The sequence below is a fragment of the Scomber scombrus genome, chromosome 19, assembly GCF_963691925.1.
Source record: "Scomber scombrus chromosome 19, fScoSco1.1, whole genome shotgun sequence".
NCBI classification, from domain to species: domain Eukaryota; kingdom Metazoa; phylum Chordata; class Actinopteri; order Scombriformes; family Scombridae; genus Scomber; species Scomber scombrus.
Genome location: NC_084988.1, coordinates 21026828 through 21171006, shown reverse-complemented (window position 1 = coordinate 21171006; position 144179 = coordinate 21026828).

Here is a 144179-nt window from a genome sequence, read left to right as displayed (position 1 = left end):
AGGATCTGAGTTCAACTTATTTGATTTAAGTGCCTTGGTTGTTGACTGTGATTTGTATCCAATAGCATTGTATTGATGAAGATGCTTTTGTAAATGGTGTTTTTTTTCCTTCTATCTCAGGTGGTATACTTTCGTAGCTAGGGTAACAGGCTGGGTTATCTTGATAAGTTACTTATATATACCCTTCTTTTCTAAAATAGTGATGGAACTCAACACTTGAATAAGTATTTCATTCCCCTATGCTACAAATGGTTCATGACAGGGTTAAAATTATTTTACACTAGGTTTGGCAATTAGAAAAAATAGTGGGTGGATATACAATATACTTTATTACATAAATGTATTAGAAAATAAACTCTAAGCAGTTGTAGTGTATCACTTTGAGTACACTTTCACTTGTTTGTTAGAGTCAGATGCTTTTCTAACTTTTAAACTTTGCTTTAGTCTCTTTTTAATTTGAATGTACTTATTCCAAGTCTATCTGGATGAAAGCATCTGCTAAAGAATGTTACGAAAAAGTTAACAGTATGCTCATAACTGACAACTTTGAGTTGTAAATAGAAGACATTCCACACTGGCAGAGTGCATGAAAGGTTGCACTTTTCTGCTGCATCTAACGCTTCCTCACCATCTTCTGTTTAATTTTTGCTGAGCCACTGGGACCCCTTGATTTCCACTGCTTTTCATGTAGTTAGCACTATACACAGCGGCCCAGTGCTTCTTTTTGCCTTTTGCTTTTTTCTTTTTCTTTTTTTCCTCCGAGGCTTTAAGCAATATTTCACTTTGCTGGAACATTTTCACTTCTCAGAACACCTTCCTCTCCCAGTTGTAGGACTGGAGCCTCCCTAAAGAAACATAGGAGGAAATCACTGCAGTATTGCTATCAGCAAAATGTCATTTTACCAACACTTCCAAAAGAGCTGAAGAGGGGACTGACAACAAATGTACACAGCATAAATCAGGCGGGGAGTTCCGGTCCTCTGAAATGATGCCAAGTAACTTAAAACTGCATTCTATCAAAAGGCCACCAGGGGGTGACCGTTTTGGTGTCAAAAGGACTTCCATCTCTATACAAGTCAATGGAAAATTCACCAACTTCTCACTTGATTTATAACCTCAGTAAATGTTTTCAAAATGTGTTTATGGTCTCAATCGCTAGTTTAAAGCCTTCTTCAATGCAGTATGATCATTTGTGAAATGTTGGCCTCCCTGATTTTATATTTGACGATAAAGCAGGGTATGCATTAGGGCGTGGCTACGTAGTGATTGACAGGTTGATTGGTTCACAGGTTCAGGAGGGCGCCTCTTGCTCCTCCTGATGCCCATATAAGTAGAATCCGTGTTTTTTTTTTTACCCGGCATGCACCGGAAATTTTCAAGATGGCGCTGCCCAGATACGAAACTATTCACTTCCAAGCAGCAGTCCACAAACCAATGGGTGACGTCACGGATGTTACGTCCATTTTATATACAGTCTATGGTATAAATACGACAAACAAGTGGAGCAAGTTGGACTTTGACAAACATTATTGCAGTCAACCTACACAGATTGTGTTCCAGACTCCCTCTATACCAGGGTTGCCAGACTTTCTCTTAGCTGTGAACCAATTTTTCATCCAATTTTATTTTCTCACAACACCAGCAGTTGTAAAGCAGCTGAGAAGTCTGGGGCATATGAGCACAACACCATTTGTCTTCGATATTCTCATGAAAAGTACACAAACCTGGTGATATATATCTTACATTAATGTACGGAAATGTACTGAATTGTATACTTCCCGATACATTTTTATTAAGCAGCAACATAGACTACATATCCCTACCTCTCTGAGGGAGTTTAAGAAAAGCTTGTTTGATTTAATTGAATAATAAGATCACAAGAACATTGGACCAAACTATCTCGTGTCCTGACATCATTTACAAAAGAGATGGGGCGAGTTATTAAAAAGTGTTGATGGTTAAAAAATGCTAATGGTAAAATTAGGCAATCCCAAATGTAGGGGTAATTTAGGAAGTAATGAAATCTGTCTTTCAGGAACTAATGACTGAAATATTTAGTGATAATACTTAGTAAGAGTAGTCATTTTCACATAATTGTGATAGGTGTATGCAATAATAAATATATTAACCATAATATTATCACATATCTATTGAGAATCACTCATTATGTATGAGAAAGTGTCAATTGCCAAAAGTTTAAAATATGCAAAGCACACACAGGTAGTTTCTCATCTCAAAATAGTCAAAGTACACATCCTGCCACCTCCCACATTCTGACCTTTTTACACTTTACACACTTGTGAAGAACTGCTGTCAGCTGTTTAGTTTTGCATTAGCAGGTAGTGTCTGGGTCAGAGCTGCTCCTGTGACGTGTTGTCAGTGCAGCTGCAGTGAAAATGTCAAACTTTGGGGAAGCAAACATAGGTTCAGATTCTGAACTTGATAAATGTCTTACCTGATACAGATATAATAGTAGTTGTATTTTGGAGTGTCTAGAACACTGGAGATCAGTTCTAGTTATTTGCTTATTATATCGATGTGGATGAGTTGGAATGAAGTTGGCTAAAAAGGGCGTAACACAGAATTGGGTGATAATTCATACTTTATGCTTTATAAAACAGTCAAACCAAACTGGGTCAAAATTGACCCAGGAGGACAACAGGATTCATTTTGTGCCGCTATTAAAACATTGAAATAAAAATGAATCATTATCCTGACTTAACTTTTACATGTACCAGTTTGTGATAATCTGTCAACATATATTCCTCTGATCTTAAATATAGTTAAGAAGTTGGCTAAGAAAGTATAACATAGAATTGGGTGGTAATTTATACGCTTTGCTTTATAAACAGTCAAACCAAGCCAGATCAATTTTGACCCAGGAGGACAAAAGTTGCGTGGTCAACGGGAAGACAAAAGGAGGATTCATATTTATTTTATATTTGATAGTATGTAGCATAGAGACTGACAGGAAACAGGAAGGGAGAGAGGGGAATGACATGCAGCAAAGGTCCCTTGCTGGAGTCAAACCAGAGATGCTGCGATTATGTGGCATGCACAGTAACCAGTAACTCAGCTACCAAAGCTCTCACTTTGATATTTATTTTAGTTCAATCTCTGCTCCATTCAATGCAAATATCACACTCCTCACTGTGACTTTTACCTGTCAGTTTGACGTTAATGAAAAACATCGAGTGCAGAACAAAGTTATTGATGCTGACATGCAATCTTCAGAATACAGTCTAATTATGACTTTGAAAGATGAGAGTAAAACTTTAAAGAACAACACCACATTTTGGGGAGAATTGGCCTTTTCATCAACTTAGAAGTTGAAAAAAGAAATATGAAATATTCTTTGACAGAGGTGTGTGTTCGTGACTTTGATTTTACTGACACATTTGAAGAAAATCCCTAAAACAAGAAAATGAAAGCATCACTTTACCCAGAAAATACAAGAAAAAGATGTCTGCGTGACAGCATCAATTTTTGTTCTGTGTGCAATTGTGTGCTGATTACAACAGTCGAAGCAGTTCTGTGTAATCACAGGGGGGTGTTTCAGTCATTTGTTCAGCTTTGAATGGTTAAAATTGTAGCAGCAATGGTTTTTCACAAATTACAAAAAGCAAAGATAAGGAAGAAGAACCCAGCCACTGGAGATGCACAAGCCTGTGTATTCTTAGTGCTGGTCCTAAACCTAGGGCACACAGCATAAACCTATACCAAATCAAAAATGTGGATCATTGATCAGATTTCCATACTGAATTGATCAAGGCTCGGGTTACCAACTGGTACCATTAACCAGCAGGATTGATACGATGCTACTGTTTGACAGAGAGGGGAAAGACATGTCAGGAGGCAGTGGGAAAGGAGGCAGGGTAAGATTGTGGAGGTGACAGTTGGAACTTGTTGGCACTATGATTAGTAAAGGCAGAGATCTGGCTGATATGATTGAGAGAACAAAGGTAGATATACTGTCTGTGTGAGGGGGAGTAAAGCCAGGAGCATCGGAGGTGGGTTCAAACTGTTCTACTATGATGTGATTTGGAGGAGAAATGTGGTAGGGGTAATCCTGAAGGAAGAGTATGTCAAGAGTGTGTTAGAGGTGAAGACAGTGGCGGACAGCGTGATGAAGTATGAAGCTGGAAATTGAAGGTGTGATGATAAACGGTGTCAGCGCATAGCTGGGTGTGAGATGGAAGAGAAAGAATTCTGGAGTGAGTTGGATGAAGTGGTGGAGAGTGGTAGCCAAGGAGGAGAGAGTGCTGATTGGAGCAGACTTTAATGGGCATGGCGGTGAAAGGAACAGAGATAAGGAGGTGATGGGCAGGTATGGTGTGAAGGAGAGGAATGTGGAAGGACAGATGGTGGTAGATGGAAATGGCTGAATGTGGTGAATATATATATTTAAAGGAGAGGGAGGAGCAAACAGGTAGACTATATCTTATGCAGGAGATTGACTGCAAGGTGTAGACAAGGGAAAATGTAGCTACGCAGCATTAGATGGTGGTCTTTCAACCACCTGGTGCACCTGTTCCATTCTAAAAATAGTTTATCATGGCCTTAGACTAATCTGATCAGCAGTGTCACACCTCCCATCATCTCGGGGATGTTGGTACCTCGGAGGGCTGCCATGACAACAAGACTAATTAGACCTGCACAGTATGATTACCGCAGGAGAACTAATTAAAGCACCAGGAGGGATGCAGAAAACACCCGCAGACACAATGAAACCCATGTTGTGACACACAGATTATACGTATATACATGGGTGAACGCACTCATGTAGAAGACATTCAAATTCACACGCAAACCTGAGAACAAGTGACACTCAATGGCTTATGGAGATGCACAGAGACACACAAAGGCAATACACAATGTCTTTGGAGTATCATCATTCAGAACAGAAAACACTTCAGAACAGCTTAAAGAGGCACTTTTCGCAAAAGCTTAACGTCTCTGATATCACAGGGCTGTAAATTCATTCAGGAATATGTAATTATGGTCTCATGCACTCAAGAATATGACAATTCAGCTTAGTTTAGGTGTTTTCTTTTTTCTTTTACACTTTGATAAACTACCCTCCACATTGTGGTGCTGCCTGCGCTGTGAGCAGATGTTTTCTTCAATTTGTATCAAAGAAAAACTTTCCATTTTGTAGCATAAATGTAACCAGTCCTCATTCCTTGGTAAGTACAGCTCAATCTTGTTTGGGGAGGAGAAAAACTTAAGTCAGTGTAATAACTACATACACATCACAAGTCAATTATGTAGACTTGAGTTTAGTTATGGATACTAAATTGAAGAAAACTGATGTTACATTCATAAAATAATGACTGGTCTTTTTTAATCAAAACATTTTTTTCTTCGTGTATGTCAATAGTCCTTTAAAAGGGACATATCATGCACATTTCCAGGTCTGTATTCATATTTTAGGGCACAAATGGTTAATTTCTGCATGATTTACAGTTCAGAAACCTCCTTATATAACTCACACTGGTACTTTATGCAGGCTCTCAGTTCAGCTTCTGTCTAAAACAGGCAGTTGTAGCTCCTGTCTCTTTAAGGCCCCCTCCCTATCAGCCCACTCGGATCTGATTGGCCAACAGTTCCTGAGGCTATGTAAACCATCAGTAGTAGTAGAATTTCACTTTTTCTCAGAGATATGCAAATGGGTAATGTGAACAACCTTTACTACAAAGACTAAGGAACACACAGCTGTTTGTAGATATGGGCAAACAATCTGAAGTAATCATGGTGTTCATTGCCTTAACCTTTGATTTGCAAGGAACATTTGACATACATTCACCTTGTTTTTTTCTTTTCACTTTGACCATGTTTGACATAGATATCCGATATCATAACAGTATCAAAATAACAGAAAATCTTTGGCCTAAATCTTTGTTTTGGTCATAAACTGTTCTTGTATTTCTGATGGATTATCTCCACAGTTCAGAATCAGATCAGATGTGTTTAGGGTCAAACTTCCAAAGCTCATGGTCAAACAAAGGTAGGGTTTACCATTTGTTTTTCCTGGTACCAACTCTTGTGATAGGCACTATCCTACAGGGCAGATTGTTCATCCAGTGGATTCTGGGTTCAGCTCACAGAAGGACTTGATCTGCATTCTCAAACAAATAGTCACTTTTCTGTATTTATCTTAGTAACGCCCAAGTTCTCTTTCTAAATTGGCAAACGAATATTTAGATTTTCTTTGTTTAAACAGGTTTCCAATGCAACACATCATCCGTTAGTAATTTCAATAATGAAATCCTCTCTATAGCAGTGTAATGCAATTCTTATTCCACCTCTGCTTTAAAGTCCCTCTGCAAATCTTTTGATTACCATAATTATTATTTAAGTGCTCAAAAAGATATCAAAGCACTTCAACTGCGCAACATCATTATTTTGAGCGGGCTCATTGTAAATATTGTACCCCTGTAGCACCAATTATTGCTTGTCTCCTGAGATGTGTCACATAATGTAGGTAATCAGTCAAGCATAGTCATAGTCCTCGACAAGAAAACACTGGTTGCGTTGCATGATGAAAAAAAAACTAACCCTAAACTTATAATGTTGAAAATAATATGTTTAAATGTCTCTTCTTTTGCTCTGGAAGAAAATATTTTCTAAATGCATAAAATCTCTGCAAAGGTTGAGTCATTTGTTCACACTGTGTTTTAATGTTGGAGTTATCAGAAGGAAAACAAACACTCATATTTCTTGGTTCTACACACATCTAATATTAGTATGCATGGCAACACTCTCTCAGGTCACTTAGTTGAGCGTGTGTGTGTCTGTACTTGTTGGCAGTGCCCTATCCATTTTCTAATATCTCCTCTGCCAGTTTGTTTCACTGGGATTATGCGATAAATCACCTTTTCTTTCTGCAGCTCCTTTTTTTTCTTTGACACTCTTTTTCTCTTCCTTTAGGCATTTTGTAGTGTTTACATTTCCCTTTAAATGAAGGGTTTAAGTGCAAGGAAAACATTTGAAGTTTAACTCGCCAGTTTGCTGCTGAAGATGAGTACAGCTTTGTGCATTTTATCTTCCATTACTACTGTAGGTGAGATGACTCTAGTATGCATGTGGATATAATATCATGAGCACTTTGAAAAGGCTATTGCAATCCATTACAAAGCTGTTGTATGCTGCCACTGTTAAACTTAATGTTGCCGTTATCAACATTTTGATCAGATTGTAATTGTGAACTCGCAGTTAATTATAACTTAACTCTGTAGTTCCTTTCAGCTCTTATAGCATTTTTCAGCTCATTGTTTGGATTTGCCGCCCTCAGCTTTACTGTTTTCAGCAGCAAAGCAGACAATGCTGGCAAGTAGCTGGTAAGCACGGTGGAGCTTTTAGCAAATAAAGAGCCAGATATTTACTTCAAGACTAAAATAAAAGTGAATGCTGGATTTACTACCAAATACTGATGATCCTCTTTATCTGCTGAATTAGGCGAACTTTTGCTAACATGTGAGCTACAACTACTATATAAGGTGATAGTATACTCACTGGCTGCTTTATTAGGAACACCTGTGCAATGTTATCCAATCCAATACAACAGCCCTGCTATAAATTCTACCTTTTTGAAATTCATACATTTTCAGTTTTTGTTGACATTGTCAAAAAAAGTCATAATTCTACTTCATGTTTATTACTGAGGTTGTAGTGGGTGATGGTGGTGGACTAGAGTACATTTATATTGAAGTGTGTTCCTAATATTTTGTCACCCTCATGTACAGTATGTTAATGGGGTGGACACTATTCAACCCTAACCCCATTCAATATAATGCACCTTAATACACCACCATCACCCACTATGACCTCAATAATAAACAGAGTAGAATTATCACCTTCCTGACAATGTCAACAAAATCTGAAAATGTATAAACTTCAAAAATGTAGAATTTAAGCAGAGCTGTTGTTTTGTCTGATTAGATTGCACAGGTATACCTAATGAAGTGGCCGGTGAGTGTATTATCAGTGTAGTGTGTAATACTTGTTACAATGCCCCAAGTGACCAAAAGTTGATTTGGTAACACCCATGGTTGCCACAGTAACCAGCAAGTAAGCTTTAATATCGGAACCCAGAATTCTGGGGACAGCGACCACTCACTGAGCAGCTACTTTGTCAGAAATGCAACAGCAGAAGAACTGTTCTCAGTGTTTTCTGTGTTTTGTGGATGCATTTTGATGAACAAATACATTGTGATATATATATATATATATATTTATATAAACACACACACACACACACACACACACATGATAATGTTTCACCAGTGAAATGCTTCTAATGTGAAGCAGCAGGAGTGAGCAATGTTGGGTTTGCCAGATCCAGCTGCAGGAGAATGAACAGTCGAGTTTATCACTGAATGAATTACAAACACCAATTCTCAGTTACATAACATGCATGCATTGTTTCCTGTGACTCCATTGTGCATGTGTGCAGACTCCACCACTAAAAATGGAAACTACTACATGAAGAGGTAATTACTAAATGTAAATACATTGAGGGGCTATTGCAGAAATGATGCAGACCATAAGTGGTGAGAAAAACACAGATTTAATTAAAATCTTTATAATTACATGTTTAAAATGTTAGGGTTAGTGATGTAGTGAATTAAAATGTGTTTTAGTTCATGGCATTTATTTTATTTACACCTATATACTTCCTTCGTCCTTATCATTTAATGCATCTTTCTCCCTTTTGTAAATTGACATCTTTGGTTTGAAGCAGCAGTCACATGGACCCATTTCTACTTTGATTTGGTTTGAAGTGAATTAAGGCAGACTCTGGTCTCACCACTTTTCTCAGTGTTGTTCTGCGTCTTCCTCCCCTTCTCTGTCTCTCTCTCCGTTTTCCTTTGTCACTCTCCATCTCTGTTTCTCACTGCCACGTCTGGTCCTTGTTAAGATTCCTAGCAGGCGCTGGGAGGCATCATGAAACGACGAGTCACTAAACAACCAGACAGATTGTTAATTTCCCTCCTTTGGGCACAGGCTGGACAGGGCTGAAGTCCAATTCTGTCTGGAAACAGAGCAAAGTACTGTCACTTATATTAGCTTCCTGACGGTGTTGTTCTCTTTCTCTCCTTCCCCCTTTCCATCTCTCTCTTGTCCTATCATTTTCTGCTTCCAGAGCAGAAAATAAAAATCCATATAGTGTATTTATCAACTCTCCGTCCTGTCTTTCACTTTGCTTTTTTTTTTTTTTTTTGCGCTGTCACACTCTGCACTGTCCCCGCCTGTCCTCCTCTGTCTGTCTTAAACCTCGTCTCGGCTCATCTCAGCCTTTCTCTCCTCTGCTTTTTTTTGGACGAGTCAGAAAAGTTCATGTGGAAAAGGAGCTTATTTCAAGTAGCTCCAATAAAAACCTCTGATGTATATTTTTAGATAGCCTACTTCAATGAAATAATGCTTCAGGGAATTTTTAACTACTTACATCTGTAGCCTTTAGCAGAGTTCAGCTTTACAATCGCAGTGTTAGCCTTTATCTGTGACCCAACTTTTAAAAACAGTCATTTTTCTGGGTACCCCCGAAGTCCAGTTTCACAAGAACCATGTGGATCTGCAGGATCAGAGTTAGTTCCTTTTCTTACTTGGACACTTTGATTTGTATTGCTGTACAACCATGCCAGCTGCCTATGTACTGTTCATGTGTTCATAGTAGTGCATTCAGGGCAACATTGTCTGACTTTTTAATTATAAGTCTGTCATTAGTTTTTATTCAGCTTTGAAAGGAAAGCACTAGATTCACTGTTTTTGACACAACTAAAGGTTTAAAGAACTGACTTGCAGCTCATGTACAGATCAGGGACTTAATCAAATAGAAAAACATTATTTGGATATGAACAGATAATACGATGTGAAAGGCATCCCAATTTGTATAATGTTTACATTTTTAAAAGTAAGTTCTATACATTGAGTCTTACAGTGCGAACATAAACTTCAGCCTTCCATACTGCTGATTTAACCCTTACATACTGTTCAGGGTCAAATTTGAACCTAACCCTAACCCTTTTTTTAATTTGAGAGCTGTAAAAACACCCTATACACATTTCTTTTAGCCAGACTTTTTAGATATGCAAATGTACAAGTTTAACCTGTGTATGAAAAAAAATCCCAGATCAGCATTCAAACATGTTGAATTCTTCATATTCTATAAAATGTTCACCTGGGCAATAAAATAGTGATGGGGAATTTATGAATGAACGGTATGTAATGATCTACATACACATCAAATATAGGCTAAAAAAACAGAGGTGTAGATATTTCTTGGATATTAAAACATTTAGCCACATACTGTACACCTAAAATAACTTAGTTTTAGTTTACATTAGTCTTAGTTAACATTAGTTTTCATTATAATTTCATATTGATGAATATTGTACAGGTACTATTTAAAAAAAAATCTCATGGTGATACATTTTAAAGTGATCTTCTCAAAAGAACATGCAAAGTGCCCAAGAGAAGTTTTCATATTTTTGTCAATATCGTTCTAATTTCTGACATTTCAAACCAATTTTAATTTTAATATTCGTCTCCTCTCATTGTAATCTAATTACTTTCTGATTAACTTTTTAAAGTGAAAATACAATACAATGAACTATTATTTGACCTTGCTCATTTTTCTTTTCACAGACACTTCATAGCAACTTTATTTTATTAGGGCCCGAGCGGCGACTGCAAGTCGCCTGGCGAAAGCCCTATTGAAATTGTAATGTTTATTATTAGGGCCCGAGCGGCGACTGCAAGTCGCCTGGCGAAAGCCCTATTGAAATTGTAATGTTTATTATTATTATTATTATTATTCTTCCGACATTTTGTGCCCCAATTTCGCCCCTTTCCCAAATGCGAAAATGCTTATAATTTTGCACGGACGTCCGGCCTCATCCGAAATTCGATATTTTTGGGTGGTCGCACATGGTCGACGCAGAATGGCGGAATAGCGCCCCCTACAAAGTCCAAAAATGCCCATAGGGAATTTTGCTAACTTTGTTCTATGTTCACAAAATTCGGTACACATATGTATTATTCCCACATATGCAAAAAAGCCTTTTGACCTCATGACCTCAACCCAACAGGAAGTCGGCCATTTTGGTTTTGATTTTTCCCGCCTAAAATTAACTCCTCCCACAGCGTTACCCGATCATGTTCAAATTAGGTACGCAACATCTCCAGACCTAGCTGAGCTTAAGTTGTGCTCTGCGCATCCGTAGGTCAAAGGGCGTGTCTGCCAGGGCTCAACTAACTTTGGCGTGCTCGCCATGTACATACGAGTGGCTCTCACGCCCACATACCTCATCCAATCAGCTTCAAACTTGCTGGACATGATGATGGCTCCGCCTTGAACGTCCCGATATATTAACTTCCCACGTAACTCATAGCGCCCCCCGGTGGTAACAGGAAGTGAACTTAAATTCATGAAAAATACATAGTTGACCCCATCAACTTCATTCCACTTCTAAAACATGCAGAACCAGTTGGTGAAGCTACACTATGAACACTGTGAAGCTACGAGTAATGGCGTCCCTGTGGGGGCGTGGCTACCATCAATTCATCGCCATGAAAATACGTTTGGCTTTTTGATGGCTTTATTGAACACGTATCATCATGAAAATTGATACACAGGTCCAGGGTGGAGACCTCTTCCATCTGATAGGGGTGTCGCTCATGTTGCCCCCTAGAGGAAACAGGAAGTGCCATTTTTTGCATCAACATTGTCCGATTTCCACGAAACTTCACATGTGTGATGAGGGACTGACCCTGAACCCCCTATGCCTCATAACTCCTTCATGCTTTGTCCAATTCACTCCAAACTTCACATGACTGATGAGTGGCCGCCCTGAACATCAACGACTTTAATTTCAATTATTCTTGTATTTCTACACTCTACATCACCCCTCTCATTCTATTCCCATTATTTATTTCCACACATTTGAGACAATTTCCAATACTTTGTAGTGTTGGATTTGCCCACAAAATCTGAGTAGATATTTTTGTAAGATATAAAGATACAGATAATAGCTTACACCTCCTAGTACAGCTACATAAATAAATATAACTGCTGCCATGACACACCAAAATTCTATTTTGTGTAGGGTAATAAATAATTAAACCTCCGCCAATAAATAAAACATCTTCACTGTTTAGGTGGCTGAGACCCTATTCAGCAAAATCTACCCAGTGGTAGTTAACATTATGCCAATGTTTCTATATCAACTTAAAACATGCAAACCCTATACAAGAGCATCCTCTGGTAACTTACAGCATCTTTGCGGCTAATACCTTCACTACCTTCATTGGAAAGCAGTTCTGGCAATCGTACAGCACTTTGAAGTGGGCACAGATGCTAAATCTGCTTGCTATTTATGCATGCACATGTGTGTGTGTAACTGTGTCTGCATTACCATAATGGACACCTGTTCTGTTCTGAATCTTAGTCATGGTGTGTCAAAGTACCAACTGATCCAAAAGAAGAATGACTCTTTTACATCTTGATAATTCCCTTAATTTTACTTCAAGTGGAATGAAGATTGTCTGGAAAGGCTGGGAAGTCATCCAAGAAGTGTATAACTGTGGAGAATTTCACTCAAAAACATATTGATATTGAATTTATGAAGATATGAAGAATACATTACCGTAATGGCAATAACATTATCTACAACACTGTTCCTGATTCAATGTCAAGATTAGTCTTTGAGCAGACTAGTAATTAACTCACACTTATCAAGACAACATTTGTCACATTGTTCTGATTTTCCATTTTTATTCATGTATATTTGTATATTTTGGCAATGGATGCTTCTCATCAAGGTGACTTTTACATCAATTGCAACAGTCTGAGCAAACCTGCAGACAGCAGTGCAGTCACATTACTGTACTGCTTTGAAAGGGTTCTCCTCATTTAGCCTCCATATAACAGTCTGCTTGAGAATTAATTTACAAATTGTTGCCCGATAATCCAGAACAAGCTCATAGGCCTGCCCTCACCATATAGTGGCGACTAAATAGACAAGTCTTGAATAATATGGTGGTCCTTGTTGACTGGCTCCCAAAATCCTCCACTGCCTTCATGTCCGAGCTACCTGAGCTACTCACCTCTGTCTGCTCCGTGTCTCCATCTACAGTTTTGCTTGAGGTCTTTGATATCCATGTGGACTCCAGTAACTGCATGTTTGCCACTGAATTCCTGTCAATGGTGGACTGTTCCAGGCATATTCAAGGTGCAAGCCATGCCAAAGGTCACATCGTAGTTCTGGTGTGCCCCACTGCTACAACTCTCCATCTGCAGTGCCTGGACTTAGTTCTATCCAACCATGATGCCATCCACTTTACCATTCCTGTTCCTACCCAGGCAGTGCACAAAACGTACCATCATGTTTGGGAATATCAAGACAGTGAGTTCCCCCAACAATGTCAACATGATGGCCTCAGATCCCTCTGACACCATGGTGGATAGCCTGGTAGTCCGCTACAATGCAGCCTTATCCCTCAGCCTTGACTCGGCCTGCACTTCGTAGCCGGACTCTCCAGGCTTTCACCACCATGGTGTCCAGAGGGATCCATGAGGCCATCATGTTGACAATTGTAGAGGCTCTATTAGCCGAAGCAACCAAAGGCTTCAGATTGGACAACCATTTGTGGGCATATATCTAATCAAAGCTTCATTTAAATCTTTTCAGCAACTGCTGTAGTTCTGTCTGGACCAAAAAGGCTGTAAAGTTGTATGTAATTAACTTGTGGCAGAATCAATCATCCTGAAGCCTCCTGAAACCTCCTCCACTACCACCCCACCTGCATCTTTGTGCCCCCAAAGATAAAGAAGCTGTTCAGATAACAGCTCCCTATTGCAAAGCTTTGCTGCGACTTTTTTTTTTTCTTTGACATATTAATTAAATGTCAAAAAGAAAAAGTTAAAGGAGACACTTAATTGCCTGACCTAACCCAACTTCTGACAGACATAATTTTCAGGACCTTGAATATGTCCACCTTTTCTTCTTCAATTTCCCCTCTGTTATCAATAAAGCTTCATCCTATTCCTATCTGGTGTAGGCTGGACAGGTTGGGGGTGGAGTATGGCCTGTCAGGGATATTTCACATTGTGTCTAGTTAGTCGTGTCAGTGACAGCCTAATCCCACTCTATCCTGCTCTCCTCATTCCTCCTGGTTTCATTCTGTCTGTCTTTCTCAGACTGAATAAAACCCGTATCTACAGCCAAGCTGGTGAATGAGACAATGCTCTATTTCAGCTGCACAGATTAAATCAGGCCTTGGTTTTCCACAAACACTCTGTCCACAACACAGCATCACTTTCAGGGTAGAGAGAGAGAGAGAGAGAGAGAGAGAGAGAGAGAGAGAGAGAGAGAGAGAGAGAGAGAGAGAGAGAGAGAGAGAGAGAGAGAGAGAGAGAGAGAGAGAGAGAGAGAGAGAGAGAGAGAGAGAGAGAGAGAGAGAGAGAGAGAGAGAGGAGAGAGAGAGAGAGAGAGAGAGAGAGAGAGAGAGAGAGATCTCCTTGGCCTTCCTGCTGGCTCTGTTTCAGCACTCTCCAGATTAACTGCTGCACCCTGACCTTTAAAACATCCCTTATTGAGCTCCACATAGCTCACAGGGGCATTCTTGGTTCGATAGCGCTTATTTTATCAGCACGATGCCACAGGACAGCAAGTTATTCAGTCCAAATCATCCCGCTTTCTGTAACAAGCTAATTTCCTGTGATCTCTGCTTTGCACATGTGCTAACTGAAGTGGACAAATGCATCTACATTATAGTCATGATTAAGGTTTTGTTACTAAGAATTTGTTTACTTCTGTGGGTACTGTTTGTCAGGGTATACAACTGACCTTAAGATAGTGATTAAAATGTAACAATACACTATGAAGAAACTCCAATTATGTGTTTTTCAGTTGAATTTTACCTCCTTAATTTGACTGAAGGCTTTTGGAGGTTAACTACTTTGAATGCAAAACCAGTACTGCTTCCAGCGGAAAGTTTTGAGAATGCTGATTACCAACCATACCACTAGTTCACACAATTCAGCTTAAAGATTGAACTTTAGATCCCCTCTAAAAAAATGTTTTTCTTACCGATAAATAACAATCTCCAGTCAGTGTTATGCATCGCATCGCTCGGGAACATGATGGGAGACATTGTGCGGGAGGAAATCTCAACAGTGTTCAATGACAAACTGAAGCTGATGCAAACGGAGCGGAGTGAGTTGGATCTTACATGAAAAGCACGCAATTTAGAAGTCGAGGATTTAGAAACTTGAGCAAACATTACATCCACATTGGAAACTAAATACAATACCCTGTTGGAGAATGAAGGGAGAAAAGTCAAGAATCACAGTACGAAATTTAATTTGAGGCAGGTACACCAGCTGCCTTTGTCCAGTGAGCACTGGACTGGCCACTGAATACATTGCATTGCATGATCACCTGGCTACCCAGTTTCAAGGTAAGATGTGGCGTACCAATCAGTGCCTGGCAAGAGTGATGGGGGCTTAAACTAAATTACTAAGAACAAAGACTCTGCATCTACACTGATATGACCACAGTGCAGGAAAAAAAACAGGCCCAATTCAGTGACATCAGGGGGCTTCTACACTCAGCCAGCCTTAGATATCGCAATATTCGTTCTGCCAAACGGCTGTTAACTATCAAGGACAAAACATAGCCCTTTACCAAGGCAACAGAGGCAATGGAATTCTTCGAACAACACGTGAAACTCTCTATTGTTGAATACAGCAAATGCCACCAATGATTGAAATGTTTTTAATAGCAGCTCTGGTGATGGAAAAAAAAGAAAAAAGCAACAAGATGCATTGTAAGAGAGAGAATTTTCATTTTAGTTTGTGAGCATTATTCTCTTATTATTTATTATTGTCACTTATTTATCAAAAGCAATTAATGAGGAATGATGTAAAATATCATTGTATTTCATGCAAAGGAATACATTTATGGTACAGATGTAAAGAGGGAATTAAAACAGAAAAAATGTTTAAAAATAACTCATCAACAAATATGACAATGGCTGAGCAGAAAAATATATTGGTACAGTACAGGATATGTACCCATGTCTTTACATTAAGCCACTTATTACTAACACATTTGCCATTTCAACTTTGTAAAGTAATGATATGTCAGTGTTGTGTGAACAGTTTGTTGTAGTCCCTCAAACTGGTAAAAAAAAAATCTATTAATGCAGGTTTAAAACAGCATATTTATACAAGCTTTCAATTAGATTCAGAGGTCCTCTCTGTTTGAACCGATTACAAGTTCATGTTAGAAATCCAACTACTCTTCCTTCTGGATCAGTTCAGTAATGCAACATAATCACCCTAACTATCATATTCTATGCGTCTGTGAATTGTCACCTTTCTTGTTACACTTGTAACAACTTGGTTTTTTTTTTTTTTTTTTTAGCTTTTGTATGTATTTGTCTGTATTTTTAAGTAAGTAATACGTTTTTATGTTATATGTATCACCACAGGAGGACCGCCAGACAGGCCTTTATGGGTTTTGTTGGTTCCTTCTGCACATTTCTTTCAAAAATTCTGCATGTATTAATTGTCTTAAAATAAACATAACATAATCTTTAGCCAATTCAGCATTTAATGATGTACTTTCAAAAATGCCCCACTGCCAATATTGATCAGGCAAGTCTATATGCCTATAGGCAGTTCTAGTGTGGCCTTCTAGTGTGAGATTTACCTACTTGTTGCTGTCTCTGCTGTTTCGAATGTGAATTTCGACAGTGAGTCTGAGGATGTGTTGCTGTGAGCACAAAGCTGGACAAACGACTCACACTGCAGCTGGCTGAATACAAAGTAGAAACCTTGATGGAGCGCCATGCTAACTTCACAGTATACTGAGCAGTTTATTCCTGGATGCTGGACAAACAGTTGACACAGTGTTAGTGTTGCATCTGCTCTCTCTCTCTCTCTACCCTGCTGTCTGTCTATGTTGTTTTGCCAACAGACTGTCTGTGTCCTGTGTAAATAGAGATCACATCAGCTCAAGTTCACTAGCAACAGCGACTGTTTCGAACTCAGCTGGAGTTGACATGTTCTTCTCTCTTACGCATGTGGGTAAGTCAGTGCTGATGTGTGAAACCTTTATTCAATGTGAAGGTTCCACTCAGCCGCATTAAGGAACAGCATTAAGGTAAAGGATGATACTGATTTTTCAAAAGTGGGAACCAGACAACAATTAACTATGAGCACTTTTAAGCAGATATAATTTAGCTCATAAACAGGATCACTTAGCACTAATAGAGAACTACAGTTACACACTTCATCTATTTTTCACTTTCAGACACCAGGCTGTCCCACTCCCTGTTCCTAACATAATCAAAGATAATTCACCAAAACACATTGCTTCCTTGAGAGTCACGATCCATCACTGCGAAAAAGAGGCACAGGGTGGAATGTATCAAACATTGGTAAACATTAAAATTAGCATTCCTTTTGGGGGCTGTTTTCCACCGTGCCCTGTTAGTAATTTCCTGTCTTGACAGTAGATGGAACAAGAAATAAAAACACCATCTGTTGGTTGAAAGTATTGCCTAGTTGAATGTAGGCATAACACAAGCAAAATCTGGCACTCCTTATTTCTCTTGCATTTTATTGCATGTGAATCTCAAAGGAACATAAAGCAGAATAGTTACACAGAAGCCACTGGTATTTTCCTTCATATTTCATGTTATGCATATTTCAAGGTCTATACATATATTCTTGGGCTCTACTAGAATATGTTTGTATGATTTGCAGTTTAAAAAAAACTCCTTATTCATCATATACTGACTATTTACGCAGCCTCCCAGTTCAGCCTCTGTATGAAACAGGCCGTTTAGCTTTTGCCTCTTTAATCCCCTCCTCCCGAGGAACCCACTCTCTTCTGATTGGTCAGCAGTTGGAAACTGCCCCTTAGCAGACATCCATAGGCTTGCGAAAGCTTTGACAACAAACCATGCAACAGACAAAGTACAGTATAGTAGTAGGATTTCTCTCCTTTTTCTTATTCTTTACTCAAAAAGTCAAGTCCTCATATAATCCAAAATATGAGTTGACAACGCAGACAACACATGGAACACCTTAGCAACAACCTTAGCAACTATGCTACATTTATGGACATGCACAACGATGTGACGCCGACTTGTGAGCAAGATAGAAAAAACGGTTGCAAACAAAGCATTCAGAGCAGAGTTGGGTACCCTGGCTTTTGACTTGCAGTCAGCATTTCTAGATATGTTAACCTCAAGTTTTGGAACTTGTTTAGCATAGATATCAAACATCATAACAGTATATAAACAGAAAACAAGAAGAAGAATAATATGTATCCTTTAATTTCTCTTCTTTAAGGCTTTTGTATTGAGTATTTTCCTCCTCTGGGATTTTCGTCTTATAAACCACAAAGTTACAATATGAGAGGTAAAAGTAAAGACAGTAAATGTGTGAATAAGTAGTTAGAGGCACGAGACGATGGCTTCAAATAAAGACTCAAATATCATACGTTAAAATAAAAATAAAATAAAAACTACATATAATGCGTCACTGGCCAATATAACAACTGAATCACAGAGAGAGGCTATTGTTAAATCTATGTTTGAGCCACAGTTTGGCCTTCAGTAGAGCACATAGAAGAGGGATCAAAGCTGCTAAAAGACAACAGTAAGCCATTCAAACACTCACTCTTCAGACAGAAGACCATTAGAAGCAGCTGGTGTGGATTCAGTGAATAACACGACAAAAATAGGTACTAATGCAAAAAGGTGGCTTAAAGGTAGATTTTTATTTCTACATATTGGAAGACTGATCCTCAACTAACTTCCCACTTATAATTAGTGGCAAATTGTGTTGGTTGTAATTGTGTTGTTCTGAACATATTTCCACCTTGTAACACACCCACGTAGGTCAGTTGTTTTTTTTTAGCTAGCACTAGCCTTAAGCTAATTCACCTGTTGAAATGATGGATGAAAGGTCAAATGTGATGTCTGCTTAATTACTTTGTGCTTTAGCATGTTTAATTTTGCTCTTGCTTATATATAGTTCTTTTGACAGATAGTATTTATTCAGCTGTGAGTTAGGTGAGCTTGCTCATCAGCCAAACTGCAATATCCTACTACTGTATCAGCTCAATGTATTTCAGACTGAACTTTTTGATACTTTCACAGTATTTATATAGCACCTACACCTGCTTGATAATGAAAAAAGAAACTGAAATCTCCCTTTCTTCCCCTTTTAAAGGAGAGACATAACATAACATTTTGCAAACACTCATCATTCTGGGAAATTTACTGACTTTCCTGCACTTTGATGAAAACCTTCACTTGGAATCGAGCCAACAGGGAAGCAGAAACGGCTTGTTTGCCTGAATCCAAAGGTAACCAAGCTCCCTAATTAAGACTTTATATCTTATTTGTTTTTACCTGTTCAAATGTGTCAATTAGTGGTTATATAGGAAGTTACTATGTGTAAAGTTTCTGCTGGTTTCTGGCAACCTTATGGTGGTGCTCTACTTTTTATGCTAAGTTAAGTTTATCATTGGTATCATAATTCTCAAGTAAGCATATTTCACAATTTCTTTAAAAGCTCACATTTCTTTCTAGTCTCTTGTTTAGCTGGTCTCGAATGGAATCCTCCAAAAGATGTTTCCATGTCTGAAAATTTAAGAAAAATTTAAAGGAATGTGATTCCTGTTCCTAAATGGTCCCAAGAAGTTTCTAGAAGAACCCCGCTGTTGCTAAATCTGAACCATTGTGGCAACTTTAGCCATAAAATCAGTTATATTAACATTCAGTTCACCAGTAATATGAAATGGCTCTCTGAAACATTTTAGCACATATGACATGACATTAGACCGCTTCTGAAAGTAATTTTGTTCCAATGAATTGGAAAGAAAGCAACATTGAACCCATCTGTGAATATTACTTAGTTGAGCTTTTAGATAAAATTGTCATTTTCAGTAAACAGAAAGGAAGAATACATGCGAGTAGTGTCACAAACATGGTTTTAAAGGACAAAAACTTCATACAACCCTGCAACTCGTGACTTCATAGTATGTGTTTGGCGGACAGCTGTAGAGAGGCAGATAAGGAGATAGGGATGGAGAGATATTGAGAGACAAGCAGTGAGAAAGGTAGAAAGAAAAAAAGGCAGGCACAGGTAACTTTTGAGAGAGCGGAAGATGGATAAAGTGAGACAGAGAGATCAGCCTATCAGATCAATATCTGTTTTAGCTCTCAGCTTCAAAGACCACCAAGCTAAGCTGTGCTTGAGCAGCTTAATGTGTGTGAGTGTATCGCTGTGATTTGTGTGTGTCTGTGGGCATGTGTGTAGACTTTCCGTGTGTATATATAATTTTTCAGTGTGTGAATCATTGTGTGTGTGTGTTATTGTCTTAAAATGTGTGTGTGTGTGTGTGTTAGAGAGGTCGAGCTGGGGTTTAATGAGTGTTCAGGCCTCTGGATCAGACTGTTTGCTCCATAAAGCCTGCAACTGCCAAAAGTTTCCTTTGTGTGCATGGGTCTGTGCATGTGTGTGTGTTCATGTGTGTATTTAGCTTGTATTACTGGCGGAGCAAGCCGACAACACTCAAACACACACACACACTTGCACACTAGAGCGGTGCTGCAGTACAGCCAGGGTTATTGTGCTGAGATAAATCTGCTGTTGTATAATTTGAAGAGATCACTTTCAACAGGCTGTTGTGTGAAGTGCAGAACCACAGAAAAGCATTCAGCTTCTCCAGTTTTGAATGGCAGCCGAGTTGCCTATAAATCTGTGTCCTGTGGCTGTTGCTAAGAAACTACTCATTTAAGGCTGTTGATCTTTGCATAGATGGAAAAAACACTTTTAAATAATGACAGCTTTAAGACCGATCATTTCAAATATGTCATGTTCCTTTCTTGTGCCCTTTGATTTACCATGATAAATAAGCTGTATGACTCAGGCTATACTCAGTTCAAGAAAGCTTTACATTTGCTTCACTACGTCTGTTTACTCACATATTCGCATGTAGTCTAAAAAGGAAATAATAATTTAAAATGGGGGTAAGGCAGACAATATTCTGTTTTTCTTATCGTCAACAAATCACAGTAAACCAGCAATGAAATCATTCTTCTAACATGTATTTCCTGTGTATCGAAAGTTTGATATATTACTCATCTGTGTCAAAGAGCAGTCCAAAAACTATCATTGTCCTTATTTATAATACTACATCACTAAATCACGGGCACATATTTGAGCTCAATTCAACATCATGTTTTAAAAAAGTATGCAGCTGCTAACACGTGCCGGGAGCGGGACCTTAGGTCTAAAATTGAAGGATATAGCCTGACTACGCCACCCCGGGACTTGCACCTAGGGAAATACTCACAATATTTCACAATATTAGACATACACTAACTCAATTCAGGTCACAAAGTTTCACTCACTAATGAAAGACAAAGATCAGGCCCTGTTTTATTGAATTCTCATGTAGCAAGAACACTGTATATATGATCTATGTTTTTTTATTTCTGCTATGTTAGCTAGTATTGTAGAAATGGCATTTTTCGCATGGAAGTTTGTCTGGTTTGTGAAGTTGTGTTGTAAAATAGGCTAATAAAACGATAAATCTACTGTATAGATAAAATATCTACTACAGCCGAATTAGTGATTACACTTCATCTAGAAGAGATCTATGGTAAGACAGAGTAAAGATGTTGCTTTATTTCAGATATTAAAGCAGCCCACAACAATACTGGGTTGTGTCTATAGCAACAACATAGCAACCTGGTGAGATTGAAAAAAATAGGGACTAATTATAAAGTAATAATTGAGCCGAGTCAAAAAATGACCCTCTCCATGCTATACAAAGGTCAGAATATGGTAACAGTAGTTTTTGAATAGTGTTGTGTTTTTCTATTGAGAAATGTTGAGGATATAAATGAAATGGAGAGTGAGGAAAACTACTATACCATGTTATACTGAGTCATGGATGTATTATAGAGCTATTATAGTAATACATCCTGAGTACATGTTTTGTTATAGCATCAGTTGCTGTCCTCACCATGGTAACCGTAGCTGAGGGTCATGGGTAGGCTGATGAAGCCACTTCTGCCCCCTATTATAAAGATACATTTTTCATGATAGAGATTTAAATACTCCATTCCATCCTAACACCATGCCAGTCTCTTACCTCAGATAACTTTGCTGAAGATATAATGTGTTACTTTTGAAATACTGGGAGACTGGTTTGACTGTTTCTTCGGATTAAACTTCAGAACTGAATCGTGTAGCAGCCCATTCCTGAAGAGGCAAAGTGAAGCAAAAACTCAAAGATTTTCAAGAAAAAAAGAGTATAGTCATTAGTATGAGAAAGGCTAGGCTTCAGTAGAAGAAATATAGTTTCCTGTGTGTGGAAACATCAAACATGTTTTGTATCTCCTGCACAACCGCACAGAATTCTAGTGTACTGCTCATTTCAGTGAGGAAAACTCTGGCAAAGTGCTCTAGTTTTTAAAAATTCAGTCAGAGGTTATTAGATTTAACACACAGCTCTAAAAAGACTTCATGTCAGTTCATGTAAATGTGTCTATCTTTGTCTATCTCCTCTTAGTGGCTGTTTTATATCACATCTTTTGTGTCCTCTCTCTCTCTTTCTCTCTGTCTCCAACTGATTATATTTTGATGGCTGTCAGTTGGCTGCCAAATAGAAGTGTGCTACGTTTACAGACAGTCCAGTATTTCTTTCTCCTCTGGGATAATAATGGGGTATCATCATACACTTTACCCCTTTAATAGGTACGCTGTCAATTAAATGTTGTTTTTAATAGAAAAATGTCATTAAATGTCCTCTAGAAGGTTTTTTTGTACATCCTGTGGCCTCCTGACAGACTACCAGAATTTAAATTGGGAGCATGTTAACTTGTACATAGTTAACCTCCAGGGAAAGTGGAGTGTCCTGCTCTACATTCAGACAAGGTTTCCAGTACAGCCAATAAGCAGCTCCAGTGCAGCAGCTGGTGTATGCTGCCTTTAGGCGATGGAACCATAACATTAAATCTTTCAGGAAGTTAACTGATTTTTCCACCGAGATTTTCCAGCTGTTCAAGGGTTTAAAACCAGCAAACCGACGTTCAATAAGCATGACTTCCTAACAAATAGTGAGGCTTACCTTGTGAGGCAGCTGGATTCGCAAGATCTAAGACTGTGATAGGCAGATGGTTCATCCAATCACCTTTTTAAGAGCCTACTCTTTTCCAAGCAGTTTCCAATGACGACTTCTCAGATAGTTCTGTGTCACAGACCTTCTGGTGTGTCAGGTTAACTCGTGACCACATCACTGTATAATATTAGTTATAATTTTTATATTTTTTTTAACATTTTCATAAAAACTAATTAGTGTTTGGAAACAGATGGGCTTGACAGAAAAAAGATAAATAGGCAAAATGTTGACCCCTTGAAGAAAGTGTGGTTGTGTTTTGGGAGAGATTAGCCTGATAATCTGACTAAATCTTAACATGTGTTTCATTTCATTTTTTGAGAAAATCAGAGACAGTGATTCAGAAGTCTGCACTCATCACCCTTCAGCTGTAAAACAGTTTTGAAAGTTGATTACGACTTGTAATCTTACCAAATTCTTTCAGATCATGACATTAATTAATTCTGGAACTCAAACAGTGTTGGGAAGGTTTATCACATGTGTTGTGCTTATTTTTTTTTATTTTTTTGTAAAACACTGATAATTAGTTTGGAATGTTTCATTCATCTGCTTCAGGTGTACACATGTTTTCCTGATTGGTTTCATTAGTTTCAGCTCAAAATAAATCTTAATCACAACATTTTCTTTGACATCACAGACCTGACACCCTCCTGTGCATTTTTACAAAGCAATATTATTCAAACACATCTGCAGTCCACATATCCCATAATGTACATGATGCTGAATTTGATATTAAATGATTATAAATGTGACACCTTGAAAATCAAGCAAGGGTTCAATATATTAGATGAAGCCTAAATAACAACTTTATTTGTTAAATATAAAGTTACCAACTGCTACAAAATTGATCCAGCAGCTGTTTACTAGGAAGTGAAACAGAAACAGTTGGACATCTCCACCCACGTTCTCCCAAAAACAAAATCAATTATTTAAGTTGAATTTCATCCTGAAAGGTTTCAAAGTCCCCCCTGTCATTCTTTATTTCTCCTGTACTCCATTTCTCCTTTGCACCATGTCTTTTTTCTGTCGATCGAATTGACTGTGTTGACATGACCTAAGCATGTGTCCATACCGGAACCCACAGCCAGGTGTGGCACAGCAGCTTTAGACATGAATTATGAATGTATGTGTCTGATGGTTTATGTAGGCTATTCTTGTGCTTCCTGTTCCTTCAAACAGGTGGAAAGAGTAAAAAGACAGCGTCGAAACAGACTAACATAACGAGTAAATCTGGAAAAAGGGAAAAAATGACATCAAACATAACATGTGTTCCAAATATATCTAAATGTATGTAGTCAAATACAAACATATACTTTTCCTTCATACCTTCCTCTTCTGTGTGTTGTCTGCTGAGGTGTACAAGCTCATTTTATTGTAGTTGTATTCTTCTTCACTGTATTACTATTGTCATGTGTCATTTTTGATTGGTTGCTGAGCTTCAAAAGGGCAGTCTTACCTAATATGAGCCTGTCAGAGGGCAAACAACAGATATTTAGAGAGTAAAAAAAAATCATCCTGTGGAGCTTACATCTTAATTTGTATCTAATTGTTCTCCATATGTCTTCATCATTCTGAAATAATGACACAGCAAATGTTTGGGATGACTAATTTTCACTCCTGCCAACTAAAAAGAGGCACACATGATCTGATGTTGCTGTTTTTAAATTACATAACAAAGGTGGGGCAGGAATTTGGTGTAAACGGCAATCTTAACACCTTTTTTTGTTTTACTCCAATGGAGTAGAATTGAGCTGGCAAATATGCTACATTTGAATCCATCCCATAATAATCAGGTCTGCTCTAAATGCAAATCAAGGACCCCCAACAGTGCCAAGTAAATGTGGTCTTCGATACTCTAAATTGAATATGAGGCCAATAGAAAACCGTTAACTCAAATGATTTAGATTTATTTAGGGAATAGCCTGATAGGATAAATAACATGGACATATATGATCTTATGGTACTTTATCTGATCTACTGCTGGTCTGTCTGTTCTCCTCTTTTCTTCTTAACTTCTCTCACTCTCAACTGCACTCATTTAATGTCCTCCACTTGAAAGAAGTAGTAACACAAAGAAAGTATTAAGATTTCTGATCCTTAACTTAAGATTAAAAAAAGATTAAATGCATGTCTTATACTCTGACATCTGCTGCTTGCACCTCTGCTCTCCTTTTCTCCTCAGTTCTTCACTCTTTTCTTCTCAACACATTTTCATCTCGTCGCTCTTCCTCTTCACCTGTTACTTCCACAAGTTTTCATATGTCATTAACTATTCTCTCCTTCATGTTCTTCTCTCTTCTTCACTCTTCAAATCCATACTTCCACTTCTGTCCTCTTCACACCAATCTCTCCACTCCTCTTCTCCTGGATCCTCATCGAAGGAGCCAGAACAACTATTCTCTCCTTCTCCAAACTTCTGCTTTTCACTCCTTTCTCACACCCCTCATAATCTCTCCTCCTCTTGTTCTACCTCCTCTCGTCTGTCCTTTCCTGTTTTCTGTCTAATTCATTTTTCCTTCTGGCTTGTCCATAAGCCAGTTAATAGAACTTCAGCTCCATTAATTGGCCGGTGCATTCGCAATAGGAAGTGGTGATATGTGGCGACACGATGGGTAACACACGGCCAAGGAGAGCTAGGAAGTGACACTATTGATTGGCTGTATGGTGCAACTTAATCACTCAGTCAGTGACTCAGGAACAGATATTGCGTTTATTGGGACAGCTTGGCTGTTGCGGTCGAGCTGCAAAGTTGGGACAGTGAAGAGATAAGGAGAGGTTGAGTGATTAAGTTAAAATTATGATACGAGTAATAAGTTAGCATGATGTGGAGGAGTGATGGCATTTTACGCAGTTTAATTATCCTATTCACATGATGAGTATCGGATGAAGTACTGAATTAGCATCAGTATCACTTTAAGGGTACTTGGATTGGTACTGGTATCATCATTTTTTTAAACGATACCCAGCCCTACACCTGTGCCTCTTAGATAAGGGATAAATACCAAGGGTGAGAGAACAAAAGCCATATGGGGACTGACAAACATCACCTACAATATGCACATACATTAACACATATTACTATCACCCACACAAACAACTCTTCAACAGATTAAAAAGCAAATTAAATGTTTATGTAATATTTGATATTTTCTATTTAAACTCAAAATGTAATGCTTTTTTTATTAACCAACATAATATTCTGTCAGTATAAACATGTGCATGCAGACTATTGTGTGAGCAGGATGAAAGGGCTAAGTGATGAAAGAATAATGTTGGGAGATATGAGGTCTTTGTGCATGTTTGCATTGTGACTGGCTTCATGACAGGGAGATGAAAGAGCAGACAAAGCGAAGTGGAAATGAACGAAGACACTTACTTTGAGTGTTATTGTGTCTGTGTCAGTGTGTGTGAATGTGTCCATGTACTGTATGCATATGCACAACACTAGCTTCTCTAAACTAATGTACTGGAGCATGTCCTGCATAATTATGATATATCTGTTTGGTCAGGCAAAACTTATTTTTCAACTAAATGTTTCAGTTTCTAACAAAACAAGCTTATTAGCTGACTAATAAGATGATTTTGATTGTTACATTTCTTACTTATAATTGGGTTTGTTTACATCAGCACAACAATGCATTCACTCAAAATGCAGAGACAATAGTCTGTTTCATCTGTTTTAATTATTGCATAATGACAGCTCTCTTTAATAATCTCATGCACATAACAGATGTTTTGATTTTGAGTGTTTTTCATCATGACATTCCTGACAATGACTCCTGCCATGTCACATGATTTAATTGATTTACACAGTGCTTTGCAAATGCATCACATCCCTCAAATTACAGACTACATATGAAACGCCCATTTCATTCATTTGAGTACAGACCCAGCCCTAATGCCATTAGAAATGGTATTTTAATGTGCAGTGGATCAATGTGTTTTGTTTTCAAAAACAAAGAAGCAAACCAATTTTATGATGTTGGATAGTGTGTGTGTGGGTGTGTGCATACCTCAGCAGATTAGCCACAACATTTGCTGTGCACTTGTTTGAAAGGAGTTTGTCCACTACATGAAAATGCAGTTCAAACACCACATCTTGGAGTAAAAGGATTGTGTGCATTACCACACACGTAGAGCATATCATACACAACATTATCTAATGGTACAAAAAGCAACTACAATTTAGACCACAGAGATGCAAAAAGCCAGACTAAAGACATTTTAAAGGTACGTTTTCTCTTTTGAAAAGTGAAGCTGGTTTAACTTTAACTGTTGAGAAAGAGTCAGCCATGCTAGCAGCACTGGGAAGCTGTAGCTAAATCGGGGGAAAATGTAGTTTTTCTGACATCTCACATATGATGCATTTGAGGGCACATGGGGTTTGTTGGACATTTAATGTGTGATATATTTCATATGTGGTTTTTGGGCATTTCAGGGGCTCATTTCACGCGTGAAACAACCGAAAACCATGTGTGACATGTTTCACTTCACATGTGACACTATCCTTTCAATGTAATGTTTGAATGTAAAGTTCACATTCAAACATGCAGCTAAAAAACATGTCTTTTTCACGTGGATTTTTGTGTTATGTTCCATATCTCAGTTTAGCATGTTATCATTCACAAATTAGCACTGAACACAAAGTAAAGCTGCGCCTGATGGGAATGCCTTTATTTTATACGATATGATTTCCTTAACTCTATTACATGTAATTGGGTTCTTTGCTTTTCCTCTTTTCTTGACTCCAAAGCCAAATAATATGGCCTCTTCACTTCCTTCCCCAACCAAATCAACTTACTGCCTAATCAGCACTCTCAGACCAGCATTAGCTTGTTAATGCAAGCCTTTCCGTTTTAAATGATCTATCTAGATAAACTCATTTATACATCTCCTAATTCCATCACTCCCTCACCCTCATCTTTCAGAGGTACCCATGCCACTATTCCATCATGCCCTCGCACAGCTTTGTCTTCAGTACCTCCAGGTTCCTGCCAGTCTGTAACATTCTACCCTCTCAGACTCACTGCCAGCAGCACTCCCCATCACAAGGACACAGCCTCTTGAGGCTCAGTTTGCATAAGTGTCTGTGTGTGTAGCTAAGTGTGAAAGAGACAGAACAGTGTGTATGTGTGGCAATGATAACGACAGGTGAAGGACCTCTTTGAGATTAGCTTCAGGCTACTAACCTGCTCATGAACTGACCACTCACAGAGACACACACGCAGAGGCTCAACACTCAATTCTGAACCAAATATATTACTTTTGCAGAAGGGGAAAAAGGAGATAAAGCAGCAGAAAGAGACTGGAAGAGATTGAATAATAAAAGCTTTAGGGGGTGGTGACAAAATGAGAGGGTGGGGGAGAAAGACGGTGATTCAGACTGTAAGAAAGAGGCAAAGATGAAGAACTTCAGTGTGATTTAACTGTAATGAGTATAGTTATTAGATGGGATGAAAGGAAAGGACAAGGACTGAAAGAAGATGGGGAAGAAAATAAAGGGATGAAGGAGATCAAACAGAGGTGGATAGAAATGGAAGCTGAAAGGTAGTATGACGAACGCAGACACTGCCAGTATCAGAGATACACTAATAAAAAACAGAGGCACATTAATTGGAAAAACTCATAAAACAGAGAAATTGCCTGTAAGCAATGTGCTTTGATCAATATCACAACAATATAGCCATTTTAGTGACCATATCCACTAAAAACAGTATAATTGACCAGCATTTCTTGTAAAGGAATAAAAACGTAAGCATCTTTAGGTACTCATAGAAAAGGAAATTGTTAAAATCACTAATATCAGGTGGCATACATTAAGGTTCCAGCATTCAAGATTAGCAGGTTTGCCTCCCACTTGAATGGAGAAGCACATGCGACTTCTATTATCCTTATGGGTGGTGGGCCCAAAGAGTGATGGTTCCATGTCACATCTTCATGTTGAGACTATCTGGACACAAAAGATATAAGCTGGGCCACACATGCTTGCCAGCAAATTGCTAGACAGGCCCTTGGTATCACTAAACTGGCCAAAGTTACTTCATTCCACAGATGAAAGTGAATGAACCACTGTTGGTCTAGCACATCACCTGGGGCCAATTTGGGAGAGCTTCTCGGGAGCTATTGCCCTTAACAATGCGACTCCCAGGTTCATGGTAACACGCAATCACCTCCAACACATTAAATTGCAATTTCTTGGAGCAAAGCTGAGCCTGAAGGCAAAACTGATCCATCCGTAGTCTTGGAGCCTTTGGTAATGACCAAAAGACGACCGTGGAAACAAGCAGTCGAAATAAGTTTCCTTTGCATGGTAGCTGGGTTCTCCTTAGAGATAGGGTAAGAAGCTCAGACATCCGAAAGGAATTTGGAGTTAAACTGGCTGCTGTTTCTTTTCAAGAGGATTCAACTGGGACTGTTCAGGCAGCTGATAAAGATGTCTTCTGGATTCTCCCTTTTAGAGGTTTTTGAGGCATGTCCAACTGGGTCGAGACCTTGAGTTTGACCCACAACATGATGGAAGGATTACATATCCCATCTGGCTTGGAACATCTGGGGCCCCCCAGTAACAAATGGAAGTGGCAATGGAGAAGAATGTGTGATCTAGCATATAGCCTGCTGCCCCTCCGACAAGGACTGCCAAAAAAGGATAGATGGATAAAAAGAAAGTACATTTATGGTCTTATTCTACAGATGCTATACAGTACCTAGTTTTAAAAATGCACATTTCTAGCACAGCATTCAGCTTAACTCACCGTTGTAATCGCTGGTTTGGTTTGAACTTCCACTGTGTGTGGAGTAGAAGACTTTGTGTCAGACATGAGGTCATCAGGTCGTGGGTCATGCACACAATTGCTGTTTTTCACTGACATGCCATTAAACACTCACTGCGCAAGCTTCCAGAATGTAACAAGCCCTCAGGGGTGTTCAGTGGCAGTTATCAGACATACAGTATTACATTCTTCAGATAAGAATATATGAGGATAGAGAAAATACACTATTCTAAAACAAAAGCATTATGTGATTAGAAGCATGCAGGGGCTATATTGACAGACACTTGGGATAGGTTTAACATTATTTGCAAAATTGCCTGCAAATAACCTCAACACCATGCACAATTCAACTCTCCACCCTCATCTTGAGTGATTTGATGAACAGAGGGGCTGGGTGGAGGTGCAGGACAAAGAATAAAATGGTGGCTTTAATACATAAAATTGTATTCCAGCATTTCTGCAAATCTACCTTGCATAATCAATAGTTGTAAATGTCATGTGAACTCAATCCAATTTGTGATGAAGGGACATACTTTTCACTTAATTTGTGTTCACAACAACTAATCTGCTTGAATTCACATTCGATTACAGAAAAAAAGAAAAAAATCTGCTTCAGTTGCCTGCTCAGTTTTGTGTATTTATTTGCCATAGGCACAAATCACACACACACATACAGAGAGATGCTTATCTCTCACTCCATTAGTTCCAAATGCCAGGTTTTGCATAAGGATCTGATTGGCTGTTTGAGATTAGAGGTTGAAATGCAGTTTCAGTCTTTGTTTATCAAACAGGGAACGCTTTAATGAAAAGACCCGCATGAACACTTGCACATTTTCACATTTGCATGTATATTTGTTGGCTGTAATATAGTTTTTGTCCGCTTCTAAATTGCATCAGCCCTCAGCCAGTTCAGTCTTTTCACAGAGTAAAGCAATTGTTGAAAATTTCAAGCTTTTGTGGGAAGTGCTACCTTTTGGAATGGGAGAAAAGCACACCGGGTACGGGAGATTTAAGGAATGGTGTTGAAAGAAAGCAGCAGAACATTAGTTTTTCAGGTTCACTTCGGTATAATGAAAAGGAGAAAACAGTCTCTTACTGTGTTTCTGCCTGCCTGCCTGTTTATATATTCAGCTCCTTTTTCAGTCAACTCTCATATGTTTTTAGGATTTTTTTTTCTTCTACTCATTTTTTCTCTCTCTCTCTCTGCAGCCCCCCCCCCCCCCCCCCACACACACACACACACACACACACACAAACACAGGTAACTTGTTAGAGTAGATCAGCAAGTTAATGTTCTGAGAATACATTAACAGCTTATATCCCCTGGCACTGTCAGACATCTGTGTGTATTTGTGTATATGTCTGTGTATGAGAGAAAGAGGCACAGAGAGATGAGAAAATACAGATAGAAAGGTGATAACAAGTGTGAATGTTCCACTACAGGGGGGATTATAATTAGAACACAGTTTGGTTAAAGCTGTATAATTGGACATGCATAGACACACACACACACACACACACACACACACACACACACACACACACACACACACACACACACACACACACACACACACACACACACACACACACACACACACACACACACACACACACACACACACACTGTAGCATTGAGTTTGCCCCATTTTCCTTGACTCAGCTAATTTCTCTTCCCTACCTGTATTTTTTCACAGGATATGTGAAACCTGACCTAATATTTTCTGCAGATACTCAGAGAAACTTTAATGCAGGAAAACATGAAGCAGTTTCAGAGTAAAAAAGCCTGCAGAAATTTGAGCTGTAGTCTGTGATTCTGTTCTTATGATAATGTTTGCATTTGGATTTCACCTTTTTACACAGCCACCCTCAATAGAAATTGTTTTTTGATCATTTTATGAAATACACTTATTTACTTTATTGCAGAGAATTAGATGAAAGGACCAATACCATTCATGTCTGTGTGCTAAATATTAAGCTCCACTGTTAAATGAACAGTGTAGGAGATGGTTAGGTTAGCTTAGCATAAAGACTGGTAGCAGGGGAAAATGGCTAGCCTGGCTCAAGTTCATTCATGACCATTACATTACACAGTTCTTTTAATCATACAAAAACCAAAGTACAACAATGACAAGTTGTGGTTTTACAGTGGATTTAGAAACACAATTCACAAAATGTTGAACTATTCCTTTAATACGGCCATTCACACACAATTTAATATTGTAGTGTATATAGTATAGATCAGGGGTGTCAAACTCATTTTAGTTCAAGGGCCACAAACAGCCCAATTTCATCTCAAGTGGTCCAGACCAGTAAAATAAATAAATAAATATATATATAATCTATTTACTGTGAAAAAGGAGCAGTTTATGAACATTATTATGTCTGTTTCTTTCAGATTATTTTGCACAGAAGCTGCTTGACAACATTCAGAAAGCAGGGAGCAGAGTGTTTATTTTTAAGGTTTAAAACCACTGCTGTCACACAATATTAGTCTTATGTAGCTATTTTATTGAAACTGAAAATTACAAGAACTTAATGAAACCGTGAAAAGAAATCCTTAACTATTTATAAAACAATTTATAACATATCAATCTTATTAAAACGATTAACTATTCATTTAAAAAGAAGCCAAAAAAAAGTGTAGCACCTATACAAAAATATAACGTAATAATATTTTCATTTTTGTGCATTTTGGGCCACTTCAGGAAAATCATCAAATTTCAGAGTAAAAGACAGTGGTGAAAATTTGAATTATTTTTCTGTAATATTTATACTTTGCAGAGTTATCCAGTGGGCCGGATTGGACTCTTTGGTGGGCCGGTTCTGGCCCACGGGACGTACGTTGGACACCCCTGGTACCCCTGTACCTATGGTACCATTTATACTGTACCATTATGCTACTATATATAATTATATTGTAGTAGGTTCTAAAGACCCAATTATATTACCCATATTATAATTATGTTATGTTCTCTTTTGTGTTTTCCCTTCACACTGACAGTGAAAGTCGCTTAAATGCATCAGTGTGTAACTATGGTAACGCTGTCTCTTTTTGGAGCAGTATTTTATTCAATGGTTTGTTTTTTAGCAGCGTTTCCATGGCTAGTGTCAGCTGCGTTGACATGAAAGAGACACATCCTTGTGTAGTCAAAAATAGAAGTTCATCTCTACTTTTCTGCAACTTCCACAAAATACACTTTATACATATCAGTGTCATAATTCCACTGTGATTCTCAAAGCTTTAGACTTGTTGCCCTTTGGATGAAACAAAGTCAACTCATAAGTTCTTGCCAAATGTTTTAGTGAGCTGTTAGACCAAGTGCTGTTTAGAAATGAATAATAATAAATATTATTTTGGAAAGCTAAAAAAAGATGCACATGGTTAATGAAATGTAAGAGAAAAACAAAAAGTCAAAGACGCATAATGTTCTAAGCGAGTTTTGACATTTTGCCACGGTGGGTTAAAGGTTCATTGGAGAATCATTAGGCACCTCTAATATGATGGATGCCTCTCTTCTTTTTAGATATACCGCTGAGCTAACTGACCCGGTCATGTGTGGTGAAGGCAGATTTTGCTGAACAGTTTACTGGGTTAAAGTGTGTAAAACCTGCAGTGAAACCTACCTCACTCAGCCTAAAGGAGCTGCTAATGTGGAGGTGTCCTAGAGGAAAAGTGAGAGGGGGGCCATGGGGGTTATAATCCCAAGAAAGGAGAAGAGGTTCAAGAATTGGGAGAGACAGGGGTGACATATGGAGGGTAGGAAAGAGAGGGACAGCAAGAGAGAAATTGGAAGAAACAGAGATCGAACTATAGAGAGGGAGTGAGCTGGAGAGATGTATTGAAGCAGAAGGATGTGTGATGGATGGAGGGATGACAGGTGTGATGAAAGAGAAGAGGGAACTAGGGATGAAGAGAGGCAGATGGATCATCATGACATTATACGGGAGTGTGTGTGTGTGTGCATATCCTTTTTCCTCCTACTTCACGGCTATGTGTGTTTGTTAGGCTCTGATAATTGTATTATCAGAGCTTATTATAGAGATTATGACTATCACCATTCACACAGGCCTGTATTAGCTTTTAATGACTGAGTTAATTAACATATGTTGGAACACATGCAAACATAGACCTGCGTGCACACACATGCGCACACATATCTTATGTCATGGAAGTATTCCTCTTGGGGCAAAGTGGTTCTGTAATGACTTTGAACATGCAAAAAGGGTGTAAAGGAAACACACGTTAAGCCAGCTTTGTCTTTTGTTTCACTTACTGTATTGGCTATCCTTTTTCCCCTTGTATTGGTTTCTTTTTTTCTATCATTTAACCAAAACCAAATGTAACCTCTAATGAGGATAAGGCAGTTTGACAAATGTAAAACTTATTGGAGCACTGAACCAAAAGTATTAAAGAGAAGAAATACAACCACAAAACAGTCCACAGTCAAGTAGAGAAATATCAGTTCTAAAGGTGTACTGCTATGATTTAATCACACACTTTCACTTGCCTGCAATTGTGAATGTAAGTATGAATGGTTGATGACCTGTTCAGGGTGTATCCTGCCTCTTTCCCAATCTTGCTCAATGTTAGCTGAACTCCCCCACAACACTCTGAAGGATGAGTGGTATAGAAATTGACTGAGGCTGATGGGTGCAGAAGTGTCATGCATTTAATATATTTGATTGGGCTCAGTTTCACTCTGCATATATTAATGTTCACACCAAACCAAGTTGTGACCAATAATTATCTGCTTGGCTGCTATGTTTATCATACAACAATGCCCACTATCGGTAACTATCTATACCTGTAATTTAAGTATAATTTTTAACACTTTCCTCATTTAACTATGACATTGGTTGCTGGATACCAAGCCAGCACAGTTGATTATCTAATGTTAAAGAAAGCTCACAATCTCAGCATGTAGCTACTGTTTTTACTTAGAGAGTATATACATCTTGACTATTTTAAAAAACTCATTACGTCCATCTTATTATTGTAGATTCATTTCAGTTCAAGTTTAATGGGCATGACGCCTTTGGATAAATGTCATTAATCTTGAAGCTATTTAGTCATGAAATAAAGCACTAGCCAAATTCACAAACCTTGGTTATGCAGTCCAAGTAGCTAAGTAAGCTGCATCCCTGCATACCTCCAAGACATGTTCCTTGTTCTTCCCACCCAGCAGCTACTGGGCCATAACTCCTACCAAGTCATAACTTCAAACTCGGCTCGACTCCTCTCCCTCCAGGCATGTCAGTGGTGAAAATATCAAGTCAATTTTATTTGTATGGCTGAATATCACAAATCACACATTTGCCTCAGGGGGCTTTACAGTCTGTATAACAATACAATATTCTCTGTCTTTAGACCCTTGATGCAAATGAGGAAAAACTCAGGAAGCACTACAGAGGAGAAATCCCTCTCCCAGAACGGACAGATGTACCATAGATGTCTGTACAGAATATAACACATATTAAAGAATACAGTATTGAACATGAAATAAAGAACTAGACATATTATAAAAAGTGATGGAGCTAGATGAAAAGTTAACGGATCACCAAAGTTACTGCAATTCATTCCAACTTAAATTCTGTGTTAAGTGTTGTTAACCACCCTGCCAAATTTGAATGCTAAATATATGAAATTAGGCTTCAAAGTTGTGTAAAAATCAGCCTCTGTCTCTGCTCCCAAACGCTGTGGGCCTGCCCCTGCCGAGTTTGCTGAAGCCCCGCCTCCTACCACGTGTCACCTGTCAATCAAAGTCACCACCTCTACCAGAAACATGGACGCTACGTCTGAGAGCTTTCTGCTGCTAGCTCGGCGGCTAACTCAGCTCACTGGCTACCTGTAGACTGTAGTAGTAGTAGTGTGCGCTGAATGTATTTATACCTTTACAGCAGCAGGGGCGATTTTATGCCAATCACTGCCATGTTACGTAACAAGGCGGTGATTTTCAGACCCACCCATTAAATCCTGAACACAGAAATCTTGAAACACAGTTTGTGAAGCCTAGCTCCACAATTCAAATCTAAATGGTTGAAATGCTTTTTACACCTTTTTTAGAAATCCATTTATGACCTATTTAATGTGTTTAGAAGAACATGTCTGAATTAACTTTACACAGTCTTTAAAGACAATCGATCCAATAGTGGTGGAGACATTTCCTCTAGCACCACCATGACATGTTGACTTTTGCGATTTTGAGTGATCATGAATAGTCACCAAATGCATGAATGTCTGCGCCCCTTTAAGTGTGTGTTATATATGATTTGAGATGATTCTGATGTAGTTAGTCAGTTTGTACTGATTCATCGGTGATAGCCTAGAGATGGATAGAGTTGCGTGCTTGTTAGTGTATGGTAGCTTGTTCGAACAGACGGACTGGAAAACGTAGGTGATCAACAGTAGAACATCGCGTTTGTACTGACTCACATTTACTGAAGAAGAAGAAAACTGTCAGGTTAATCATCTCAACAAATCAGCTGAGATAATAGTCAAGATGATAGATTCCCTTTTTTTCAATAAGAGCAATTAAGTCATTTTCAGTTAATGAATCTGCTCTTTTGGGTGCTGCAACAATTATGGCTGAGCAAGCAAGCTGGAGAGGGAACAGAGGCATTTACACCACACGCTATGAATATTAGAGGATAAATGCTGAAACAATAGGGTAGTAAAGTGTTCATGTTTACCAAGAAGTTGCAGCATTAATGATAATGGAGCCAGTTATTTGTAAGAGTGTGTTGACATCACTAAAACAATTTTATATATACAGACGGGGGGCAAAATAAAGGAAGAACCTTAATAAAATAGTGGAGAATGTATCAAATGCAGATGCTTGCATGCACCTGGGCTTACTGAATAGTCTGAGCACTGTACAGAATGATGTATGTGCAGAGTTCAACATTAGAAGGCTGGTTTTATGTTCATCTACTCAAAGTGGGAATTTACTATGACTTCACCTTAAATTTGAGTTTCAGAGGTGTACCCTACGAGCAGGATTTCTGACAATACAACTATTTAGGAAGCCAAACCAGATCCAGTAAGCACCTTGAGTGTAATGTGGAAACTTGAAGACTAAACTTTTGTAATGAAATATATTTGCACATCATAGATTCCAGGCCACCACAAGCTTCCCTCCCCCCAAAAAAGCTTCAGTGCTCATTGCCAAGTCAGTATTTCTATTAGAGGGAAAACTATTCCTCATTGAGATCAAAACTTCTTTGCAAGAGACATAGTCAGACATAAGAAAAGGACATATAGCATCAGAGACAATCACAGAAATCATTAAATACAGTTTAATATGAAAGTTTATATCATTTGGTTTTAAAGATGATTGAGGAGATTATTGTCTTATATATTGATCTGAAATCTTCCATTGGTGGTCAACTAGGTTGAGATCTGGTGACTGTAAATACCCTAGCATTGTATTCACCTCACTAAGTCCTACATTAAAGTTAGGTAACAATGAGCAAAACACACTTTGACTGGACAATATTTATCCACATATTTTCAGACAGTAAAATATCTTACTGAAAGTTGGAAATAACTGAAAGTTTTCAATGTCTTTGACCTGTTGTTCACCTTCAAAATTGAACCAACTATGTAAACACAGCACTCTTGGCAGGTAGAGCTTACACCTTCTCCCCAGACGTTCCTCAGGGCTCAGACCAAGGCCTCTTTGGTCTCACTCTTTGACCCCAACATCTGAAAACTTTTTTAAAAATTCACAGCAGAGGATACTAAACTTTGCTTTTCACTCTTCTATCACTTTGTTTGCCACACACACATATGTATGTTCAGATGAATGAATACCCAGCACTTCTAGCTCAACCTTGACAAAAGTGAGATATTGCTCTTCCCTGACAAATGTTGTCCCCTGCAAGACCTCTCTATCAGGACTGACAGCACCATAGGGACACCTGCCCAGACTAGTAAGAGCCTCACTTGTTATTCTAGGCAGCCAATTGTGATGCAATGCTTGCATCATAGCCACAACCCATCCTCCAGGTTTATACTCTTGCTAATACCAAGCCCATGTCCGAGTCTGACTGCATCGTGTTTAAATTACAGCATCACCTTCCTGACTTTTCTAATGAGTTACTGAGGAACAGTCTATATTCACCATTTCTGTTTTACCTCTCAGAGCACCTCATGCCAAATTCACAAACCTTGGTTATGTAGTCCAAGTAGCTATGTGAGCTGCATCCCTGCATACCTCCAAGACATGTTCTTTGCTCTTGCCACCCAGCAGCTACTGGGCCATAACTCCAAACTCGGCTCGACTCCTCTCCCTCCAGGCATCTCAGTGGTGAAAATATCAAGTCAATTTTATTTGTATGGCTGAATATCACAAATCACACATTTGCCTCAGGGGGCGTTACAGTCTGTATACCAATACAATATTCTCTGTCTTTAGAACCTTGATGCAAATGAGGAAAAACTCAGCAAGCACTACAGAGGAGAAATCCCTCTCCCAGAACGGACAGATGTACCATAGATGTCTGTACAGAATAGAACACATATTACAGAATACAGTATTGAACAGAACAAAATTATGTTTATTTAAATTATGATTACCAGATCCAAAACCTCAGGAAATGGCACTGACAGTTAGGAAAGCAGAGCAGCAGGAGGAAATGTAGAGGGGCTCACAGCTTGGATCTTTGTGCTTGTGGAACAAAGAGAGATGTAATTGTTATCAGAACAGTTGCAATAATCAATAATGCCGTTGGCAGGACAACACTTGGTAAATTTATTGGGACAGAAATTGTGCAGTACAAGGTTGTGAAGTACTTAATAATAGGGAACTCAATGTAGGTTAAGGCAAAAAGATTAATGTTAAGTTTAGATTCAAAGGACTCAACAGACTCGGATTGTCTGTCAGCAGGGAGGTTATTCCATAAGACTTCCATGACTTTTTAAAAAACTTTGGATACACACAGAAGGCCTGCATTTTGAAAGTGGAGAACTTGAGATGAAATATAAGATTTAAGAGGATCCCACAGGTATGATGGGGTGTGCCCATTTAGGATTTTATAAGTCAGCAGAAGTACCTTTAAAGTCTGATCTAACATGGATAGGAAGCCAATGAAGAGGCTACAATTGGTCAAATATGGTTACTTTTTCTTGTTTTTAGTTAAGTTTATCACTGCAGCGTTTTTAACTATCTGAAGACTTTTAGTGCTAGCATGTGACAGACCTAAAAACAGATCATTACAGTAATCATCATTGGCATCCTGCGTGGTAGCCCCTGCCATCAGTGTATGAATGTGTGTGAATGAGTTGTAATGTAAAGCGCTTTGAGTGATCATAAAGACTAGAAAAAGAGCTATATAAGTACAGTCCATTTACCAATATGTCCTTATAGCTCTAAAGTTGAAAATATTTTTTTTGCGCACAATGTATCACATATAGGCAGTAATGCACATTACTTCAGGTGTTCTGCTTCTTTCCTTTCTCATCAGTTAGAGCTCAGATCAGAGTTTAGTCATTCAATAATTACAGGGTTGGGGTTTCGATCCTTGGTTCAGCGTCTTTCTCGTCTTTTCGAGAAAGACGCTGAATGCTATATTGCTACTATATTGAAAGCTATATTGCTACTATATTGCTACTGGAGGTGGAGGTGGACAGGCCAGCGCCTTTTGAACACTAGCATTGCTATTGGTATGTGTGAATCCCCGAATTACACAAATTATAAAGTGCCTTTTCCATTGAAGTGGAGAGGGGCTGTAAAGGTGCAGTCCATTTACCATTTACACCATAATTACATACAGAAGGTATGATGTGTGGTGTTGATATGGAGCACTTTAAATGCACCTTTGACAGAGCTCAACTGAGCATGGAATGTGATGTAGCAAGTAATGTATCTGATTACTTTTGGTGATTAGTAATGTTTATGTTTCCAAGAGAAATATAAGTGATACAAAATTTATTACATTTCTCAAGTAACTTGCCCAACAAAGTCAAAAGTTGTATTTTGGGTTTTGAGAAATGAATGCTCTGTTAAATGCCGATAACATGATATGCTTTAATTTTATGTGGCTTCACAGTCACTATAACTGAAGTGGCGCACATATGAAAACAAAGACAGACAAAGTCAAAGCTGTTCAGTGGCTTTCCGGCTGACCTGAGCTGCATTTAGTGTCTAGGACAGGCAGGGAGAGCAGCAGCCTATCTCCACCTCCTCCACCATTCTTGATGAGGTACTGAGATAAAGAAAATGGTCACTGATGGCATGTTTTTCCTGCCTGAATCAGTGTGACTGAATCAGTGAATATAGCATTACATTTATATCCAGGAACGAATGAAAAAGGATCATCACTGTATTCCACTGTTACATTATTCTAAGATGGTTAAGATTCACATTTGAGAGATTGAACTACATACATTCAATAGATAGATGAGAAACAACAGAAGGTGAAGAGGAAAGAGCAACAATGTTGTCAGTGAAAGAGCAATAAGGGCTGGAGGAAGGACAAGAATGACAGAGTGAGAACAGAGAGATCAAGATGGTAGAAAGAGAGATGAGGGTGTGCTGGCTTGTGAAGTGAAGCGATGATGAAAGAGAGAGTGAGACAAATTGGCAGAGGGGGAGCGGAGAGGAGAGAAAATAGTGCTCTATTTGGCAAATAGGGGGCAGTATCACTCTGTAGCAGGTTGGCAAAGAAAGAGAGGGAGAGAGGAGGGACAAGGGGAGAATTTCAAAGACGGAAAGGTAGAGGTAGGTATGGGTGGAAGGTAGACAGAAGGTGGTAGGGAGAAAGAGAGAGGGGAAGGGTGGTGTAAAGAGCAGTGGAGACACAGGACAGTTGAGTGCAGCATGGAAGAGACAGAAGAAGGGAGTAGGCGAGGGGGCAGAGACAGAGGACAGATGCAGGAGGAGGTAGAGGAGGACTACATTGTAGTGGCAGTCTAAAAGCCCTAAAAAGGGAGTATTTGTATGAAAGATGCATGGACAGAAACTTTCCTCAGGTCATGTCTAATGACTGAATTCTCAACACACCCACATGCAATCAATACGCACTGCAGCAATTCAGAAAATACACAGTAATAATGCAGCTCGGTCCTTGTGTACTGAATTAACTCTTAATTTATAACCTACAACAGTAACAGTACAATGAATTAATAACACATACATCTTGGAAAGCATAGAAACAGGATAAACTGCAGCACCCATTGTATAGTTTTCCCACAACACTACTCCATAAACTACAGATAGTGGTTAGCATTACGTTAGGTTGGTGAAATCAGCGTATTATAGAATTATACGAGGTTAGCTTATTCGTTGTCGTGTACTTAACTCCATTATTCCACAATACACAAACATACTGTAAATATCATAGCTGGAAAAGGAGTATTTGTAAGAAACATGCACAGACGCAAACTTTTTTTTTGGATGAAACGAGGCATCAGTTAACTTAGCAACTGCTCTACACTCCCTTTATTGGAGCCCTCTGGTAACTACAATTACTTAATACTACTGGTGTTAGGGTGACATTATCAACATAAAACATATCACATAAATTACTGTACTCAAGCTGCTGCAACAGACACGTATTTTCAACATAAGATTGTAAATGGTGGTAATGTATATTATTCCATCTGTCACACCAGTGTGGGAACAAAAAACACTGCTTATCTATTTCCATTTCAATGTCAATTGCTGCTGCTGAGTGTATGCATTGGCTTGCATATGTGTGTGCTATCATTGATTTTTGTGTGGATGTATGTGCTGTGCTTAGTCTGTGTGATCTGATGTTTGTTCGTGTAGTGTGCATGTATATGCCCCGCTACAGTATGTCTGTAAGCTTTTGTATCTGTGCATCTGCGTGTATGTGTGTGAATCTGTGTGTGCGTGCGAGCACATATTGGCAGGGGTTTAAGAAAATGTTTTTACTGCGTCTGTCCTTGATATGCCCAGCTGAATACAGAGAGCTTTTAAAAGGGTATTACACTGCAGAACCAAGGCCTTCTTGGAGGCTTTCACAGCATTTAAAGCCTCCCCGGGCAGTGACCGCGCCAAGAGTCTGAAGCATTTTCAGATACTCATGCACGGAAATTATTGCTTTACCAGGGGAAATGGGACTAACACCTGATTCCTGACAATGAAAACTGGCCTTGACAGAATATAACTGTTTTAATTTGACATGTTTTACATCTTAATTTCAACAATACAAGGACCAACTGACAGCCTTGTCTGAGATTTTTGTCAAAAAAATAAACAAAATTAAATAAAATGAAACTAAAAGGGGCACTAATCTATTTTGTGCCTGGGGGGAGCCTTTTCTAAAATCTGAGAAAATAGCCTCTTATAATGTTGTCAGGGTTATCTTGGCGTGGTGTTGGAGACTACAAATCTTTAAACTGGAGGGGTGAAATTTGAAAGATATTGACAATTGTTTTGGAGCACTCTTTACCCTGACAGCAGCAGGTACATGGTACCACAATCGAAGTGTTAGCTCTGTAATGTAACTTTTGGCAGGGTATTGAAGGTTAAGACGCTGCCTTAAAGCTACGGGAGACTTAAGCTCAATAGAATAATAATTGCCTAACATTTTAATGTCAGTAACAAACACTTAAGTGACCTTCAATTGAACTTTTGACTCCTGGGTAGCAGTAAATGCCACAGACTGTACTCTACTCTATATATTCACTGGAAATGTCAGTTAATTTAATTACATACACTCCATTTCACCAGCTGTAGTGGCATTCTCATTATTTTATTTGTTTTCATTAATATTTTTGGTCATTGCCTGTGAATAAATCACAGATGATACCAATTTTCAACTCCCTATTGAACTATAACAATTAATATTCATTCTCTTCATCCATTTTTAGTGTCTAATAAGGAGTATTCAACGTTGAGTATGCTATTTCACATGAATGGAGCTGACTGGAACATCATTTAACCGTCTTTGGCTAGAGGCAATCTAGTTTATTATTTTATGTCCATGCTTAATCCAGCTATTACATTTTATGGAAGGTTACAGCCGCTCTAATCAATATATTCATACAGACAATTAATCAAATCACTATGTGTAATATGAAAGGTGTTGCTCCTACACCCACAGAGCATTGTCAACTCCGCAATTGCCCTCATCTCTACGAAGCATTTTAGTGCCTTATAGCTCATTGTTTTGTTTTTTATGGCTGGCATCTTCACTATGTTGGTTCGCTCCCATTATTCTTATCACTGTCAGACATGGCCAGCTGCTAGTTTCAGTGAGAAAACAGTTAAAAACTCACAATGAGTGACCCGCCCACCACCAGATAGACCAAGTTAGTGACTAATAAATGAACATAGTGGAGAATGTAGCTGCTTAAGAACCAGATATTTCCTTCAGGAGTTGATGAAGACCAAAACAGAGCTAAAAGGAGAGTGAAAATTATACTCATTATGCTCACAAAAAGCATGACTAGCAAAGGAATGTTAATGTTTTTTCGTAATCTTGCCACTGTTTGCTAAACTTATGTTGATAATGTTGTATGTACAGCTTTTTTTGCTCCCCCATGGTGGCCAAAAATCCATTTAATTCAGGTTTATTAATCATAAAACATGAGAATTATATAAATACATCATACAATTAACACATGAATAAAAAGAAGGATTATATTAGAGTAGGATAACAGCTTAAATAACACAAACTAGTTCACAAGTGGTTCCGTAGGTAGGTGGAAGATGTGAAATTCAATGCAGTGTTGTGGAGGCATAATTTCAATAAAGGAGAACAGTGAATGGCTTTAAAACAAAATATGGCTGAAAAAGATAATGTGCTTCTCTCAGTGTGTCCTGGGTTTGTATTCATTGAGAAAATGTGAATGTAAATGATATCGCTGCACACATTCTTTTTTATAATGTGGAAGAGCTGTTTGGATTTCTCTTGAAATTACACTGCATCACTGTGCCCAGGGAGTGAACTTCCACAGCATGCACACACACACACACTGATGTGAAAATATTGTGGTGGTGCCCCATGAACCACGCATGCTACCATGCAAACCGCAAATGATCACACCATTGACATCCCTGTTGTTCCAAAACATGTGCAGCCTGCCAGGGTGTGAAACGTTGGGCTTGTGTGTGTGTGAATGTGTGTATATGTGTGTGTGAAACAGTCTCCTGATCTTTTCTATGACCATCTGCAAACACACCTGCTCTTAGTTTCTTTCATTACTTTTCATAACTTCTCTCCTCTTCTGTTGTCATCAAGCTGAACTGAAATAAGATTCCCAATATCCTCTCTCTCCTCTCTCTCACTATGCACACACAAACCCTCGGTACATGTCAGATGGTTAGGCTGATCTAATGGAGAGCAACAACACAGATGTCAGAACAGCTGATCCTATTCAACACAACCGTAGGCACCATGTGTGTGTTTTGAAGAAAAAGGCGAGATGGTGTCAAGCACTAAAGGCAAGAGTGCAATTTCCATGTATTGTTAGTGTTGGCACTGTTAACAATTAACATATCTATAATTGTCCTTTGCACTGACAAAAAAAGAAGTACCTGAAAAAGATGTTACATATGTTTTCTGGTTCATCTCACCTGAAGGAATTGATTGTTAATTTTTAAACTTTTTTCACACTTTTGTGAAGCAGTTCCCATCATCCTCAAACAAGAACTGCCACAGCAGGCTGTAGACTAGAGTTCCAATCAGGTCGACTCGGTTTGTAGTTACTGAAATGGCTCAGGCTTGTTAATGGGCCTGTCTAAGTCTCCTGCATTTTGGATCTGATACATTTTTTACAGGTCTCAGATAGACTTTAGGATCCTTTTGGGATAAGGTTTCTTTTTATGAAAACCAATTTATGCATGTTGGGTTCTGGTGGGTTTTTTTATGTATCCCTTTCAGGTCAGGTTCAACAATGTGGACCATTGAAGACCTCTGATTCTCAGAGGGATCTGGTAGCTGCATGAAAAATACATTATCTTTCACTGGCATCCTGCCAGCAATCATTTCTAATTGATGCTGAAGGGGCATCTGGCCAAGTTGGGCACATGTTTTATCTCTGTGTCACTTGGTCACCCATTTCTTTTAGTGGTAATATTTGCACTTGAAGGCATCTTCAGGATGATGAAATAAAAGAAGAGTCAGTCAGAACCAAGTGTCGCTTTGATGCGTTCATACACCAGTAGTTGAGCGTGTCTTAAACTGGTTTTCTTTGACACGAGATGGGAACTGACCTAGGACAACAAACTCTTCCACAGACAAAGTAGCCAGATTGCTCAATGTGACATTTAGGACAAAATAATTTGATAGCTCAGGGCCACGTTTTGTTGTTTCACAACTAATTTGAATTTTTTTGTCTGAAATAGTTTCAACCCTCTTGTTGACTTCCCATCAACCATGCAAGTTTTGTCCTCCCGGGTCAAAATTGACCCGGTTTGGTTTGACTGTTTATAAAGCATAAGGTATAAATTATCAGCCAATTCCGTGTTACACTTTTTTAGCCAACTTTTTTTTTAACTCATTGCAGAGGTAGAGGGTGTGTCTTGCTGCACATCCACAACCAAGCTGGCAGCGGCCGGTGTGTGGGGAAGGACCTGGCGTTGTTTTGTGAGAGGAGTCAGTAGTTCCCTCCCTAGCTCCTCTAGAAACAACCTCCTCCTGTTGTACTTCCCCTGCTTCCAGGCTGGGTTGACCTCAGTCCACGGAACAAAGGAGTTGTAGGCATACAACCAGGGGACAACAGGCTGACATCCTTTTACAACTGTATCCATTTTATTCTCAAGCAATTTGGTGAAAGAACACCATATTTCTGATATAAAAATATTTGAAAACGGGTCAAAATTGACCTGAAGACAACAAGAGGGTTAAATGTTGTTGATCTTTAAACTTTTCTGGCTAGATTTCCAAAACCACACCAGAATCTTATATCATTGTGGCATAGGTTGTTGGACAAGAAAGAGAAGTTTCCACTTGCTAGCTCAGGGGTGAGCCTGGACCTTTTCGCTGTTGCAGGGAACGGTTTGTCTGGAGTTGGAGCTTTGAGGAAAACGGAAAGTGATCAGGTTGTCTTTGCAACAGCAACGCAAATAATAATACCACTTGGAAACACTTGTGGGGCAAGTCTTAAAAGTTGTATGATTTCACTTTATACAACACGCACGTACAGCAGCCCATATACCAGTCAGCTGGTTTTGATTATATTACTGTGGCAACTGCACTGTTTTCTGCCATTGTTTTCTGGTTGTGACCAAATAACAGTTGCTAATTTCATTGCTGTGGGACCATCAGATGGACACTTGCTATGACCCAGACCCATGCATTATATTTGTGCTGATTATAGCCACTTTATGGCATCCTGATCTATTTTTAAGATAAGTTGCAACTCTTGATGGTGCTTGTAATGATGATCCATTATATTATTATCATCATTACCCACTTTGGATGATCATATTATTTCATCTCCAAGTCCCAGTTTCTACTTAATGACCACATTTTTCAGTGCTGGATTAAGATGTATCTGGCAACTCAAGAGTTTCACTCTCGTGTGTGTTCTGAAAATATAAAGCTATAGACCAAAGATGCAGTGGAAAATGTACACGGAGTCACAATCTGTAACTATTTTTTGGGCAGGCACAGTGTCCTCCTGGAGTTCTGTTGGCACAGTGAGGTTGCCAAGCAACCAGTGGAGGAGACTCCCGGAAGTCACTGTGCAGTGTGCATTAAATTGCTTTTAAAACCAAGACTGAAACTTCCAAAAGCTTCCAAAACTTCTGAAAAATGAAGCCAGCTTGGAAATGTCAAAAAGTACAGTTCCTTGAATGGCCACTTGAGGTTAGCTCCAAAAGTCAATCCACACAGATTTACATTTTTACACCCTGGTACAAAAATTGGCTTTGGTCTCTATAGCTATTTTTTCTGTTCATGGCAAATGAGCAGGGTTTAAATTTTAATATAACTCGCCCATTTCAATTTGACTTAAGGCTTAATTAAGGGTGTGGCTGCTTTGAATGACAGGTGCCATCCCAGAGAAGTTGCTAACACAGTGATAACGATGGTTAGGTAACCATGACGTAACCCCAGATTCAAGAATCGGCTCCCTGCACTAGTCTAGATTAATTAGATTGAAGGTGCTATAAAGAATGCAGTATACATACTGGGGTGGATCAGGACAAGAAATATTTATTAGAACAATGGCTATTTCATTTTTTTTTTAAGTAGCCAAAAATGGTAGTAGGTTACCTAAAAACCTATTATTGGGAATCATGAGAAAGTTTCAGACTGTCCCCGTAACCATAGTAACTCACTCCTGCCTGTGTGAATAAGATGCCAGAGGAGAGGGAGAGACTATGTGCTGCTGCTGACTGAGATTACTCTGAGCAGCATGTATGGGAATACATTACAATGTAATAGATTTGTGTATATTTCTCGCTTTGCTCCTGATGGTCTGAATAACTCACTGCTGCATGTGCTGCTCTGTCTCGTCTGTCCATGTGCTCTCAGTGTCTTCTTACAGTATCACTTATGAATTTATTAGACTGGAAAAGTGTCAATTGCGTGAGTTGGCAGGCCTGGTCAGTTAACCTTACTGTAAATGCACCTTGTCAATCAATCAGCAGCTAGCACTAGGGTCACATCAAGACTTCAAAATGGGAGTCCACAAACCAATGGACAATGTCACGGTGGCTACATCCATTAATTTTTAAGGTCTATAGTGAAACCATAACTTGATTTTAGTATGTGCAGCTCGGCTGGGTTAAACAAGGTCAGCCAACCAGCCACACCATTATATTTGGGCTTGAACACCTGTACGCCTGTGTGTTCAGTCAGCACTGTTGTCGGCCGCTTGTTAACTCTGCACTGACTTGTTACGATAATGTGCAAATTGAGCTGTTAAAAAGCTAAGAGGCAAAGAGGAAGTGTTGTGTTTGATCCCTCTGTGATGGTGATCCAATTTACAGGTGCCATCTGAGCCTCCTGTTAAAACAGATGTGTTGCATCCTACACACCTGTATGCGTAGGTTGAGAAAAAAATACTGTATTTATAGTAGATAAATGTGCTGGAGTTTTCAGGCATATGTATGAGAGGTGTGTGTGTGTAAATGTCTTGGTGTCCTTGATAGGATTGGACAGAGATTAGAGTGATCTGGCCACTGATGATAGCCTGTGATGACATTATACCTAGTGTGAGTGTGTGAGCGTGCGTGTTATAGTGTCCTGGAGGACAATTACACGGTGAAAGGATGGAGAGAGAAATGGGCTCTCTCTGTCCTGAAGGGTCGTCTGTGTAGGTGAGATGTAAATACCTCTCCAGTAGTAAATTGAGGAGTAAACTGGCTCAGCCAACACTATGGAACAGTATAGTATCTGGCAACACAAAGGATACATAACCTCTGACTGTTACAGACACATGTATACAAATATTTTCCTTTTGGACATTTTGCTCGAAATGTTGCACTTCTGATGTTTTGATCTCAAATAACTAGCAGCTTTTTTAAGACTGCAGAATCCATGATCTCTGGCAGAAAAAAATATTGTGACTATTTTATTGTTTTGGTATAACCTATAACATTTTTTCCCATTGTTTTTCAAGCAAATTTGGATGTGAATTTCTAATTTCATATAAATAGATACCAGTGACGTGCGGTGAGGTCAGTGGCTGGGTGGGCATTCAAAAATCTAAACCCCATCCTAGTATATATACATACAGTATTGTACCCAATATCGTGTCAGTAAGCTCAATCAGCTGCTTTAAATATCTGAAATACAGGGCCATGCTTGCGTAAATTACACTTGTAAGAGCTTGTTTGTCTGGTTTAGTTATTATGAAAGCTTTTACCATTGTGAAAGTCACAAAAGCTGAGAATACAATTATAATACAATAAAATATAAGTACAAGGTAAAAATGAACAACACAGAAATTGAATGTGAAATGTATATCAAATAATTATTAATTTGCAAATAACTACAATATCAACACTAGTCTCATTGGAAGTGGCTTTAGCTACATAATTTATAAAGTGCAAAAAAACTATCAAGAAAATAAAGTAGACCTACATAAGTTGAGGGCCAACACCTGCACAATGCATTGATTTGTAATATTGTGCATATGAGCAATAAATATAAGTGCAAAACTGGCATAACAGAAAAACAACAACAGGCCTATTTTCAGAAATCAACATGAATGCAAACCACCCAATACGCATGCACAACCTTGATAATTCCCACCGTTGAAAGCAATGAAGACAAAAAGCAAAGCTTTCACCATTCATTTCGATATAGGCAAGCTGTTCGATCATAGACTCAAGGAAATTTGGGGCATACTTTTCATGAAAGTATGCGAATAAACTACAAATTGTGACAAGATTGAGTCTGTAAATAATTTAAATTAAATGTCCCATTTTTTGTATTTTTGTCCAGGGGTAGGCACTGCCTACCCTGACTGCACGTCATTGATAGATTGTTGATATTCAGATACAGATGATATGGTCTCAGTGGTGTGCACAAGGGGGGGTGGGCGGGCAGTCGCCCCCCCTCGTGACCCAATTGTTGAAAAATGTGCGCTTAAGTGACCACTTGGGAGCCAAAATGCGTGCTAAGGTGCCCTCCTGGTTGGCAAAATACAACTGCCCTCTTGGGTGGCAAAAACGCACGCCCCCGCCCTTCAAAAAGTCTGTGCACGCCTCTGTATGGTCTAAACCGATAAAAAGAGCATCAAACATTCCCTTCCCTCCAATTATTGCTTCACATCATTTACAGTAATGGCAAGATCTCATGTCCATCAATCATAAAGAAAAGCATTTATTATAGCTTCAAAACATGGCCCATAATTATCAGATTATATGTTTTCTTTTAAAGGTGCAGAGTGTAAGATTTAGCAACAGTGGTAAAACTGCAAATTGCATCCAACTGAACACCCCTCCCCTCACTCTCCCAGTCCAAGTATGTAGAAGAACTAACAATTGCCGCTGAACTTGCTAGTAATTCAAAAGGCTCTCTTTAGAGCCAATGTTTGGTTTGTCTGTTCTTGGCTACCGTAGAAACATGGCAGTACAACATGGTGGACTGATGATGGAAGAGGACCCACTCTCTATGTAGATAAAAAGGGAAAGATATTTTCGAATATTATATTTCATTCCTGCCCAGTCCATTCTGCTAGATTCCACTAAATTCTACACACTGCACCTTTAAGTAATCTTGGGGATTATTGTCTGTACTTTAATAGGAACTGCTACTAGCCTTTAATCACTTTTCACATTTTTGTTGGACAGTGCAAAATGAAGCTGGACTGACTCAATACATTCTTGATGCAACTATTTTTTTGTTTGTTTATTTTGGTCACATATTTTGGCAACTATGCAATTGAAATGTCGAAAAGAAAATGTTTTAAACACAGTGAAATTATTTAAACACTCAAAATTGATGTATAAGTGTCTCTTACATTTGACAAGATGCTCACGAATAAAGATCACATCAAGTGAGACATTATTTTACGTTTCATAACAAAGAAAGACAGGAACACCAGAAACAGACTGATTGAGATAAATTGACAGAAAGAAAGAAGTAATAAAAGATGGGTACAAATGGGAACAAAGATTGAATCATGGAGGAAAGGAGTCAGGGGTAGAAGAAGGCGAAGGGAAGGGAAGATTGAATCAGAGGACAAGGTGAAAGGGTGTCGAATGGTAAAAGTGAAGGCAGATAAGTACTATTGGATAGAGAGGTAGATAGAAACAGATAACAGGAGAAAGCAAGGGAGAGCTGGATGGAGCGATGAAGGGAGAGTGAAAGAGGGATTGATTTTGGGGACAAGATGGAAAGGTGTCAAATGGTATTATTGAAGGCAGATAAATACCAATGGATGGATAGAAGGATAGAAAAACAGATATATAGACATAGGTAGTGGAGCAGAGAATGAGGGGCAGGCAAAAAAAAGGAGGAGGAAAAGATCAGGGTCACCAGAGGATAGAGCGATGAAGGAGCAAAAAAGAAGGGGAAAAAAGAGATGGGGAGGGAGCAGATAGGGGTCACTCTAGACAAATGGATGAGAAATGACAGAAGGGGAGTAGGAATGAGCAAAAGATGAGAAGAAAATGGGGTCAGTGGAGGTAAAATGGAAAGATAGAAAACGAGGGGACGATCGAAAGGGAGCTGAGACGATGAGAAGGTGGGTGAGAAAGAGAGGGAGCGGGGAGGGGGCAATAGTAAAGACAGAGAGACCCAGGGGATAAGGGTGAAGGGTAACCTCTAATGATGAGAAGCAGAGAAAGAGAGAGATGGGGACTTGTGGAAGGGAAATAGATATTCCAGTTTCTGATCTGCTACAATGGGCGTGGTGGGGGGTGGTGGGTGGGGGGATTGAGATCATTAGATACGTATATACCATACAATGATAGATTAGTCAAAGAAATGGCAACTGAAGAAAAAGAGGAAAGATCATAAGCTACAAGCACACAAAAGTCTGTTACTGTTAATGAAAGCAGTGAGACAATAGGCAGGAAACAATAAGGATTGTTTACAATGGTTCTCTTGTTATATGTGATCCATGTCGGTGAACAGTTATGAATCATGCTGTATGCAGCACAATACACATTCAGGTTTGATTTTTAGGGCTCCAGTAACCTCTTTACATGTGCTCCATCTTGGGCAAACCATTAATCATTCCTCCATATCATTCTGTCTCTATGCCCATGACACATTGCTATCATCACCAGGCAGAATCACAGACTGTATTACCAAGTTGGAATTTCCTTTTCCATTTTTAATGAAACGGCCAAGAATTTCCTTCAATGTACTCATTAAAAATTTAATTTTTAAGGACCCCATCCATACATACTGTATAGGACTCTGCTATATGTGATTCCTATGTATGTATCTTCTTGGAGGATTCTGTGAAGAGCACTCATGTTTCCCTGCCTCATTATTTTTTGTATGGTTTTCAGGAAAAATGATCTGTTGTCTCCCTACCAATTCTGGTACCTGTAACATATGCAAATATAGTGAAATTTTAACGGCAGGATGGAAGATGTCTTTTACGTGAAAAGTCCATTCACAGTGTCTTCGCTCTGGAGGCCCAGAGAAGCTTTCCACTTGAAGATGAATGTGAAATAAGTTTTTTCTAATGCTAACTTCGCACGTCCGCCCCCATTGCAGCAAAGAAAAACACCTTTTTAACTGGAGGGGGACTTGCTTTTTAGTTCTTAATGTACCACATATATATCAAACACTCTCTTGGTTGAAAGCAATGCAGTTTTGAGCTTATGTCAGTAAATTACAGTTATTTGGACTTAAATGTACTGCTTTAGCAGAGGACACTACAGACCTTTCTCAAGGTGAAGATATAGAGCATATTCACACTAGGCGTTCCGTACCGTGCCCAAGCATGTTTGACCCCTAAAGCTCAGTTTGTGTGACTAGTGTGATCGCTCTGTACCGTGCCCAAGCCTGCTTGAAGAGTTGGGCTCGGGCATGGTACAAGGCAAGCGGGCCTAGTGTGAGTACACCCTTAGACTTTCCAAACTCACCTCTATACTATAATAATGGCTTCATTACATTCAGATGTGCTATTTTGAAGGACCTGGACTGGTACATGGTCTGGCTGAATGCAAGATTGTCATTATTCATATAACATGTTTCACCTGTGCTTTTAATGCTACAACAACTCTAAAGTGTTCTCTTAATTCCATACCATACACTAGTATACAGTATGTATATTATATGATTTGTCAGTTAATATTTAAAACAAATCAACATGCCTTACTGTTTTGTAATAATTGGAAATGATACAGTATGTACACCCATGAATATCTATAAAAAGTCTCTCCTCTGTAGTACACGTTATGAGTGTGAGCTCATAAGGTGATTCACTGTATGCATACTGACTACTTTGAATACATTTGTCATTCTCTGTGTGAACACACTTCGTACCCAAAACGTCCTCAGAATTAGTATGTAGTCTGACAATGGGACTCATCTTTAATGTATGATGTGAGAAAGGTGTGTCTGGAGGGTGAAGGTGCTAATAAGAGATAATCAGGTTGATTGGAGACAGGTGTGGCAGAACGCAGACTGGGTCCATGCTACTCAGTGTGTGTTGGTTGTAATGCTGACCATAATACAAAAGTCAGACCTCTTTTTGTCGCTTTTTATGTTTGATTTGTTAATAAATAGCTAATAATTCTGCTACTGCAAAGTGCTTTTTACAGTATCAAATGCCTTTGAGTTACCCTACAGAATAAACAGTTACATTTACTATTGAACATGAGCAAGAGAAATGTCAATCAAGCACAGTTTGTACACCCACACAGACCTGAGGAGAGGTCTGATCAGGCGTTCTTGATAACACCTGTGTTGGTGAACATTAAACAGTAAACATATTAAAAAAAGCTGCATTTTTAATAGTTTTCTACTGTTTACTGCCTACCATTCCATGTTTACTTATTATTTGACACCAGTGTCACAACTAACCGTGTCAGTTTACATGTTAGCACCTGCAATGTTTCTCATTTTCAAATGTCAACAATAATCCGCTGTCTTCTGTATGTCTGCTGCTGTATATGCAAATATAAATGTCATCCGCACAGAAATGTTCAGGTCCTGACATGTAAATAGTTTACAATGTGCTCATCCTTTTTCTACTCTCCTACAGCTACATTTGCTTTAAAATGTTGTTCAATTTTATTCCCGTTAATACATGGCAATAAAAAACTGCCAACGCATTTGCATCATCTGCTTAAACCTGTAACTCTGTCAGATAGTCAAACCTTTATTTATGTGCTGCCTCACGCTCAGCCTGTTGATTTGCTGGATTTAAATTCAAATGTTCTTCTGTTCCGTATCAGTATCCAATCTGCTCCTGACATATACTAGTTTGTGTATGCAGATCATGAACATTTCACAGCATCATTTAAATCTGCCCCTCAGTGGCTCAAACCCTAATGGCTGGTCATGGGCCTTCATAGTAATCTAACCAGATCCAACCTGTGCCAACTGAGGACTCTTCATTCTGATTTATGAAAAATGCTGACGATGTTTTATCTCCCACAAGTTAAACATGACATGTGAAGGCTTCAAAGAAGGTCAAACGGGAAAGGAAAAACTCAAAAGTAGTGCTAAAATAATGCGTCCTTCCTATGTTAAAGCACATGTGGACAAATAGAATGCTGCTTGAAAGTTTGTAAACCATTTCGAATTTTTTCTATTTCTGCAAAAAAATGTATCAGATTTCCATCTAAGTCCTAAAACTAGATAAAGAGACATCAATTTGCATGAGGCTAGTTGACTATGGAATAATTTTCCTCAATAAATAAGTGAATACATTTTAAAGTTTTTGTCTTGTTTGTTTAATTGGGTTCCCTTGATCTACTTTTAGGACTAAATCTAATCATGTTTTAGGTTCTATTTATGCAGAAATAGAGAAAACTGTAAAGTGTTCACAAACTTTCAAGTAGCACTGTACAACACAAATGAGATTCCATTAATTCATTTTTTAAAATTCATTTCATGAATACATTTCATTTGGTATATTTGATGGCTAATTTTCTGCCTCTAGTGTAAAAATATTTTTCTTATACTTATACCCAAATTAATGAAGTTCAACATTCCCTTTGGTTGTTTTTATTGAGTGACTCACAGGAATGCTTAAATTCAAACTAGTGTGAACTTTGAAATTTTAACTACAGCAGAATTTAGAGGTCTGAATAATCAGATAAACACACAGAAGACACCAGAGCAAAGAGCATGTTTAGCTATGATCATGATATACAGCAAAGACATACACTGGGTGAGAAATGAAAGAAAGACTGCCATCCAGTTTCAAATGTTCATGTAGTTACGGCAACAAACAGTCACAAAGTGTCAGGCTGTGCTGTATTTGTGGATGGATTTGTAGTGTTGACAAGATGGTCTTATGAGCACAGTGTGAAACCCAGCAGGGTGAAAGAGAGAGAAGTTAGGAGAAAAAAAGAGAATGTGAGGATGAAAGGTGGTGAAAAAGACAGATGAAAAAGGGATGCGGGAAGATAAAGAGCAAGTGAGGAAAGAAAGGAACTCTTACAACTCTTCTTTTTTCTTCTTTAGCCCTGTCATGACTTTAATTTTCCCCTTTCTCCCTTTCAATCTCTCCTCGTCCTTCAATCTTAGTCCTCCTCCCTGCAGAGCCCTTTGCATTAGAGCTAAACCGTTCATTGATCCCCCTCTAAACAAACACACATATGTATTCAGCACAGCAATACACCACAGGGACCAGAAGACACAGCTTAATGGTTCTTCTGTGTGTATGAAGGTGTGTGTGTGTGGTAACAGAAAATAGAGGAAAGAGCAGGTGAGCCTCTGTAGTCTTTGTGCATGTCTGTGTGTGTGTGTGTGTGAGCGAGAGAGAGAGAAACAGGCGATGGATAAATCACTCTTATTTAGTAGTCCCCCCTAGTGTGTGAGAGTGCTTGTGAGTGTGTGTGACAGCCTCAATGTAAGCAGCTTCTCCCCTAACGTCTAAAGTCAGAGGGGACATCTTAGCATTTGGAGAGGTCCGGAATCAAAGCTCTCTCTCTCTCTTTTCTCTGTTTCTCTCTGTCTCTTTCTCACACACACAAACACAAGCATGCACAGGTGGTACGACTAAATAAACCCCTCTCAGACTACACCGATCTTATTTTCTCTGGCTGCTGCACACACTTGCACAAAATAAATGTGATGAGAGCTTCTCTTCTCAACCACTACCTTATTTTCATTTACTGCAGCTCCTATATACAGACACACACAAGAAGACTACAAAATAACTTTGTCTACGGACACACGCTCAGCGGCATACTGTATGCATGAGCACTCACACTGGAGGTGCTATAGAGGTGATTTATGGCTTGCTGTTAATGTCTTTCACGGGTTGTTTTTTGTACTACACAAACAGCAGTGACTGTCTTTTTCTTTTTTTTTCTTTTACTCTGGGCCAATAGTCGTGAATGTCTCTTGGCTTGATTGACTCACCACTGTTGGAAATTGCATGCGTGAGATGAGGTGTTCAGCAGACTTGACGTGAGAGGAAAACATGTGAGAAGCTGTTAACATTAAGAAAATATAACCAATTCTGACACTGGGCTTGTAGAAAAGCATCAGTATGGGGTAAACTTCATCAGTGACTCATTTTGAGAGTCTCCTCCAGTGTTCATTCTTTATTTAAGTGTTCAGTCTCTTGACCGGTCTGTTTTAACTGCTCTTACATTTACACAAAAACTAACAATCATCACCAAATTTTGTTGAACACTTTTTAGGTTCTAAACAATGTCTCAAGGTAGTGGTTAACATGAGTAATATCATTCACAAAGTAAGCATTTGGCTCGGACAGAAAATCAGCTATTCATTGGGTTCACAAGTAAAATGAGAGCAAAGCACAATAAAGCTTCATACTGTATATGGTGTCTGTGAGGAGATATGATACATTTAGTCATGAAGGTGTAGATCATGTGGAGGGATGGCCACATAAGCATGAGACAGAGATATAGATGGGGAACAAATTAAACTGAATAAATGTGAATAAATGAGTGGAGAAATGTAGCTTTTTAGGTTTATAATAAAACCTTCACCTCTTTATACCTACTGTGGTGGGATACTTTATATTTGACTATTGCTGTACATATTTAAAGGTACTTTGTTGTCACACATATAGTTGTACAGTGAAATTGTACAGTGCAGCGCCTGGGGATAAACTCCAGTACCATGTCAGTACTTTGGTCACGGCCACTGACAGGAGAATTAACCAAACTTGTTTTTGACATGCAAGTTGAACCTGAATCCTTCAGCAAACTGATGAGTAAAGCTTTTTCTGTGTTGTATGCAGAGTTGGGGGCCAACGTGTGCTTGTCTGCTGTCATCTGATCAACTGGTAGAAGACATCCAGCAAAACAGAACCCCTGAGCTACGGCAGTGTCTGACACCAGCATCTTTAATATCAGGTAGGCTAATTTTGTTGTTCTTACACAGAAGACATCAGAAAAGATATGCTCACAACATACAGATTTATGCTGTGATTTTGTAAGCTTTGATTTTAAGTAGTGCGTTTATTAAAGCTCTTAGCAGCAGACCAAATACATTTGGAGACAAATGTATTCTTTTCATTTGTGCATGAAGAATAACAGCAAACAGGAATATTTGTAGTTTTGTTTGTTTGAGAGAGAGAGCTGCAAGCTGCAAACAGCTGTTTCTAGAATAAACCTTATGTTGTTATTATGCAGTTTTTCTGAGGCTATTGCGTGATTACAACAATGAATGTCATTTTGTGAAAAAAATTGCCCCTTGCAATTTTTAACAGCCCCCTCAGTCACTTCATCCTGGTGCCAGGCCTCAAAGAGACAAAGGCTATTTTGACATTGACAAGAATAATATATAATTTGCGTGGGCCAGTTTTATATTTCCTGTTATTATCTTTGTATGGCGTTCACTTTGTAGCTTAAACAAGCTCTGTGTTTTGTGACTTGTTTACACTGAATATAGAGAAGATGCCTGAGGTTAAAATGATTATTATTCCTATTCTTTTTTACTTTGCATCATGGTTAGTTAAAGTGTTATAGTTGCTTATCTCTCACGCAGTCTTTGGCCCTGTTGCAGCTCTTTTGGTTTGTGTGTGTGTGTGTGTTTGTCTAATTTTGGCTGAGCTAAAGGCCCTGCTCTAACAGTAAAAGTTTTCACAATTCACACCATTTTCTCCACATATAGGGTAACACATGTAAGGTTTTCTCTGTTGAGTAACACCTAATGTTGGTGGTGTAACTTTGTAATGATCAGTTTTGTATCCGGGTTTGTAGTTCTTCATGATCAAGTCTTGAACAGGCTTGAATTTTGTGATTTTCTTACATTTACATGTTCACATATTCAGATATATTCATGCCATTTCTCTTTCAGTATGCTTCCAAAAATACTGAGCATAATTTAACAAGCTCAAAGTCTTTTCGACCGCTTTTTGATCCAATACTCCATCTCAAAGGGTGTAAATGAAAGCTCTGACATGAAACATGAAAATGGAAACATCTCCAGGGGGAATCTGTGCAGTTTATCCATGTACGTCTTTCATTTCTTCCTACATATTCCTTGCACTTTCTTGAAGAAGATGAGTCTATGTAATTTAGGTCCTATTGGATGTCAATATATATTACTGAATAGTCTGTGTGATTGGTTGTGTGGCTCTTATACTTGGCTTTTTTGTAAAGATTATGAATACATTCTTGAATTATCTGTAATTAATATTTTCCACAAACATGGTAAGTTATTTCAAATGGCATAATATTGAAAGAGATTTGTGACATCATGTAAATGAACTGATGATTACAACATTTTGCAGTTGAAGTTTTATTCTTTAAAGGAATAGTTCAACATTTTGGCTGTCTTGACAAGAGTTTGATGAAAAGATGGATAGCACTCTCATGGTCGCACAGTTAAAATGAAGCAGGAGCCGAAGTCAATTAGCCTAGCTTAGCTTAGTTTAGCATAAAAACTGGAAACATTTAAAAACAGCTAGTCTGGTTCTGTCCAGAGTCAACAAAATCCACTTGTAAGCTCGCTACCTAACATCCTATTATGTCTTTTGCATATTGCTTTAAGATTTTCATCCCACCAAAAGTCATCCTGATACTGTTTGTGATTTAAATGTATTTAAGATCAGTGAGTCAGTGGTCAGTGGTGGAAATTGCCATTTTTTACACTTGATTCAAATGGCATGTACTCGCACACAGAGATTCCCTGTAAATATTGGACAAAATCTGGTAGTCAAACACCGGTCACATGTGCACATTGCAGGTTATTTATATGTATATGTCACATAGTGATGTAATCCAGAAGAGGTGAACAGCTGGTTCAAGGCATTTTGAAGAGGAAACATATTTGTCTTTACGGGAGTCCCCAAATCAACCAAGGTGGAATCTTAAGAATTATCATTTAGAAAATGGCTTCTTTAAAATTGAAATCAGTTGGGTCTGTTCACCTGTTTATGGTGTGTCAAAACTTGCATTGGCCAATGTGTATTTCACTTGTCATACAGTTTGCAAGCCTGCCCATTCAGCCATAACCATACTGCCTACTTCTGCTAGATCACCCAAATAAAGTGATAGACATATCCTTGGAATTTGTAGTCACAAAATTTGCTGTATAGCTTCCCAAATATTCTCCCCCAACTTTTCAATCTTTGGGCAAACCCAAAAGATGTGGTAGTGATCTTACCCCCAGCTTTGTCCATTTCTTATTGTGGAATTGAATTTTATAATGACAGGATATGGGTTTATTCACATATATTTCCTACAGACTCAGGAAACCACACCATGATGAAAAAGGAGTTGCTCACTGTCAGTTCTGACTTATCAGACTTTAATCTCAGCAGCTGTAATGTTACCTCAAAGGCTTTCTTAGAATTCTTGTTTGCTTGACATTCATATTGATCCAGACTCTTCATCCAACTGACATCAAGGCGATATCTAAATCAGCATATTTCATCCCTACAATATCTCCACGGATTATATGTGCCATTTTCCTTTACTAAACTAGAAAGTAGTAATCTGTGTCATATATTTCAGAATTGATTAAGGAAATATAGGACTTTGCTCATGTCCTCCTGAGTGTTTACAATATTATTCAGCACACAGCATGCCTGAACACTCTGTACATTACCATCAAGTTAGAGAACTTTTGTCCAAGCACAAGGGAAATACTTTAGTTGATTATGCAACAGTACAGTATATAATTATCAATAATATAGTACAAACCTCATGTGTGCAAGTCAAATTAGAATAGTAAATTCTTAATGTTATTTTCTCCAAATATCAACTATATTCAGGTCATGTAGAGACCACAACTCATTGCTATGTGAGAGACACTCACACTAGATGAATGTCTTTCACATTATAATGAAAAAGGGTTAGGGTTGCTTCATGTACAGCTTTGACAAAAAAAACTTTCCAAGTGCTGATGAGAGCAGGAATGTGACTGTTACATCTGACCTATAAGAGACCAACATAAAATATCTTCTTTTCCCACCTTTAAGAAGTCAATTTACAGGAAAGTAAACAGGCCAAACTGTTTTTTTTCTTTTCTTTTCAGACAGAAATGGAAATTACAAACCTCATGGTGGGTAAAAATTCCAGTAAAACAAAAATAACTAAATGAATCCCTTGCTTGCTTGTTATAAAATTTAACGGAAAAGGACAGAAAAGGAAATGAAAAACCTACCCTAACAACTTCATTTACATATAAAATGTACCCAATATAATTTTTCTAACTTTCTTTAAAATGTTTTTCTTAATTTTCTCAAAGTCTTGCATCAAAGCTCCAGCACATATGTAAGCTTCTGTTTCACACCAGTGATCAGATCACAAAATGGAGAGTGACTTTGATCCCAAAGTGCTGCACTGGGACCAATAAAGCCAGGTTTATTTGAGATTGCTCTGTTGTGTTTTTAGTGTTTGATTTGAGACTTAGTGGTTAATACTGCAGTCGTCTCTATGACGCTGCACTTGCATTGACCTCGAGTTTGAAACAGTAGATGAGGTGTGCTTTGGCATGTTACTGATGTGATACAAAGGGAAACCTTGTCAGATTCAAAAGCCTCCTGACAGTCATGAGTCAAAAGGCTTGGCGTGCACTGGTGAGGCTGGTCGGGGGGGGCGACAACATCCTTGAATTTGTTACCAAATCCTTGATGATAGCCAATCATACCCAAACAGTGGCGAAGATCACAAAGTTTCTCAATGTAAGAGGGCTTACACCTTTTAAATCAACAGGATACACCTGTAAATTCAACCTCTTGTTTCCTGATAGGTCACTAAAGCTGTCTGGAACTCTTTATGGATCAGTGATAAATAAGAGTTGGCAAGATGAGCAGCTCAAAAATATCTTAAAAAATAGTTTTTAAAGCAGCATCAGGTTTGTTAAAATGTAAATGTTTTGTTTATGTTGGTTTTCATGTAATTTGAAATGACATTTGCACCATTTACCAAAAGTAAGACTGAATGCTCCTGAAAATGTCAAATGGTGAAACCACACAAGAATGATAAATATTAAATATGTTATCCACCTACAGTGGACTTATACAAATAATTACTTTATTATTTATTATATTTTTAAAAAATAAAATGGAAATGGTTCTTGATTGACATGATTCCCCAGATTAAATGTTATATTTAGAACAATTGTATTCCATTATCTTTATCGAATATAAAAAGGTTCTAATGCTAGCTCACACCAAACTAGTTGATATGGTGTTTCACTGAAAATGTTAGGGTTTTTAAGGAAGTTGAATTATTTGGTACAACATTTTTATGGTTACACCACTTAGACATGTTTGCCCTAATCGTCTAATATATTCTCTCAAAATGGATTCAAAGCAGAAATTTGATGCTGGGTCCACAAAAAAAAATGTATGCAAATTATTCATACGTTTATTTTCAAATTTTAACCCTTTTGAATTTGACTAATCACATGGACATAAAAAAATGTCATTGACCCATATGCAGTAGCTAAAATATTTCATATAATTTTAAGTTTTAATCTCTCAGTGAATGTATTTCTCAAACAAAATGGCATTACTGTATTTAAGAGATATAGTCTTTGTTAGCTATTGAAGTCAGCAATGTAAAGCACCTTCTCTCATAGTTTTCATATTATTTTTCATATTTTTCGTGTAGCAGCAGTGCAAACTCGCCCACTCACTCACTCGCTCACAGGCTTTGTGTAGTCTGTCCTGACAAGAACTCATGTACTCCATATTGTGAGCTCATCTACAAGCTGCTTTTCCTGCAGCTAACACAACAAACCATACATCACCAGGCAAAACACAAACCCAGCTGCTCTGAAATTGAAGGATTCTTGAGAGAAATTCTGTCCAAAGAACATAAAAACATGTTGGTCTGCATAGTTTTCTGTAGCTATATATCCACAGGTCAGAGACAGGATAATTAATAATGGCTGCAACAGTCTGATAGCTTGTGGGAACAGTGTATTCTCCTCCTGAATTTGGGGATGATAATGAAAGAAAATTATAATTAGATCGTCACTAATCCAATATTATTCATCTAATCCAATAATTCTGCATGGAGTTTAAACACAAACACCAGGGGGGAAATACACTAGAGAAGAACAAAGCTTCAAATACCCCTCTAGGGTTCAAATATTTAAAGGTGCACTCTTTTCAGGCAGTTTTGCTTTGATTGTGATGTCCAGAGTTCGATTTACAGCTTTCACACCAGCCCAGACAACAAGCTGAATGTGCAAACACAGCAGTTTTTCAGCAGACCCAAACAGAGTGTAAAAGCAATTTAAAAGATAATCCACACCTACTAGTGTATCAGAATTACTATATATATATATATATACACACTCACCGGCCACTTTATTAGGTACACCTGTCCAACTGCTCGTTAACGCAAATTTCTAATCAGCCAATCACATGGCAGCAACTCAATGCATTTAGGCATGTAGGTCAAAACGATCTGCTGCAGTTCAAACCGAGCATCAGAATGGGGAAGAAAGGTGATTTGAGTGACTTTGAACGTGGCATGGTTGTTGGTGCCAGACGGGTTGGTCTGAGTATTTCAGAAACTGCTGATGTACTGGGATTTTCACGCACAACCATCTCTAGGGTTTACAGAGAATGGTCCGAAAAAGAGAAAATATCCAGTGAGCGGCAGTTCTGTGGGCGCAAATGCCTTGTTGATGCCAGAGGTCAGAGGAGAATGGCCAGACTGGTTCGAGCTGATAGAAAGGCAACAGTAACTCAAATAACCACTCGTTACAACCGAGGTATGCAGAAGAGCATCTCAGAACGCACAACACGTCGAACTTTGAGGCGGATGGGCTACAGCAGCAGAAGACCACACCGGGTGCCACTCCTGTCAGCTAAGAACAGGAAACTGAGGCTACAATTCGCACAGGCTCACCAAAATTGGACAATAGAAGATTGGAAAAAGGTTGCAATCAATCCAATAGAGCACCTTTGGGATGTGGCGGAACGGGAGATTTGCATCATGGATGTGCAGCCGACAAATCTGCAGCAATTGCGTGATGCTATCATGTCAATATGGACCAAACTCTGAGGAATGTTTCCAGTACCTTGTTGAATCTATGCCACGAAGAATTAAGGCAGTTCTGAAGGCAAAAGGGGGTCCAACCCGGTACTAGCAAGGTGTACCTAATAAAGTGGCCGGTGAGTGTATATATATATATGAACATCAGTATGCTTTTTCTTAAGAGAAAAAATAATATTTGAACTGTATTAGAGTTGTGGAGACAGTTTCAGAAGTGTGACCTGTTTTAGCTGTTGCTGTATGCCAGTAACATGGTGTCGTTCTGCTGTGATGTGCAGCCTAACATATGTAATTTATGTGATTGCTTTCTGCGCACACCCTTGGAGCATATTAATTCGGAGCAGATGAGTAAAGCTCATAATACTCTTGAGGACACTCTCAGCCGGAATTATGAGGACATTTTGGACAACCAATGCCAGTGCTGTGCTCTACTTTGTCCACATATGACGATATATTGCATCAGTTATCTACCAAAGGGTTGTTAATACCTTTTATTTATGCCTCCTGCCTTAAGGCATGCCTTATATAACCACACACACACACACACACACACACACACACACACACACACACACACACACACACACACACGGAGGACAAGAGATATTAAGACTTGTCTGGCCATAGCTGGTGGCGTTAGGAAAAAGGGATGGAAAGACAGGAGAGATTGAGAGACACGTACACCGAAAGTGTATGAGAGGAAGAAAAGGATAAGGAAGCTCAGTTTGTTTATCAGTGAGTTAAAGGTCAGGTCTAAAATAACACTCCCCACCTCACCCCCATTCGGTCACCAACTCTTTCTTTTTCTCTCAGTTTTCACCCCCCCCCCCCCCTCTGTCAGTGGTAAAAGGCACGCCACCTACGCCTGCCATAACAACATCGATGCCTGCAGCAAGAACGGAGAGATGGGGGTGGGGGTGAAATGAGAGAAATGGAGGTAATCGTGAGAGAAAGAAAGGTGGATGAACAGTGAAGGAGGCAGGGGGAAAAAGAGGCTTTGCAGTGTTGCACTTTGAAACACTGATCTTTGAAATCACAGTTGGTGCCAATTTTCGAGGATCCACAGGAGAGAAAGCTGCATGCAAATGATGTTTTAATATGTATAATAATCAGGTTATAAAAAGCCATATCTAAAAAAGCTACATCTTCATAGCTAAAGTTCCGTTAGATTCTATAGCTAAAAGTTAGATAAGACAGACACAGACTTTATTCATCTTTTGACCCTTTCATGGCCTTCTTACTGTAAGCACATTCACAATAAGAAGCAAAGACTATAGAAGGGGAAATCAATTTTATACTGGTTATATATTTGGGTTGTCGTCTTTTGACAAAACTGCATGGCTAAATAGGCTAATTGGCTAACTGACTAACAGGACTTATTTTCCAGGAAGTAAGAATACATTTTAATTCAAAGGAATGATTCACCATTTTGGGAAATATGCCTATTCACTTTCTGAGTCACCTTGCAAGGTAGCTGGATTTTTGAGGTCAAGAGATAATGCGAGAATCTATTTTGTCAGGCTTGAAGTTATGCGCTTGAGTCCGAAACATCAGTGGTTTGGGCCAGTGAGCATCCAATGAGGATTCTTGTGTGATCTCATGATGTTGGGAATCCAGCTGCCTCCCAAGGTAAGGCAGTGATAGACGGTGATAGATGGATAGTACATCTAATCACTTTATAAAGTGCCTTCCCTTTTCCAAAACATTTTCCAAATATGACTTCTCAGATGGTTCTGTTTGACGAACCATCTGGCGCACTAATTGAATAGGTATCTCTTGGCAAATTAACATAATGTTGGAGTCCATACCATCCCAAGATATTGAGCTGTTCTGAAATATCAAAACATCACTGTAAGATGAGACTAAACTAACAGTATATTTGTGAATCAATTCATCACTTGTTCCATTTCTTCCTCATTTAAAATAAATCAAGAGGGTCGAATAACTACTGCACACCACATGCCTTATTACTGCTTGTATCTCCAACAAATTAATAATGCTACACTTTCAAGAGCATTAAAACGTATTATCACAAAAGTAGTTCAATAAATACATCAGTGATTGGCCACATTCTGATACATGAGTGGTTTGAATCCCCATTTGCTCCGTCTTAATATGTCACTCTTAATATTTTGTTTAAAATTTTGCCCAGAGCAAGAAATTAGGTTTCTGCAAAGCTTGCCAAACATACAGTATATTACTCCATTAAAAAGTATGCAGTGTATGTATATGAGAGCAGGATGCAGTTGATGGGAGGATGTACTGTACTCTGCACCCAGTGCTGTGAAAATGCATTTAAAAACCAGCGTATGCACAAGTCTGAACTGGATATGAAACTGATTCATGAGCATGTCAGGAACCTCGCCTCTGCTCGCCTCCTCTCCATCATTCCCCGCTGTCATCGAGGCAAGGCTATTGGCTGCTGCTATAATAAACAATGTGTTGTTTTTTTTTTTTTTTTAATACACGTACGCACGATTAATGTGTTTGATAATTAGGTGGCTGATGAATGACACATCACAGTGTGCTCTGTGTGTTTGTTTGTGCTTACTGTATGCATGCTTTAATATGCCACTTATAATAGGTGCAGTGATGTGTTCATTCATCATCCCTATCATTACCAAACACTCACTGTGTGCCGTGGGTGTATGCGTGTTATCTATCAAATAAATGATGTTTGTAGTCAAGGTGTATGTTTGGTAGTTTTTAAGACGTCAAAGGGCTACTTCTCCCCAAAACAACCCCAAACTCACCCCACATACATCAATCCATATATCATATCAGATATTATCTCGCTTTAGAGACATTTTTGCTTGTTTAAAAAATGTCATAGTCGTAAAATTGCAGATGTAATTAATAGCCTTAACAAGGGCAGCATCCCATTAAGGTTTCAGTTCCTGTTCCCTGATGTTACACATGCTGGCTCACTGTAATGACTTATTGGGACACCTTTATATAATGGAGTCGTCATTAATGGTATTAGATACACCTGTGCTCTTACTGCTATGACTAATAAAAAAAGGGCACAAAAGGTGTGCTGTTGTGACTGTAATTAAATACATTATTGCCAAAATATGCTACACTAGATTTACATTTTAATTATATTAAGAAACGTGAAAAAAGATAGCAATGCTCTGAGTAAAGACGACTAAATATTGAACAAATATAGATGAAGATATTACAGAGCAGGCAGTGGTCACTGAACAGTGTAATGCAATGCAGCGAGTTTGCACAAATACCTGTATGAGACGCTCTTGTTTATTAACTGTAGCAATACTAACAGTGTAAATATGTGTTTGGAAAATGCTGAGCTATAGTGAATGCCTGTGACTTGGACTATACCCTACTCCCATAGTATGACAGTTTGACAGACATTGATGACTTGTCGCATTGCGTCAAGAAAGGCCGACAAATTCCATTCTCCAAGAAGGCATCGAGTAAAAATCGTAAGCGTAGTAGGCTTTGTGTTTTGAGCAAAATTGCTACAAATATTAAAAGAATATGCTCTAAAAAACCTGTGTTTCACTGATTTTTCTAATGATATCCAGGCAGATAGTTTTGTAGATATTTGCAATGGCTTTGAGATAGCTGTAAGATGCCTGAAGAATCATCTGTGGTCACTTTGTTGGTCACATTGCCTAATCCACAGATCTGTTTGCTATTTACAGAAGCACTTTTTTTTCTTCTTTTTTTGCTTGAAGTCAGCATTATTATTCATCATGCATCCCAGAAGCACTAACTTACAGTTCCAAAATTGTTCTCAGTTCCAATTATGCTGAAAAGCATCCAGTTGTTACTGTACATCCATATTAATAGAAGTCCAATGATTGTTTCTGGATAGATTTTCTATCATAAAAAATAGTATGACACACAATTCTTGACAGATATAAAAATAAATATAAATCTTTTTTTTTTTTTTGTGGATTTAAATTCTCCATGTTTTTCTTTTCTGATGAGTTTAATGCACTCTAACTGAACTCTGAAGGGCAAATATGCAGTTTGCAGTACGGCGATGCAGTTAAAATGGTTAACGTGGATCCAGCCATACACTCAATACACAGATAAGTGAAAAGATTCCAGTGCTTTACTCCGTGTATGTGTGTGTGTGTGTGTGTGTCTATACACACTCTGTCCTTGCCGCCCCTTGGCTCTCTCTGTCCCTCAACTGTATTATCTGCTAACCAGATAATTTACTGTCTGCAGATGGCCTGCACGGCTGTCTGTGTGTGTCTTTGTGTGTGTGACTGTGCGCATGTGTCAAGGTTATTACATTCAATTTAAACTAAAACGCAAGTCATCCCATATACTTCTGCTGCATTAAAAAAAAAAAAAAAAAAAAAAGTAGCAGTGAGTAAAGGAAGTGTTTGACAATCTGTAAATGAACATATTACACTTTAAAAAAGCTTGAAAAGTCTTATTTAACAAAGCTTTTGAGAATAGTCATGAATCATGGTGTTCACACAGGTATTGGACATGTCTCAAATATGTGTGTAAAATGTGTTAACTTACACAATACTATATAAAGTCATTGTTTAACTACTGAACCGCTACGCTACTCAACTCGTCAGTCAGTCACTCGTTGAACCTGGCAGCCGGCTGAGATGCTCTCGACAGGGTGGGCTCACTTTAGCCAGCAGCTTTCAGCTTCTGTGTTGTCTGCCTCTTTCATGTGCTGTTATGATCAAACAGCGACAGCAGTCCCCCGTGGCAGCAAAAAACAAACGCACCGGGTCAGAAATTCCCTGTGAAAGCAGGCAGGTGTGTTTGTGGGGAAGCACGCAGAGTGAAAGAGAAAGACAACGGGGAGGGGGGGAGGGGACAAACGCAATAAGTGACAGAGACAGAAACATGGATGGACATGAAAACATACAGAGAGATGTCGGGGTGAGAGAGGGCATACTGGTTCATAGCACTTTCTCACTTTGTTGTGTATGTGATGTCAATCAAAGCTAACTTTACTTAAGAGATAAGATACTTAAACACGCACTGTTTTAACTCCAACTCTAACTTAAAATCAGCATTTTAAGTTCGGTTTGATCAACATCCAAAAAACCAACTTGTACTTCTATTATTTTTTAACATGTACCAATCAAATCAGTCAACCTTTGGGAGCTTAATGTATATACACAGATATTTCTGACATCTACAACCTTAGGTACCATAATTTCAATCAAGCAATCAATCAAGTTCTTATTGTTCACATGTAATCATTCAGGTACAATCCTTTTTCTTCAGAATAGTATATATTTATATGTATATCATACATGCACATAGTAAACCATATGTACACTCTTTGGTCACTTCATATGTATATACATATATGATATGTTATGCATTTGCTTGGCGATTTGTGTAAATATGATCATGGATGATGGAGGAAATCAGCAAAGAATTATCCAATTCCATTGTGTCAGTATACTATTGGTTAATGACGAAGTCTATGATGGCCTTGGGACTCATGGGTAGCAGGAGATTTGGGTTGAGAGTGTCTGCGCGCATTTTTTTTGCCGTTGTTTGCTTTTTTTTCTTTTTCATTGTGTACACTGCCTTGGCTCATCATGTCAGGGGTTAGAAGGTTGATGGAAGGGAAAGTAGGGGTATGGGGGGAATGGTGATTCTTCCACTTTGCTATATGACTTATATGACTAACTATGCTAATCTCCTCCTGTAAATTATAAACAGTGCTGGCCTGGTGTATCCGGTACTACCTTCCCAACCACAGCAGGGAGAAAAGGTCATTATCTGGGTAGTAGATCTCTTTAATGATTCTCCTGGCCTCATTCTTGCAGTGCTTGGTGTAAATCCCCTTTAGGCATGGTAAAGTAGCGACCTAATGATCTGCCAAATGAATGGACTGTACTTATATGAATGGTGGTGTTGGAGTCAAAATTGGCTACAGTGTCATGACTCGTAGTCACATTACTCATTGTCCAGTATCATTCACAAACAGTTCACAAAAGTGCACAAATTAAGCAGAAGTAACAGAGAGGTGACTGGATAGGTCTGTGCCTTCTAGAGTTCAAGGTGTGTAAAGAAGCTCCAGGCTGTATGGGATTTAATCTTTGCATATATCGTGCTTTTCAGAAACAGAGGTGGATAAAAGCTGCTTAACAAACATAAAAAGGACACTAAAAGTAATAAACAGTAAAAAGAAAGCTGACGAGTAGACACATAATAAAGATAAAGACCAACCATGCAATTACACATCTTTAGGCTCATACTTTTGGTTTTGTGGCTTGCAACTTTGCTGTTTGTTTAACTCTTAACACACTCATCAAACATTTTCCAGCTGTCTTCAGGCCAAAATCTCCAATACCTCCATTATGCACTACCTGACTTGCTGCTGAATATAGAACGAAAGACATTTTACTCAGTAGTTGGTAATGACCAAAACAAAGTTAAAAGGAAAGTGAATATTGGACTTATTTGTCAATTGACCAGATACAACTTCGGTCTGTTGGATGAGTAAATAGGCAACTTTTGCATATGTTATCGCAACTTGATAGTGAAAGTGTTGACAGTGGTATCAGTATTGTTTACAATTTATTCCATTGCTCCCAAGAGACCAAACAAATCACTTAATGCTACTTTTAGTGCAAATGTAGCTACATAACACAACTGATGATGTGTCGCAATGGTGGCTCCATCTGGTGGTGGTATCCAAGAAAACGACTATTGAATAAATATTGTCATTTTTCTGCTGAGTAAATGGCCAAATCTGAATGGTACTTTAACACAGGAGATAACACACCTGTAGTTCACCCTTACACCCAACTTTAGGTCATTTCCACTGACAATAAACCTCAAAGAATATGCTGCTGTTACCCATAGCCAAACTGGAATAGAGTTTAGTCAAAATGCAGTGCTTAACTCCACAATGCTTTTGATAGCAGGTTTTCCACATTGCACAGCATTGTTTGATCAAAGCAACAAGCAGGACTGTTTCTCCCATCTACCGATATGTACAATGACCCCAAAAAAGGTGTTTTCTATTTCCATTTTAATACAGAGCCAGAAATGAATAACGTTTTGTTTCTCCCTGTGCTCCTGCTTGTTACTAGTTTATCCAAATGAAAACAAAAATGAACCTGATTTACCAGGTTTTCATTACAGGCCTCAAGGCAGAAAATTTGAAAGGTTGCATAGACGTTTGATGTCACTTTAAATAAAACACAATACTTTACACAGGTGCTTAAATTTTCCTCTCTCTGCAAAATAAAAGGAATCCAATTTCATCCACAGTATGTTCTCTAAACCATTCTCTCTCTCTCTGTCTGTGTGTGTGTATGTGTCTTTCTCTCTCTCACACACACAAATATTATACACCTCCAGACAGCAATTACCGGTGCAGCAGATGTTGCCTTGAGAAGAGAACAGCTGATGCACACCTGCATGTTCATACACCCTCACACAGTAAAACGCTGCCAAATCCGGATTTGAGGGCATTGACTTTTGTTCATCTTAACTGCCTGTGAGTAACGGGTGCCTCTAACAGGATCTGTACTTTCCGATGTCTCTTGTGTCATCTCCTGGCCCCCCTAGGGTGTCCTTGACCTGCAGGCTGGGAACCGGTGCAATGAAATATAAGATGTCCTCTTTGCTACACAGGCATTAAACTTTCATCCTTTAACACACCAGGCCCTCTGGAACATGTGACACTTTGTAAGGACAAAATCTCATTATGTAGCACAGCAGGGAGTTGTCATCACCTGCCTCCACTTCTGTAAAGATGAAAGCTGGTCATATTTTAATGATTGGGATATCATCATGTAATTGCATCATAATGATATATATTATGGTAAAAATGGTATGGTGCAGTCATATTCTCTTTAAGTATTAGTGCGCGTGTCTTTCTGATGACCTTGCATAATCAGATTTTTTTTTTTTGGGGGGATATTTTGAATACCGATATGAACTGTAAATTCCGACTCATTTTCAAGGGCAATAGCTTATTACTTGTTGGAACTAAGCTCAGCTGTTTTATGATATGTAGCACTCAAGCCCATACATCATATTTAGTGTCTCATTGGTCATTATCAGCCTGCAATTTACTTACATTTTCTTACCCATTATTGTGTAAGATAAACAAATAAACCATTCTTGAAAGTATTTATGTAAATGATAGTGAAAACTTGCAGCATGGTTTAACCTACAATGTTAAGAATTAATGAAGGGGAAGTGCTGCTATTATTTTTAGTGCTTTAGTGCCCACAGAGATATTGCACTAATCAGTATCGACATTGCCAGTCAGTACCAATAATTCAGTAGCACAGTACTGTAGGTGGGGCTGATAGTACCGGAAACTAAATCAAATCAAAATTTCTTCTTTTTAGTAATTGATGTTTTGATGACATAAGTTCACAATAAGTCAGAACAAACACAATAAAAATATGAAATGAAACTTTTTTTTTTTTAAATGGTTTCAGTTTTTGTTTCAGCTTAAAAACTTGTCTTTAATTTGTTAGTTTCCAATCCAATTACCCTTAAAGTGATACCGATACCAATTGACTACTTCATTCGATATCCATCATGTGAATAGAAGCATTACATTGTATAAAATGCCACAACTCCTCCACTTCTAAATGATTTTTACACAAATGCGTTTTGAAAGATTAAAATTATTAAGACTTTCAGACAACCACATGTCGTATTAAGTCAAAGAATGCTTGCGTTGATTGGCTGGGAGCATTGATACCCAGCCCTGTGTCATATGTAACATCAAACATTCCCTGTCTGAAAATTGATGCTGCTTCGAATGTGATAGTAAGTGGTTATCACTCTGTCACAGGAATAGCACTTTTGGGCCATATTGAGACAAAATCAGGTGTTGTGGTGCAACTCTGCAGGGTCGTGCAGAGGTGGCGGTCTGGGAGTGTTGACGTATTTGTCAACCACCATGAAACTATCAGAAAATGTTTAATTCCTCTCATTCACTGCCTTTCTTGTCACCACTGCTCGCTCTCTTCATCCACTCTCCAGCTCGCTTTGCCACTCCCACTCTCTCTCTCTCCCTCCTCTCTCTATAGACCGGGCACGTACTTTTAGCGAAGCGGAGCAGAGAGCTGCTTCTGGGAGTGGGACCTTTCTGAATAGTGCTGTGGCGTGTCTGGTGGGATCACAGGCACTGACTAGAGTGGCCGTGATCAGCTCCGGTGGCCACGCCGCAGCCAGAATGTGATGCAGATGCGCCTGGTGAAATCAAACCGCTAAACAGATGACTTATCCACCTGTCTAGGGTGTTCTACTCCCTTTCCTCAATGCATGCTGGGATAGGCCTCAACTGCCCGTGTCCTTTAACAGGAAAAGGTTGGAAAATAGATGGATGGAATATGTTGATGGTACTGGATGTGCCAGGTATAGCTGGTCTCTGCTTTCAACGGGTCAGTGCATTATAACAATGTAGCAATATGAGGCCAGTGGAAGGAACACAACTGTAGGTGGTTCATATGTAGCTTTATTAATGGGCTTGTAATTATCTGGGAATCATAGCATAATAAAGATTTTAAAAGTAGGTTTTCGAATAACAAGCTTTTATATATAACAAATGTTAATGAGTAATTGTTTCAAAATGACAGAATAGAGTTAATAATTAGTGAACTACTGTGAACTTTGCAAGAGTTTGGTGGGATTTAGCAGAGTGAATATACATCCACTCTGGGACACTGTTTGCAGGCAGGATTGACTTCATCGTAGTGGAAAGGGTGACAGGGTTTAATTGCAGCCTTTGGCAATACATTTGTGTCAGTGTTTAAGCAACCAGGTAATACGCCTGCTCTTTCTCCTATCCATCTCTCTTCCTCTGTCACACATACACACCAAAACACACATAATTACCACAGAGGGTCTCCTGTAGTTCTGATAGGGTTGTCATAGCAACACAAAGAAAATGAGTGACTGGATTGCTGGCGGCTAACTGTCCACTGGGTGAAGTTGTTCAGCTTATGGTTTGATTTTGTGTGCGTGTGCAAGTCATTTAATGTGGGAAATTACATTTTTCAAAAATCACATGTAGAACGGGGATGAAAAACGTATATGTATTTTAACTGTAAATCAAGTAATTTCATGGTTTTCTAATTCCCATGTGGAGTGGGTCATCTGCTTTATTTGGTGCTGTTTCCTGACAGTCTCCTGACAATAATTTTGATAGAATTCATGAAATAAAAAATAAATCAGTTACCATGTCAAATTGCATATTGAGCCTCATTCCCTTGAGTTGGAGGGTCCATATTGAATAATATCCGTACAGAACACAAAGACTAAATGTCCTACAAAAACAGAGCCAACATGTTCCAGCACAATGACAAATGACAATTACTTCCAGTTCTTACAGAGACTGTGGATTAGGGCCCTCTGAACTCTTGACATTCATAACTTTCTGATATTTCAAATACCTGATGACAGTCGATCTACCAGCCTACTGACAAGTTACTGACCATGAACTGCTGCCTAAAGGAAACACTGTAAAAATGTTGGTTCCACATTCACAATAAGTCCACCCATATAAAGGCTTTGTCAATGGTTTATCATTGGCTTGTTACTTAGGTTGTGAACCCTTTCTAAATCATTAATAAGCTGTTATAACTCATTGGTAAAAAGGGTAGCAGTGACCAGTTGCCTGCCAAATAGTGATCCCATATTTATCTGTAGTGCAAAATCTTAGATTGGATTCTTAGACGTATTTTACACTTTATAAGGCTCCCTTTTAGCAGTTATAAATATCTACAACTTGTAAAATAATGCTCATAATGACACTGCAAGAAACATCAAGATAGATAGGGGAAGAATCTGCTGACTGACAAAGTGACAAAATAGCAAAATGGCCTATTTAACCTCAATGGATACAAGTGCAGTAGTTTAGCCTACCTTCATGTTGCCTAATAGGGACCAACATTGATGTACAGGATATGAAGTTATAACTCATTTACAACTGTTAATTAATGTTTATGAAGTGTTTACAATCTAATAAATAACTTACAACCATTTATAAATCCTTTATAAGGGTAGTCTTATCGTAGGGGCGGCTATGGCTCAGGATGTACAGCAGTCATCCACTAATCGGAAGATTGGGGGTTCAATTTCTGGCTCCTCCAGTCCACATGTTGATGTGTCCTTGGGCAAGATACTTAACCCCAAATTGTCCCCGATGGCTGCGCCAATGGTGTATGAATGTTAGTTTCCTCCTGATGAGGAGGTTGTCACCCCGCATGGTAGCCCCTGCCATCAGTGTATGAATGTGTGTGAATGGGTGAATGAGACATGTAATGTAAAAGTGCTTTGAGTGGTCAAAAAGACTAGAAAAGCGCTGTATAAGTACAGTCCATTAACCATTTACCATTTTGTAAAGTGGTACCAAAATGTATTCTCCCGCAACTTGGCTTATTGAATATAGTTTGTTACCAAAGAAGTTTATTTAAAAAATAATTTCCTCAGGCATTAGAAAGGATAAGTAAATATGAGTATACACAGAAATCTAGGATGCCTTGCGAGTTAAATTGAAATCTTGGAATACACTAATGATCTGTGTGAGAAACTGTTTGAAGAAAAATCTTTTCCCTCGAGTGCATGTCCAGAGGAAGAGCATCAATGGGTGGTTTCATTAAGAACAGATTGTGGGATGTAGATGGCTAATTTCTACTAGCTTAAACAAGGCCTGCTGTGATCCTGCAAATCTCTGTAGGCTCAAAAAGCTGTGTAATTGTAGCAGACTGTTGGATCTTGGTTTGGAGTATAAACTTGACTACAACACAGTTTAAGGATCAATGAACAAGGCAAGTTATCAGGGAGATGTTAATGATTGACTCAATGCTATGGATAATTGTGCTAATGTCAATGTAGTTGTAGTCAAAGTTTCCATTTGCTGTTGCTGAGTAAAGGACTGCAGTAGAGGCGGATTTGTCGCTAGCAGTGGGGCAGCAATAGTTCTTAATAAATGTAATTTGACAGGATGTGTAGTACCTTCTGGCATCTGTTGGTGGAGGTATAAACTGGACATGATAAACTTGAGTCCACAATTACAACAATATCAGAAAAGTATTTAGCTGTAGCATTTTAACACCTATCTGATAGTAAAACCTGCATTAATTAACCTTTGTGGCCACCAGGGGGCGCGTCAACAAGCTGTAACTATAATGTTGTGTTGACCTATAAGCACCCAAAATTGATGCAGCAAACATGCTAACACTTCCTTATTTACTCATCCAGCAAACAGGATGACTATTAGCAATCATTTGAAGTCGTTTTTCAGGCCATCTGATGAATCTAAGTCCAAAGTCACTTTTTAGTTCTGTTTTGCCGTCCAACTCTCTCTGGCTCTGTAGCTGTTAAATGCTCCACTGTGTTCACCCTGCTCTTGGGCAGGTAGCATTCATTGGGTTTACCCATGCTTTTTCACTGAAAACTGCTGCTGCTGTTGCTGGAAACAATGCAAATGAATGCAATGAGACTGAACCAACACAGTGAAATTGTGGGCCATAAAATCAATATCATGAGCTAAAAGATAAGTAGCACTAAAGAGAACGTCCAGCTGCTAGAATTGGGTGATAATTCTTTGTGGGTTTGTCATTCTGAGTCATCCCACACATATTTTCATAGTCATTTGTTAACAGAAAAAGGGAATTAGTTAGTGCAGCTTAAAGACACTAAATACAGGCATTCTCTGCCACATAAGTATTCAACATTTCAACTGCTACAGGTTGTTGGCTTTCTATCTTTGACACTAGGCCTTAAAGTATACCCCTGCAGCTCCTGTGAGGGGCCACAGTCCAAAGGTGCCCTGCTGCCACCTGCCAACAATTATTATAAGAATAATTATGATTTTTAATTTAAACAAATACAATTATATAAGATGCATATCATGATATTGACTATATTTTCGTCAACATAATTTCCATACTTTTCTTTGTTCAAATTGACACATTAGGGGCCAAATTCGAATCAGTACAACTCAGTGACACATTCAGTGTCACCACAATCTAACAAATAGAGCCACTTTGAAAATAAATTAAAAATACAGTGGTAGCTACAATGTAGTAACAGAAAAGTGGTGCCCAAAAATGGCACAATAAACTAAAATCTGCTGAATTTTCTGCCAAACTTTAGAAAATAACTACATTTGGAACAGAACATCTTGTCAGCCATGAAGGCTGCATTCTGTCATAGTTAACAGGTAGATCTAACTGTTTGATTTAGTTTAGACAGCAGCGTTGATGACATCAGCAGTTAATTACGTTATTACTCCCACATAGCATATTTAAGTTAGCCATATAAAGCAGTTTATATTAATGAGCCTGTACATACAGAGGTTTATTTCAGAATCATGCATCTTTTTTTAAGTTTTCACATATCCTACAGTGAGTTTGCCTTTGTGATATGGTACAAAATACATATAATATACAGACAGAAAAATAGGCAAGCCCAACAGAGTCACGTAGAATATGAATAAAATTGCTGGTTTGTATAATGGCAGTAAGGGTGCAACAGAGTGGTCGCACAGTTACTGTTTAAAGTCATCTGTGCTCAAAAGAGTGGGCAGTGTTTCAAATGCTGGGGTCTCTGAACAGAGTGGGGGCCTGTTATATCCAAAACGATGGCCAAGTGTTCAGACAGGCACTGTATCATTTTTTCAAGATAGGTTCCGCAGGAGTAAACCATTAGATAGGACTTGAGAGTCTGGCCTTCCTCATGGTTCAGCCATTGACAGATAGCACTAGGTGAAATGATTTAACTGGCAACAAATATGGATATTGGAGTCACTGAGAGTAAAAATGCTGTTAAAAAGAAGAGCATGACGGGTAAGGAGTTGAGAGAAATCAGTAGTCAAATTGCTGTCAGGCTTAAAAGAGTCTGTGAACTGAGAGACAAAAAGAGAGTACTTGCTGTCTATCAACAAATTGAGCAACTCAAAAGATTAACAGTTACTGATGGAGCACTTAATACATTGTTTATGAATGGCAGGGAATATCTGTGCACATTCTCCTGACATCTTACTGCTGTGATTTAGAGAAATGTGTTTTGGACTCGCTGCAATTTTATCACTTTTAAAAACCCCAGAGTTCAATTACACTGCACATCTTCCTGATGAACACCCCATTATCTCCAGCCTCTTTTCCCTAGTCTATCCACCTCTGTACATCCACGCTCAGTCACAGACAAAACATTATGCAGTTTGGCATTCATCAGTGTTCTCGCTTCGGGGGAAAATGGCAGCTGGGACGTTTAGCCTCAGCTTTGTGCCAGCGTCTCTTCTGGTGTTTGTGTTTTTGTGTGTGTGTGTGTAGGACTGTGTGGTGTGTTTGAAGTCTGTGTGTGAGCTCTGTCCCTGTTTTCTCTGGCCAGGCAACCTTTTTGAAACTGTAACCCTATGGGTACTGGCAACACTTTTCCCAGTGGCTACCTGCTAGTCTATATATATGAAATATGTGTGTGTGTGTGTGTACTGCTTTAAATATACAGATTAGCTTTCCCAATGTCTCAGGTTTCATTTCAAAACTCAGTGGTCAGATTTTTTGTGAATTTGTTCCATCACAATTCAAAAGTCGTGTGATGTGAAATTTTGGTTACTCATACAATCAGTAAATAACTGCAAATGTACATCAGTGTATTGAACGGTCTCATAATCTCTTAAATTGGATAAAAAAAACCCTTTGTCTCATTTAATGACTAACAGATGACAGCCATTATGTTAGATTTGTGTGTCTGGGACATTTTGAACACAGAATAAGCACATAAATTATATTTTGTAGATAAACTATGATCATGCAAATGATAATTAAACATAAACAAGCAAAAATCAATACATCTGTTTGCTATTATCCCCATAAGCGCTATAATTACTTCTCTCATGATTTTTCATTTTTGCTCTCTCGTCCCTGCTCTTTCTGTACTCTAGTTTGCTACCACGCTCGCTCAACTTCAGGATGTTACAGTCACTACAGTTTAAGCCAACTGGGGTGGGTGATTTCAGATTGGGTGTCTGTCTTCAGTCCAATTACTAGTAAGATTAAGTAGTAAAACAAAAACGCAAATAATTGTATTGAGCACAAAGCACTGAAGGGATTTTTGTTTGCTTTAATTTAATTTCTCTACAAGATATAATTTATACACATGCACAAAAAACAAACATTTCTGTGCTCAAAAATCCTGTTCCACACTCAAGAGCAAAGACAAAAATATAACTCCATGGTTTTTATATTTATATGCCTGGAAAGTGTGTCTACTACTGTTTACCATACATTCCACATGTCCATGACACCAAGTCAACCATTTGAGCTTACACCATAAACAAAGTCAGAGCAAGTTAGACGTTACATGTTTCATAACTAACATTTGCTATTTCACTCTACCCTCTCTGACTGAGTGTATCATGATTTACATTGGAAACTACTGATGGTAATTGTAATATTGGGAAGTTGATGTGTGTAAACATGTCTCCAATGTCCCATTCATCCTACATGCCGACAAATGCAAAGTGCAAAATGGTCATTGACGTTCCACCCCTCCCCAACACACACACACACACACACACACAAACACACACACACACGCACACACACACAAACACAAACACAAACACAGCACACTGCTTCTCATGCATTCACATCACAAATTCCCTGTCATCCCGAAAGCTCATAAAAATCTCTTTTACTGTCACACAGGGACCCGCAATGCATTTTCAACTTTTCTCATTCAGCAGTTATTGCCTATGATGACACCCAGTGTTACCATAGTAACTGTCTCCCCCTTTTACCTGTTTTGACAAGGATCACACTTATCTTGTATGAATTGTGTCTCCTTGTGAGTGTGTCTGTATGTCAGAATGTTTTACATGTCAACACCTCCGACTTCTAAGAACACAGAGATCCAGATCGTATATTAGTCAGGGTGAAAAATGTTCCTCAGCTCAAACAGTGGTGAAATATTGTCTCTTTTTTCTACGTTCACATGGAGGTCAAAGGTCATACTGCACTGCAGCAACACTTCAGCTGCTGGAGTTCATCATCAAGAGCTCTTCAGCAAGGCAGATGCCTGCCAGTTTTAATCAGTGTTATCTAACAGCTATTGTAGCTGTTAGATTAGACCATATATATTATTTTTTAAGGCCTCATTGACCATTACAATTAAACCCTAATGCTTATATTTTTAGTCAGTAGTCACTATTTTATTCCCTTTTACTACATTCCTCAGTCTCTATGTGCATGTTTTATTCACCAATATTAAAGTGTGCGCAAAGAATGAGTGAAGGCCACATAAACATGGCCAATGAGATTAGCTTTTGTGTGTGTTTGTGCATTACTAATGGAGTCACCAACACCCTGCTTGCCACTTTCTTTGTTTGGCTTTATTGGAATAAGTTGTTGTTCACAGATGAGCTTTGTGCTTATTGATATAGATCGATAAACAATTACTGGTCTCTTTGCCTGGTGAAGTTTCATCAAGCTTCCTTCAGTTCCCACGGTGAGACACATGGACCGCAGAGAGAGAGAGAGAGAGAGAGAGAGAGAGAGAGAGAGAGAGAGAGAGAGAGAGAGAGAGAGAGAGAGAGAGAGAGAGAGAAGAGAGAGAGAGAGAGAGAGAGAGAGAGAGAGAGAGAGAGAGAGAGAGAGAGGAGAGAGAGAGAGACGAGAGAGAGAGAGAGAGAGAGAGAGAGAGAGAGAGAGAGAGAGAGAGAGAGAGAGAGAGAGAGAGAGAGAGAGAATAGGGGACAAAGAAACCACATCTACAGTCTACCAAATGAACAAAAAAAATATTTTTGAAAAGTGCTTTCTTGAGAAAATAAGTCCTTGGACATACAGTATATACAATTTAATGTAAAAGTCTGTTTTTTTCATTTAAAAACTCATGTCATTTTAAACAAAGAGATGCTTTGAAAGGTTTTCAGTGTGTTACAGGAGGATTTGTTGGTAGATAATAAAGATGGTACCCATTCACCATTATGCACAGTATAATTAGTGATAAGTTATAATTACTTATGAACTACATCCACTATGGCTGTAGAGGTTTTAAGTAGTTCAGCATATAGGATATGTAAAGTCTAAAGGCAAGTCAATTTGTTGTTTTGGTCTTGAAGACATTTTGCTACAAATCTAAGAGGCTTCATTGGTTCTACTGACTGGTGAGCTGCTATTAAGTATTCAAATCTCCTCATGGGACATGAGGGTTATTGAAGTCGTGTGTTGTTGCATCCGAGTCAAATGTGAAATGTTTGGAAACGGCTTGGGAGGCAACACTATAAGTTAAATGTACATACAACTAACTTGCAACAGCAAGTATGTTTAGAGAGAGAAGAAGCATGTTAAATGAACATATTTCTGAAGTCTCAATATTGGAAGTATCTGCCAACGAAAGGATGATTTACAATATTATTGTTATGTAAAGGCAAGTCAAAGCTCATGATTACTTGCAGGGGAGGTTTGTGGTAAAATATTTAAGAAGTCAACTGACTACAAGCACCAAACATAACATATTAATATTTTCAGTATATAACCTAAGATAGTCTATCCCTAACCTAACGTGTTTTTGTAGCCTGAAGCTAACCATGGTCTCTGGTGTCACAGTTCAGTGCTTTATACAGCCATCACCCACCCCACACCATCTCCCTACAACCTCTCTGAGGTACAAGACTACCACTTCCTGGAATGGAAAAATGTAGCTAGTGAACACAATCCAGACATGGTTTTTTTTGTTTACCAAGACATATTAAGCAAGATCAATTAAGTAGTATATTAAAGCAACAGAGCTGGGAGAAGAAGAAGGATGGCATTGTAAGTAGTGGTAATAGTAGTAGTGGTGGTGGTGTTACAGGCATCTTTTTTCTTGTTCAACAAAGACCATCTTGCCAGAGAATAAAAGGGAGATTCATCACATCAGACAACCATCTTAAATGAATGCACTCCAACAGCAGGTACAAGAAAAAAGGTAATAAATTGCAGGAGATAGATAAGAAAGGAGCTTCACTGAGGCTCATAGTCAGCATTTCACAAGAAAATCAACTGTAAGTCCTGATCAGGAATGCGCCCTGCTCATGCCATCATGTCCCTACGCTGAAGAGCACTTAGTCATTGAGTCATGTATATGGACGACACTTGTCACAATTTACAGAAAACTTACTTAGACCGATCAGCATTTGCCTCTTCAATCTGTCCACCAACCAGAACTGGAGGTTTATTACAACCCTTCACCACCAGGAGGAGAATTTGCGCAATAGGACTGAACTGAAAGAAGAAGCCTAAGGAAAGCTTTAAATACATGTCACTGTGCATATTATTATTCTGATGATCCTGCTGGATCATGTTGCTGGTTAATGTCGTCCATCCTAAGAATCATACATCTATACTTAAGCCGAGAAATGTAATATGCTCAGTGCATTACGATGAGGAGTGCATGCACCGATGACCTAATACAGGAAGGACAACTCCATGGGTCAAGATGTTCACTTTCCTTGAGAATGTTGCACCAGGAGGAATACCATCATTTGAACACTCCTATCCCATATATTTCAACCCTTTCCCAAAGCCTAAACCATGGACCACCTCTGTGAGAAGATCAAAGCAAAATCTTAATGGATACACTATATAGAAAGAAAGGATTGGCCAAAATCCAGCCTCTAGCTTAGGACAATACTTACACTGGGTTGAGAGAAATGCCAAATGTCTGCAGAATCAAGGCAAAAAGTAATGTAATGCAACATGGAATTGCCGTGGCTGACTAGATATCTCAATATTCATCACATTTATTCCTTTAGATCCTAAAATAAATTTAAAATCCTGCTATGTACTTGATTTTATTCTGTCTTCAGCACAGTCCACAATGTATGTATATTTATTCATTGTGAGTCTCATCAATCAGGTGTTGCTCTGTTCAGCTCATATATGACAACAAGGCATAGCTTCAACTATTTGTAGAGGATGACATTCCCTTACTCTGATGTACATTGTGGCACTGCATAAAAAAACCCAGCCTGCCTCACCCAAGGGAGCAGCTTTTGTAATTAAAAGAGGTCTGGTATGTAAAGTCTTGTTCAAAAAGAAGGGTATAAAGGATATTCTCATTACATACAGCACCAGTTAGGTGCTGTGGGCTACTGGTACCATAGATGCTTAACCACTAAGCAAAGCTCTTGGTTTTTGTTTGACCATTTCTTTGACCATGAAATTGACACAAACAGCAAAAACACTCCTCTCCAAGGAATGGCTGGTCTTAAGGTGACAAGGTCATTCAGAGACAAGAAAGTTGTGACACACTGGGAAGCCTAATGTTGGAAGGAGTAAATTGAACAGCTGAGTTCACCTGATGATCCCCCAGGAGCAGCAGGAGGAAGACATCTGTGCTGCTCTGCTTGCACTGTCACTAACAAAGCCCTGATCTGGATAACTACTTTAGCTGAAAGGGGGTAGGGTGAAGAGATGCTGGATGACTTTTCTCTTGCAATAAAGTGAAATCATGTTTATTTCCAATTTGATTGAAACCAGTAACTAAATGTTACTACTCCAGATAAAGGTGTGCCAGAAAAAAGACTTCTTTAAGTTGACCTTATTTTAGAAACCAAAATAAGATGTACTCAAAATATTCCATTCAAAGAGGTTTCGCTGCAAATCTCCAACCACTAAGGCCATACTGATACTGGTGATAAACAAACTAAGCTATAAGCTGAAAAAAGTATGCTTTATAATGCAGAAACTGCATTAAAAGCAGCAGGGAGACAGTGTAATAATAACATGCCTACTGAGACTGGACCATGTGAAAGCTGTGAGGACAGTCTGCTGCTGTGTTGAGTTAAGTGGTCCTGAGAGAACTGAGATAATAGTGATGTTAGCGACAGGCAATTATACAGGCTGCATCAACCCCAATATTATTAGCTGCCTCACTCACAGTTCTTCTCAATGCCACTGTCACTATGGTTTGCTTTAGAATTGACTGTAGTTCATACAGAGTAATAGCTGAGAGTGCCATGTACCAAACTGTTCTCTGCCGGTTAGGGTTAAGAAGAGGCATTGTGTTCTGGGTGGACTTGGTGCATTTGAATACTATTATGGGTTGTCTGCCATTTCAAACTGCTGCTAGTTGGCCGCAACCCAGATCCAAATGCCACTATCTCTGTATAAAAAAAAAGCTATTTTATAGCCTGTGTAGGTAATGCATTTAATTTTTTATTTCCAAGAATAGGTGGCTCAGGATATTAAATGGGAAATCATCTTTCTTAGAACATAAAGTCTTACTCAATTAATATTCAGCCATGTCAATCAATAAAGCACTCCAATGATGTGTGCGTGACAGATGCTGAATATATGTAGAAGTGATCCCTGTTAGCAAGAAGCACCAGCTTCAGACTGCTTTGAATGCTTGGTTTCTAACGTTATTTTTTACATTCAACCTGTGATGTATTTCTTAATATGGTCAACTGCTATAGGTACATTGTGCAAGTTCACTGCATGAACCAGGAGACAGAACCAGCAACTCCACGTAAACACGGACAGCTAAATTGAGTTAAGTCAAACTTAGTCAGTTGATCCAAACTCAAGAGCCAAGACATAATTCTTATATTAAGAGGTCTCTTCTTCAACAAAGTGCTTATTTCATTCATTTATTGAAACAAATTCAGTTTTTGTTTTATTTGTAAACTTAAGTCGTATTTCCACAAATAGCATTTGCTTTTAAGGACATGTCAACGCAAATGGAATTATCTCCTACTGAACACAAATTTCCGTGCAGATCAAAATTAATTTAGTGTTAATCTAAGATTACAAGAAGCCAACGAAATAGTTAATCCTCAATTCAAACTGAAGCATCACTTTGAAGTTGATAACGATGCTTAAATTGGATCTTGGCCTGCTTGCTGACAGCAGTACAGCCAAACTGAGAGTTAAGCTGACAGACTCTTTCACGGTAACCTGAAACAAGGCTTAACCCCCCTTCACTGGTGGTTCAACAGCGCTGCACCTGCAAAGACTTATCTACAACCCATAGCCTGCTCTGGGCAACTACCTGAATCTCGTTGGTGACTCAACATGGCAGCTAACTCCAACCCAATTCAAAATAATGCCAGACCTGCTGAGACATCAACTACAACAAAACCTGTCAAAAGAAAGGCATAATATGGCTTTATGATCATAGGTTGATGTCAAATAACCTCAAAATTAAAAAGATGATTTCATTAGAGAAGTTGAGATAGCTTTCCCTTAGCATTCCCTGTTGCAATACTTTAGCCCTGAGTCAAGAACTGAATTCACGGCTTAATGTTTCCTCTGGATATTAAGGATTACCCTTCCGGATCAAATGAGGTTATATATTAATTAAACTAGATTAATTCCTACAAAGGCAATGAAAAACCAACAGTTAACGAGATATTTCATTCTGAACCGTAGAAATGGACAGAAAAGGCTGACTGACTGACATTTTTATTAACTGTGGAAATATTACCCTAAATAAGCCTACATCCCTAAGTGTAAATCCTGTCAAAATGTTCATGAAACACTTTTGTAAAGACAGATTATACTATTTAAACTAATAGCGTTTCTATAAATCGTTATTGATGCTAGTGGGAGTACAGGAATAGGTATCGCATTGGGACACGAGCGCCTTAAGTTAATAAGGAGGGAGTCTGAAGTGTGAGGAGATGGGACTGATGAATGGGAAGCCTGGGGAGATGAAGTCATAGGATTCACTTAGTAAGACATACTGCAATAATATTTATCGCAGTGTGTCATTCAAGATTCAATCGTATTTTCTTACACGGAAACTAGTAAAGAAAATCTGACACTTGGGTTATGGTGGTAGGGTATCAGCAATGAAAAGTACTGGTAAAAATTAAAGAGCAAGGTGCATGTTGGCATTTTGAGACACGTTTTTTATTTTCACATGCTGGCTGCAAGATGAGTTGAATGAGTGGTTGTGAGTCACTCTTTTCATTTTAGGGGACTTTTGTACTTGTGCAAGCTGTATAAAAAACTATCCTATCACAATATCCCATTCCACAACAGCATATGGCAGAGCTGAGAAAGCTGAGTGTGTTTTGTGTGGTAAAGGGACCAGATTTTTCTGCTTGCTGCATGTGTGTTCAAAACACAATCATGTGTGCCACTCATTGTCAGCATGAGGATTAAGTTTCTGGCATCATAATGGATTTTCAAGATGGGATGAAGAAAAAAAGGACCCTTTAATTCACAAGTCATCAGCAGCAGCCTCTCTTTCTACTGGCACTGATTGGAGTTTTTTTGGTCCCTGAGCTTACACAAATTCACTTCAAAGGAAACATGACATTTGTATATTCCACCATTGCTACTGTACTTTGGCTAATTATATGGTTAAGTAGGAAATGTCATTTAAAGCTAGTTAAGTTATTAATTTGACAGCGCCTACTTTTATGTATTCTCAGCCTTGCCATTTCCCCTTCTTTTGGACAACTATCAGGTAAAAACCTATAAGGCTGTGGTCCAATTCTTCACAAGGACATATTTTCAACCTTCACCTTCTTGGTTGTTCCCCCTGTGTAATGTTCCAATTTCTCTATGTAGAGGTGTATGTGGGAAAGTTCCTCACAAAAATGAATAGGCCGTTATACAGCAAGACTTTCATCACATTTGGAAGAGGTTTTCTGGCCTTCCAGACAGTATTGCCAGACTGATGTTACCAACCTGAACCACCTGTCCCTGATGCTGTCCATTCGAAGTATACTGATGATGTATACTAACGCCTCCACTTTACCTTGCTGCTTCGCATCCCTACTCTCAAACCTTCCACTCTCTGAAAAAGTCTTGTTACACCATTTTACAATATGAGTAAAATGTTCCTCATGGTTAATTATTCTTGTGTTTTTAAGTTATTTTTTAAGCAATGTGGATTTTATGATTCATATCAATTGATATTATCCAGGTATTCTTTGCATTCATTTAACTGTTCTTATCTTATTTATTTCCTCTTTGGGCCCTGTGGCCTAGATGAAACACTATTTTGTTTCTCTTTGTGACATTATGTATTTTTCAAAGCATAAATTAGACAATAGTTAACATGAATTGGTCAAAGTTGAACATGCATACAGTACTACATGCATTGGAAACTTTTACCCTGCATCGATTCATTTCTAATTGCAGTGACCCCGATAATTTTGGTTTACGCTTGAGTGAAACTGCATTATTTGTTTTGCAGTAAGTACAGGCACTGAAACTGCAATGCACATACACAAATACACACATGGATACAGCCACTGGCAAAAGGTGCTAGTTGTTTAAATAAAGGTAGAACATACTTTGGACAGCTCATCTATTAGAGCAGATATACATTTTAATATACCACCTGCAAGCACGCATACTGGTACCCATACTTCATAACTATATATATATATATATATATATATATATATATATATATATACACATCTACACACACACACATACACACACACACACACACCTGCAAACAGTCAAATTGAGGTTTTCTGATGCATTTGGGAGGATTTAAAGACCTTCCACTGTTATCTTAAGGGCTGAAATTTATGTGGTGTGTGTGAAAGTGAGGGAGGGAGGGAGAGAGAGAGAGAGAGAGAGAGAGAGAGAAATAGAGAGGGAGAAAGTTATAAGTGTGACAGTATTTCTGCAGGTCTGTGAAGATGCCTTGAGGACATTTCACGGCTTAGGAGATGAATTATCTTCTTCACGCCTGTGTTTGCACACAGTGTCAACACCCAGAGACAGCAGGGAAAGGAGAAGAGGCCTGATAAAGTCTGACAACACTGATGTCGCTCACCCCTCACTTACACAACTCACAATATATGCTGCTGTTCATTTTTAATATTCCTTCAACATTATCTGGCATTAGTTGCTCTTCGTCATCGACAGGTTAATGAAACACTACATTTCCATAATTGCAACAGTGTTCTATACACTCTATAATGGGGTCACTGAGTTGTTTAATTTACATGCATTTGCTTTAGTTCCTTTGCGTTTCACAAATTTTCCTTTTTAACATTTCACATTTTTTAATGGGTTGTGTTGGACAGATAGCTAAGTGGTTCCCTAAGTGGGTGGCTTAAGGACATGCCAGGGGTGCCCAACTTATTTTTATGGCACATTTTAATTAACATTTCACCATATAAAAAAAAGAGGTGGTATTAACATTAACTACATTTTCTTATTTACATTTTTAAACATATCAAATGGAGGAAAAACAAATCAAATGCAGCAAATATGTCAAACGATGTCAAACTCTTCCATTTAACCTAAAAAGTTATTGAGTGCAGATCATTGAGAGGTAAATTATTGTTTTTGGGGGGGTTTGTCAGTGAAAACCTAAAATATAAACTTTCTTGATTTACAGTAGGAACAAAATTAATTCAAAAAAGCTTTCGCACTCTCTCCCAGAAGAGATATCTTCCAGAGTGCCAAGCTTTTTTTTTGTCTCCCTTGTGTGCTTTCCACCTGACAAACACCTTGAGCGAGGTTGTTTTGAAAATTAGTTGGAACGAAATGAAAGAAATACATGTAACCAATTAGACAAGTAGTCCTAGGCATTAGTTTATCAACACAGCAGCATTAATATTGATATAAGGTCATATATGCCAGGAGGCTATATTTACTAGTTATTTGTTTAGTTGTTAATATTGAGGGTGAACATGTGTTTTGTATGGGTGGATGGGTTATCGCTGAGGAGGCGTTCAGGATGTGGATTAAAGGTTAGAGAACCATTGAGGTAGCTGAGTCCTCGCAATCAGTGACCAGTTTCAGAAAAATCAATGTGGGAGCACTGCTTACACGCAAATAGTAGTAGATCTTTAAAACCCATTTACACCTTGATCATGTGATGATTCTCACATGAAAGCCGGCTGGACTAACAACCCACATGTTACCTCAGCCACCTTCAAGGTCTTACCAACCCTGCAGAAGTTAAATGCCTGGGACCTAGTCAGTCAGTGCTTAACAAATCCAGTAGGCCATGGTTTGACCTCTCTGGATAAATCGTAGCAATGTCACCTCTCACATACAGTTTGATTGTCACTCACACTCACTCAAATGATAAATTCCTGTAAATCTTAGACTTGAATGCAGCTTCTTGAAAATCTATCTTCTGATGCACCTGAACATATCAACGGTGATGTAACCTGGGGTCACCGGGTGTTACGGGTCTTTCAACATCAGACATCCTCACTGTGGTTACTCAGCCATTGTTGATCAAGCCAGGGCTTGTATTCAGGTGGCTTTTGCTTGTCCCCATGAATCTTTCCAGATCCAGAGCCACTTTGAAGTTTTCTCAGCTTCGGTGGTGTTCTTGATGGCTATGCTCCTTGCTTCTCCTTTGATGCCCAGAGCATTAAAGGATTTGTGGAGTGAGTGCCCCACAAATGTTCTGCAACCTACCTCGATGGGCACGCATCTAGCCTTCTAGACCTGTGTGCAACAGCTTTTCATACTTGGACCTCCTCCTCTTGTGAGCTTCGTCCATAGGTTCCCCCCACTGCATTGTCAGCGCCATGATAATGATGATCTTGGTGGTATCTGAAGTCCGGAGGATATCTGACCTCAGAGTGGTACTGGAAATGTGCTAAGTGAATCTCAGCTGTTTTTCCAGGTCCACAAAGAGCTGCCAGACCTGGGCGGTTGCCAGGATCCCTGCTGCTGCCCTCCTATTTCCTGCCTGTGGCTACTGTCCTGCCTTAACAAAAACCATAGCAGAGGTGTTGGTGCATGCTCGGCTACGGCTGCTGATTCCCTTGCTGATAACATCTGCAATAGGTTTCAGCACTTTGTTATGTTGCCACGTGTATTGTCCCTGACCAAGTGCCTTTGGGCAGGAGCTCCTGAGCAAAGTGTACAGTTTGGAGTTTCCACTTTGCCCCATCTGGAGAGCTTGGCAAGATATCGTACACCACCCGAATCAGGAAGGTGATGCGTTGTGGCTCTGCCTGCCAGAGATCTGTCCATGAAATTTTGCGTTCTATGGCTTGTTCCCACCTTGTCCAGGCTCTACTTTCCCTTCTCCTTCATTGCAGCCCTCACCTCTTCTTGGATCCACTGTCTCTCTTCCTTCCCCTTGTCTTTTTCATACAGCTCAGTAATCTTTTCTAATGCACAAATCACATTACAGTAGGGTTTCTCAAGCTCCTCTGGCCAAATTTGGTTTCACAATGCCAGTAATCTCAGAAATTAAATCTAAGTATGACATTAAAAATGAGTAAAACAAATGTGTTGAATATATTAGGCTTCTAGGAAATCACTTGTAAATCTCCTGCAATCTTGTCTGCAAACTGTATGAACTCCTGACATCAAAGTTTCAAACTTCTGAAGCAGCAAACATGATGTTCAAGTGTTCAGTAGAATAATCGCAAAACTAAGTGAGATGATAAAGTAAAATAATAGAATAAACAAAGACACACCACCCTGTAAAAATTATATAAAACACTTAATAATTAACCGTTTCCATCTTGTGACAGTCACTGAAAAACTTTACTGGCAGAATACAGAAAAAGACTTCCAGATTGCGTTTTGGCTGAACTCTTTCCATTCTTTTCTTGGCTTCATCTACTATTCATTTACACTGTGAATCACTCTTTATGAATTCTGCCAATCCCAACAAACATTTAACATTTCAAAATGCATCTCTTGATTGAAAATGTTATGCAGCCTATGACTGTGACTGACTGACATCCAATGCAAACTGTTTTTTTACGCCTTGTGTGAATGCATCATTAGACACAGACACGGCACACATCTCACTGGACAGGTCTGAGAATTCTACCTTTAGTTTTTTCTGTGCAGCTTGATGGCATTTTAAGTGTTTAGCCTATTTATTCCACTTCATTCATCTGAAAAACACAATGCGAGTAGCTCTTGGTTAAATAGCAGTCGTGTGTGGAAGTGTTGCTGGCTTACACTCTGTTTCTTTCCCCTGAAACTATTTCCCTCGCTTTCTCTCACACACACTCAGCCAAGGTGGGGTTTTTTTTCAACATGTTATAACTAATCCTTTCTGGGTTATCTCTCCAGCACAGACATACTTTGTGTGTGTACGTGTGTGTGTTTGCATGAAATGAAGATTAGTTGCATTAGCAGTTATGGGGTTTGACAGTTTTCTTCCCCCCAAAAAACATGGGCATTTATGTTGGAGTGTTTGTGTGTATGTGTGCTCAGGTGTGCCCTGGGACTGTGTTCAAGTGTAAAAAATGTGAAGGCCAAACAAAATCACCTGCAACAGCCAAAGAAAAGCTGGACTGAAGCATTTTGAGCGGATTGTGTTGCTTTCATCCAGCAGCTATCTGCATTCTGCTACTTTTTCCCGTGGCTTTGCAAGAATTTCCAACAACAGTCGACAAAGTGGCATGTCATGGATTTTAGTTGGGCATGAGAGCGTGGCATTTCTATAAAGGGTGACAATCAATAAAGTAGGCCTCTCTCAATGCCCCCTTTGGATCATCTTGCTATTTCTGTCACACGCACACATACACATAGTCTCAGTCTGCTTCTTCTCCTACAGCCCCGCAGCCCACAATGCTATATAAAGTCTGTACACACACACACTCTCTCATACAAAAAGGAAAGATGATTGAGTCTGAAAAACCGATGTGACAGTGGGATTTATTGCATCTTAATTATTCTAAAGTGTGTGAGCAATGTTGAATGAGAAAGAGGGAGTGGTGGAGAGCAAAAGTAAAGAGGCAGGGAAAATGGAGATGGAAAGCAAGTGGCCATTTCTCAGTTTGTCAAGTAAAAATGAAGTAAAATAACAACCACATAAAAAAGAGACATAGTCAAACAAGTCTTCTGTTTTAGTTTTTCTAATTGAATCTTAGAAAACAAGAGAAAAGGGGGAAAAAGACTCCATTAGACCGTGAATGAAGATGCAATCTGGATCTGGATAATAATATTTGATCATGCAGTCATATACACACCAGGACTCTTAAACTGAAGCAGCTAAATGGAATTTTGTTGGCATTCATTATTTGTTTACACCTGTGCTTCTCCTACTGTGATAAAATGTCTTTTGTGAAAAATATTTTAAAAAGGAAAAGTACAAAATAATACCATACGCAAGGATTTAAGATACTGTGCGTGTTTATGAAGTAAAGTCACATACAAACAAAACTGAAAAACAAATTTGCTCTTCTGAAACAAGTAGTTTTTACTTGAATTTAAGTTTCAACTAATGGTTTTAACATTAAGTTAACCTTTTTTTTGTACCTCACATAAACAATGATATTATCATTTTTACAAATGATACCTCTATGGAGCCATACCACATGCATTTATATAGCACCTTTCTCATCTTCCCACCACTCAAAGCCCTTTACGTATCAACCCATTCACCCATTCACACACATTCATACACTGATGGCAGATGCTGCCATACAAGGTGCCAACCACCAAACTTCCAATTAGTGGACAAGCAATCTTTTAATTAATGGCAAAGTCTGTTTTTGTTTTTACCTTTTAGCCTAAGCTGACATTAGCTCGTGACAAATTTCATGGTCATCTGCTCCATGACAGCCGCGCAAGTCCACTACTGTGCTCCATTAACTTTATGGTATTTTTCTATTGGTTCTGACTCAAGTTGAGCTGGCACACTCTCCATTACAGAACAGTTCAAAGTAAAATAAGTAGTTTACCTGTTGTAAGTGAATTCAGACTTTTTCTTAAATAGGTCATAAATGTATTTCTAAAAAAGGTGTGAAAAGCAGGGAGTTAGCCGCTGAGGTAGCCGCCTCGCAGCTGAGCTAGCAGCTTAGTTAGCAGCGGAGAGCTCTCAGACGTGGCGTTTATGTTTGTGGTAGAGGTGGTGACTTTGATTGACAGGTGACACTTGGTAGGGGGCGGGGTTTCAGCGAACTCGGCGGGCACTCCCAGGGTTTGGGAGCAGAGAAAGAGGCAGATTTTTACACAACTTTGAAGCCTAATTTCATATATTTGGCGATTTTTTTAATCATTAAAATTTTGCAGGGTAGTTAACAACACACTTTTCTGTGGTATGTCAAACTCAGAACACATTTATTCTTACTTTACACAGACTTTAAAGAGACAGGAGCTAAGACTGCCTGTTGGCTGAACTGAGGCGCTGCATGAAGGACCAGTATAAGATAAATAAGGAGATTTTGGGAATTGAACTGTGAATCACGCAAAGCGTCTCTAGAAGAGTCCCATAATAAACACATAGAGCTGGAAATGAGCATTATACATCCCCTTTAAATTTGTTTCCTGCAGGCAGATTCTGTTGTGCTGCTAACAGGCTTTCAACTTTCTCAGAAATATGTAGATGTCACTTTCTTTTTGTTGATGAAGCAGCATATATAGAATATGTCCAACTTGGGAAGCATAGTTGATGTAGCAGAAAGCGTTGGCGCGAGATGGCAGAGAAAGAACAGAGAGGGAAAAGTTCACACGAAGAGAGGTTTGGACATGCTATGTTTTCAAGTGCTTACTTTGATGGTAACACAAAGTGATTTTGAGGTATGTTTTTGTACTGTTGAAAAAGTTTCTCTGTGTGTGTGTGAGAGAGAGAGAACGATGAGTTAAAGAGAGGCAAGCACGAAACTAGCGACTACATGGGGTCCCAAGGGTAATTCAAAATAGATTATAATTGTGAGAAATGTCTTCAGACAAACACGCTCCTCTCTCTCACAGATATATACACCATAAATAAACCATAAAAAAACTCCTCACTTCACCTCGATGTGTCTCTGACAGCTCAAGTGGTGTAACTGAACTGTGTGCGTGTCTGTAGATTAAGAGGCACCCTTGTTTATTCAACAGTCATATATAAGATCCATAAATGAATGAATACATGCACTCAGACATTGCTCTCTTGCTGTAATTTCTGTATTTCTGAGCCAGTTAGTCAAACAATTTGGCTTACTGAATGAATAAATAGGTGCATAAAAAATTCTGTACATCAGTACTAGAAGCGCTATTAGCACTTAGGGTAGACCTATGAAAATGGATTGCTGATTTAACCAATAGAGAGGTTAGTTCTGGATTTTTGGCTCATAATTATGTATTTCTACATGTGTTAATTAAGAATAATCAATCAATCAATCTTTATTTATATAATGCCAAATCACAACAAAAGTCATCTCAAGGCACTTTACACATAGAGCAAGTCTAGAATGTTCTCTTTAAGTTTAATTTAAAGACACCCATCATTCCCACACATGAGCAAGCACTTGGCGACAGTGGCAAGAAAACACTCCCTTTTAACGGGAAGAAACCTCAGGCAGAACCGGGCTCAAAATGGGCAGCCATCTGCCTCGACCGGTTGGGGTTGAGAGGACGGGGGGGTAAAAGAGGAGAGAGAGAGGGAGGATAGGAGAGAGAAGCACATTGACACAGAAAACATTGATAAGAAAGACAGGTTTAAAGTTGTATTTAGACTTAACTTTCCAAATTTGGCCAAAGTACCAACTGTACTAATGTCCTCACATCCCTGTACCTTAACGCTCATATTGAAACTCACACAGATGAGTCTTTGCTTCAACTTTGGGCAACTTTGTAAGTGTTCACATTCACTTCATGCATCTTTGAATGGAGTAACACTGCTTCTAAAAGAAAAGTCTGAATATACCTTAACGCACTTACGGGCCACGAAAACATCCTACAGGACCCCTCATAACCCGGACACCCCCTCTTTACCACCACCTCATCAGGCAGACTGAGAACCCCCATCACACACACAAACGGGCTGCGGAATAGCTGTGGACAGTCTGCAGAGATCACACACAAAATTGCCACCCCCGGACCCAGTGCAATAATGAACTCTGTGCAATAATGAACTACTACTGTCGTGTCTCATTGCCCCTTATTATTTATTTACCATATTTCAGGTTTTATGGGTATGAATGTGTATGTGGTCATGGGTATGGGTGAGATGTGCTTGGCTCGTGCATACGTGTATTAGTGTTATGAGCATATATCTTATTTATCATTTTACTTTTTTTAATGCTGCATTGGACTGCTCAAACAGCGTTTCGTTGTACACTTGCAATGACAATAAAGATCTATCTATCTGAGCTAGGAATGTAATCTCAATGACCTGAGGGGGCAGTGTTGATTTCAAGGTTCAATATTTAGTTTGTACTTGAATACAGAAAGAAAACAAATGCTGTTCCTGCCAGCCTACAACAGAAATGAATAAAGACATAAAAATCTTAAAAACATATAAAGTTAGCAGCACACTGCAAAACATATCTAAGGAGTTTGTGTAGAAACATTTTTATCAGAAAATACATATATTTTGCATGTACTGAGCATGTAATTGGATACCAACACAAATAGTTTGAGAAACAGATACTTAGTTTTGTGTTTGCTGAAATGGGTCCACTCCCCACTCAAATGCTTTACTCAAATGAATACAGAAATTACAGTTTTTACTGTGAAGTACTTCAATTGAATGCCTGAACAAGCTGCAAGACAACTTTCCACATTATTCCTCGACTAGATGGCAGCTAACACTGTTGGATGAGATATCATTTCAACCTGTAGCCTCCACTCTATCTGTTACAGATGGAGGATTAAATGACACTTTTGAGATAAGCACACTCAGACAATTCCAGGATTTACCTTTTTGCAGCAGGAAGAGTCCCAGTACTCAGTACCCAGTACTGAAAATGCAATTGATGTTTAGTTTCTGTTTTGGCAACACATGCTGTATGTGAGACAGAGGTTTCTCTATAACGGCACACCTGGAAAAGACTAAATCCTGAGCAAAGCAAAGTCCTAAATGTGCTCTCAAGTGTAGTTTGTCACACTCACACACTTTAAGCAATCTGGACTAGAAACAGACTGATGAGCCTGGTGACTTTCCAATTGTTCAACCTTTTATTGACACACATGTTAGCGGAGCACAATGCCAGTTGTCTGGTCCATGTGTTTAATGGTTTGGCTTCAGTTTGCTTTTACTTTGTTTGTTCCTGTGTGTGTGTGTGTGTGTCTGCGTGTGTGTGTGTGTGTCCTATCTGGATGAATGTTAAGCCAGTGTGTGTGTGTGTTTCTGTGTATTTACTATTAGGCAATAACTCTGATGCTTGTATTAAGGCAACCTGATTAAATAGTGGACTGTATGTGTGTGTGTTCGTGTGTTCTAAATATCATTGTTTCTCTACATTTAATTGACAAGCACAAGGCAGTTAAACATGACTACAGTCCTACCTTCCTCCTGTATTCTCTCTCTTTTTGCTTCATTCCTTTTCCTCTGTCATCCCTCCACCCTTGTTCCTCCCTATTCCCCTTCCCCCACCTCATCTATCCTATCATTTCTTCCTTACCTTTCTTGCCTCTTTTCTTCCTCTCCATCCTGGCTTTTCTCTTCCTTTCTTTTGTACACTCCCTCGTTCCTCATTTGTCTCATTTTCTTGGCTTGCTCCTCTCCCTCCTTTCCCAATAACTGTTAGGAAAGTAGAATAACCTCTGGTTGTATAACCAGGTCAGAGGGAGGTGGTGGGAGGGAGAGGAACAGGAAGAGAGAGGAAATCACAGCACGCTTATTACCAAGTTTTACTATCTTTCTCTCTCTACTGCACACTCACACACCTGACGGCCGTACAGTAGCACATACATACACTCCTTATCAATTGATTTTTTAGGATCACCTGGAAGCAGCAGAACAAGCCATAAACACAACATTAACATATTATCACCTTATAAAGTTGTGATGGTTTGTTTTGGTCTCTCAACTCATCTCCTGAGGGAAATAATCAGCTATTTAGCAGCTACATGTGCCACAAGACGCCAAAACTGTATGTATCATATAGTTGATTTTTGGAGCTTTTGAACATAAAATAGCTGCGACTGGACACAACGTTGATGAGAGCGGCGAGAGTGATCCAACAGTCAAGTTTCATGCTGTTAAAAACAATACCATCAAGCTGAAGGACACTAGAATGATCTGTAGAGTTGTAGCACAACTGAAAAGTCAGGTGATATTAACTGTAGGTTCATAACTACAAGTTACTCTTTTAATACAAACATACCAATGTCATCCATTGTTAATGTAAAAATATTCACTAGTGCAGCTTCAAGTTTAACACAAATTTCGCTTTTATGCTGCTAAATATTCAATATTCACTTTGTCATTTCACTGAGTATTTGCATACACAGAATGAAAGACAAATAATGTTTCTTACCAGCTCCTCTCAGTGCACTAAAAAGATAGTGATAAATAGGTACTAAAACTGATCAATACCTAAAATAAAAAAACAAACTAATATTTATAGCAGTCGTGGTAACACAATATATTAAAAACACAACAGTTTAGCAGCAGTTACGAAAAAGGTGCATTAATGTGCTTAGAAAGCTTAAAGCCACAGCTTATAGTGCTGTGGTCAGCAATTGAGCATTATAGTGGTCCAAACATATGGCACAATGATTAAACAGCAAGAATATAAGTGATTATTTTGGTAAAGTTTATTTAAAAAAATTAAAAGACACTAGCAGGTGTATTTCTAGTATTTTTCAGCTTAAAAGTAAAGCACTAAAGTGCAACAAAATGCTATCAAGCACACTTTATATTGAGCATGTATATTGAGTTAAGCTCCTAAAAGCAGCTATAACCAGAAATATTATTTTTCCATTCATATCAACTTAAAATTTGTTACGTCATTGTTGTGTTCACAGCTTATTTCTGCTGCCCCCAAGTGGCCAAAAAAAGACACAAATGTCAAGATAAAACATTTTTGGCATTAAACAACCCTTCCCTGCTTGTGAAATGAAAGATACCACCCAAACTTCTCAACAGACCGCTGCAGCATTATTCACTTCACTGCCTCCCATCTCTACAGACTGCAGGTCATAAAAAATGTCATCATTTGGCCGAAATATAGCTAATGCAGCTTCCATAAAGCTCCTCTTGAAGCGCCAATGAAGAATCACATTGAGTTACCTCTTCAGAGATATATTATGACACCATGAGGGTGAGTAAAATATTGAAGCACTGCATGGTATTTTCTACCTGTTATTACTGACTCATGATTCTAGCTGTGCAGATGAATACCTTTACTGTGAAGAGAGTATAAATGTAGTTCATCTTATGGTGAAACGTATTCACTTGGCTAAATTCACCTGATTTATTGTTACCTAGTGTAGTTTAATCTGCTGCAGTCAGTGTGTGTTTTATTCATGACCCTCTTTAGTGACCCTGAATGTCTGGCATTTATCATGTCACTTTTCATTCAGCAGTGTTTTGTCATGCGGCGGTGTCTGGCTCTCTTGAAAGTTTATTAATACGGTATTAGTTTCACGCACGCACGCATGCACGCATGCACGCACGCACGCACGCACGCACACACGCACACACGCACACACACACACACGCACACACACACACACACACACACACACACACACACACACACACACACACACACACACACACACACACACACACACACACTCTCTACACACTCAGAGTCCTTGTCTGTCAAACTGTCTCACCCATCTATCTCACTCCCCGTTCAAACACAATTACTCCCACTCTCTCTCCCACACAGACACATGCTTGTTTAACAGTGTTGGGTTACTTTTGAAATGCAATGGAAGTCATATCTTAATACGTTTTTAATAAATGCTTCAAACTGAGAAAAAACAAAGCTTAAAAGTCCTAAAAACAAACATTTAAACCAAGCAATGTAAACTTCACTATTAACCTCCTTTGCTTCCCTATTCTCCATCAAAAGAGAATTGTCGAATCACTACTTTTTTTCTGTTTTGGAATACGGGTATGTCATTTATGGAAGAGCAGTTACTTCTACATTGAATTCACTGGATGCTTTGTACCACTCAGTCTTAAGGTTTATAACCAATGATCCTTACAGTACCCACCACTGTATTCTGTGCCAAAAAGTAAGCTGGCCATCCCTGGCGGTGAGAAGAGATCAGCATTGGGTCAATTGTGATCTGGTCTGGTTTGACTCTTTATAAAGCATAAAGTATAAACTATCACCCAATTCTGTGTTAGACCTTTTTAGCAAGCTTCATTCCAACTTATTACCACACGTTTTACACCTCATTTACATGATATCATACCTTGTTTTTCAGTCACATCAGCAGAAATATATGACAAATATTAGCCAGGATATCCAGCCTCCACTGCAGCTGTTATCTCACACCTTGTTTTTGATTTTGAATCGATTGCAAATGCTTTTAACTTCCTGATAATCTTATCTGTTTATTAGTATTTATTAATTGCTTTTTAAATAACATTTTCCTAGTATTTTCCTTTATTACTTTTGTTTTACCTAATATTATTTTGCACTTGGCATGTTGTTGTGTTGCTGCTGTTGTTTCTTGACACAACTGGAAATGAGGATTCCTACTCAATGGTCTTTCAAGGTAAAATAAAGGTTAATAAATAAATACATTTCCTATTACTAAAGTAACCCCTTTGTAATCAGCAACATTTTGATTAGTAAATGTAATAATTACATATTTTTCCTCAGTAAACATAACTAATTACATTTAATTTAACTACATAACTGTTGCATGTAACTAATTACTCCCCAACACGAGGTTAATAAAGCATTGAATTGTTGCTGATGCTAAGTGCTTAGGTCATTGGATGCTTAGGCGATGTGGCTGACTGACCTTGAGACTGACACTAAACTCTAAACACACACTCACATATACTGCAATTAAATGCATAGCCAAGCTTTTACACACACACACACACACACACACACACACACACACACACACACACACACACACACACACACACACACACACACACACACACACACACACACACACACACATACACACACACACACACACACACACACTCAGAAGAGGATACCTTTGTCCAAGCATAAGCTACACATTTGTTACTTTAACACAAGTCATAGCCAATTTATCTGCGTGTGTGTGTTTAGAAGACATCTGTTCATTATCAGAACCCTCCATGACACCGCAGAGTGGAAAACAATTCCCAGCAGACAGGACTGGAAAATGCTCTCATTTAAGTTTTTCCAAGGGTGTGAGTCAATATGCAGACACTCCAAAACTCCACACAGAAAAAAATGTGTTTTTTTACAATAGGGTCATCTCGCAAACACTCACAGTTTTTCACACCAGCATTCTTTAAAAGTATATCATAAACAGAGTCAAAAGTTTCAGACTGTGTCAAACTTAACACTTTGCCTCGATAAATAGAAGATACTTGTGGCAAAGTGGCAAATAGTATAGCTGAATGCAGAGGAGTCTTTAAGAATTGCTTCAACATTTTGGGAAACATACATACTACTTTGCTTTCTTTTCAAATGGGATATGAGGACATTGTTACAGTCAGGATACAGTCTGTAGCCTGGCTCTGTCACACCTACCAACACACTACATATACAATGTCTCACTTACAAGTTGCTTCTTGTCTGTTTAATTTATATGTAACAAATGTAAAAAGCACACATTGTGATTTCATGAGAGTTTCAGAGTTATTCTAACCACTTTTCTTTTTTTAAACAACTCATCTGCTCTGTACTTCTGTGGCCAAAGCGTGGGTTGCCAGATTCTGAGAGCACAGGTGAAGAGCATTAGCAACTTTAGTGCTCAGAGTGGCTTCAAAAGGATATTTGGCATTATTGTACAGGTGTTGTAGAAAACGTGTTACACTATCAAACAAAGCAGCTGCAAATCAAAAAGCTGTAACAACTCTCAAACAAGAATAAGAGTATCCAGCTATGTTAGCATTTCTGTATTAATGCTGAATATCCAGGCTTGCAATGGCAGGAATATCATGAAGATAACGATTTTTGTACAACATGTTGTGCTCTATCTATAAAGAAAACGATAAGTGAAAACATGCTGGTGGAACATAATGAAAAGTCAGTGGATCATGAATCATGAGTAAGTACTCAATATTTTTAAGGTATCTACCAAAATAAATTGATACCAGTGTATTATCGAAACGTCTCCCCTCAAACAATAACTGCAATTAATCCTTTTTGCACACTGAGCTAGAAAATATGACTATTTGACTATTTACTGTTTTTTAGGATTTTGTATTTAATGAACATTAATAATTTGAAGACTTTCAAAATGCATTTGTGTTAAATCAAATCATTTAAATGTGGGGGAGTGCTGGCAATTTAAGGCTTCTATTCACATGATGGATATCAGATAAAGTACTCAATTTGTACCAGTATCACTTTAAGGGTACTTGCATTGGTACTGGTATTGTGATTTCTTAAATGGTACCCAGCCCTTGTCATGAGCATTAATCCTCTGGGGACAATGAATATATGCACCTAATTTTTATGGCATTTCATTCAATAATGGTTGAGACATTCCAATAATAATCAAATAAATAAATAAAGTTTATGTACACTATATAGAGCAATTCATGCAGAAAATGTGACATAATGATTAACATTGAAGCAGATAATCATAGCATTTATGATAAAACAAAAAAAAAAAAATACAGAAAACCCGTAACCTGCTGTCAGGTCTGTCTTGCAAAAGACAATTATCTTAACGAGATATCCTGCTTAATAATAACAATAATAATAATAATAATTGGAGGTGTATATTGAACCTTGCATAGAACTACAGGCTATCTGTTATCCCCTGCTTTCAGTTTGTATGCTTATCATATCCTTACTCCAGGTCTTCACTTAATGCACAAACTCAAAATTGATATAGATCTTTCATTTTACTGCCAGAAAGAAAGCAAATAAGCATTTCCAAAATGTTGAGCTGTACTTTTAAACTGCAGTAATGGCTACTACATGCCAGAAAATCCGGACAGCAATGAAGTGCCTGAGACAACTGCCTACTTTTCTAATTAGTTCTTCTGATGTGCATTTCATTAAAAAGGGTATTTCAGCCTCGTATGCAAATACCAGGGTTTGGAATTCAACACAAGCGTCATGAATGAGCTGTGTGGTGTGAGGCTTATGAGTAACGCAGTGAGGGAAATTAAGGAGACCAGATGGGAGATGTCTAAGGGCACAAATTTGCACTATACTGCTTTTAATTGTAGGAAAAGAACTGCATTTTATGCTGATGATGAAAAGCTGCTTTGTTTCAATCCAACTCGCTCAGCAAACAGGACTTATGTTAAACAATTAAACCTCACACAAGAAGCCGCTTCCTCTATTCCCTCTCAGGTTATTTTTATCATCCTGAAGTGCTAAACTACTCCTCAAGCCCTGTGATCTCTTCTCATGGCTGTGTGCATTTCATAGCAGTTGGTTCCTGTCCGTCATGAAGCTGCTCCCCGTCGACTGTAACACACAATAAAAAGGAGCTGAAAATTTCAACAAAATGAAATAGCATGAGTGCAATCCTAAAGCTTGAGCTGGTCAGCACTCATGTTGAGAAAGTGTCTGATTTGACAGCTTTTGCAGGAAGCATACCTGCAGGATCGGGATTTGGCTGCCGTGTGAGCCTCACACAACAGCTGGCTGTCTAGTATTAGTCCAGGTTTCTGGGCAGTGTGTGCAGGAGTCCCTGTTGTTTTGTCAATGGTGGTGGAGAAATCATGCAGACAGTGATTCCTGCCAGGTAAGAGGAATTGCTTAAGGTTGTCAGTTATTGGAACTGTGGGCAAATGTCCAGTGGGAGATCTTGGTCCGAGAAAGAGCAGAATGCAACCTTTTCCCTCAAAGACAGAATTGTAAGTCTGTACGGTGAAACTGGTGAAACTGGACTAAATAAAAACACAGCTGAATGCTTGCCATGAAAATTTAATTTAACATAAAGCTGCAAACAGGTCCATGACAAAGTTGGCAAATAAAAAGGCCCAGTGTTCCATGGGTGGTGTCATAAAGGTATAGCATTAAAGAGGCAGGATTCAAACATGGGGGGAAAATATCCCCCATATATATCATACTGTAGTTATAGCTGTGAATTGCTATTAATAATTCATCATTGTATAAGTTTAACCATTAACCAAGTGCTGCCATGCCAAAACATAACCATAAAAAGTGTGATGATGCTATTTTGGAGGGAATATAAAGATCTACATTGTCAAATACATTAATTAACAACATTTTCTCATATTTCGAAAAAAAACGTATTTGCTGTTGCAATTTAGTAGTATATAAACAACATTTCTAACAGATAGGGTTTGCCTCCAGGAACCATTATTGTCATGGCAATTCTCCAATGGTTGTTGAGGTATTTCAGTCTGGACCAAAGTGGTGGTCTGGCCATTGGCGGCTGGATTCTCAGTTCCTCCAGTCCACATGTCGATGTGTCCTTGGGCAAGATACTGAGGCCCAAATTGCTCCTGATGGCTGCGCCAATGGTGTATGATTGTGTGAGTGACTGTTAGTCCCCTCCTGATGAGCAGGTTGGCACTCTGCGTGGTAGCCCCTGCCATCAGTGTGTGAATGTGTGTGAATGGGTGAATGTGATATGTAGTGTAAAAGTGCTTTCAGTGTTCAGAAAGACTCACAGACTGACACTGATGCTTCAGATTTTCTGATACACACTATGGCCTCTATTTGGTAAGTCATGTGGTGCTTCAAAGACACACAGAAGTTTTAACATTAATTTGTATTCATATACTCGGTGGTGTTGTTTCAAAGACACACAGAGAGAGACTTCGGGAAAATGGGGTGCGTCATAATTTATGACAGTGGTCTGTAGGAGAGAGATTCTCTTTACATGAGTGTGTGTGGAGTTCAATCTGATGGTAGAAAAGGGGAGGGAAGTTTTCCGATCAGTCCTGACGTTCAAAGGAGACACCAAGATCTGTCTTGTGTTATTTTTATGTAGTTCTGTCACTTTGGGTTTCTTCGTTGCATATTAATGGGTTTTTGTTTGTCCAAAAGAGAGTCAATGTCAGTTTCTTTATCACACCTCGTCCAATTTATTAATCTCAGGATCAAAGGTGACTTTGGCCAGATGATGTTCTGATCCGTACTGATGCTGCGTCGGCTACAATAACGTTACACAAAACTTCAATTATATGAAGAGATGGAATCTTAAAAGCCTAGTATCACATAACTATGATGGATCTGAATATGATTTAACAGACTACACTTTCAGCTTATTATTGGTCATCAGTCCTCTGTCAGTGCATTTATACAATTGAGCCTATTCAATGCAGTGCTGTCAGTCTCTTCCCTTCCTTAAGTTGTGGAAAAATGGACACAGAAGAAGGTCTGATTCATTGTAATATAACCTGTATCTTTTCATTAGAGTGAACTAACCAAATGGTGCAAAGAGTAGTCCAAGTGGTCAGAAAATTGCATAAAATCTGCTATTGCTTGTTTTATTTAAATTGGTTAGGTGGTAACAGCGTTGATGGGGCGTCTTGGGGCTTACATGTCTTCTCCCCTTAAGCTTATACAAATAGCGTAATGCACCACTGGTGAAAAAGCAGCCTTAATTGGACTCTTGTGGTATATATTGTATGGGTGAACAAACTAAATGCGTGGCTGGTAAACTCACACGGGCGTGAAAACTAACAGCTGCCACTGTAGGTGTTGAAGTGTAGGTGTTTGTTAGAGGGGTTGTAGGTATCTTGAGTAGGTTTCTTGAGTTTTTATAAGTGTCATATGTGTACACTGTTGATGTCTGAGTGTGTGTATAATTGTCGAGTTAATTATCTTCCTTGTTCAATGTCCGTATTTCCACAGTGCTAACAGATCCTGTATATATTACCCAAAAACATATTTGATCACATTTCACTGTAGTGCTTGGAGTGTCACCATGAGGTAAGCCAGATGTTGCAGTGTGCAACCTGACATTGTTAGTGGAGTCTGGCATTTAACCAACAGGCCAATACCTCTGTCACACAAATACACACACCACCACAACCTCTTGCACTCTTATTTACATATTAATAGCAGACAATCAAGCACATTGCAGGCTGAGATAGTAAAAATAATAACATTGCAGGCATTTAAAATAAAAAAGTTGTTTATTTTGCTCATAAAGACTTCTGGCTGAAGGGTGGTGGTGTTTTTTACATAGCGTTTAGTCACAGTCTGACAGCACAGCTTTGGGTGACAGCATAAGATAACTTACTGTGTCAAAATAGCTGCAGGTTAGACTGAGGGCCAATTAGCAATCTAGATCATAGTTATAGCATCAGTATAATTAACACTGTTTTGATATTTGGACAGGGGACTGGGGTTAGAGCGGGGTGTTGCTGTAATGGGTGGAAACACGTCTTGACAGGCTTTCCATTTTTATCGGAGCAGTTTAACACAACGCCTTGATCACCGAAATGAAACTGGATGTGGAGCTGGTCAAAGGACTGAAGCGAGCTCTGTTGTTCTGTAGGCCATGTTGTTGTTATATGATAATGTGACAACAACATAGCTTCTCAGAGTGTGAAAATACTAACACACAGGTCCTTTAAGGTCTGAAAAAATGTCCCGTTTTTGCCTTTTTCTTTGCCGTTGTCACCAAGTGCTTGCTCGTGGGGAATGTTGGGTCTCCTTTAAATTATATCAGTATGATCTCGACCTGCTTTATGAAAAAAGTGCCTTGAGATAACTTTTGTTTGTTGTGGCACTATACAAATAATTAAATTGACAAAAACAATTTTCATAAGGGTTACATTTAACTTCACACAGGCAATTAAAACCTACAGAAATTGTTGGAAATAATTCGATGTTGTAGAAGTAAAAAACAAATACAAAAAAACAATGAAGCTCAGAATAAATTTGGGTTGGTAATGTAGACAGCAAATGTATAATCACACCCACTGCAATAATTCAGGATCAATCCACTGTTGTTTTCTTCGTGTGTAGTAAAATGCTAATTTCCAGATATTTTGTGCCCTTTGCACCACAGATGTCAAAATGAAAGAGAAGAGAAGCAATTTGCAATACAAAATATTTTTGCACTTTTGTATATCATACTTTAATCTTTGACCTATACACAGTCAGAATATGGACACTGAAACATAAATAACCCTTTGTAATTGTTTAACATCTCATTCCAAAAGCATGAGGCATTAATGTGCTGCTGTAAAAGCCTCCACTGCTCTAGTTTCTAAGAGATTTTAGAATCTAGCTGCATTTTTTTCTACCCGGAAGAACACTGTTGTCTAAAATGTCACTGTATGCTGCTACAAAAAAAATATATAGATACCAAAAGTACCAAAGGTATACCAGAGGTAACACAACACATCTTTAAAAGCTGTAATGTGGGACTTCTGTCTCCACTTTCTGGCAGTGAGAGCAATTACAAAAAAACTGTTGACACATTTACATTAGTGGATGCATTTCAACCACATTGCACACAAAGACTAATTTTACCGTCAGAATTTGATTATTTCTATCTGACAATATTTGGAAAGTCTAGAAGAATGCATCATTTTATTATTTTTATCCCCAATCAGATTAGCGGAGAGCTAACCCCGAAGTTAGGCGGCTCTGCTGACAGAAGTCTCTAGTGTACATACTCTGCCGTTAGAATGTGCAGGAATGTCAAACCAGGCACCAGATTTAAAACTCTGTATACTGTGAAATAAAGAGATTTATCTGGCAGTGTTACACTCAATCAGCATTGTGTGAACTCATTTGGCAAGGAATTGAATGAAACAGATGTTCATTTATATGTAAAAATTCTGCGCCCACAGCTTTAAATCCTAGAAAGTAGTTATTTAAGCAAACAAATGTAAAATACCTCCTAGAATTGCCAAACTAAGAATGCAACCATCGACATAAAATGTTTAGGCTACAGAACCTTAAAGGGGAAACACTGATTTTACATGTGAATATCAGTTTGCTCAGCCTGTGAAAACACTTGTATGTCTCCTCTGACCCTTTTTTAAAAAATCTACTCGGAGAATATAGCCGAGACATTTTCCCAGAGTTTCCGTTTCAGAAATTATAGCAATTACATTTTTACTATTTAAGAATATGAGCTATTTTTGAGGTATGAGATAGAAACAGGTGGAAAAAAAACACCATGAAAGAACAGCTGAGACATGAAAACCTGGAGTCTTCCTGAAAAACTGCCAGATTTGTATAAGTTTGCCTACGTGTGCATGTCTACTCTTATGGTTTCAACTGAGATGAAAAAGGGTCAGTTCAAGTTTGTAGCATTATGTTCATACAAATATGTGAGAAAGAGATTTTAATTGTAATTGAACAGGATCAACTCTGGACTGGGCTACAATTCTGGTGCTGTGTTGTGTGTGTGTGTGTGTGTGTGTGTGTGTGTGTTGACGTTTGTGTGTGTATGTGTGTGTTGACGTCTGTGTGTGCACGTTTGTGTGTCTGGGTCCCAGCGGGGGATCTGTTCCTACTGTCTCTGAAGTAACGGCAATGAAAAATGGAGCTTGTCATTTGCTGCCCTACTTTTCATGCATGAACACAAAGCCTTGTCAGCAGGAAAGGTGGAAGTGATACCTTTACCCGCAGAAGCACACACCCACTCACCTACGCACACACTAACACACACACTCTTACGCTCCCTCCGGCGTGTGTTGATTGCGTTAATTGTTACAATGTGCAGATGTAAGTGTGTTATTTGAGGAATTTCACATTTGTTGTGACTTACAGTCTGTGATTGGAATTACACATACAACACCTATAATCAAATCTGAATATATTTTATCACACGTCTGCTTATACGGGTAATTTTCACTTTGTTTGATTATTCTGAATTTTAAGCATGTACTCTTTAACCGAGAGAGTGTCTGCTGTGAAAGATGTGAAATTGTGGAAAAAAGAAAAGTGAAGTAGTAAAAGAGGAAACTAGGGAAAAAAGCCAGTGGTTCATCCCATGTATGGAAGATGAAGGCTTGTCTGTCTTGCTGGTGTATGTTTGTAAGAGGCAATTCAAAGTGCCAAATAAAAACAAATTAAAAATAGTTATTTAAGAATTAAAGAGAATAGAAAAAAATACCCTATTCTGTAGGATTGACATATACAAATGCTATTTAAGAATTGGGTGTACAAAGAAGCAAACGTCCAGGTTTAGTTTTATATAATGCTTTAATGGATTTATACTGTTTTAATGAAACAAAGGTTGTTGTATGTGTTTACCCAGAGCATACATACTGGTGTTGGATTGGCAGAAAAACAAACAACCACAAGCACAGACAGTGAAGTGGTGAACAGGGGATCGGGGGGGGGGGGGGGGGTTAAATGCATCCTAAGCCCTCACATTTAACAGAAAGAGCTGGATCTCCTCCCTGCTTCAGCTGCGTATCAGAGATGCCACCACCTGCTATCTGTGTTGACATCGATCTCTCTCTCCACCTATACCTGGAGATCCCAGTACATGTGGAGATAGCCGCAGTGGGATCTGACACACCAAGCCAGGCGTGCTCTCCAGCTTCTTATCAGCAGCACAGAGTCATAAACATATGAAGGACCTCTGTGACAGACTTAAAAAGGCTTTCCCAGTCACCATTAGATGAGGAACAATAAAAGACTGTAAACAATAGCCTGGTGAAACAGTGGCCGATTATCTGGCCAGATTGAAGGAAATCTTCAAGGAGAACAGCGATATACCACCAATTGATGCACAGGATGACTCCCTATACAAACAACAACTAAAGGATTATTTCCTGGAATGCATTGATGTGCAAATTAACTAAGAGGTATGCCAATATTGTGTAGGCTGGGAAAAGGGGATGCCTGTCACTCATCCAAGATCATGCTATCCATGCTGAGCAGAAACTGGGGATGCCAGACAAAAATAAAAGCAGAGCAAAACTTGACTGAATGACAAGCACCAGCTGGCACAGCTACAATTTCTCCAAGGACCAAACAGAAGAAAAAGAAGAAGAGGAAGGCACGGTGATCCCCCATGGAGCAGAGATCAGGCTCCGAGTGGGAGTGCAGGCTCTCTGGGCTACGGATGCTGGATTTGTGGAGACCCTGACCACTGATCGAAAGAACTTCCAAAACAAGGCGAAAAAGCGTATGCACTGGGACCCCCAAGCAGTGTGAATGTGACACACCTAAGAGGCTGCAAAGAGAATGAGGCATGGTGGGTGGCTGTGGTGGCTCCAGAGTTTGGTGAAGGCCCTATACACACAGATACAAATAAATGCTTAATATGACAAAGATTAGTGGGTTTGAGGTAACTCCACAACAAGAATATTGAATTTCTGGTTGACCCTGGGGCTACTATTTCTATTATATAATAAAATGGATTTCCAAATTCTCCAAAATTGAGTGGAAGATTTGTATAGTATGGGACCAACAGGCACGACAGTCAGAAATCATCAGTACACCTTCCTTCTTCCTCACCCTATTGTACAGAGAGAGAAATAAAAATCACCAGTGTATCAAACTTCCCAGGCAAATATGGACAATTAGTGCATGGCACACCACTGTACATCTACCTATGGGACCTGTTACCCTCAGGGTCCAGGTCAATAACATCAGAGCTGTTTGAGAAGGTGCACACACATGACGTCACAGTACAAATTAATGCAGGCATCCGATTTACAATGCACAGCCACAGTTCATGAAGGTTTGGTTAAAAAAACAACAAACAAAACACTGGTTCCAAAAAGAGAAATAAAGGGATTTCATGTATTTCAATGATAAAATGTGTGCATTGACATGTATACCACCACCAAGTATAGCCAAATTCTTCAATGTATATAACTCACCACCACACATGTCTCTGGCTAGGGTGCGTGATGTACAGTGGAAAGATTTGGGACTTTGGCTTGAATGAAAACATACAGACTCTGATTTCAAAGCACTTTCATGGGAGCACAGTGGGTGCATCTAGCCCAAACTGCCAAATTTAAACTTAAGGTTTGGGGAACTCTTTCTCAATTGAACATTGACTTACCAGAGTTGCAAAAACTAACACAACAGCTTAAGGCTTAAGATAAGTATGATGTGGGATTAGTGAAAGGATCTGAACCTACCCATGTTACAACTAAAGGCATATATCATCTATGTCAGGCACAATACAAACTCAAACCAGAGGGAGTAGAAGAGATAAGACCAGTTTTTGATAGTCTGTTAAAAAGGAATTGTTCAGTCGTGTCCCAGTACATCCAAACTCTGAGTTTTGGTTTGCTTGCATGTTTAAGGGTAAAACTTGGACTTGGTGCAGGTTGTCAACGGGGGTTAGAGTTCCCCTTTATTTACTCCGAGGCATTACATGTAAGCCCTGAGAGGTTGGACTTATCAGCAGGAAGCGAGTACTGCATGTTGACGATCTGATGATCCATTCACCAACAAAAGAGGCCTGTAAAGTCAACACAGTAGCTTTATTGTAATATCTAGCAGAGCAGAGCCACAAGGCCAGTCAGCCTGAATTGCAGGAAAATGTCACTTTCCTTGTATCCTTGAAGGCACCACTGGACTAAAACCAACTGATAGTGTGATGCAGACAGAAGATGCTGACACAACATTGACTTGACTAAAACAGCCTCTGACTGTCATACCTACGCTGGGCCTACTAGACCCAAACAGATGATTTATACAGACTGTAGATGAAAAGGAGCCAAGATGAATGGAACACCATCAGATGCGTCTCACCACACTTACAGTAATTAAGGCAAATAAGATAACTGACTGGACACATGAAAGCCATTGCAGAAAAGTACTGCCACATGAGACAGGGGCCCAGGGAGAGAGTCTCGCTCCACCTACATATGAGGAAGACAAATAAACAAAGGATGGGCCCCTCTCACTGAGGTTTAAAAACCTGCAGAGAGCCAACAATTGCTATGAACCAGAAAGAAAGACATGATGAGCACCTTAGTGCTCCACAACTGATCAATAACAAATGCCCCAGGGTCTGAGAAAGAGCCTGTTTGTGTTCCTGCTGTGCCTTTTAGTCCAGAGATACCATGGCGCACCAGTCATGTAAAGACAGTCTTGTAATATTGTAGGAACAATACCTGAAAAAAGACCCTGGCCTTTCAGTGATACTGACTGTGGTCCCAGGGGAACAACATGTCTTATGATCAGGTGAATTATTTGCTGAACTGAAAAGAGTACCAATGTCATAACAACAGCTTGCCCCATTTTCAGCTCAGACAAGACCCCAAACCAAATGTTAATGAGAAACCAATGTCCTTCCTATGCAGTCATGACACCTGTGATAGAAACCACTGTGATTTGGCTACCAAACCGACTGTTTGTCCCAGCCAGCTAAGTTCAGTATATTGGACATGGATCAACACCAAACACTATCAGGTTACTACATAAACACAGACTACTGTACCTTGTTAATTACAGAGCATTTTATGGTTGATTAAGAATAATCAAAAGGGGGATTGTGAGGAAAATTACACATACATGTATGATCAAGTCTGAATATCCTGCCTATACAGTTGATTTTCACAAAGTAACCATGTTTAAATTTTTACTGTTTGATTATTCTGAATGTTAATCATGCACTCTTTAACTGAGATAGCTTCTGCTGTGAAAGATGTCTTAGTCACTGAGAGCCTGAACAAAGAATAACTGATTCAGAAAAGCAGAGCCTAAAGGGGCCGATAAGAAAGTGTGAGAAGGTGTCCAGTCCGCTGTTCCCGGCAGATGCTAAATCTATCAAAGGCCTCTCAGCAGTTGCAAGAAGCTCCCCAGGAAAGAGAAACATGATAAGTTACAGACAATGGACCAGCTGTTGATTTTTAATTACTTCTGAGAGTGACGACATGCTTTGTAGGTTTCACGCCAGGTGGCTATATATCATTTGTTTCACTCTGCCTCTTCGGTCTTTGTCTCATGCAGACACTGATCCCCATGTGCACATGTGATGCTTTGAGTTTTAGTTAAAGTGTGACAATATCGTGAGAGATCTTTGTGTCGTTCCTGTTTGTCAGGCTGACATTGCAAAATTGCCTCAACAGATGTGTGTGAGTGTGTTGTCAACTTCATGCACGCTGAGAGCATGTGATGCTGAGTGTTAAAACTGTGTGTGCGCACTGTATATGACAGGTCGTGTCTGTGTATAAGAAATTGCATGCTGTGTGAATACCTGCTGGTTGTCCCGCCACTTCTCTTGAATTCCCTTCGAGAAGCACGTCCATGTTTCTCAACCTTTTTTTGTGTGTGTGTGTGTGTGTGTGTGTGCATGTGTGTGTATTTTCTCCACTAAAGAGCTGCTGCGACAGTCAGACAGCGTGTCAGCGTGCGCACGTGTCTGCGTGTTAATGCGCCTGTCAGCACGTCAGGTGTCTCTCTCTCGCTCACTAAAGACCCATTAAAACTGTGTTGTGGCATGATGACTGTGTGAATGCGTGCTGATGCAGTAAATTCATGAGGTACAGAGTGTGTGTGATGTGGCATGTTTGTGTGTGTGTGTGTGTGTTGTTGGTAACTGTCTTGATGAGAACCAGGTTGCATGGTGTGTGAGTGTGCAGTTGAGTGGAGTCACTGCATGTGTGCTGCTATACAGAATAACATGGTGGATGAGCAACACTAACAGTAAGATGTGTGTGGGTGTCTGTATACATGTGTGTGTCTGCTGCGGTTTAACAGCTGTCTGCCTCATGCTACTCAGTAAACCTTGGACAGTTAACTTTATTAAACAACAAAAGCTGTGTACAGTACACAGGTGTTGTAGGGGCAAAGAACCTATCAATCACTGCAGAGACTGTGTTCAACACATGTCGCAGCACCGCTGGCTTGCTTTGACAGTGTGTGTGTACCTCCATCTTGGTTGAGCACACACATTGCTCTTGAGCCACTGAGAAAAAACTTGGATTGGATTTGGAAGCAATCATGTCTTTGAAAGCTCTTCTTTTTACCCCTTGGGTGTCTTCTTTGTGAATGATGCTTACCCACAATTGAAGTGGAATAAGTAGCAGTTTGAGGGAATTAATCTTGTTAATGATTAATTCTCACAATAAGCAACTGCTCATGTATAGGTGGCATGGATGAAGTCTAGATGAGCAATTTACAACTAATTTGTAACATTATCCAATGTGTGGCACACTTCTGCTTATAGAACCCTGACAGAGGAAAGTAAGATCATTTTACAGCTAGCATATGGTAATGTTCCTGTATGAAGCTTAGTAAAGGTGTAGTGTACTCGAACGCTCTCAAAATTCATACTGTAGTTCGGGAGCTTTAAAGCTAGAACAGCAGGCTAATGACTCGAAAGGCTCTATGAAGTGAAAAGGAAAAAACTGCTCAAGAGGCAAGATGAGTGAACTTGGGTAAAGCAATGCAATGGACATAATGATGGTCCTTCATAAAATAAAATAAAAACTATAACAACTATGCATATGTATATGTGAAAAATATAAGTATATTAATATATAAGGGTATTAAGCATACTAGTAAACTGGCATAGCTTGTGCCAGCAAAAGGCCTTTTGGCTTGTGATACCTTAAAATGACAAATATGTGATACTTAACCTCTTCAGACATCTAAACATCCTTCAGTTTAAACAATTTGGTTGATCTGCTCACACCTCAGGTCCACACCAAGACCATGAATTGTTATTAGGAATCACGAGTATATATATATATATATACCACGTTCAAAGATGGCACCAATTCAGCCCTATCAAAGTTGCTAAGTGGCACATGGAGCCAAGAAAGTCTCACTAAAGTATTTCTAAGACATCTACTGAGCCAGTTAACTTCTAGTTTGCACCTTGCTCAGTTAAATGGTGACAAAATAATTGAATCATGCGGCTCTTTTAGCCTTTCTAAATGATGTTGAAATACTGGAATTGGTCAAATTCTGATAATAAAAGATTAATTTTACTCGGAAAATGTATTAGCCGTTTTACAGCAGCTCTTTTTCCCATGATTGTGTGTGAGAAACATGCTTTTTAGGCCAGTGTGCAGCAAGTGACGGTTACAGAAGTGGTAATTACACGGTTTAGCTTTGCCCAGCACTGTTTCTTGGGGCATGTGCTTCGCCTATTAAGCTTTCCTTCTCGCATGACACATAAGCAGTTAAGAATGATCACGGTGGTAGATTTACTTGTCAAAATTCTTATTAATTTATGTTATTACTTGGTCCTTGATTTAAGACAGAGATAGACCAAATGCAGACCTCTCATTTACAGGTGCCACAGATTTTAGCAAACTACTGAAGCTAAGGTTAGCTTCAAGAGTTGGTTGAAAATGAAAATTCTTTCTTGGACTTTTTAATGTCGCCAGCTGACCCTATTTAAAGACCCGTGTGTAAGATTTAGTGGTATTTAGCAGAATGTACTTAGCGGAAATCGAATAAAATTCAGAAGTATGTTTAAATAAGTGTTATCTCATGAAAAAAAGAATCTTTGTATTTTTTTGTAACCTTACAGAGGGAGCGTATCATTTTCTACTGAGTCCACCATGTTGCACCGCCAAATTTCTACCCAGAATGTACAAACCAAACACCAGCCTTTCACATTTTTCGTGTGTTTCATGACCACCATAGCTTCCCTTACACACAAGGGTAGGGTGAGGGGAGGGGTATTCATTTGGTTGCTATCTGCCACCTCGCCACTAGATGCCACTAAATCTTACACACTGGTCCTCTACAAACGGGTCAGATGGAGACATTAAAACACCCAAAAAATGAGAATCTTTTAAACATAAAGCCTACATAAACAAGCTGCCTTGTTCTTGTTTTGCAGGGTGGATCTTTATATGGTAAGATTAGTGGGTACTAAGCTAAATGGACATTCTAAAGATTGCAGCTCACATTAGATCATATGAACATTGTTCAGTCTATCCCTTGATATTCTATTTGTGTTTTTGGTTATGGAAAGGCTGGAAAATACAGTTTAAGGGAAGAGTTGGTAAACTATCAGTTGGGTAGAATAATTTGTTTCCTATGGTGTCTCTACATTAGCTGGGTGGAAAACAACTCAAATTTACTCCCACAGTGTCAGTGGTGGGCCTCTCTGCGAGAATTCCTTATAGGTTGTAGAGTCATTTCTGGTGCAAGAATAAACTCCAATATCCTTGTTTCTCTTTTTCTTTGTTTCTTTCTTACTTTCTTTCTTTGTCCCTCCTCTCCTTCCGTTCACTGCTCTGCAACACAAGCTATTCCCCATTCACCACAGCTCCTGTTTAACTTAAGTGAAACTGATCAGGCAGATACAGATAGCACTTCCCTTCCTTTTCTCTCCATCTCTCTCCTCTCTACCCTTGTATTTTTTACCAACCACCCAATCTCCCTGTCTCCCTAATTTCTTGTACATTCAATCTTTCTCTCTTCCTTTTCCATCTCATGCATGTTGTTTAAATTTTCCACCAGTCCTGCTCTAACCCCATGTTCGTTTAACTGAAAGTGATAGGGCAGATCCGCATAGCGTGTGGGAACCATCATGTTGTTCACTGAAAATAGACCTATGATATATTCATCAGTGCACAGGCAATAGGAATCCTGTGTTGAAGAGGGAGAGTCTAATTTGTGCTGTGTGTGTGCGTGTGGGTGGACGTGTGTGTGTCATATCATTCAACTGTCCACTTCTTCAAATGCGACGCCTTCCATAAAAGCCCATTGCGTGCCAGAAAGCAGCAACCAAACATACTGCAGCTAATGTATGCTCCACATTTGTCTCATATTTCCTTTCTCTCTTTGTCTGTCACTAGACTTCTTTTGTCTTTTAAGAAAAAGAAAGACTGATTCTGTGTCATCTGATCATCACACTAACCATCATTTCCCCTAAAGATGAACATTAATGGCAGGTCATATATCTAATCTGTCACCATCAACTTTATTGGTATTTCCGAGCTTTATTGTTCCACTCTGGCAGCTTTAAAGGTAGATGAATATTGTGTGTGCAGGTTTACTTACAGCGGGTAAAATAAGTATTGAACACATCACCATTTTTCTCAGTAAATATATTTCCATAGGTGCTATTGACATGAAATTTCAATAGCACCTGTTGTCAGTAACAACCCAAGTAACCTCTACATACAAAGAAACCAAAATAAATAAGTTCAGAAATTAAGTTATGTGTAATAAAATGGAATGAAACAGGGAAAACAATATTGAACGCGCTTAGTGAAATTTATTTAATACTTCGACAAAAGCCTTTGTTGGTAATGACAGCTTCCCACCTCCAAACTTCACTGTTGGTATGGTGTTTTGGGGTGATGTGCAGTGCCATTTGACCTCCAAACATGGTGTGTATTATGGCATCCAAAAAGTTCAATTTTGGTCTCATCTGACCAGACTATATTCTCCCAGTATTTCACAGGCTTGTCTAAATGTTGTGCAGTAAACTTTAAACGCGCTTCAACATGCTTTTTCTTCAGCAATTGAGAATGAGACACCTTTTTATTGGCCATCAGTTGGGAATGAACCAGTTGATATTGATTTGCAAGTGGCAGGATTGCTGTCTTTTCTGTTCTATTACTGATATATTTTAGCTGGTGTTTTGGCTTTCTATGCCGTTTTGCACATCCCTTTCTTCATGTGTTCAATACTTTTTCCCTTTTTCTATTGGAGATAAAGTATAGACTTCCTCTTTGTAGCAGTCAAGTACTCCACACACAACACCATGCAAGAAGTATTATACCTTACTTTTATTATCGTATAAGCTCTCTAAAATTGTCTTATTGTGATTACATTTTCAACCAGTCATCAACTATCCAGAATAAGAAGAGCATATGTTCCAACATCATTGGTCCTCTTTCTTTTTTGATAATATTCACTGCAAAACATATGTAGCTGTGATGACTCTGCAAATATGTTCTACAATTCTGAATCATTCATGGATTCCAAAAATCGATTTTTCTATTTTGTTAATAACGTCATTTTGATGAAATAAAAAAGCAGAACTCAACAAACGAGTGCACAGTTATCTTGTAGTTCATCCTCAAAAAAGGCACGTGTTTGGGTGCAATTTTACATCTCATAGCGATATGATTAGCTTTTAGAACAAAAGTGAAGTATTTTGTGAATACTGCATGCGGTAGAGTGTTACTTAGTGGAGCACCAATATCTAGCACTAACAAATGAGTCAACTGATCAACACGCACTGAGCACAACTCAAAAGTTAAACCAAATATCGTTTGGTGAAGAAAATAATTTGGTCCATAGTCAGTCTCAGTCTTAAAGCCCTGTGCCCATACATATTTCAGCTAACAATAGGTTTCGAATAGGTAGATCCCAAACATTCCCACCCTTAATTTGTACAATTACAACTTCAGGGGCAGTACCTGGTCAGTTGTAAATGAGTGATGTTGTTGGGAAACAAGTGTGTACTGTGCAGTTCATGCATCAGTAGCTGGAATTTTACTTGTAACACCAATTTGTGTGCTGATTTTCTTTCAAACACAATTATGTGGATATTAACAGTACCGTTCAAAAGTGATAGGCACTGAAAGTAACATGAGGATGTTGTCTTGGCTACTTCTGTCACTTCACATAATCCCAGACTGATTAGTTGATAAGATCAGGGCTCTGTGGGGGCCAAATGATCTATTGCAGGACATATACTAGTCTTTATTGTTATTGTACATGTACAAGGCAATTGAAAGCAATCCTTATGGTGCCATAAGTAAAAAAGAAAGGTGCTTATAAAAGCATAAATTAAATAAGTAATTAGTACTAAAACTAAAAGGAAGGTGAAAACACATAATACACACACTCCAATCCATCAATATTGCACAATTCCCCTTAATATTACACAGACAATAGTTGTTGCAGTTATTACATCAGGTTTTCAGAACATTATTGCATTCTTCTTGTTAATGAAGATAGTTCTTCATGACTCTCTGGATGTTTGGGGGTATTGTCTTACTGCAGACCAATCAGAAGTCTTCCTGATGGTGTTGGTGACCCTGCACATCTGAAGTACCTAAAACTTTTGCACAAGCCCTACACCCACGGGAGTTTTGGCTGTGGCAAATCATTTTGATTACCTTTCAGAACCTCTTTTCACTCGGGTAGCTGCTCTACAATCCTTCCATATACCTCCTGGTAACTGCAGAAGTACCCCCTGGGGTACAGTTTCCCCCCGGTCTGGAGTCTCTGCTCTAAGGTATCTGGCAACCGTATACAATCGGTGCATCCTTTGTTGATCAGTAAAAATCTTCCATGTGCCCACACATATTCTGTTCCAGGCCTTCAAGTGGTTTCTTTCCTGCCTGACATCTTATTGAACTCTTAACCTCTCTCTGACCTTTTGAGAACCGCCAACTCTCACTTCTTCATCATGTACGATGTTCGCTAGTACAATTCACTTTGTACTCATGCATTTGAACTCTGCATTGTTCTACATTGTCCTCTGCTTTTTATGTAGATGTACATGTTTATTTAATTGTTCCGCTGGCGATGAATTAAATCACTGAACTGTACTAAATTGCATTACTTGTAACAGCCCCGTGTCCCGAAAACATTTTAAGACTGAGATGATCTTAGTTCCATTGTAAGGTTCTGCTTTGTTGAACAATGCCAATTTAAAATGGCTTAAAATAGTAAAGCTTTGCAATTTGACATTGTGGCTCATTGTCACTGAATGCTATTTAACGATATGGCCTTTTTCATTCTACAATGTGAATGCTGCATTACTCCCTCTCCCTTTCTTTTTTTTCTTTTTTCTGTCCGTCTCTTAGACGCTGGCTTTATAAAGTTCCCTCTTGTTGAGATCATAATTAAGTATCCCAATTAGAGTAATTAATCCAATCACCTATACATGTTAATTAAGTGGAAGCATCATTTGTCATGTTTGTGTGTGTGTGTGTGACATTTTTCGTTTATGAGGGATTATATCAGGGTACGTGGGAGGCAATGAGTGATGCAGCCTTTTTTTATTTTCTCATATCAACAGTACTTTCAATATTAATTAAGACACTTCACAGGAAAGCATTTGTGAAAATACACCATATTCTCTTTATTTTTAACTAACAGTATTTTTGAAATTGAAAATACAGCAACAAGAACTAGAATACAGTTTTATTGTTATATTATTATTATTATTAGATTGTTCTCATAAGTGTATGTAAGTATATGTAAGAATGTCAAAACACAAGGCGAGGGGCCGTGACATAACTTTCTACAGTAACCTGGTTTCTTAAGCTTCATGTGTTGAGAAACTCAGTATCCCTAATCAGGGTAGGGTATCTTGTCAATTCAGGTTGCTAATCGGGTTTTTATATGTGCTTGTCATTGCCTTCAGATAGATAAAGCATCACTTGAACACAAGCAGAACACAACAAAATCATTACCTCAACATCAGACTAAAACTGAAACTGACACCAAATAGTCTCTTTAAGTCTTAAAGCTGCTGAAAACTTGGTTTTAAATATTAAGTGTTGCTTTTGCATTAAATAATGACTCAATAGGCAACAACTAAAGTTTTAAAAATGTACTTATTAGGAGTTTGACGTGTCATGAATTTGTGGGGGTGGTTTTACCTGATTTGATTTTACAGTGACCAAAAAAACAAAGCTAATCATATTCAAATGTAAAAATAGCTTAATCCTGTTACCTTTTCCTCACTTAGAAAACTTCATGGCAAAGTTCCAACTTTGCTAGAAGATGGTGTGCCAGTGCAAAACCCAATTAATCATAGTAAGGAGCTGATTCAGCATATAAGTCATCAGGGCCTTTGATAAGTCATCAGTGACTATTGAGTATTAGTGAAATTCAGACACATAGTGTATGTGCTAAAAGGAAAAACTACAAAGCCTGCCCTCTCCTAACACTGACACCACAAGAAAAAACTCAGCTGCGGTGTGTTGTATCAGTATAATAATACTTTTCTTATGAGAAATGTATCTAGCATAAATTCAGAGTAGGATAGAAATCTGATTACTAACCTGCTGAAATTATGTATAGATTTGACATTACCCAGCTGACTACAGTGCACATAAATGCATTGTACAATATCCTTAGTAACCTGATTTCTCCCTTTAACCTGATTTTATGTCTGTCTGTATGTAAATGCACTAAGCCATTGCTTCATTTGGATACCTCAAACTTCAAATATGTAGAAAACACAATGAAAAACAGTTTGTGTCAATGTCTGAACTAATCATGGTTAAATTTTCCTGTCTCACTTTTCATTAACTACTGTAGCACTAAAATAATTAAAAGCGCCATTTTGTAGGTGACTTACTGTAACATTACTGACAACTTTACGATACAGCGCTGGGCATATTTTATGGATAAAGGTGAACATTATAGATGTTACCTAATATGAACCTGTCCTCACATTTTTACACTCCAGCCAGACACCCCAGTAATCATCTGTGTGAACCTGTCACATTGCTTCAGAGACATCTTGTTCCCAAAGTACAGTGGCAGGTCATAATGATGTTTCCAGGCTCTTTTTCTCTCTCCTGTGCTCTCCTCCTATGTAACTCGCTCCCTCGTTCTCCTCCTGTGTGTCTGCTAAACTAGGACAAGGACATACAGAGACAAAGTAGTGCTTATTAGTGTCCTGTCCTAGACCTACACACACAGATACACACATGCACACATGTGCAGTACCATAGTCTCTTGCCTGAAGGTGACAGTGGGAGATGAGAGGAACCAGTCATTTTGCTACAGTTACCTCCTGTTTTATCAGATAAGTACAGGCCACCCAGATGGCACAGTAGACAAGGACACATGATACTTTTTTCCCCATGTAGACCAGCCTGTCTTCACAGGAAAAACAACATAGGTTGAAAATTCAGCCAATAAAAAGTTCCTACAGCTATGTTTACACCATCTAGCGGCTGTGGTAATTATGACCCAGGGAAATTACACAGTTCAGATGATACCAGTACAAGGAGACACATTTTCATATTAGGAGGTGGCAGGTTGGGTGGATGGTTAGATAGATAAATGGCACAGCTGGAAAATGACACAACCATAGCTGGTGGAATCAGGGTGTAAAGCTAGTTAATAAAAGCTGAAAAGATACCACTGAGATATGATAAGCTAAAATGCTTTATATTGTCAAATCCAAGCTCAGACTGTGCTTTGTAGCATGGAGTCTGGACAGCATATTTACCTGGGGCAGATTTGACAGCTTCTGTCAACAATTTCAAAGCAGAATTTCATCATAACTAAAAAAAAAAACTGTAGGTACTTCTAAAATACAGAATATTTGTTCAACTTCAAGTTTAGTTTTTTATTTTTCTTCAAATTTACGAGTACTTTTGTCAAACAGACAATCTACATCAACAAAAACACATCACTAGTTTCATTAACCAAAGGACAATCTGTACTGTATAACACTGTACCGAATACTGTGGAGGTCCTCATGCATAACTTGTAGCCTACATCCAGCATGTGATACTGCCACAGGCATTCATCTCTAGAGTATTAGATAATATAGCCAAATTAGCATTGCAAAGACAGAGCCTAATCAATTAATAATGACATCACTTTTTCTTTTCTTTTTTTTACTTTATCACTGAATAAAGAGTATTATTTCTGAGACTTCCTCTCTGGGATGGAACTAAAGCAAATAAATAGTTAATCAGGTGTGTTTCAGTAAAATAGATATCAAGGAATAGTTTGACATTCTGTAAAATGTGCTTACTTGCTTCTTTTGAGAGAGTTTGATGAGGCTGATACCTGCAGCTGATTCTTGGAGTCTTGGCTGGTTTCCTGGCAACCTCATGGTGACGACAAGTTGCTGCTTGTGCCCTAGACATAGTCCTGCTCATAACCCCCTGTAAAACCACAAAGAGATACAATGTGTTATTCAGTGAGCTCTATAGATGTTGATATTTGGATTTTATTGCAGTAGCTGTTTTGCCCTTCATCCAGTCTTTATTGTAAACTAACTATTTCCTAGCTTCATATTTAGCATACTGATTTGATGGTGGTATTGATATGCTCATCTACCCCTTGGCAAGAAAGTAAATAAGTGTATATAATCATACCTGATGTTTCTTGTGCTGAGGCTCTCTCATTTCACTTTCAGTTTGAAATCACAGCGATTTGAAAGATGATTTGTGGAAGTAAATTGCTTTTCGAATTAATCTTTTGTCAAGTAAATTAATTCCACTGATTAATAGAAAATAGAAAATCACACTGAAAATGCTGATCTTTAGGTTAATGGAGAAAGAGAGTCCAAAATTAAGGGGGGGGCTGCTGCCAATACTGGATGTGTCCCATCATCTCATTTTCTATCCTGCCAAGTGAAAAGCAATGCCAAGAGCGTTTTACTAATACTGTAACCTTTGTTTTATTTTCAGCTTCAGAACCACCTTCCAAGAGGAATGCATGAAGTGTTGAGATATCGAGAGTACATTTGTCATCTCCTCTGTGAGCCACTGTAGTTACCCATAAAACCCTTCTGTGTTTACATGCATCTTCGCGGAAGCACAATTTCAGCTTTTGTATCAATTTTCTTCCAAGTAGTCTCTATATCACCAAATTTCCAGCACATGAAACATATTTTGCAAGGATGTATGGGCACATTTTGCTGTCCACTTATGTTGGGGTGCATTGTCACAGTTATTCTTCACAATGACACTGATTGGTTCTGAAAAACAAAAACAAATCAGCAGTAACCACAGCTCAGTTCATAGGGGTTATGTTCAAATTTGGTGATTTTCCATCGTATGATTTATGTCCAGTGGCAATGTTCATTGCCAATGCAGGAAGTAGTGTGCGCTTTATATCACAAGCTTGTAAGGGGGTGCAGGTCATGGTGGTCAATGGGTGGTAGTGAGTATGACCTTCATGCAGGAGACCAAAGTTCTCATCCTGTCCCCAGACCTGCAATTAACATTCATTCCCTTTCACCCCAACCTTAACCATGTGTTTTAGATGCCTAATCCTAACCATAGTGTATTAGCCTTAACCATACTCTACTTGCCATGCACAGATATTGTACAAGCATGGAAAAAACAACAACTTTGGACCAAAAAAACTGAAAGTGATTTTAAGCTTATGCTGAATCGTCAGATATTAGTGCTAACTAACTCTGTAACTGACTGACTGATTGATGGCATACATTCCACACCTTAACCGATCAGATAGTAGACTTTCATCCCTCCCCCCTGGGTGCTTCAGTCAACTAGCTCTGTCATTTGGAAAGATCACCTGTCACTCACAACAGACATTCACAACCAATTAAACTGCATTAACTGACAGTGAGTTAGTGTGTGTTAGAAAAATGCTGTCACAACAACTAGAGTGGCTGCACAGCTGTCAATAACCCCTCTCTGTGTGTGTGTTTGAGTTTCATGCAGGGGGGGGTCTCCAAATCAAATGAACGTGAACATCCACATGTATGTTCCTGTCAGTCAATCAGCTGATTCTGTGCTGTCATGATGATGATACGGCTGGTTCACAACTTGTGTCCGGCTCTTTCTGCTACCATCATTCACTTTCTGTCCATTGTGCCTCTATCTTTTTCATGATGTTTTCCTGATTCCTCTACCAATTTCCTTCCTCCTCTTTGTAAACACGTTTCTCTTCTCTCTTTCTTCTTCAACCCCATCTTCTCTCTATATCCACCTCTCTTCCATCCATATTTTCACTCTGTTGCCTTTACTTTTCACTTCATACCTTGGACACTCTCCCTTTCAATCAGTGTCACACATAATTAACACCTACGGCTTCAGCCAGACAGGCCAATTAAAGTCAATTGTGGGATCAACTAGTTGCTAATCACCTACCTGGAAGGAAAATGCAAGACTTCATCTCATTTGTCAATCCCTATCCTGGCTTTAAGGTGTATCATGTCCAGAGTCACAAATGGTGTTTTTGAGACTTCCATAAAATGTGTTTATAAAATAGTATAACATTCTAATAAATGTTGATAGTAAATTATAATAAATACATTTTATGTAGCGCTATCAGATGGTCTACAGAAAGAGGGAGCTTCTGAGTCTAGCAGAGGTAGGTGATGTGAAGTTTTGATGATCCGGCTAACATGGGGGTAGAATGACAAGGTCGAGGATAACTTTAATTTGCAGACAAGGAAAGAAGTCATTAGAGAGTTACGGCCAATAATCATATTTTATATTAACTGCACTGGCTTTACAAGGGTTGTATGCAATCAGTTTTTAACATCTACGAGGCAGGTGGTAAGCATGGAGGGTCATATTGGAGAGGTAGAGCTGGGTATCATCAGCATACAGGTGAAAACAGAGACTGTGACAATAGAAGTTCTGAGCAAGATGTGGTACGTACAGAAGGAAGATTAGGGGACCAAGCAATGAACCCTGAGTAATGCCACTGACAGGTGACAGGTGCTGCAGCTTATTTCAGTTGTTTATGAATATGAAATGGTGGATGTCAAAGGATAAAAGACAGATACTAGCTGGCATCAGTTTGGTCTGTAAATACTGGAAAATCTGGCAACTAGTGTCTAAAATACTTCTGATCAACACACTGAATCACCACCCACCTCTGAACTCTTCTGCTTTTCCTTTTATTTCTCTGTACAATGTACAACAGCTCATCAATAATTAGCTGGAGCGCGCAGTGCGTACTTGACACCGCTGTTTACAGGACGTTATTGTTCTCAGTGTGGAGGCTCACATCATTATCATTATAGTTATAGTTATGATTCTCAGTGTTGACGGCCCTAAGAGCTGCATCTAATGTAAAAAAGAACCTTTAAGCTTTAAACACTTTTCTTATTTACTTATAATGTAACTAGTTGCCATGTCATTGATTACATTGCCCATTCACTAATCTTATTAGTTAGAATCAAGGCGATACTTCTTTCGTGCTCTTACTGACATACCTAAAGTACTTAAAATTAATAAGGGTAAAAACAGAAAAAATGATTCATACACCAAAGTGTAAAAGCAATCAGTACATACAGTTGAGTTAATTACTGCATCATTAATCTAGACATTAATGTGCTGAAATACATGAAAATGAATAACATACCAAATGTCCTGTCATAATTACCATGATATATTAAAGACAATTGGTTATGTTAATGAGGTCATTAGCTAAGGTAAATCATGCTTTGATTAGCATGTCTTTTTAATGTCAATACACTTGTCTTTACATACACGAGTGATATTGGTAGTTGTAGTGGTGGGATAAAAGTGTGTATTTTGATGGATTGGCTAGTTTTAGAGCCAAGATTCCAAAATGCAACAGTCAAGGTCCAGAGAAAATATTTCTCTTGTTTTTGAATGCTCACCCAGCCGTCAAACACCCAAGAAAATAACCTACATGCTTCAGCATGGATATCAACCTCTGTTTTCCACAAAATCCTCAGTGTCTGTTACCTTTAAAGCTGGATATGCTCTAAAAGTATAACATGTGTTGCTCAAAGTTTTATCTACACTTTACAAAACTAAAGCTGCACTCACATCGTGTGGGAATTCTTGCAGAACATTTTGACAACTCAAAGTAGCATGTTGGTATTCATGTATTTTTTAACTGTTTGACAACAACATAACCCTGGACTGAGTTGTACAGTATAAATGTCGAAAGACTGTTGATGAAAAATATCATTGATGTCATAGTTTGAGTTGATTAAAAATGAGAGTAGACATCATCACAAGCCACATTCAAAACATTGACTCAAAAGCTGCTCCAACCTCCAGAACTCTACCTAGATGTTAAAACATGGATGTAACACTGCCAACCCAACCACACTGATAGTTATCCTGCCAGGATAATGATGTACAATTTACAGTAATTACTATTTTCTTTCTCTGAGTAATATCTTCAACGTGATATTTCAATTTATAACCCAGAACATTTACAATGAAGTTCGGCACATCTGCTTGAGTCTTGTGGATGCTTGTGTATATTTGTTTACTACAAAATAAAAGAATATGAAAAGCAAACAAATAGCAGCAGATGTGGGCATGGTTGTGTAGTTTAATCAGCCATTACATCTTCTTAATATGTATGTTTGTGAACTGAAAACCAAGTCCAAATTAGAACCAAACCCAAATGCCAAGAACTTTGTACCTGTTAAAAAAATCAATATCTTAGAACATCAGAAACCTGGACTCTCTACATCCACCTCCCCCTTTCCACTCTGTTGCCTTCACTTTTCCCTCCATACCTTGCACATTCTCACCCTCAATCAACGTCACACATAATTAACACCTACAGTTTCAGCTAGACAGGCCAATTAAAGTAAACTGTGGGATCAACTACTTGCTGGCCACCTTCCTAGAAGGGAAATGTAAGACTTCATCTCATTTGTCAATCCCCATCCTTGCTTTAATGTGTGTCAAGACCAGAGTCACGAATTGTGTTTCGAGACTCGCAAAAAGTGTCACATTTGTTTAAAAAAAGGATTAATAGCACATAATTCCAATAAATGGAGACAGTGAATTATAATGAATCAACTTTATGTAGCACTTTGAGATGGTTTACCGAAAGAGGGAGCATCTAGAAGAGTCTGGACAAGGCAGGCGATGTTTTGGAGATGAAAGAAGACGTGGGAGGAATGACAAGGTTGTTTCGAGGATTACTCCAATTTGCAGAAAAGGAGGGAGGTCATGAGGGAGTTAGGGCATATTTCACTGGCTTTGGAGGCTTTTAATGAAACCAGTTTTTAACATCTACGAGGCAGGCAGCACCAGGAAAGGTCATATTGGAGAGGTAGAGCTGGGTGTCAGCATACAGGGGCAAATAGCTTGAGTTTTGGTGTTGCTTATTGGTTCCTAAATACAATAACTCTTCATCATTGCAAACAAAGGATATCTGCAAAGATGATCTTCCAGGAGCTGTCTATGTCATGCATGACACGACAGCATGTCAACTTGTTGAGATACAAACATTGCATGGTTAATGTCACAACAGTGGTAAATGATGATCCACAGTAAATGCTCAAAAGTGTGGCTTCACTTTATTAAAGAAAACAGGGCAAAGTGCAATTCATGTGGGAAGTGAATTAGCTCTGAGTCATGTTGCACATCAAATTTGACCAAACATTTACAACAACATGGCTTTGAGACATTTTTATTGTACACATTTACTTTATGAATTTTCAGTTAAAAAGACTTTGAATTTACTTAATTAAATAATAAAAGTCAACTTAAATGCCTAAAAGAATAAAGGTATTTTGTTATCTAAACATTTGACCTCTTCTTGGAATCGATGAGAATCATATCATCCTATACCCAACCCTACAAATATGCAAACATGTCTTAAGGGACATTCAAGGAAGTGCTTTCTCTCTCTTTTTATTATTCTCGCTATCTCTTGCTACTGTGGCCTTCTGTTATGCTTGTGTGTGTATGTGTGTGTCTGTGTCTTGAGTGTGTTCAATCCGCTATCCTTTTTCAGGGCACATTACTCCCTGGGGGCTCATTTGTAAATAGGTTTTATATTATATTTACTGACATGTGCACATAAAAAACAACTGCGCATGGAGACACGCACACACATGCATGGGTGAAAAAATAGACACACACACCATATAGTTTCTGTTGTATAAATATTTATATTTATAGATATGCTAAATCTGCTCTGTCTTGCTCTAAAATGAAGATAGATGGAGGAAAAAAATGTGTTTATCTTAAACATATAGTATGAATTGATTGATTTAGGTAAATATGCATATATTGCTCATATCTGTACATTAAGTATAATGCAGCCATAGACTGAAGACAACCCTGTGTTAAAAGAGTCCAAGGGCTGCATTGGTAGGGCCGTGTCCCTTCATGTTCTGGTGTGACATAAAATAAGATCCAGGATGTCCAGTTCAAGTAACAGATTTGCATTTCTATTTATTTATTCTTTTTTTAAAATATACTATTGGTTTATGATATTTGTATTGGCTCTGGGATTCCTGGGTAAAAGGAGATCTGAGTTGGTAGTGTGCATGCACGCTTGTGTGTGTTTCGTTTTGATTTGTTTGTTTGCTTATTTTTACTTTTATTTTTATTTTTTATTATTTTTTAATTATTTAACCCTAACCCTAACATATTTGTGAATTTAAAGGCAGACATTTTCCAGACAACTCTTGAAAATGATCACAGCAGCAACTATTTTCTTTCATCATGATCACAAGGTAAACTGTTGAAATATGATACTCACATTTCAAAATAATCTGATAGTAATATGTGCTTGTAGGTATGTGATTGGCCAATGCAGCACCTTGCAGAAAGGCATCACACTGCATTGCTGCAAAAGTTAAGCCTGGTCAACTTGAGCCCTCTACAATGGAACCCCATTCAAATGAATGAATGAGAGGGAATATTTTCATATAGGACTAATATAGTCTGCATCTGGCCTAAATGCTAATTAATTGTAGGTCGCTTGACACTTTTGATAAGTGTCACTCAACAGAAATTACATATTTTTGACAGAATAAAGTGTTGCTCGACGCTATGCCTTGCTATCAGTGGGCCAGAAATGAGGTGGATGCAGCACAGCCATGGAACTGAATGCACTTGACCACCACCTTTTCTTGGGTTCCCATGGTTAAAATATCTTCCTCTTCAATTAACTCATTAATTTAATTTAATCCCTTATCAAAATATAAAGATGCAAAAGGATACAAAACTGCACAAATATAGATACAAAAAACAAGCAGTCAGATGATAAAATGTAATTAAACAAGCCAGCTGGAGGAAAGCCTCTGGTTTCCATGGAGACGACTGAAACCTTTCACCAAAGCAGAAATTGATAATTTAACGTGACTGTTTAATATCTGTCGATGGACCTAGAATAAATTAGCCTAAAGGTTGAGGCCAGCTGGTAGTTAGCTAAGCTTAGATTAGCATAAAGACTGGAAACAGGAGCGAAATGGCTAGCCTGGCCTTTGTCCAAAGTTAGCAAACTATATTCATGAATTGAGACTTTATATCATGTTTGTTAACATAAAATGTAATCAAGACTCACTAAGAAGTTCCTTGGCAACCAACGGAGACTCCGTAAAGACCTGAGAGTGGTATCAACCTTCTCATTTAACTCTTGCCAAGAAAGTGAAAACGATATAATGTCAAACTATTCCTTTAAAGATTTTGCAGGTAAAATGTAAAGTAGACTTATCCAGAGACAAGAATATGCAGCACACAGACACTTAAAATAAATGTATCTCATTAAATGCAGATCTTCTCATATATTACACCACTATATCCTTGTGTTGTTGCTCCATGTGAGTCATGTTAAAGGTAATTGTTGCCTACAGGGCAAACAATGGACAACGTCATCTAATTTATCACCATATACCCAATAAAACGCACACAGTATTGTTATTGATGGCCCCTGTGCATACTGTGTGTGTGTGTGTGTGTGTGTGTGTGTGTGTGTGTGTGTGTGTGTGTGTGTGTGTGTGTGTGTGTGTGTGTGTGTGTGTGTGTGTGTGTGTGTGTGTGTGTGTGTGTGTGTGTGTGTGTGTGTGTGTGTGTGTGTGTGAGAGACTTGCAGATTGACGCAGACTGAAGCTCCTCCGTAAATGAACTTGCCCTGTAGCTCAATGCTGATAACACACAATGTAGCGCTGACAGATGGGAACCACGCTGTAGCAGACATTACACAGAGGAAATGGTGAGGTTCCACATGCATACTGTTCACACTGTGCTGTACCACCAGAGAGCTATTTTGAGTGTAAGTGTGTGTGTGTGTGTGTGTGTGTGTAAAAGAAGGCTCAGGCTTCATTGTGATAGATGCTTTCCATTAAGCGAAAAAAGAAAGAAAGGGGGAAAGAGGGAATTGAAGAAAGAGCGGAGAAAGGAAGAATTGTCCTTTTCATATCCTCGGCTACGTTTAAATGCACCCCAATATTCCCTTTCATTTTGAGGATAACCATACAAGTGGTCTATTCATTAGCTGGCAAATATGAGTGCCACATTCTATTTAGAATAATCTGGATGAAGTCAAAATCTAGTCTCAAAGTAAACCTAAATCTACTGTATATTCATGGCAGTCATAGAGACGCCAAAGCACTCACCATGTTAGTTAATGGGAATCACATGGAGACAGAAAAGCACTGTTTAGCATACTGGTCTCATTTTTCTTCATTGCGCTGCATTATGCACTAAAATGAATTTACAGACCACTGCAGAATAATGAATTACATTTACTATATTAACTTGGGTCAATAATTTACTTGACTGTGTCTAAAGTACTGTTGGACACTACACTGTATGCTGCTCCGCTGATTACATTCTGTTGGCGCTTTTATATCAAAAAGTGGCAAACATCTCCATCAAATAGAGTATAAATGAAGAGAAGGTAAAGTTAACTTAGGGTAACATTAAATGCAAGAAACTAAATTAGTATTTGCAATCCAACTGTGGTATGAATGCAAGCCTCGCTACCTTGGGTTATACTACAGAAGTCACTCATCACTAAAATGAGTATAGGCAGTCCTTTGAGAAGCTTCCATGCTCAAGTCTAATAACATGCAGTATGAGTAATATGGGGCATATTTGAATGACAGGTATGCATATTTTTCTCTATAACTGATGTTTGTTTTCACCAGAGTGCTGTCTTCAGAATTTAAAGGGTAAAGCTTGGCATCATGTTTATGGCTTCTGGGTCAACCATGTGTAAAAAAAAAAAAAAAATCTATTTAACCCTTACAGTACATACTGTTCGGGTCAAATTTGACATTTAACAGCTGTAAAAACACCCCAAATGTCTTTTACTCTGAAATTTGACCCAAAATGCACAAATTGAAAATATTTTAAAATGTTCTACTTTTCTATAGATGCTACAAATGTTTGTCCATTGATGCTGTTCTGGGTGAAATTTGATAAGATAGTAGTTATGAGGATTTATTTTTATGGTGTAGCAGTGAAGACTGATGGCTCTAATGGTTATACAATATACTGCACAGTTCCATTAATTTTCACTTTCAATAAAACACATTCAAATCATTATTGCTATGTTATATGTTCATGTCTTAGGTCAAATAGGACATGATGTCATAGTAGGTGTTTTTTCTCCAAAAATGAGTGGTGTAAAACCTAAAAAATACACTCTCTCTGCTCTCTGAAACATTAATCAAGGTTTAATCACACATTTATTGATCAGTCTGATCAGCTAGTAATGCATTCTAAATAGATCTGTTGTTAAAAATTTGGTATGAATACTTTTTTACTGCAAGGGTGTAGAAAATGAACAGTATGTAAAGGTTAAAGTAAAAAAAAACCAATGCTTATTCAAAATATTTGGCAAGCCTTACTATGAAATCATTTATCTCTGAAGAAGCGTGTACTCTACGAGGCTAAATACAGCAAAAGCCACACAGTGACAATAATAAAGAAAACAAGGTGAGAGATTTAGACAATATGAAAATAAAACTAGTAGTCCAATTAGACCATCTGAAAAATACAAATAATTCAGTAAAGATGTGTAACACATTGTTTTGTTACCTATTTCACTTGACCATTATGAAGGATTAATAAGGTACCACTAGTACATTAACTAAATGCATAGAACTATAGATTAAATATATCTTCCTCTGTTTATTATTCCCTGTAAACAGCTGATTACCATACAACTGCCCCCGGAAGCAATAAACATAATATTCTCATAATTTTTCTTTAAGCTCTGAACAATGCACGCTGTTGCCTATCCACTGTTGCCTATTCATCAAAAAGAACTCATTTTCTACCGAAGCTTACCATCAGCAATGTTTGCTAGTAGAAATAGTGGCGCCTAGGGCTAATACACATTTTTATTGTCTTTGTTATTGTTTATTTAACGGGGATAATGCACACTACATTTATTGTACTTGATATCGCAAATAGCCAGTTTCCATCTGTATTCCCAAAAGAAAAAAGCATAAATATTAAAGCATTCCAAATCCAAAACTAATGCAAACTGTTAAACACACAAAATACAAACAGCGAGAGAAATGCAACAAATATAAAAGCTAAGGTTTTTGTTACATATTATATATAGTATATATAGTTTACATTATGTAGCATTTTTTAAATAACAATGTGTTTTGGGGACATATTAATGAGCCTATTTTACAAGACGTCAACAGTGACATATTGTCTACTTTAATTTAATCTCAACCAGCTAACAGATTTTATTATTTGCTCACTTGCGATGTAGAGTGAATCAAAATAAGCTTTTAGACTGTGCAGTGTTCACATCCACTTTTCATGTGGTGTGGGAGTTGTTTAATGGCTTTACAGAAAATAATACAAATAAAATATGACTTAGTTTTCATCTTAGAAACTTTCTTGTAAGATATTTAACATGGCTAGATCATTAAAAAAAATCTGTTTATTTGATCTTCTTCCCTCTCATCATACATGTCAGTGTCATGGAGGATACCTTTACCTAATTAAACATGTGCATATAGAAAAACATAATTAACTCTGATACAATAACTGAATAGTAGAAGTTGCAATTTGAATAATGCAGTCTTCAAATTGTATTCTATCATGTATTCATATTACTCCAGCGATTAGCTACACTTGATCACCATTCAATTATATGATGAAGAAACTGAAAGAGAGAGCTGCTGAGGCAGATGGAGGGATTAGTTTATCCTCCTTGCCTCTTGTTCCCAATTCACCTCTCCTACTCCCCTTCCCCTCCTCTCTGTCCCTCTACATGATTCAATGAGTTTATTATTTTCTTGAGTCAATTCAAGATGTAAGTCATCTGTTCTTCTTTCTCTTTCCATTATAGCCTGCTGTTCATGATTTACCTCAGACCCCTGTCCACTCAGCTTCACTTCATCCCCATTCCCTGTCAGATGGGCCAAATGTGTGTGTCAGAGAGGAAGACGGCATGAGAGGGAGTGTATGTGCTTGTTATTCACCTGTTACTTAATACTTGTGACAGATGCCAGAAGGGTACCTGGTAAAGCACTGCCTGTGTGTGTGTGTGTGTGTGTGTGTGTGTGTGTGTGTGTGTGTGTGTGTGTGTGTGTGTGTGTGTGTGTGTGTGTGTGTGTGTGTGTGTGTGTGTGTGTGTGTGTGTGTGTGTGTGTGTGTGTGTGTGTGTGTGTGTGTATTAGCATTCTTCATCTGTATAATGATTTCACTCACCATATATATACTCCTATGACAGCTGCCATGAGTTTGCATATCAGCCCTATAACATAAAAAAAGCCTTCCTCCATACTGTTACTTTCCTCATCTTCTGGTTCCTCCACCCTTCTCTCGACTTTTCCCTCCACTCTTCATCTTTCATAACTTCCTTTGTTCTCTCCACTCCCTCCTTCCTCCCCTCTATCAGTCCATCCAGAGTGTGATTACACCATTTTATATCCCCTGTCACCACTGTGTTCATCTCCCCGTCTCTCTCTTTAGGTCTGACAGTAATTACTGCCTCCGACAATTTGAGGCCATCAGCCGCAGAGCAGACAGAAAGACATTAAACCTTGGGGGGTGGGTGGGAGGGGGGGTGATACATGGTCAAACTGGCTGTGAAGTGATTGGACTAAACACACCTAAAGCTAGCGCTACAGTGGCGGGCCCGGTGGGGAAAGGCAGCTGTTTGAATTGCGAGGATTTCAATAAGCCTGCTCGGAAATCATATAAAGCCGAGGTCAGGCAAGACAATTTAGCCAGAGTTTAGCTTAGGGAGGAGATCAAGAGGATTCACTTTGAACAAGACAAAAAAGGAAGAAAATCCTGAAATGCAACATATGTTTGGACTGAAATATTTATTGGACTGAGGAAATGGCTTTTTTGTGTCTACACACGCATACACAAAAAAGACAACTGTTTAGGCTCTCATTTCAACATGTATCTATTAAATGCGTGCAGCAATAAAAGAAGAAGAAAGAAAAAATGTCAAAGGTTGTCAATGTCTCAAAACAGAAAAACTGAGCTATAGTTTTTAAGTTTAGTTTAAAACAGGGCAGCAAAACAGGGGCGCGGCCACTTTTTGGAATACAAACTGAAAACATGATTGGTTAATCAATAATGGTTTACAGCTAACACTGTGTTGGCTTGTTAAAAAATGGGGGAAAATGCCTAAAAAAAACATTCTCCATTAATTAACACACCAAGGAATTTGACAGTGTGTCTCCTAGCAACACAACTCATATGTCAATCAGTGACCATGAGAAACATCCATCTCGAGTCTTTGAACATATAAAAGCTCTTTGCACAAGTCTAAAATTGGCTTTTTTTGCACACAATAACTGTGATATAATCATACATTATATGTGCTTACATAGAAAGAAAGGAGGATTCAAGAGAAATAAGAGGACACAGAGGTGGCAAACCTTTCGAATACACTGCCAGTTTTTATTGCTGGATGTGACAGCGCAGGCACACTTGGAGGAAATGTACCCAGAAAGCGAGTGTGATGGCCCTGATGGCAAAGTTGGCAAGGTGCCTTCTGTAATCCATACAGCTCTGACATGCTGCTGAGTTTCAGTCAGTTCAGACTTCGCAAGCACTCCAAACAGTCCAAGCAGGCCGAGTGACCCAAACAGCAGCAGAAAAACATCCACAGCACACAATTGGTTGACAGCACAAGTTTGTCAAAATATGTGTGAAAGAGCAAGTCACAGGATTTCTTTAACAGATGACCTCTAACTGCTTTCTTATCACATCTGTCCTCCATGCTACCAGCTGCCAGAGAGGGCTTTTTCCTACCTCTGCCTCTACAGTATTCAAAGTAAACTCTCTTAGTTGTCTTCATCTTTAAAGCAGTAGTTATACTTTTGGATTAGCATAAGTCATGATCAGTACTGCCAAATAGGCGGAACCCAAAGTGTTTCAGTACATAAAATCACTGAATCTCCTCCCTCAAACTGAGGATAAGACAGGTAAAATAGTCAATTCATGTACAGTTTACTAAGTGGACTTGGTATACTGATCAAAATACATTGATATACTTCAACTTTTTTATTTGAGGAATTGATTAGAAGTAATTAATGGTATTAATGTGTTCCCCATTGTTATTAATCTGAATTAGGGTCAATTTTAATAATAATCTTTATTTATAGAGCACTTTTTAAAACAGCATTTCAAAGTGCTTTACAAGGCAGCAGAAAGTTTGACAGTACAAGATAAAACTACACCATAGAACAGACATTAAAACATAAGCATTAAAACAGGAGATAGATGGAAGAAAAACAGTTAAAAGATAAAACTCAAATAAAATCAGTAAAGGCTCTCCGATAAAAGTGTGTTTTAAAAAGAGATTTAAAAGACATTACTGACTCAGACTCACCTGATTTCCTTGGGCAGATCGTTCCACTTTGTCACTTCCAAATACGCTCCGCATACGTGGAAGCGAAATGCCGTTCTCGACCAATCAGTCATTTTCCACATTTAAGAAAAGTCAAACAAAAGACATTTAAAATATAAAAACTTAACATCTGGTAGTATGAATGACAAATTCTGACTTGCATCCTGTAAAAACCTGAATATTTATCCAAAATATTCTTGCACACACATTTAGGTCTTCTGTCCAGTAAGACTTTCAGCATTGGTGACTTGCTGACTTCATGTACAACCAGGCACATCTCAGTAACAGACAGCTACAGGGGTTTATCATTTCTGTCAACTGTTTGACAGACTCTTTGTTTTAAAATAGGAACAAACCAGAAAGGAAGAACAGATTGGCCTAGTTTATAACTAACACTCTTTACAGTGTTACTATCGGAATAAATTAAACCAGGAAATAAAGGTGGGTGTACAAGATGAATGTGAGCTTCTATATTTTATTTATATATATATATATATATAAATGGAATGTGTTTGATGATTATAAAATAAGATAACATAAAATACTGGCAATTTCCTGCAGGTGTAAGTAGGACATCCTCAAACAGATGTACAACAAGGAATTTAACCTATAACCATGCAGTGAGACTTAAAGATGGCATTATTCCTCTGTGACGTGCAAAAGCGTTTTTAAAATCCTCTCAGACAAAAGACAGCACCTTGGCAAGCTGGCTTTCTTCATGCAGTCTGCTTGCACATTAATCTCTTGGGTATAGTTTTGCATATTTATGTGTAGGAAAATAAATGACTTCCAATCCATTCTTAATGCAGCTGCTGGACATATTCAGAGTTTTCTATTTGGTCAATAGATCCTTTACATATTTTCCCATGGGGGTTTTATGAAAGTCTTTAGTGGGGAACTCATGGTGGGAGGAGAAGACATTTCTTATGACCTTTATTGGTGTATTCTGCATTTCTATGAAGTGGCTGTTGGGTTAGAGGGGGATTCACTGGAACAGCTTTGCTTAATGAGCAAAGGAGCTTGATCCAAGGCCAAAGAACTTACACTGATAAGGAATGAAAGCTAATTGGACGTTCCATTGCAACCTCAGCGTGCAACAGCAGAGCTACGCCTTTGTCATTTCAGATATAATGCGACTTAATGACAACGGTAAAACATCCCGTCATCAAAGAGTCATTCAAAAGTAAAATTAAATTCTTTCTTTCTTTATATTTTCATATATTTAAAGCCTAGCATAATGGCCTTTTTGGAAATACTATCAATATGCATACTTATATAACTATTACTGTTGTAAATGTAAAACATTTATTCAGAATTGAATAGAAAGTCTTTGGTTCAGATTTACAAAGTTTGAGCATTCCAAATAGAAAGACATGGGAAGACGTAACATTTTACTTTTGCCCCACTTCCAGAGAAGCAAAAAGTGAGTAATGGACATATATGGAAGCTAGAAATATCTAGCACTCTTGGGATTTTGAGAAATCAGGCAGTCTTAAACTTTTTCATGTCAAGGACTTCAGAGTAGATGCACAATAGACCGAAGACGCATGTTAAACAGGATTTTATTCCGACAGGATTTCCTTTAAGGACATTTTTTTACATTGCCTGGAAGTGAAATTCATCTATTTGTCTGAATTTGTCTAAATGCCTTTTGCTGGGAAGCCCCTGCAGCCCTCTCAAGGACCCCTGCTGCTTCAGATCCCAGTTTTTCCAAACCACCCGATAACCACGTTACAAAGTGGATACAATTAAGGATGTCACCGGGATCAATACATAGAGTAGATACCGGAGATGCATAGAAACCAAATCAATACAAGTGTTTAGAAAATGACACCAATACCAGCATTTTTTGTAATCGGTAGTATCAATGCCTCTTTCTATAAATCAGTGCCATTATTATAATATAGTCAGAGTGTTTGTTTAAATGCCAAAACACTTTCAGTCACCCTTACAAATGAGAGCACATAATCACACAATTGCATTTGTTGTTACAGCATGACATTTCATACAATTCCTCCAATTTGAAGTGACTGTTGTTTGGGCTGTTTTGCTTTCTACTTGAAGGCTACAAGCTGATATTTAATTTGTAGCGCTTATGCTGCCCTTTATGCTTAAATAATGAAACACACAAACTTAATGCTCCATTCTTAATGTTAATAAAAAAGGTTTTTCAATAAAAGAGCGTGTCTTGAATGGGATTGCTAGTATTGAGAGTAGTGGATCTTGAGTGGTAATTATAGTATGATGACATGACTAATATATACTGTAAGTGTCATACATTTTACTGATTACTAATTTTTAGAGATTTTCTATTGTGTTTCTGATTTGGCGTTGAGATTCATCAATTTTAAGATGTGACAAATTTTGAATGATTGTGATGGTATTTTCAGTCCTAAATGGCAGCAGCATTTCCACAACGCTATGTAGCGGTGGTGGTTAAAAAAGCACCACGGTTTTGTCTCTTTGCTTCTATATTCTGCCTGGAACAGAACTACTTTCAGGCCAGATGCATTTGTGACAAAATTCACAGTTTCTACTGAACACAAACAAAACCTTTCCTGCTATTAGACAACTCTTACACTTGACCCTGCCGCACATCCGGTGTTATATTTTCTACTTTTCCTACATGTCCTTAAGTCTTGTGAATATATTTTCATGGTAGTAAATATGTAAGGGAATGTTCTGTTATGTTTGCACTTATGCAAAATAGACCCCATGAATGCTTTGTTGGAATATTTTACTGATATAATGTGTTTTGGTCATTCATTTATGTTCATACTGTTATTTGAATTTTATGAATCCTTTTATGCCCTCTGGTTTTCTTTTGGACTTGTCCATGGAAACACACAAATATCACTAATTTATGCAAGAGTGACTGTGTGAGTGCTTTGTTTCTCTACAGTGGATTGCAGTTGTAGCTGTGTGATGCTTTGCTGTGACTGCAGGGCACGATGAAAGGCCAACAAAGTGTTGCCCTTATCCACTATACTAAACAAAAAAGAGTCAAACCCACCACAAATGCATGTAAGCATCTAGTTTATTAAATTACATGTCTTTGGAAATTTCAACACAAGCAACGGACAATTGAAATACTTACACAAATACATAGATGCACACAACCAAACACAATTACAGTGAAAAGAGTGGGCTTGCATTCTCCAGTAGTGAGTAACTTCCATGAATACAATGTAACTGACCTTCAGTTCCTGCTAATAAAGAAAATAGTTAAACCATGTGAAGGTATAGCGAAGAGGCTCCTTCAGTTGGACACGTAATGGGTCTATTTTTTCTCTACTGTTAATCCAGAAGTTCTGATTGAGGAGCTTTTGCTTTTCTGCTTCCTTTAAGTCATAAAGAAATGAATCTGTGGTGTTTATATGTAAGATTTGGTGTGTGCATTTGTCATATAGGTAGTTAGGTGTATTTAAAATAACAGGTTGAAGGTAGAAAAGTAGTATATTTTTTAGTAGACATATTTACCTGTACTCTCCAATACAATACAATCTACCTTCAAAGGGCTGTGGTCTTTAGTATGCGCCTAGCAAAGCAAAAACCAGAAACATACTTCACCAGCAGATATTTAATGCAGCTCACTAAGTAGAAACAATATCCCATATTAGCCTTGAATCTCCCTCCATTACAGTAGGTTGAGCAAGTAAAGAGAGCACATGTGCGCTGATAGACTGAGGTCAGATCTCTGCCTATGATTGTGAGCTCATAACAACTCAAGTGGCAGCTTGCTATTCAGTTGCTATGTGTGATCATCTGGATGTGAATCAGCTATATTACCCATTCTCTATAAAGAGCCTGCTCTTTTTAATCAGCTGGAGGCCATCCAGTATCAACTGCAGGGTTCTAATTACATTAAATAGTTGATATTTTTCTTTTAGAGTGAGCTTGGTATTCCCTTTCTATCTATTTCCAGTGAGAGTGAAAGGAGAACAGAGGTGGAGGATGCTCTCTTCTACTTTTGCTTTCCTCTGAAGAGATTAAGGACAATCTCTTCAATTAAATTTCTTGATATTTTTTGTCCTTTCAAAGTATGTAATTTCTCAATTTATCATAAGAATGATTTTACAGTAAAATATCCCTGTTTCTTTGTCAGATCTAACAACTACCAGTAAGTCAACTGCAAATAGGATATTTTTCACTTGCACTGGTTTGTTTTATGGAGGATTTCTTTGTCATTGTTTAACTCATCAGTAGAGAAAGTGTACAGGAGCCCAGGATGTCTTACACTGAAAGTGTTTATTGAAGCTTGGCCAAGGAGAATCAAAGTATCACCAATACAAGCTTCTGATGCATGGTGCCACCATGATTCTGAGGAAACTGTCCTCCACGGATAGTTTAAAGCACATAGGGCCATGAATACTTTATGCCTATAAATGGTCATACTCAATGCAACTACAGAAAAGGGATTTGCCTATTGGTTCATTATTCTACAAAAAAGTAAACACAGTTACCCATCTGTGGGTTTAGGGAGTCAGACAGTCATATCCTCTGACCTCTGCTGCGTCACTGTTATCAAAGTGACTCCCGCTTTCCCCAAAACACCACAGACACTTGCCTTCACTGTCCCAAGCAGTGACACAGTATGTCTCTCTGGCAAATTGAAGTGCTGCCTTTTCTGTTACCTCAAGGCACATGCTTGACCCAAAATATGAAAAATTCATCATTGCACCATCTTTTTGTAAATATGTTATGATAATTGTGTGTAAAATCCATATGTTTTAAGTAATATCTAGTCTAAGATAGTGAAGACTTTATTCATGTCTAAATTGGTGGTTTAGAAACATATGTTGAACTGTTCAATCAAAAGAACTGAACTATGCAAATAAAAGTTCTAGTATGATTAACTGTATGTATATTGGCCAAAAAAAGCCAGTTTTAACATTTTAGGAGGTAAACTATATATTACAGTATAAAAATATAAATATATTCTGCTTTGCATAATTTGTGTCTAATTAAAATTCACTGACCTTTTTAAAAGCTTTAATATGACATCTACCAATCCAGAATCTATGACCGTGCAAATATTGTTGATTTGCATAAGTTTTCTGTCTTTTAGTGTCAACTCTGCACATCATTCTGCACAGTGAAGCTCAAACATCCAACTGAAGGAACAACAAGGAATTTTGAGTGGGCGGAGGCTTTAAACATATCAGCTAATAGCTAGCCTTTGTAAAATATGGATGACTTTGATTTATTTATATCAGCACACATCTGACTAGTGCTATACCTGTCATTTAGTATGATGTTATTAGCACTGACATTTGCTATTAAGAACTTTTTTTTTCTAATTTGAAGTACATTTTGTTAGTTTGAAATATAATAGAAAACCTTCTCAGTTTAAGTCACTGTTAAACAACATTTTGATCAAAGAAATGTCAGCCATGTTCCACATTTCCTCGTCCAAGGTGGTCATACATCAGCATGCTCTTGTTCTCAGTTAGCTACACCATATAGTCACTGGGTGTAAATATTAGCTCTACGTAAGAACTAGTTTGTTTTTATGTAGCAATACCTAAATCTACACTAAGTTGTGATTTTTCTATTTCTACCTACATGTCTCCACCCCAGTGGTTATATATCAAGCCATTACATTAAACTGCCTCATAGCCCTTGTGCTCATGTAGCACAAGGGCTAAATATTAGAGGTCATTTTTGGAATACTGGTCAAAATGACCTCTGTATAATTTAATACCATTACGCCATCATCTCCCGCAGTTAAGAAATAAAGCTTGGAAAATTGGATAGAAACTAGCCAACCCAAAGAAAAAGGAGCAGTTAATCTTTTAAGCGAATTAAACTAAAAGAAAACAACTGTCATCATGGATATTTACAGATTGGATAAGCTTTAGGAGTCTGATTTGATTTAAAAACTTGAAAAGATTCCCCCTGCTGTTTAGAACAGCTGAGAGCCTATAGCTTACACACGCACACACACCCCCACACACACATACCGTACTGTATATACAAACTGACAGACACATACAAAGGTCACCCAGTCAAGCATACAGAATTCTAACTCATTATGAAAGCACACTCACACCTGTGCAGGTCAGTATCTCAAGGATACACTGTAGCATCGGAGAGTGATGACACGCACACAGAGTATCATTCGCTCACACGCGTTTCCAACTCGGTGTGGTCTGCCGTACTTCAAGAATGAAACACAAAGAGTGGGTTCAATAACTCAAGCGTACTCAGTAAGAGATGACAGGTTAGCATGCAAATGTTAATGGTGCCACATTACCCAGGATTATAACGCCTGAATGGTTATATATCAACCTGGAGGCTTCTGCATAGACTCACATAGGCAGTCACAACATACACAGGAGATAATCTCATCCTCATCCTCAATCCTATATAAGAAATCACAAGTTGAAACATACATGGGAGGGGTTTGTGTCATTTTATGGCAGATAATATACTGTAAGCCAACGGGATGAGCTTAGAAAGGATAGCGTGCATGTATGTGAGAGAGAAAAGCTCAATGTGGTTCCAAGACGGAACACACACCCCACTCCCACACACATTCAAGCTATCGCACTGTGAGTCCAGGAGAATCAAGTCACTGCACAACATTTATTCTTTTCACGGTTTGCTTGGATTCTGTTGCAACACAGTGTAATGTGAAGAAATACAGGCCTTCAGCTACTGTACTGTAGTCAAGGTAACATGCTTCAGTGGCCATATAATGGCTCCACAGTGGGACATTTCAGAGAAGTCACCGGATGGGTTCGTTAATACAAATGCGGTGTATATCTTTTATTGCTTTGTACTGGGTTTTAAAATGCACACATGCACTAGTCCTTGGGAGATTGGTTGTATTATGTGTTTTCTTTTTGAATTCAAGTTAATTTCATCTTCTGTTATGAGCTGAAAATTTATGACCTCAGGCTCATAAAAATAAATAGCACATGAAGAGACAGGCCTTGAATATTTAGTTATTACAGCAATAAATTGAAAAGACAGAAAACACTATTAAGCCAGATTTGGAAATAAACCGTTAAAATGCTGTTATTAGTTATTAGTTGTCACCATTCAGGGACACAAAATACTTGAAGCATGACTTTCCAATTTCTTATGAAGACTTGTGATTTGACATGGACTCATCTCCACTGACTTATACGTAACTGGAGACTTGCTTTGACAGATCTTTAGACTCGACTTGGACATGTCTCAGTTGACACTTGATTTCGTACTTTAGTAGTCATGATCTCGGACTTGACTTGGACTTGTCTTGATTAATTTGAAACTTGGTTGGACATGTCTGGACTCACTAGTGTCATTAGGTCTGGGTGTCAAAGGCTACAGCCCTGAGTGGTTTATGAATAGCCCAGAATCTCGAAAAAACTACATACAGTAGACATCCAAACCAACACATGGGAACTTTAAGCTTGTTAGACTTTTTCCCCTTCTCTTTTGAAATTGTGCCAGAAACCTCAAGACTAATTCAAAAGCACACCAGTGTGCAACGGCACACAGTTTGAGAACCATGATCATCTGATATTGGTTGTTATGTTCAAATAATTGGTCTATGTATAAAATTGATAAATAATTAGTTTATTATCTAAACACTGTGTTAACCCTTCCATACTGTTAATATTCTCACTCATAATTAGTCTCTACACCGATTCACATTCATACATTCCCCGTTAGTCATTAATAAGTGTTTGTTTAATTCTTCTATTTGATTAATCTTATGGGAAAAAATCATAATTTTTATGTCCAGGTCAGGTGAAAAGAGAAGAGAACAGAAGGAGAGAGAGCAGAGGCGATGAGACAGATGAATGAGACACCAAAATAGCTGCTGGAGAGGTGAAGAAGAGGAACGATAAACAGATAAGACAACAATTTAACACAGTTTGTCACAGTTTGACTTTGTCACCATTCAAAATAAGCCCTTGTCACACAAAAGAAGCAAAAGCTATGAGACCAGGGTTGGTTGGTCAATTTTCAAAATGGAACAAAGCACTGGCAACATACAATCTAACATGACTTCTTCATCAATGTCAAAGCTCCTATTTTTTCTTAGGACTTTACTGCTGCTGCTCAGATTGTCATCAGTTTACTTTTTAAACATTTTTTTATTTCATGCTGTGAAAGCCAGCCTACGCACCTGATGGGAACCTTTTGATAGAGCACAGTGTCTCATATCTTGTATTCATGTAACTCTGAAATAGCTTGAAAATAGTGCAATTATCAGGTGAAAATCTAAATTATTTCTGCACTGGGTTAAGTCTCCCATGTTTCATTATCCTAATAACACCCCTGAACTTAAAGGATTTGGACGTGTCTCGCTTTGTTTGAGACTGTTTGAGACTTGCTTTGGCTATGTATGTAAGTTGAGTAGATGGCAACATAAGGTAGAATTTAACTTTAAGCTGTTGTTCAGAGAAGGTTGTGAAAGAAGCATCACATTAGTGGAGTAGAGAAACACAAGGTAGAGCTGTAATGAATATGCAAATGTGAACAAACAGGAATAATTAGTTTTTGAATCAATATAAGTGTAAAGAAATAATCTTGATGGTTATCAAATGTCTTTCTAAGGTTGAAAAACTCTAACAAATGCCAACATAAACTGGTTGCTGCAGATAAATAAATCAACTTCTGTTTAATCTGCCTGACAAAACACAGTTAAAAACTAAACAAATATTTTTTTTATGGAAGTTTGCGGTTTCCATTCAGACTTTAAAATGTGATGAGTCATTGTCACAAATTCTGTCTTTTTCTATCTCCCAGCCAGAGGCAAAAAAACAAAAGGAGGAGAGGTGAGAGAGTGAATCAAAGAAATATTGTAGAGCAGCACAGAATAATGATATATGGACATATATATATATATATATATATATATATATATATATATATATATATATATATATATATATATATATATATATATATATATATATATATATATATATATATATATATATATATATATATATACTTACACATATAAAATACATTACCATGACTACTGTATTTGATGCACCAATAAATCATTTCCTTCTTTTCTTCCTCTGTTCAACACCTCAAGAGACAGGACACCCAAAGGTATTTCTCATTAAAAATGGCTGAATGGAGGCTATCGATGTTTCACATCTTCCCTGTCAGAAAGCACAGAGGGAAGGGTCATTATCTGACCGGCCTTCCGGATCGCTCTACTGTAAAACATGACAGCTATAGACGCCGTATGGCGACTCCAAATCGATTCACTGTCGATCTGAAAGAGGTCTGCCTACAACTGTAGGAACAGGCGATTTAAGGAGAGGAAACTCAAATCCAATACGGAAAAGGACAGAAATATATAGAGATGACAAACAAATATATAGTGACTTAAAGGCGTGTAGTTTATAGTCACATGAAAGGCTACTATAGAAAGGGAAAGATGCAGTGCATAGATACTGTAGATGAATAATCTGCTCCAGTTACATCACATCATGAGCTCTTTGCAGGTGTAACAATTATTTGCACTACATGACATAATCGGGGGGAAAAACACACACATAATGCTGTCACCATCAGCATTTCTTTTATTTTACTTTGGTATGACTAGCAATCGACAGTCTTTTTCAGTTGACCAAAGGTGATCATGACACTGTTTTTCAGACTGCCGTCAGCAGCAGATTGATTTCTTTTTTAGTTTGTTGACAATCAGCATTTCAAAGCCACACAAATAATGACTTATCAACAACAGGAAGTGGCAATTTATGGTCCTTGATAAGTAGCATAGGTGGAAGTAGCACAACATTGTGTCATACCACCAGTGACTGTACAAACTGCCACTTTGACACACCAATCAATATCGGTTTCTTTTAACATATACATATTTATCATATTTTTTTACGTAAAATATCAATCCGAGCATCGAATGTACAGTAATAAATAAAAGTGGTGTGATAAAATGTACAGTATTTGACTGAAATGTGAAGAAGAAATATGTGTTGCCTTATACAATTCATTTAAGGAGAGGAAACTTGTGATGGCTCATGGTGAAAGCAGCAGGTCAGTAGCACAGCGGCAGCTTATGTCCTCATTCAGCATGTGTGCAGTTCATACATGTTTTGGCTGTGATCAGAGCCTAACATTAAAATCGCTGTGGTTACATGAGTAAAATGGGAGTATGTCACCTTAAAGACTGAAATGACGCTCTGTGTAAATCACAATGTGTCCTGTGCAGACAGTGGTATTGATTAAAATAGAAGCGGTTACGTTACAGGCACAGGAGACAGACGACTGAAAACACAGCTGAATTGTGTCTCACGTAGACAAGCTGTTACTTAAAGATGAAGTGCAAGACTTTTTGTTCCCCCCCTTTGGGAGTGAGAGTAAAGGGAGAGTCTCAGCTGTGATTGCC